This window comes from Phalacrocorax aristotelis, chromosome W, assembly GCF_949628215.1.
Source record: "Phalacrocorax aristotelis chromosome W, bGulAri2.1, whole genome shotgun sequence".
Classification (NCBI taxonomy): Eukaryota; Metazoa; Chordata; class Aves; order Suliformes; family Phalacrocoracidae; genus Phalacrocorax; species Phalacrocorax aristotelis.
In genome coordinates, this window is record NC_134310.1 from 15,174,099 (window position 1) to 15,291,334 (window position 117,236).

General features: G+C 43.3%; 1 long non-coding RNA gene across 1 annotated transcript; it reads right to left on the reverse strand.

Annotated features, from left to right (window-relative positions):
* Positions 1-23,094: 23,094 nt before the first annotated feature.
* LOC142049441 (uncharacterized) lies at positions 23,095-95,074 on the reverse strand. Its single transcript, XR_012657719.1, has 3 exons — positions 94,857-95,074; positions 92,478-92,612; positions 23,095-23,175 (listed from the first exon to the last, which is right to left on the reverse strand). It is a non-coding gene; the product is annotated as an uncharacterized LOC142049441 (long non-coding RNA).
* Positions 95,075-117,236: the final 22,162 nt, after the last annotated feature.

A 117,236-nucleotide genomic window follows, 5' to 3' on the forward strand; every position in this document is an offset into this window, starting at 1 on the left:
GGGAAGAGCAGAGTCTAAACAAGATGGCCCAGCATCCTGTCCAGACGACTCTTAAAGGTGTCCAACATGGCCGAGTCAACTACTTCCCTGGGGAGATTATTCCAATGGTTGATTGTCCTCACTGTGAAAAATTTCCTTCTGGTGTCCAATTGGAATCTCCCCAAGAGCAATTTGTGTCCATTCCCCCTTGTCCTCTCCAGGTGATTCCTTGTAAAAAGGAGCCTCCGTCTTCTTTGTAGCTACCCCTTAAGTACTGGTACATGGTGATGAGATCCCCTCTGAGCCTCCTTTTCTCAAGGCTGAACAAACCCAGTTCTCCCAGCCTATCCTCATATGGCAGGCTCCCCAGTCCTTTGATCATTTTGGTGGCCCTTCTCTGGACCCCTTCCAGCCTGGCCACATCCTTTTTGTATAGCAGGGACCAGAACTGTACACAGTACTCCAGGTGTGGCCTGACAAGTGCTGAGTAGAGTGGGATGATGACGACTTTCTCTCTGCTGGCGATGCCCTTGTTGATGCAACCCAGCACCCTGTTGGCCTTCTTGTCTGCAGCAGCACACTGTTCGCTCATGTTGAGCTTTCTGTCCACCAGGACCCCCAGGTCCCTTTCCACAGAGCTGCTCTCCAGCCAGGTGGATCCCAGTCTGTGCTGCACTCCCGGATGATGTTTTCCCAGGTGCAAGACCTTACACTTGTCCTTGTTGAACTTCATAAGGTTCTTGCTGGCCCACTCCTCCAGCCTATCCAGATCTCCCTGCAGAGCAGCTCTCCCTTCTGGAGTGTCTACTTCCCCACTCCATTTGGTGTCATCTGCAAACTTCATCAGGCTACACTTGATCCTGTTATCCAGATCACTTATGAAGATATTGAACAACATTGGGCCCAATATCGATCCCTGGGGGACTCCACTTGTGACAGGTTGCCAGTTTGAGAAAGAGCTATTTACCACCACACTTTGGGTGCGGCCTGTCAGCCAATTCCCTACCTACTGCACAGACCACTTATCTAGGCCATAACACATCAATTTCTCCAGGAGGAGACTGTGGGGGACCGTATCAAAGGCCTTGGAGAAGTCCAGGTAGACAATGTCCACCGCCCGCCCCATGTCAACCAGGCAAGTCACTTTGTCATAGAAGGCCACCAGGTTTGTCAAGCACGATCTGCCTTTAGTGAAGCCATGTTGGCTTTTCCCAATCACGTGCTTCATTTGACCTGTGATGGCCCCCAGGAGGATTCGTTCCATAACTTTCCCAGGGATTGAAGTAAGGCTGATGGGCCTATAGTTACCTGGATCCTCCCTCGAGCCCTTCTTGTGGATAGGGGTAACATTCCTTCCTCCAGTCCTCTGGGACATCCCCTGTTCTCCATGACTTCTCAAAGATTATGGAGAGTGGCCTTGCGATGATGTCAGCAAGCTCTCTCAACACCCTCGGGTGGATGGCGTCAGGGCCCATTGATTTGTGGGGGTCAAGCTCCTGTAGTAATTCATATACTAACTCTTCCTTCACCGATGGTGGGTTGGTGTTTGGTCCAATTGGCAATTTTGTTCCCAAAGCCTGGGACCCAACAGTGCTGGTAAAGACAGAGGTGAAGAAGGTGTTGAGGACCTCTGCCTTTTCTGCATCATTGGTGATTGATTCTCCTTTTCTGTTTAACAGTGGGCCTATGTTTTCCTTCTTTTTCTCCTTATGGTTGACATGTCTGAAGAACCCTTTCTTGTTATTTTTTTATGTCTACAGCCAGTTTCAATTCAAACTGGGCTTTTGCTTTTCTGACTGCGTCTCTGCACTCTCTGGCAATGCCCTTGTAGTTCTCGGCGGATAATCCTCTGCTTCTCCATTTCTGGTGTGCTTCCCTTTTGGATTTGGGTAGACCCAGGAGGTCATGGTTGAGCCATGGGGGCCTCTTGCTCCGCTTACTTCCCTTTCCTTTGTAGGGGATAAATTGGCTTTGTGCTTCCAACAGAGAGTTCTTGAAGAATTCCCAGCTCTCACTAGCTCCTTTGTCTTCCATGGAAGCTTCCCATCGAATCCCTCCCAATTGAGCCCTGAGTGCACTGAATTTTGCTCTTCTAAAATCCAGGATCCTTGTCTTAGAGGTGACCTTCAGCACACTCAGCAGGATCCCGAACTCCACAATATTGTGGTCACTGCAGCCAAGGCTATCACTAACCGAGATATTATAAAGCAGGCTTTCTCGGTTTGTGAATAGCAAGTCCAGCAGTGCCTCCTTCCTGGTTGGCACATCTAACATTTGTATCAGGAAACAGTCCTCTATACATTCCAGGAACTTGGTGGATGACATGCAAGCTGCCGTATTGTTCTTCCAGCAGATGTCTGGGTAGTTGAAGTCACCCATCAGGACCAGGTTCTGTTGGCCAGAAGCTTGCTTTAGTGCCCCAAATATTGCTTTGTCGGCTTTGTCACCATGGTTAGGAGGTCGATAGCAGATGCCCACTGTGAGGTCCTGCTTGGAGATGACCCCTTTGACTTTAACCCAGAGGCATTCGATAGAGCAGTCGCAGTCACCATAGTTGACTTAGATACATTCAAGGTGTTCCTTGACGTAGAGTGCAACTCCTCCACCTCTTCTACCCTGCTTGTCTTTACGAAAGAGCTTGTAACCGTCCATTGCAATCCCCCAGTCGTTTGAGTTGTCCCACCATGTTTCAGTTACTCCTATGATGTCGTACCCTTCTGAGTGGGCACGGAGCTCCAGTTCTTCCTGTTTGTTACCTAGACTGCGTGCATTCGTGTACATACACTTGAGGTGTTTACTCTTGTTTCACCTCTTGGGAGACAGCTAAGGAACCTTTATCACCACACTGCTTGGCCTGACTTACTCCACCATTGGATGTGCTGGTGTGAGCGTTTTCTCCACGGATCCCACCCCCCAAGTCCTTTAGTTTAAAGCCCGCCTCACCAAATTAGCCAGCCTACTGCTGAAGATTCCCTTACCCCTTTTAGACAGATGGGTTCCATCCCTCCCTAGCATGTTGTCATCATTGAAGAACACCCCATTGTCACAAAAGCCAAACCTGTCACGGTGGCACCAACCACATAGCCAGGAGTTGATATACATTATGTGCCTGTTTCTGGCTGCTCCCTTCCCTCAAACTGGCAAAATGGAAAAGATCACTTGGGCACCAATGTTTTTCACTTGCTCCCCCAGGGCTCGAAAGCCTTCCTTGATTTTACCCAGGTTATGGCTCTCAGTGTCATTCATGCCTACATGAAATAGTAATAGTGGATAGTAGTCTGTTTTCCTGATGAGTTGTGGCACCCTCTCAGCAACGTCTCGGACCTTGGCTCCTGGGAGGCAGCATGCCTCTTGTGACTCCCTGTCAGGTCGGCAGATGGGTGCCTCAGTACCCTTCAACTGAGAGTCACCCACCACGAGCACTCGTCGTTTCTTTTTACAATGTCCACTGTGTGTTGCTGGTACAGTTTCCCCTTGTGGGGGACTTTGCAGACTTTGCTCATGGGTATCCTCAGTTATTAAGGCTTCATATCTGTTTCTAATTGTGATGGTGGAGGGTGCAGGCTGACGTGGAATCCTGTTCCTGTGAGTCACCAGGGTCCATGGTGCCTCATTCTCGGCAGTGTCTGCCACAGGAACATGATTCTGAAGCCACCTGTCTATCTCTGCCTCAGCTCCTCTAATACTACGCAGCCTCTTAACCATTTCCTGCAGTTCAGCCACCTGATGTAACAGGTCATCGACCTGTGCACACCTCGTGCAGGTACTTACCTTTTCATCAGGAGGGGTGTTTGGGCATTTGCCACAACTCACTGCCTGTACTGATGTGGCCTTTCTTACCAGATCCATCTGGGTGGATGAGTCTGACATCTCGGGGGCTTTCACTGAACGAACAGTGGTTTTAGCTCTGAGGCGAGTGCTCACCATTTTGCTCAAGGCCGAAGCACTTGCCTGAGCTGTAGACTTACAAGTGGGCTGCGGCGTCCTTCCTGCTCAAACTGCCGCGCAAACTGTCGCGCCACGCCCTGTTTGCCCGTCCTGTTCACCGCGCTCCCTAGGGGTCGTTTAAATCTCCCGCCGTTGCTTCTGGCAACGCTCCACGCCGCGTCAGCTGCACGTCAGCCTCGCTGGCGAGAGCTGCCGGCTCCTGACGGGTCTCTCTGCTCACCCTCGGGCTTATCGGGTTCGAGGAACCGCTTTGCCTGCCCCGATCTAGCACTGAGCCACGGGACTCTCCCTTGCCGCCGCTGAGCTCCTCGCAGACTGATACTAGTCCAGGACTTATCTAGCTTCCCATGCTCTGCCAGGTGCACAAGAAGCCGGGAGGGGAGGGGGCACAGCTAAGAGAGCGGATTCAAACTGACCAAAAGGATATTCCATATCATGTGACGTCATGCCCAGTATGTTACCTGGGAGGGGCCGGCCGGGGGAGGGAGGGAGCAATCGCGGCTCGGGGACCGGCAGCGTCGGTCGGCGGTTGTACTGTTTGTGGCTTTGGTTTTTTCTCCTTTTTCCCTTTTCCTTTTTATTATATTTTCATTATTATTATCATAATCATTATTATATCATTATTGTTTTAGTTTAATTATTAAACTGTTCTTATCTCAACCCCCAAGTTGTTTTTTTTTTTTTTTTCTTTTGCTCTTCCGATTCTCTCCCCCATCCCAGAGTAGTGGGGGGAGTGAGCGAGCGGCTGCGTGGTGTTTAGTTGCCAACCTGGGCTGAACCACGACAGTCCTAAATCCAAAATCTATTTAAAAAACCCGCCATGGGCTACCATACATCACATGAGTCTTCAAGCAGCATTGTCCTTCGAAGTTCTGGGACCGCAGAAAAATCCCTTCCATCCTTTCTTCCTCTCTCATTCTCACAAACACTATTGTATATCCTTTTCTGTTGCATTTTGCAGAGGTCTTTTTTCTAGTTAGAGCTACATATTGCCTTTATGCTATGGAGAGGAAATTTCTTGCAACTACAAAAATGCTATCCTGTTATATAGTGACAGGTCTCCATTCAGTGTTCCTGCAACACATTATCATAGTGACAGGAGGTGTTGCTAGAAATTTTTTCCAGTGGTTCCTAAGATGCTGGCCTGAATGTTTAAACCTTAAGGGGGCCACTATAGTGTGCATTTTCATTAAGTAAAATAAATTAAATATTTCATTGATACTAACAGATTGTTCTATAATGCTCAGCAGTGAAAGCAGTCCTGTAGCAAGACCCCAGCAGTTCTTCAAGGTGATGGTCTGATTTTCTGCTCTGGCAGCCTAGAAGTTCATAGAGCTCAGGGACAGAATTCAGATGTCAAATCATAAATCTTTGCTATAGCACCAAAGAAGATTTTCTGTTACCTGTCCATGGAGACCCTTGTTCTCCATGCTGGAGAAGCCTTGTTCCCCCTGTAGAGAGGTTAACCAAAAAGCTCATTACTGTTTATGTCTGTATCACAGCCTGAGGCCCATATTTGAGATGAGTTTGTCTAAGGACTAATTAAGGGATAAGCTGAGAAAACACTAAGATAACAGAAGGAGAACGAAACAAGAATGCTAAATAGGAGCCCCATGTTTCTCATCCACTGCCCAGCAAAAGGATCTGTTCTGTTGGTCACATCTACTCTCCTAGTTTTCAACTTTATTGTGACTAATTGACTCTTTAGAGTTATTTTAAGCACAGATGAAATTTTAAAACCAGGAGGTATAAAATATTCCTTTATCTATGTTACTTAGAAAACCAAAACTGAAAGAAATTTTTATATCTTGGTTGCTTTGTTTTGGAAAATTAAAATAGCTTAACTCCTCAAAAACTATGTACTTAAAAAAAAAATCCAGTGCATGGGTTGCAAACCCTGCAGGGATTGTTTGAATTCCTTAACACACTTCTTCCATTTGGAATAAAAAAAAATCACTGAAACATCCTATTAGATTTTGTGATACTAAGTTTTACAAAACCCATAATCCCATAATGTTTGTACTTTATTGCAGCAACGTCCTCAGACATATGGTGTGAATTTTGGGGTTGTCCTGTGCAGGGACAGGAGTTGGACTCAATGATCCTTGTGGGTCCCTTCCAACTCAGGACATTCTATCATTCTATGATTCTATGAATGTAAATGTGCTGGAAACATTTATAAGAAGCTTCTGAGCTTGCAGGCATGTGGAGAGTAATGCTACCTTGTTGCTGTACGCTTCTATGGGAGAACTTATCTTGGGCCGCATATCTCCGGGGCACAGGGCTCAACCCACCCTGGGGACAGTGATGCACAGACATCAATATGATGGATACAAAATGTCCGTTTATTTTGCTGCGTCACACGCTTATATAGCTCTTGCGCTTCCTGTTCCTGCCACTCCTATGGGGAGGAGTCTATCTTTCCGTCACATCCCGTGATCTTCCAGTCGCCGATCCCTGTCTATTCCCCTACACTACCTGAAATAGCAAGTGCCAAGGCTTGCTGCTGTTGTATGCTAATGAAAAGTAACAAAAAGATACGCTATTACATTGCAGAGCTCAAAGCTATTATAACAGACAGGTCCTGCTAGAAAATGTGTAGTTTTGGAAGGAACAGTGAGCTGGATCATTTTTCCATTCCTCTAATGTTTTCTTTACGTAAAGTTCTAAACAGAGATGTCGATGGAGAAGACCTATGTGAGATTCTACAGAACAATGTTTTTGCCTAGAGGTCCTTGAGTATCATCTCTTTCCAGGTCCCTTTTCAGTCATATCATTCACGATTACAACAACACAACTCTGCATCATGAAGTTCTAAGGCTAGGACTGGGAGAGAGATTTGGGAAGAAGGAATAGGTACAGTCAGGTTGTCCAAGTTTAATCAAGCTAAATTGACAGCACAGGAAAGCCTTAAAAGTGCAGTTCTTCAAACTCTTACTCAAATAGCCTTTAGGATCAGTTCCCTGAGAGATGTGGCTACTCTGCCAGGATTATAAGAAGAGACTGGGGGAAGTAAGCAATACTAAGGGACTTAAACACCAACTGGTACTTCAAGCAAAGGACTTTAAATCTGAGTTAACTCATCCTTAGGGCTACAGGTAAAGTATTTTTGTAGATTTAAAATACTAGTTTTGAAGAGAAGAAGATGGGAACGGCTCCTAGTTTAGGATTTATTTATTATAGAAAACAGAATTTCAAAATTAGGTAGCCTTGGGGGAAGAAACATAATTTTTTTTTAAGAATTTGATTCCTAAATGAAAAAGCAGCTGAGATAGAATCATAGAACGGTTTAGGTTGGAAGGGACCTTTAGAGGTCATCTAGTCCAACCCCCCCTGCAGTGAGCAGGGACATCTTCAACTAGATCAGGTTGCTCAGAGCCCCATCCAACCTGACCTTGAATGTTTCTGGAGATGGGGCACCTACCACCTCTCTGGGCAACCCGTTCCAGTGTTTCACTACCCTCATTGTAAAAATGTTTTTCCTTATATCCAGTCTAAATCTACCCTCCTTTAGTTTAAAACCATTACCCCTTGTCCTGTCACAACAGGCCTTGCTAAAGAGATCACCCCCATCTTTCCTATAGTCCCCCTTTAAGTACTGACAGGCCACTATAAGGTCTCCCTGCAGCCTTCTCTTCTCCAGGCTGAACAACCCCCAACTCTCTCAGCCTGTCCTCATAGGAGAGGTGCTCCAGCCCTCGGATCATTTTTGTGGCCCTCCTCTGGACCTGCTCCAACAGTTCCATGTCCTTCTTGTGCTGAGGGCTCCAGAGCTGGATGCAGTACTCCAGGTGGGGTCTCACCAGAGCGGAGTAGAAGGGCAGAATCACCTCCCTTGACCTGCTGGCCATGCTTCTTTGGATGCAGCCCAGGATATGGTTGGCTTTCTGGGCTGCAAGTGCTCATTGCTGGCTCGTGTGCAGCTTTTCATCCACCAGTACCCCGAAGTCCTTCTCCGGCAGGGCTGCTCTCAATCCCTTCATCCCCCAGCCTGTATTGATATTGGGGATTGCCCCGACCCAGGTGCAGGACCTTGCACTTGGCCTTGTTGAACCTCATGAGGTACTCCTGGTCCATTTATTGTCATGTTTCTGAATTGTTCTCTGACTTGAAGTGTAGTCCAGAGAGGTACATAAACTCAAGCTTGAGCTGTCTGTATAGTCATACTGACTGCTGTGGGACATGCATCGCTCATCTCATATCAGCGCTGTTTAGATGACAGTTGATTCAGTGCCTGGAAAATTTCTAAACTTGGAGCCATATATATACAGTGATTGTATATCACTCCAGCTGTTGGCTAATTTTCCTTTCCTGCTGTCCCCACAATATTTTTGTTACTAACAAGTAATCTGTCTTGGTGGTGCTCGCCTCTGTTCAGATTGGTAATGTGACTCAAGCTCTTAACTACTGTAAGTCTGACTTTTGGGAAGAACTGTTCTTAAGTGTGACAGAATCACATCCATATTTATATCTAGTAAATCCTGTACCTTTCTGATTAAGTTTTCCATTCAGCTGAGGGGCCGTTTATATGGGAAAGAACAGACAGTAATGTAAGGTCTAGACCCCTTTTATGAATTAATTGTTTACCATGTGTATCTTTACTTAGCCCTAGGTGTCCAGGCTATAGGAAACCTAACACACTTCAGGACAATTGAGTGCTTCAGGTTTAGAAACTGTAAATATATTACAGTTTTCTCCTCCAAATAGATTTACGAAATAATAAAAAGCAGCTCCTGTCAAACTTGATTAATGCAAAATCAACAATAGTTGGAAGGAGCATCTATTCTGCTCTAGTGTGTTATAAGGGGTTTCAATCTACTTTAACTGTCCAATACTGCACCCCAGAGGTAAGAAAGCATTGCCAGCTTTCTAACATGAAAAAAACCAAAGCATAATGCTTTGGTGCCCTTTTGGCCTTCGGTGATCATTTTAAGCACCATCTAGGACAATCCTGACCTTTCATTACCACTCTGTATTGCCAGTGTCTTGGTTTTGCATTTGAGAATTACTCTAAGTAGCGTGCTTTGGCCAGGACAAAGGAATTAGTTGCTGTAAGCGCCACTGCACTGCTAGTGAAACCATCACAGGCTGGTGCCTGATGATTAAAAGTGAGAAAGTAGTTGGATGTATTAGCAGTTTCTCATTGCACTATGCCCCGAAGATGCATCTTGGCTCTGTTTTGACCCTGGACTCAAACAACAAATGGTGGTGGATTTCCAGCTACACCACATGTTTCTAAATCACTTTCCTCCTTTCTCCCCTCCTCATCACATACTCTTTCATGGCTATCAAATTCTGCTGAACTGAACTGAAATCCGAAAGAAGCCTGGAGCCCAGATTATAGGTCAGATTCAGCTTTGAGTTGCAGCAAGTTTTGCTTGTCGTGCTGGGCTCAGCCTTTCAGTGACAGATGCATTCTCCAGACATGGCACTGCAGACTACTTGCTAGCCTTGCTTGAACATGAGATTAGTGTGTGCAAGGTTTGTGCAAATCTGCTGAAGCCTAGGTAGAGTCTGAGTGTCAGGTGTCCCCTCTAGAAGCTGAATGCGCCTGTGCTGCCCCCACAAATGACTGGAATATATGGTGTGCACATATTACAACTAATGGATAAGCAGACCTTCCTGACGGATGTGAATTCAGCTTGTGCAAAAGACAGTTTCAGATCACAGAGTGCAACACACTAAACATAACACAGCAACATGCAAAACACCCACCTCTCAGTGTAACTGAGAGCCCAGTAGGCTCTGGTTTGAGTAGAATTAATTTCTTTCAGTGACAGGAAAATAAGCGTCGTATGAAAACAGTGCTTTTAACACGATAAATAGTAAAGCAAACAATTGGGGAGCAGATCAAGTGGCTGCAGGTGTGGATTTCTGATCCTAAATCTTTGAATCATGGTGTGACCTTGGCTAAATCAGATCCTACACCTTCATTTTCTCAGATGTTTTCCCACCTTTTGGAAAATGCTTTCCTTAAATGGAAGATAGCATCTAAAAGCAAAGCATCATCACTGCTGCAATTCTTTTGCCTTCTGAGCGATTTCTCTTCTGATTCTCTCTGGTGAGCATACTGCTACTGCAGAAAGCTTGCAGTAATTTTGATTATGTCTGTCTTTTGATTGACAAGCCATTTTCTAGAAACTCCTGTCTGTCTGTACAAAATAAGCACTTACTATATCTGATGTTTATAAAATGTAGCTGATTTTACCAGGCTTTGGGAACCCTGCAAACCTGTGAATGGAATGTGCCTTCCATCCTTGTTGATAACAAACTATTCCCGTATATTATATTGTTCATTTTGTGCTGCATCCCCACAAGTTACAGTTTCTTAACTTTCAGAGAGGGATCACAGCTGGGTCTTTGGGCTGTCTTAACTATATTAGTATAAATCTTGCCATACTGAAACCAGGGAGAGTTTAATTTCTGTAATAGTTTTCATACGTGGGAAAGTAGTCAGTTCCTTTTGGATCTAAACATTCTCAAACTTTGAAGAACTCTAAGTGGAGCTTTTGGTCATAAGCTGGCACCCCTGTGGTTTCAATGTAAGAATCCTAGAACTTCCTACTGTCATGGGTCTTGAGGTAAAAGTCTTCCCTTCCTCATTTGACCTGGATGATCTTAAATAGACGTCAAGACTGTCTAGATACTGGTTCTGCATAAAATCCTATTTTCTTGATTATGGTAATTCTGTCTTTCTTACAAACATCCTCCTACAAGCATGCCTCCAAATGGCATTTCTTTGTAACTCAAGTCTGGGTTTTATTTAAAACTTAAAGTGGAAAGTCAATTACTCTGCAAGTAAGTGACATGAAATGAAGAGTCCAGTCTCAATTTTGTAAAAATAAACAACATCCCCCAAATTTTCTACTCTTTTTTTTTAACTATCAGTTTCCCTGTAGTTCGCTCCCCCCCCTTTTTGATCAGTAATTTGATCAGTTGCACATCATCTTCCTTAGGTTTAACTGAATAGTCAGCTCTATAATAAACAGTTTCAGGTTTGTTCTGCAAGGCAGTTTTTGGATATACACAATTTGAAGAGATTCTATATTTAAGTTTCTTGCCAGTGGTAGTAAAAGCATCACACGCTTTTATACCTGATTGTTGCAGATCAACAGATGTTCAAAATTAACTGAGGTTTTCCCTTAGTTACAGTTAAACACCTTTCTCTGCCTGAAAATGTATTGAAAAAAATCATAGTTCTTTCTCCTTCTAGACCCCCAGCATCCCACACCACCTCAGAGCACAAATTCAGTGAGTTGGAACAACAGGAATTGTTACTGATGCTCTGTCTTTTTTTGTCATATTTCCAGAATGCCTTCTTTCATGTATTCTGGTCGCTCCTCGGTATTTTTTCTTTTGTATATTGACATGTAATCTAGTTTCTTGTTTTATATGAAAATTAGAATGATCAAAATGTTGAATAAATGAGATAATAGATGTTGAGTTTTGTAAAAGGGTTTTTAATATGCAAGAAAGTTTAAGTTAGATCCCACTTTCTTCATAATGTACATTGTAAAAAAAACTTATTACATTGCCCTCTGGTGGTATGAATTGGTAGTTTAAAATACTTTTTATATCGTGAGGAAAACTGCCTTGAGGAATTAAATAGAGAAAATTCAGTTAATGCAGCGATGATATTACAGTTCAAATCAATGTGAAATTAAACAGCAGTTGCTGCTGTGGTTGAATACACTATCATTCAACTGATAGAAATTAGTTTGGTTGGAACAATTGCAAAAATAAATTTGAAATAAGCTGTAGTCAGTTTCCTATCCTAGAAACTTCCAATACAATCCTTTGTCCAAAAAGTCTTCCAATGTGATGCTTTACAAGAGATAATTTCATTTTAAATACTAAGATAATAAGAACAGTCAACCTTTCTGATGAGCACAAATAACATGCTTGCAATAAAACATGAATAGGTATGAGGTTTGTGCTATTTGTATAAAGGGCTTGAAGCTGCAGTAATCTCTCTCTTGCAGCTAGATTTCCATTCTCATGAAGAATTCACTATAGATTATGACTACAAGATCAGATTGGGAGGATGGAGAAGAGTGGATTTAAGTGATATTTTTGGTGTTTATCCTCCTCTTGGGTCACTTTAGCCACCAGTTCAGTCACCAAAAATCTTTGCAGTGGGGTTGGTGTCAGGAGAGTCTGGTGGTGGGTGGAGGAACCAAACATTTCCAAGCACTGGCAGAGGACATGAGCACCAGTGCAGGGCTTCTGGCTGGCTCACAGCTCCCTTTTGCAGTGAGCAGCCTTAGGGACTGTTACATGCAAAGTCAGTAGAGGTCATTGTGCTTTCTAGAGTACTTCCAGTGATGTCTTTAAAGGTCAAAACTCTGAACATAATGGAAATAGCCATAAAGTTGCCATATGCTGAGGACCCCAACCTCAGTGGACCATCTCCTACATAGTGCAAGACATACTGGGAAAAGGATCAGCAAAAAACAGCCTTTATTCTGTGGGGCTAAAGTTCCTGGAGTTGAACTAGAACAAAATGATACAACAGCAGAAGAAATGAGACATGACATGTATGAATCCTTTTTTTCTGATCTAAAGCACACATGTAGGCTCTGACTGAGTAGTACAAATGGTTATAGCCGAGAACTTGGCTTTTTGATTGTACTGTAACTTGTACACAAATCTTTTTTTCTGGGTATTTTGCAAGGCCATTATTTATCCCTAGTGGAGAAGCTAAAACTCCCAGTTACGAATCTGGAACATATTGTGTTAGACAACATTGTGCTCAAACATTTCACAGGTCTCTGTCCCTGCCCATTGGGAACCAGCCTCTCTGTAGCATTCCTCCTACTTCCACAGATTTGTCTTTGGTGTATTTTTCCTGGGAAGGATATGGGGAGTTGGAAAGAAATCTGGAGAAAGAGAACATGGTACATCTAAGGGGTTTTACATGCTTTTTTTAGACTGCCGAGCAAAAGTGCTTTTTGTAGCGTCTATTGTTGTGAAATAAATAATGCAGTTCTTGATCCCCTAAAATGGCTTTGTTTTGGAAGAAACAGTGTACAGTGACCCATACAGAGAAGCTGGAGTAAATGCTGGAGTTTGCCAATTTCTGCAAAATAAGTATCAACTTTGCCATTCCTGACTGCTGCCAAACACCTCAGTCTCTGCTGTATTGAATCAGGATTGCAAGAGGCAGCAATTTCTGGCTCAGGCATGTAGAGGAAAAGAAGGTTATCAGTAGTCAACATGGATTCACCAAGGGGAGATCATACTTGACCAACCTGATGGCCTTCTACGATGGTGTGACTGGCTGGGTAGATGAAGGGAGAGCAGCGGATGTTGTCTATCTTGAATTCAGCAAGGCGTTCGACACTGTCTCCCATAGACTCCTCACAGGCAAGCTAAGGAAGTGTGGGTTGGATGAGTGGCCAGTGAGGTGGATAGAGAACTGGCTCAACAACAGAACTCAGAGGGTCATGATCAATGGAGCAGAGTCTGGATGGAGGCCTGTCACTAGTGGTTTTCCCCAGGGGTCTGTACTGGGTCCAGCCCTGTTCAATATATTCATCAATGACCTGGACAAAGGGACAGAGTGTAAACTCAGCAAGTTTGCTGATGATACCAAGCTGGGAGGAGTGGCTGATACACCGGAAGGCTGCACTGCCATCCAGCAAGACCTGGACAGGCTGGAGAGCTGGGCCGAGGGGAACCCGATGAAATTCAACAAGAGCAAGTGCAAGGTCCTGCACCTGGGGAGGAACAACCCCATGCACCGGTACAGGCTGGGGGCTGAACTACTGGAAAGCGGCTCTGTTGAGAAGGACCTGGGAGTGCTGGTGGACAAGAAGTTGACTATGAGCCAACAATGTGCCCTTGTGGCCAAGAAGCCCAACAGCATCCTGGGCTGCATTAAAAGGAGTGTGTCCAGCAGGTCGAGAGAGGTTATCCTCCCCCTCTACTCTGCCCTGGTGAGACCGCATTTGGTGTACCGTGTCCAGTTTTGGGTCCCCCAGTTTAAGAAGGACAGGGAACTGCTCGAGCAAGTCCAGCAGAGAGCTACGAAGATGATCAGGCAACTGGAGCATCTCCCTTATGAAGAAAGGCTGAGAGACCTGGGTTTGTTCAGCCTGGACAAGAGAAGACTGAGGTGGGATCTCATCATACCTATAAATATCTAAAGGGTGGGTGTCAGGACAATGGGACTGGACTCTTTTCAGTAGTGCCCAATGACAGGACAAGGGGCAATGGGCACAAGTTGGAACATAGGACGTTCCAGCTAAACATGAGAAAAAACTTCTTTCCTGTGAGGGTGACAGAGCAGTGGAACAGGCTGCCCGGAGAGGTTGTGGAGTCTCCTTCCCTGGTGGAGACATTCAAAACCCACTTGGACGGGGTCTTGTGCCCCCTGCTCAAGTAGGGGGATTGGACAAGATGATCTCCAAAGGTCCCTTCCAACCCCTACCATTCAGTGATTCTGCGATCAGATAAATTAATATATGAACTTTTAAAAGGGACAGAAATTCTCATGCCTCAGGGCACCCATCAGTATTTGTGTGATGAGTAGGAGGAAAATCCACCTGGGGCGTGCTATATCACACACCTTTTTTAGCAGTTTTGCACTTTCCCTAAAGCTTTGGCTTGCTGTTGTTGCCAAAAATCAAATTATCAAATGAAATTACCTGGAGGTCTGATCCAGGATGGCAGTTCTCATGTCCCCAATTACCACAGCAGCATGTGAAAGTAAAAGACATGTATGTTTATTACTGCAAGAAGGCAAGAGCCTGTGTCATGGTTTAGCCGGCAGCTCAGCCCCGCACAGTCACTCACTCACTCCCCCACCGGTAGATGGGGGAGGGAATCAGAAGGGTAACGCTCGTGGGTTGAGATAAGAACAGTTTAATAATTAAAATGAAAAGAAACAACAAAAATGCAACGGAAAGGAGAACAACGAGAGGCGCAAAACCTGGGGGGTGTGGGTAAGGAGGGGGGAGGGGAACGAACCGCCGAAACAAACCGCACGCAACACAGCCGCCCACCAACCCGACACCGCGTCGCTCCCGAGGCGCCAAATGCCCCCCCCCCCTTAATATACTGGTCATGGTGTCACATGGTATGGAATGAACATGCCATTGGCCGGTCGGGATCAGCTGCCCCCGCCGTGGCCCTGCCCCTCCCAGCCTCCCACCAACGCGGCAAAGAGCGGGAAGCTGAATAGGTAGCCGACCCCCCCCACACACAGGGAGGAGAATTAACCCCTTCTCAGCCAAAACCAGCACAGCCTGTGAGGCAGATGCCCTGTTATCATCGGTACTACATCGTACATCTCCTGTGATGAATTTACCAAGCTCCATTTTAAACGCAACTAGGATTTTGCTTTTTACCTCCATCACTATAATTGGGAAGCTGTTTATTAACCTATCCTTAGGAATTTCCTTTTAATTTCCTACTTTTATAAAGCTATTTTGTATACATTTGTCCTTATTCCAGATACTTTCTAGCACGTAAGTAGCTCTTGGGTTTCGCGTTCAGTTATAGTATTCCCTCTCAGCCTTCTTTCTGATGGACTAAAAGTAAATCTTTTGCAGTCCTCTTCTGCACTTGAGCCCTTACTCTTCTTGCATATAAGTGACCAGAATTGCTAATGGTATTTCAGATGAAGTTAAGGATGCACAAAATCATTAATTCTTCCCAATAGTTACCAAATACCTCACTGACACATCCCAAAATCTCATTTACTGCTTTACTACCATCTCATTCTCTATATATGCAGTCATCCTTTAAACATTTTCAAATAATTATCTCCCAGTTTATAGCAAAAATTCTTGTTATTAGTCCTTAAGTGCAATGACTTTGCACTTTGCACAAATGAATGTCATTGCATTTAAGCAGTACCTGACTTATTTTTATATCAGTCATTAATAGAATTATTAAGACTTGTCTCAAGTGAAGAACTTTACTAGTAACCCTCTCTTCAATGTTACTCTTCTCTTTCTTTTAACCAGTTCCTCAAAGTCCTGAGCAGTTCTGTACAAACCCATCTTTTTCAGTTCAGTTAATAATTTTTTTCAAAACATCATACCAAACACTAGACTGAATAACAAATAAATGAGACCTAGTAAATTGTTTTTGTCAAGAAAATTAGTTATATTTAGAAAGAAAATGATACAGCAGGTTTGGCTTGATCTACATCTAGTGAATCCACGCTGCATTTTATCCCATTTCATTTACTCCCCACATCTCACTCCCTTCTGATTTTTGCCATGTCCTTACATTCTACTAAGCTCAGGCTAGACTTGTATCACAGCAATGGGGGCTTCAGAGAGATCTGTACAGCCTAAGTGCCTGTGCAGAGGCAAGATCAGGTAGAACCAACATTATCTTTGACAGATGTTTGTCCAACCTGCTCTCGAAAACTGACATGGCTGTGAAAATCTGCAGTTGACCACATCCAGTGTTTTCACTCCAGTTAGAGGTACCTCCTACTATTTGATTCAAGCCTTCTCTGCAACAAAAGATGATTTTTTTTTCTTGCTCCTTTCCCATACAGAACAGAAAACTATTGATCACCTTCCTTTTTTATAATTGCCTTGCTATATGGATAGACTGTGGCTGTTTTGCAGTCGTCTTTCTTGCACCTTAAACAAACCCAATTCCCTCAGCCTCTCTTAATAGCATTTTTTACAAACCTTTTAAATGTCTTCTCGTTCTCTCTGGGACTTTATTCAGTTTATTTAATAATATTTAAAGTATTATATTTACTAACCTATTCATTATAATTTACAGTATAATTTCCCTGCAAACCTGTTTTATGCATGAATGAAACTTGACAACCAGTACAGTGTTTGTTGTGCCGCATGCACATGGCATGCATGTGCCTGTACAAATGTACACAAGATCTGCCTGAGCCTGGTAACCAGTGTAGCCATTGTTTCAGTGTGTATCAGTCACATAGATGCACCTGCTGCCCATTCAGACTATTTTTTTCCTCTCCTCTACATATCTGAAGCCCTGATCCTACAGACTTAGAAACTTAAGTCACTTTAACCTCCCTACAGAGTTCATGTCTACTGTTTTTGATGACTACTTCAAAAGAATTATTATTAATACATACAAATCTACATTTTGTAACGAGTACCTAAGACAGCTGAATACATTCATTATATCTATGAACAGCACAAAATTTCTACCAGTTTCTACAGTATTCAAAACTATTCAAATAATATTCAAATGAAATTTCAGTCAATGTGTAACTTTCCACTCCCAGGCTTCCTGCAAGAACTCATCACAGGGTAATCCAGCGGTGACTGCCTGTCTGGTCACAAAGTACCCTGCTCTCTCTGGAAGAGACAGATATTTGTAAATGGCTGCTGTTCTGCCACATTCATTTTGCCAGCAAAAGGGTGCTGCTCGCCCTTTGACTGATTCTTGGATAAAGCAGAAGGAAAGTACCTTACATTACACAGTTGCACAGGATGCACCTGCCCTGGAGGAGAAAGTTGGCCCTGTAAAAAGCTCTCAGGATGGGGCCATATGGAGACACTATGGTCTTTTCCTTTGCTTAAAATTGTATTGCTAAGTGGAAAACAATTTAAGATTCTGAGATAAAAATAGCATTCTGTTGTTTTGTGATTTAGATACACAGCTGTGTTTTGGCCTCTACTCCAATGTACACTTACATATTTATATCAGTCAATTAATGCAAACACACAAACATAGCTTGAAGCAGGAACTGAAATCTAGAGATTTTATCTCTGAAGTGGATGAACAGCCATGTAACATTGCCTGCCCACAAATTCATCAAAATTCAATTTAAAACAAGGTAGATATTTTGATCCCATGATTCCATATGTGATAATCAAGAGAGATGTTCAGGAGATGGAATGTATAAACGCAGACATACTGTGACCAAAAAGCAATAAAATGTAACCAAATCAGCTAGAAATGTTGTTATATGAGAACATGGAGTGTACAAATCAGTGTATCCGTTGATCTGCGTTGTGACCAAAACGACTTGTGTTTTAGTATCTAGGTGATCATTTATATAGACAATGTGTTTTGTCAGTAGAGGAATGCATTTCTGTCAAAGAGAATGATAAAGTGTGGTTTCATGTAGTGGACTGAGAAAACTGGCCAGGATTGCCAAGACTGAGAGCCCAGTAGGTAAAAGGTAATTCCGGCAGGGGAGATCGCGACCACCGACTCACGGGCCACCGACCCAAGTAATACCACCTACTCAAAAGAGAACAATGGAGGAGGACAACTGAGTCTGCGCAGTAATTTACATATGGAGTGAGCAAGTTTGTACCAATCAGCAAAAAGACAATAATGAATATGTAAATTTTTGATCTATAAATTGTGTGAGAAGAGTGATGTAAGGTATGCACGTTAGGAGGAGCGAACCCCCGTGCATCCGGCGCCGTGAATAAAGAATGCCTGCTCTTTAATACTAAATTGGTGTTAAAGAGTTGTTTTACTGCATTTTTCGGTAACAGTTTTGGCGACCCAGATGGGACCCTGCTTTTGAATCTCAACGGATCCGTGGGATCGTGGGACCTCCAGCCGGCACCGAGGTATTCTCGGGGAGAGCTTCCGATCCCCGGACCGGAGAATTCTGAGCAAGATCCCCTGGATTGAGGTAAATAAGTCATTCTTTTTAAGGAATTTAAGTATAGTGGGTTGGAGACCCACAAGCCTGCCCATAAGGCGCAGCGAAAGCTACGCAGGGTTGGGGCTAAGAGGTACCTCGTTTGGTAAGTCTCTGCTAGGTGAAAGCCTGTGGAGCGGGGCCCAAGGGTAAGGGATATCTAGCAGGGGGCTAGAATCCCAGAGGGGGATTTCCAAGGAAAGGGAAATCCCGGAGGGAGCTCTAACGAGAACTGGAGTTCCTTTGACTGGAGTTCCTTTGTGCACAATCACAACTACTAGTCAATTGAGAGATGGGAACATATTCGAGTAAGATTAAAGTCCCACAAAAAACACCTTTGGGATGTATTTTGAAACATTGAAAAGACATAGGACCTCCCATCTAGAGATCTGTGGGATGCAAAACAGTTGAGTGCTTGGGGTAAGGCTGATTCTCATGGATGTATCGTTTATGTTTTTTTAGCATTTAATTCTGAAACCAGGTTTCCTGTCCCCCTAGGGTGAGAGGATGTGCTGCCGGAACCATAGACCTCCCCAGGAAGTACACCAGAGTTATGTATGTGGCTGCTCCCTTTGCTCAGAAGACCTCCATATATCCTGCTAGCCCTGAATGTGTCAAGGTAACCCCAGAGGCACTTTCTGTGGTGATGATGAGGGTTACACTGCAGTAACTCCCTGTCTCTGCCTCATGCTTTGGTTTTGTTGCCCTATTTGCATTTTGCTTTGCCCATTTTCAGAGGTCACAGAGGAAGGGATCAGAAAGGCCTGAATTAATCCTTAATGTTCAGAAAGCATTTCAAAGACACCAATGCATGACTGCTATTGCTACTGTAAAAATGCATCTTCCACCTCTGTCATGCATGCCATAATCAGCACCTGCCTGTTTTGAGGGTGCTCCCACCAGCATTCAGGTAGCAGTGCAGAGTGCTGCTGCCCTGCTGAGCCTGCTTACCGAGCCATCCCTTTTTACATTTGGCTTTTATGCTGGCTGAATAATTACTCTCTGAAATGAAAATTGTTCCAGCCTATGTATGGCAGAGATTTCTTACTTCAAATTAACATTAAATGTTGCATGCGTGAATCCTGTATAGACTAGAAAGGGAGGGATGGGGTTACTTTGTGGCATCCAGTTCCCACATCAGATGATATGAAACTAATAAACAGCTTGGTGACAGGAACTGGATTTTCACAGACTGGCTAGAGATGCAGTGGAAGATCTTCACTGTGGGGGAACTGTGGCTGCAAACATGACTTGGGCACAATAACCTATGAAGACAGTGAGATATTTACTTGAGTGAGCTCGAAAGGCTCAGACTAAGGCAGATTTGTTGTTTCTGGCAAAAATAGATCCCCCACGAGAATCTAGTAATTTCAAGAAATCTGCTTGCAGATTCAGACAGGGGATATTCTTAGCCTAGAGAACTTTTAGCCACCTGATCTCTCCTGTTATAAATGCCACTTACTTCAAGCAGGAAAACAAGAGAGCTTTGAAATGAGCAAACAACCTGTTCAAATAGCTAGTTACTTACAGCTCGAGGATAATAAACACTTCATTGAAATCCTAGGATCCATTAAGAAAACTGAGCACGCTGTGCTAACTTAAAAAAGGATGCTGGTTCTTACCTCTGGCACAGGGGCTGTGTCTGGCCACATTCCTTCCCAGTTTGCTAATGTGCTTAGGTAAATGCCTGAGGTGAGCAGTTGACTAGTTCCTATGGCTTTTGGAGACTTACAGGTAGATCCTGCAGGAACACCTCTAATCCCATGTAGGTTGGAGCACAATATCATATTGTCCACTCAGCACTTTGCAGGAGTTACTCTGTTGCTGAATTAAGATGATTTATTTCCCTTATAGTTACTTAACTGTGAACTGAGAAGGTCCTTGATCATGTGAGGGGAATTCAACATAGTCCACTGCTGGCACTGGCTCTCTGACAGAATATAAACAAACATATTTTCGTACCTTGTTCTTTCCCATGCTGGAAAATGTCCTGCAAAATATTACTGCATTCCCTTTCTCACTTTCCCAGCCTCCCTCCCTTTTCTTCCTCTCCCTCTGCCTGATACTCAACCTGGTTTTAATGAAGCTGCTGCTGCAAATAAAATGGTGGCTATATTTGTTTAATGAGCCTGTTCCAATGTGTTGTTTAACTGCTCCATTATTTCCTTTTTCAGCACTCTGGATGACAAAGTTATTGGTATTTACTAATTTTTCATGCTTGAATTAAAATATATTAGTAAATACAATGTCAGCTGCAAAGAGGAACTATCAGCAAACTATGGGGATTTAGGGACTTTTTTTTTCTCTTTCCCTGAGCAGCAATTACTGAAGTAAATGAAACTTCTGGGAACTGTTATTTCAAATTGAATTTTATCTGCTTGCTTCCTGGAAGGGAAGACATCAAGCTTACTGTCTGAGTGAAGCATAAACAAGAATAAATATGGAGATACTTAGCAAAGGGTTCACAGGGAAAGCAGATAGTGTGATGTTTATGCTAAATGTTATGCCCCTCAGATTTAGGTAACGAAAAGTTAAGTAACTCAAGTGAACACTACCAATGTAATGTTTTTATCTGGGACAGGGTCATCTCCTTCCCTAAGGAGACATGCTTGCAGGGCATTTCAGGAACATTTTCTTGTTCTCCTTTCCAAAGAGGGAGGGGTTTATAGCATGATCACTGGGAAATCAGAGCACAAGGCTTCAAGCAGAAAACATGCTGCAGTCCCAATGATCCATGCTGTAAGGGAAAGACTAGACCTGGCTCCTATAGTATGACTTCTTCCCCCACAGGGCACCTTTCTGACCTGCAGTTCCTCCTGGGAAGGGAAAGGGAGAGAGGGGAGGGGAAAAAGAAAGTCTGATTAAATTCCACACTGAGCTTTTCATTAAACCTGAAATGAGTGGTTGTGTAAGTAGGTAAGGGCAGAATGTGACCCATAGTGATATCAAACCCAGCAATACTGCTTAGAAAATGAGCAGCTGAATGCTCTGTTGTCTTTTTGCAATAAGATACTTTCAAGTAGGACTGATTCTGAAATAATCTTAAGTAACAAAGACAGAGTTTCCATAGCCTTTTATGCTGCACAAGACAGACGTTTTCCTTCTGTGTTGCTGTGCAAGCCCAGGCTTCTATAACCCCTTGAGACATCCTGTCACTGATTAGCATAGAGCATCAGAAAGCTGGAAACTTGGAAAGCAACCTGGGACTGGAACACACCCTCATTATAAAACCTGTGATTGCTGCAGTACAACATAATTTCCGGCTCATTTTGTTTAAGCACAGGGCAGCAGAAGGTGAGATGAGAGCAAGTCATTGAGAGTCCTACTGACAAAACCAGCATAGTGATCAGAAGTCCTGGACTAGGAATTGTAGATTTTTCACAACTTACTGTTGTTCCTTTCTTAGGTTCATATATGTCAGTTAGATTTAAATGGTTTTTCAACCCTCTACACAAGCAGCCATATTTTAATGCTGCTGCCAAAGGTGGAATATCTTGAACTGTCCTATCAACTGTACTACAATTGTGTATCTTCTCACAACTCCACCAGGGTACCGTGATTTCTTTTTCTTGAGATGTAGTCTCTTTGTCTTTTACTGCTAGAGAATTTTTGAGGGTCACCCCATCCCAAGCAAAACACCAAGAGGCATTTGCCATATATTGGAATCAGGATAGAATGGCCACTGACCAAATTGATTCCCATGTTTCTTCTTTCTGTTTGGTCCGATTATCTTTCCTACACTTCCATTCCATTATTGTCTGGCTAACATTTGTTTTAATTGGCTCAAGACAGAGACAGACTCCACCTGGTCTGGGTCTCCAAGGGTTATAATAACCATTTGGCTTATACTGAGGGTGAATGTTGGATTTTATTCGTAACTTATCACACTCTTCTTTATTCCTTACAGATTTTTGCTTTGGTGTGGGTGTTATTTTATCTACCCATTCAATTTTGGGAACTTGTTCGCAGTACATACTGTCATTATCAGACTTTGTCTTATTCAAATTTGTTGTCAAAATTCCCCATGGAATTGATTCACCTACAGCTCTTGGAATTGGAAGACATGCAGTAATTTGGGTTACATTTTGCAAATTAGCAAACTCTTTTATCAATCCAATCATCAAATTTTCTTCTGGGATTTTCTGTGGGACCTTGACCATTTGTTCTGCAGTTGGGATTGTGGAATCCTTTGTATCTACAGTTTTGACCATCATCATGATCAGAATCCATCTCCCTGTTATCCGATAACAGTAATTTCCTTCTCTATCAATTCTACATCTGCTTCCTCTCTTTCTGTACCAAAACCTCCACACCAAGATAAACATCCATGCATAATAGAGCTTATACATATTTTAAAGTCAATTTAGCAGTCTCAGGGTCCCTATTTACAACTTTCCATGATGGTGCTCCCTTTACTCGCGTATAGTGTATCCAAGGTTCAATTCCTTCTACCTTGATTGCAGTGTAAGTTGTTAATAACACTTGAAAAGGTCCTTTCCACTTCTCTTGTAAAGGCTCAGAGTTCCAAGTTTTTATGTATACAAGGTCACCCAGTTGATATTGGTGAACTGGTATGTCCAAGGCAAGTGACCTGGTCAGCACAATATATTTTCGGAGAGCATCAAGAGTCTTTCCTAGAGAAATCAAATACAATTTTAAATCTGTTTCCCCTGCAACTTTTATTTCACCCGGAATTTTGGAAGTTTGATATGGTTTCCCATACAAAATTTCATATGGACTTATACCACTTTTAGATTTTGGTTGGAGTCTAATTCTCAGAAGTGCTAATGGCAAAGCTTGTGGCCATTTCATGGACACTTCTTGACATATTTTACTAATTTGTCTCTTCAGGGTCTGATTCATTCTTTCAATCTTTCCACTTGACTGTGGTCTCCAGGGAGTATGTAAGTCCCATTTTATTCCTAAAATTCTACTTACTTGTTGAACTACTTCTGCTATAAAATGTGGTCCTCTATCTGAGGACATACCCAATGGTACCCCAAATCTCAGTATTATTTCTTTTAACAATAGTTTCACCACTTCCCTTGCTTTGTTGGTGTGACATGGAAAGGCTTCAGGCCATCCGGAAAAGGTATCAACTAATACCAATAAATATCTGTATCCATTTTGTCTAGGTAACTCAGAAAAATCAATTTGCCAGTAGTCTCCTGGAGAATTGCCTTGCTTAGTTACCCCTAAAGGTGCTTTTTTCTGATGCAAAGGGTTATTTTTAAGACAAATCGGACATTTTGCTATTACAGATTTGATTATCCCTATCATTCCTATACATAATACAGAGGATTTTAGACTAGATACCATAGCATCAATTCCCCAATGTGTTTGATCGTGTTTTTCTTTTGCTAGCTCTACCATGACTTGAGGGGTTACAATTACCTGCTTTTCTGGTGTTATCCACCATCCTTCTTTATTCTGTGAAGCTTTTAATTGCTCTGCTAATTGGTCATCCAATTTATTATACTTAGGTTTTAAATTTGGAATTTCCAGTTGTTTTACCGGTACCAATGCAAGAATACCTTTTTCTGCCGCCTCCTTTGCAGCTTTATCTGCCAACCGGTTACCTATATTCACAGCCGTTTGTCCAAACTGATGAGCTTTGCAATGCATTACCGCCACTTCTTTTGGTTTCTGCACCGCTTCCAGAAGCTGGAGTATTTCTTCTTTATATTTTATCAGTGATCCTTGAGCAGACAACAATCCTCTTTCTTTCCATATGGCACCATGGGCATGGATTATACCAAACGCATATTTAGAATCGGTCCATATGTTTGGTCTTTTTCCTTCTGCCTTTTTCAGGGCTTGTGTTAATGCCACTAGCTCCACTTTTTGTGCTGAAGTATTTGTCGGGAGTGTTCCGGATTCCAGTACCTCAGTGGTAGTAACAACAGCATATCCAGCCATCCGTCTCCCCTCTTGCATAAAACCGCTTCCATCCGTAAACAACTCCAGGTCAGGATTGGACAAAGGTTCATCTTTTAAATCAGGCCTGCTGGAATAAACTTGTTCAACAGTTAGCAAGCAATCATGTTCTAAAGTGTCCATAAGATTTTCTGTTGTTAAAAACATAGCAGGATTCACCATAGCAGTGGTCTTTAATTCCACATCATCTTGTTCCAACAAGACAATTTGATATTTCAGCATTCTGCTAGGAGATAGCAAATGACCCCCCTTTTGTTCTAAAACAGCCACCACCATATGCGGGACATATACTGTAATCTTTTGTCCCATTGTTAACTTTCGGGCTTCCTGGATCAGCAATACTGTTGCCGCCACAGCCCGTAAACATCCAGGCCATCCTCTACTCACATTATCAAGTTGTTTGGAGAAGTAGCCCACAGGTCTCTTCCAGGTTCCCAGTCGTTGTGTCAGCACTCCAAGTGCTAAACCTTGTCTCTCATGGACAAACAACTCAAAAGGTTTAGTTAAATCAGGTAGGCCTAGTGCAGGGGCCATCATCAAAGCTCTTTAAAGTTCTTTAAATGCTGTTTGGCATTCAAGTGTCCAGATTAAATATTTATCCTTTGATTCTTTCAATGCTTCATATAATGGTTTTACATACAGTCCATAATTCAAAATCCAAAGTCGGCACCATCCAATCATTCCTAAAAAGGTTCTCAATTCCTTTGGGCTGCTGGGCTCAGGGATTTGGCAAATAGCTTCTTTTCTTTCATTATCCAATTGTCTTTGCCCTTGGGATATCTGAAATCCTAAATAATTCACTGCTTCCTTTCCAATTTGAGCCTTGCCTTTAGAAACTCTGTATCCTCCTTGGCCCCAAAAGTTCAATAGGCTAATAGTAATTTCAAAACATTTTTCCTTACTTTCTGCCGCTAGTAAGATATCAACATACTGTAACAGCACTCCTTGATTCTGTCTCTTCCAGAGTTCTAATTCTTTCACCAACTGATTCCCAAATATTGTAGGACTATTTTTAAATCCTTGAGGTAATACAGTCCATGTTAATTGAACTTTTCGTCCTGTCGTAGGACTTTCCCATTCAAAAGCAAATTTATTCTGGCTGTCTTTATCTAGAGGTATGCAGAAAAAGGCATCTTTCGAGTCTAGTACGGTAAACCATTTATGTTCCTCCTTTAAGGCTGTTAGCAACGTGTATGGATTTGCTACTACTGGATATATGTCCTGTACAATTTGATTTATAGCTCTTAAATCCTGGACTATTCAGTATTCTCTACTTCCAGATTTCTTTACTGGCAATATGGGGGTATTATATTCTGATTCACATTCCACCAATAATCCATACTCTAAAAATCTTGTAATCACCCTTCTAATCCTTTTTGGGTTTCCCATTTAATTGGGTATTGTTTTTGTCTTACCGGCCTTGCTCCTGGCTTCAAACTCACTCTTACTGGTTCTGCTAATTTAGATCATCCAGGCACTCCATCTGCCCATACTAAGGGGGTCACAGCATTTTCTACTTCTTCCGGAATCTGGAACTCTTCAAACGTATCCTGTAAAATAAAGGTTCTTGCCTCCACAACTTTTGATTCTGGTACTAATAATTTAATTTCCCCATCTTTAAAAATTATTTCAGCTTCTAATTTACTCAGTAGATCCTGTCCCAGCAGAGGCAATGGACATTCTGGCATATACAAAAATTGGTGAGTTACCCACTGTTTTCACAGTTTGAATTTTAAAGGCTTTAGAAATGGCCGATTTTCTTTTTGCCCTGTTGCACCAACAACATTTACAGATTCATGACTCAATTTTCCTTTACACATGTTTAACACCGAATACGTAGCTCTTGTATCTACTAAAAATTCTATTTCTTCATCCCCTAGCTTCAATGTAACCAGGGGTTCAGCTAGGGTTGATTCCCCCGGTCCCCTTCACACCTCTTCATCCAAGGTCATCAATTTTACTGCCTGCAGTGAAGGATCTAATTTGGGACAATCTTTCTTCCAGTGCCCTCGTCCTCTGCATACTGCACATTGATCATCTGCTAATTTAAACACTCTTCTCCTATCATCCGAATTTATTCCTCGGCCTCTTCCTCTGCCCCTTGAGTTATTTCCAGCCAAAACTGCTAATAATTTTCCATCCCTTTGAGCTTGTCTCATTTCCTTGTCTTTTTCCCTATTTTTTTACACTGTCCAGGCTATTTCAAGCATTTTTCCCAGATCTCTGGACTCAGCTCCTTCCAGTTTCTGTAATTTCTTCCTAATATCTGGGGCCGATTGGCCCATAAATATAGAGGCCAATTGCACAGCTTCTTCTGGCTTTTCTGGATCCAAATTAGTATATTTTCTGGCAGTCACCTTCAGTCTTTCCGTAAAGGCTGAAGGAGACTAATTTAATTCTTGCCTTACCTCATAAAGTTTTGACCAGTTTATAGCTTTTGGCATAGCATGCCTTACTCCAAATAGAATCCACTTTTGATACCGAGTTAACATTGCCCTTCCTCCTGGTTGGTTCGGATCCCACCTAGGATTGGTGGATGGAAAATTTTGATCAATCGTTCCTTGCAAATCTCCGCTTGCATGTGCTCCCTCCACTTGTTTCCTAGCAGTATGTATTACCATCTTTTTCTCAGTATCATCCAATAGAGTGTCCAATATTACTTGTAGATCATTCCAATCAGGATCTTGTGTTCTAACTATTGTTTCAACTACTTTTTCTACCCTTTCAGGGCCCTCCCGATAGATACCTGCAGTTTCTTTCCATGACCTTAAATCAGTAATTGAGAAAGGGACCCTTACCACTACTGGGCCATCATTTCCTACAGCCTCTCGAAGATGGGCTTGTAGAAATGCGGGCCCAGCTCCTCCTGTTCTCCCTCGAGTTCGTCCGAAATTGGACTAAACCCCCTTGCTCCCTCCTCCAAGGGAGGAGCAGAAGCACTCTCTTCCAGATCTCCCCATTTTCACCAGGGTGCAACTAATAAGTCTATATCTTCTTCTTCTGCTTTTTCCTTCAAAGACTTTTTCTCCAAATCACTATTGGAACTTCCCCTATTCTCATCTCTTTTTAAAGCCAACATTGTTATACTTTTTGAACTTTCATGTGGATATATTCCACACTGTTCATGTCATTCTGGATGGTTTCGCAGTGTAAAGAATAAATCCACATAAGCCATTTGATCCCATTTTCCTTTCCGTTTGCAAAACAGCATGTCGTGGTTTAGCCAGCAACCAAGCACCACGCAGCCGCTTGCTCACTCCCCCCTGGTGGGACAGGGGAGAGAATCGGAAGAGTAGAAGTGAGGTGACTCATGGTTTGAGATAAAGACAGTTTAATAGGTAAAGCAAAAGCTGCGCACAGAAGCAAAGAAAAACAAGGAATTCATTCACTACTTCCCATGGGCAGGCAGGTGTTCTGCCGTCTCTGGAAGCGGTGTAGAAACCAAAAGAAGTGGCGGTAATGCATTGCAAAGCTCATCAGTTTTAGGTTATTGTGCCCAAGTCATGTTTGCAGCCACAGTTCCCCCACAGTGAAGATCTTCCACTGCATCTCTAGCCAGTCTGTGAAAATCCAGTTCCTGTCACCAAGCTGTTTATTAGTTTCATATCATCTGATGTGGGAACTGGATGCCACAAAGTAACCCCATCCCTCCCTTTCTAGTCTATACAGGATTCACGCATGCAACATTTAATGTTAATTTGAAGTAAGAAATCTCTGCCATACATAGGCTGGAACAATTTTCATTTCAGAGAGTAATTATTCAGCCAGCATAAAAGCCAAATGTAAAAAGGGATGGCTCGGTAAGCAGGCTCAGCAGGGCAGCAGCACTCTGCACTGCTACCTGAATGCTGGTGGGAGCACCCTCAAAACAGGCAGGTGCTGATTATGGCATGCATGACAGAGGTGGAAGATGCATTTTTACAGTAGAAATAGCAGTCATGCATTGGTGTCTTTGAAATGCTTTCTGAACATTAAGGATTAATTCAGGCCTTTCTGATCCCTTCCTCTGTGACCTCTGAAAATGGGCAAAGCAAAATGCAAATAGGGCAACAAAACCAAAGCATGAGGCAGAGACAGGGAGTTACTGCAGTGTAACCCTCATCATCACCACAGAAAGTGCCTCTGGGGTTACCTTGACACATTCAGGGCTAGCAGGATATATGGAGGTCTTCTGAGCAAAGGGAGCAGCCACATACATAACTCTGGTGTACTTCCTGGGGAGGTCTATGGTTCCGGCAGCACATCCTCTCACCCTAGGGGGACAGGAAACCTGGTTTCAGAATTAAATGCTAAAAAAACATAAACGATACATCCATGAGAATCAGCCTTACCCCAAGCACTCAACTGTTTTGCATCCCACAGATCTCTAGATGGGAGGTCCTATGTCTTTTCAATGTTTCAAAATACATCCCAAAGGTGTTTTTTGTGGGACTTTAATCTTACTCGAATATGTTCCCATCTCTCAATTGACTAGTAGTTGTGATTGTGCACAAAGGAACTCCAGTCAAAGGAACTCCAGTTCTCGTTAGAGCTCCCTCCGGGATTTCCCTTTCCTTGGAAATCCCCCTCTGGGATTCTAGCCCCCTGCTAGATATCCCTTACCCTTGGGCCCCGCTCCACAGGCTTTCACCTAGCAGAGACTTACCAAACGAGGTACCTCTTAGCCCCAACCCTGCGTAGCTTTCGCTGCGCCTTATGGGCAGGCTTGTGGGTCTCCAACCCACTATACTTAAATTCCTTAAAAAGAATGACTTATTTACCTCAATCCAGGGGATCTTGCTCAGAATTCTCCGGTCCGGGGATCGGAAGCTCTCCCCGAGAATACCTCGGTGCCGGCTGGAGGTCCCACGATCCCACGGATCCGTTGAGATTCAAAAGCAGGGTCCCATCTGGGTCGCCAAAACTGTTACCGAAAAATGCAGTAAAACAACTCTTTAACACCAATTTAGTATTAAAGAGCAGGCATTCTTTATTCACGGCGCCGGATGCACGGGGGTTCGCTCCTCCTAACGTGCATACCTTACATCACTCTTCTCACACAATTTATAGATCAAAAATTTACATATTCATTATTGTCTTTTTGCTGATTGGTACAAACTTGCTCACTCCATATGTAAATTACTGCGCAGACTCAGTTGTCCTCCTCCATTGTTCTCTTTTGAGTAGGTGGTATTACTTGGGTCGGTGGCCCGTGAGTCGGTGGTCGCGATCTCCCCTGCCGGAATTACCTTTTACCTACTGGGCTCTCAGTCTTGGCAATCCTGGCCAGTTTTCTCAGTCCACTACATGAAACCACACTTTATCATTCTCTTTGACAGAAATGCATTCCTCTACTGACAAAACACATTGTCTATATAAATGATCACCTAGATACTAAAACACAAGTCGTTTTGGTCACAACGCAGATCAACGGATACACTGATTTGTACACTCCATGTTCTCATATAACAACATTTCTAGCTGATTTGGTTACATTTTATTGCTTTTTGGTCACAGTATGTCTGCGTTTATACATTCCATCTCCTGAACATCTCTCTTGATTATCACATATGGAATCATGGGATCAAAATATCTACCTTGTTTTAAATTGAATTTTGATGAATTTGTGGGCAGGCAATGTTACATGGCTGTTCATCCACTTCAGAGATAAAATCTCTAGATTTCAGTTCCTGCTTCAAGCTATGTTTGTGTGTTTGCATTAATTGACTGATATAAATATGTAAGTGTACATTGGAGTAGAGGCCAAAACACAGCTGTGTATCTAAATCACAAAACAACAGAATGCTATTTTTATCTCAGAATCTTAAATTGTTTTCCACTTAGCAATACAATTTTAAGCAAAGGAAAAGACCATAGTGTCTCCATATGGCCCCATCCTGAGAGCTTTTTACAGGGCCAACTTTCTCCTCCAGGGCAGGTGCATCCTGTGCAACTGTGTAATGTAAGGTACTTTCCTTCTGCTTTATCCAAGAATCAGTCAAAGGGCGAGCAGCACCCTTTTGCTGGCAAAATGAATGTGGCAGAACAGCAGCCATTTACAAATATCTGTCTCTTCCAGAGAGAGCAGGGTACTTTGTGACCAGACAGGCAGTCACCGCTGGATTACCCTGTGATGAGTTCTTGCAGGAAGCCTGGGAGTGGAAAGTTACACATTGACTGAAATTTCATTTGAATATTATTTGAATAGTTTTGAATACTGTAGAAACTGGTAGAAATTTTGTGCTGTTCATAGATATAATGAATGTATTCAGCTGTCTTAGGTACTCGTTACAAAATGTAGATTTGTATGTATTAATAATAATTCTTTTGAAGTAGTCATCAAAAACAGTAGACATGAACTCTGTAGGGAGGTTAAAGTGACTTAAGTTTCTAAGTCTGTAGGATCAGGGCTTCAGATATGTAGAGGAGAGGAAAAAAATAGTCTGAATGGGCAGCAGGTGCATCTATGTGACTGATACACACTGAAACAATGGCTACACTGGTTACCAGGCTCAGGCAGATCTTGTGTACATTTGTACAGGCACATGCATGCCATGTGCATGCGGCACAACAAACACTGTACTGGTTGTCAAGTTTCATTCATGCATAAAACAGGTTTGCAGGGAAATTATACTGTAAATTATAATGAATAGGTTAGTAAATATAATACTTTAAATATTATTAAATAAACTGAATAAAGTCCCAGAGAGAACGAGAAGACATTTAAAAGGTTTGTAAAAAATGCTATTAAGAGAGGCTGAGGGAATTGGGTTTGTTTAAGGTGCAAGAAAGACGACTGCAAAACAGCCACAGTCTATCCATATAGCAAGGCAATTATAAAAAAGGAAGGTGATCAATAGTTTTCTGTTCTGTATGGGAAAGGAGCAAGAAAAAAAAATCATCTTTTGTTGCAGAGAAGGCTTGAATCAAATAGTAGGAGGTACCTCTAACTGGAGTGAAAACACTGGATGTGGTCAACTGCAGATTTTCACAGCCATGTCAGTTTTCGAGAGCAGGTTGGACAAACATCTGTCAAAGATAATGTTGGTTCTACCTGATCTTGCCTCTGCACAGGCACTTAGGCTGTACAGATCTCTCTGAAGCCCCCATTGCTGTGATACAAGTCTAGCCTGAGCTTAGTAGAATGTAAGGACATGGCAAAAATCAGAAGGGAGTGAGATGTGGGGAGTAAATGAAATGGGATAAAATGCAGCGTGGATTCACTAGATGTAGATCAAGCCAAACCTGCTGTATCATTTTCTTTCTAAATATAACTAATTTTCTTGACAAAAACAATTTACTAGGTCTCATTTATTTGTTATTCAGTCTAGTGTTTGGTATGATGTTTTGAAAAAAATTATTAACTGAACTGAAAAAGATGGGTTTGTACAGAACTGCTCAGGACTTTGAGGAACTGGTTAAAAGAAAGAGAAGAGTAACATTGAAGAGAGGGTTACTAGTAAAGTTCTTCACTTGAGACAAGTCTTAATAATTCTATTAATGACTGATATAAAAATAAGTCAGGTACTGCTTAAATGCAATGACATTCATTTGTGCAAAGTGCAAAGTCATTGCACTTAAGGACTAATAACAAGAATTTTTGCTATAAACTGGGAGATAATTATTTGAAAATGTTTAAAGGATGACTGCATATATAGAGAATGAGATGGTAGTAAAGCAGTAAATGAGATTTTGGGATGTGTCAGTGAGGTATTTGGTAACTATTGGGAAGAATTAATGATTTTGTGCATCCTTAACTTCATCTGAAATACCATTAGCAATTCTGGTCACTTATATGCAAGAAGAGTAAGGGCTCAAGTGCAGAAGAGGACTGCAAAAGATTTACTTTTAGTCCATCAGAAAGAAGGCTGAGAGGGAATACTATAACTGAACGCGAAACCCAAGAGCTACTTACGTGCTAGAAAGTATCTGGAATAAGGACAAATGTATACAAAATAGCTTTATAAAAGTAGGAAATTAAAAGGAAATTCCTAAGGATAGGTTAATAAACAGCTTCCCAATTATAGTGATGGAGGTAAAAAGCAAAATCCTAGTTGCGTTTAAAATGGAGCTTGGTAAATTCATCACAGGAGATGTACGATGTAGTACCGATGATAACAGGGCATCTGCCTCACAGGCTGTGCTGGTTTTGGCTGAGAAGGGGTTAATTCTCCTCCCTGTGTGTGGGGGGGGTCGGCTACCTATTCAGCTTCCCGCTCTTTGCCGCGTTGGTGGGAGGCTGGGAGGGGCAGGGCCACGGCGGGGGCAGCTGATCCCGACCGGCCAATGGCATGTTCATTCCATACCATGTGACACCATGACCAGTATATTAAGGGGGGGGGGGCATTTGGCGCCTCGGGAGCGACGCGGTGTCGGGTTGGTGGGCGGCTGTGTTGCGTGCGGTTTGTTTCGGCGGTTCGTTCCCCTCCCCCCTCCTTACCCACACCCCCCAGGTTTTGCGCCTCTCGTTGTTCTCCTTTCCGTTGCATTTTTGTTGTTTCTTTTCATTTTAATTATTAAACTGTTCTTATCTCAACCCACGAGCGTTACCCTTCTGATTCCCTCCCCCATCTACCGGTGGGGGAGTGAGTGAGTGACTGTGCGGGGCTGAGCTGCCGGCTAAACCATGACACAGGCTCTTGCCTTCTTGCAGTAATAAACATACATGTCTTTTACTTTCACATGCTGCTGTGGTAATTGGGGACATGAGAACTGCCATCCTGGATCAGACCTCCAGGTAATTTCATTTGATAATTTGATTTTTGGCAACAACAGCAAGCCAAAGCTTTAGGGAAAGTGCAAAACTGCTAAAAAAGGTGTGTGATATAGCACGCCCCAGGTGGATTTTCCTCCTACTCATCACACAAATACTGATGGGTGCCCTGAGGCATGAGAATTTCTGTCCCTTTTAAAAGTTCATATATTAATTTATCTGATCGCAGAATCACTGAATGGTAGGGGTTGGAAGGGACCTTTGGAGATCATCTTGTCCAATCCCCCTACTTGAGCAGGGGGCACAAGACCCCGTCCAAGTGGGTTTTGAATGTCTCCACCAGGGAAGGAGACTCCACAACCTCTCCGGGCAGCCTGTTCCACTGCTCTGTCACCCTCACAGGAAAGAAGTTTTTTCTCATGTTTAGCTGGAACGTCCTATGTTCCAACTTGTGCCCATTGCCCCTTGTCCTGTCATTGGGCACTACTGAAAAGAGTCCAGTCCCATTGTCCTGACACCCACCCTTTAGATATTTATAGGTATGATGAGATCCCACCTCAGTCTTCTCTTGTCCAGGCTGAACAAACCCAGGTCTCTCAGCCTTTCTTCATAAGGGAGATGCTCCAGTTGCCTGATCATCTTCGTAGCTCTCTGCTGGACTTGCTCGAGCAGTTCCCTGTCCTTCTTAAACTGGGGGACCCAAAACTGGACACGGTACACCAAATGCGGTCTCACCAGGGCAGAGTAGAGGGGGAGGATAACCTCTCTCGACCTGCTGGACACACTCCTTTTAATGCAGCCCAGGATGCTGTTGGGCTTCTTGGCCACAAGGGCACATTGTTGGCTCATAGTCAACTTCTTGTCCACCAGCACTCCCAGGTCCTTCTCAACAGAGCCGCTTTCCAGTAGTTCAGCCCCCAGCCTGTACCGGTGCATGGGGTTGTTCCTCCCCAGGTGCAGGACCTTGCACTTGCTCTTGTTGAATTTCATCGGGTTCCCCTCGGCCCAGCTCTCCCGCCTGTCCAGGTCTTGCTGGATGGCAGTGCAGCCTTCTGGTGTATCAGCCACTCCTCCCAGCTTGGTATCATCAGCAAACTTGCTGAGTTTACACTCTGTCCCTTTGTCCAGGTCATTGATGAATATATTGAACAGGGCTGGACCCAGTACAGACCCCTGGGGAACACCACTAGTGACAGGCCTCCATCCAGACTCTGCTCCATTGATCATGACCCTCTGAGTTCTGTTGTTGAGCCAGTTCTCTATCCACCTCACTGGCCACTCATCCAACCCACACTTCCTTAGGTATGGATGTTCTCATTCTGTTTATAAACATGGAAACTCTTCTGGATTCTGCTGAAAGCTTTGCTTCAATGTAATCTGAAGCAACTAACTGTAATGTGTGAATTTTCAGCTGCTCATTTCATGGACTGCCACTTTCCGCCTTCATTTGAAGGGAACATAAATGGCACATCTTCTTTCCGCTTAATGGAGATCTTGGCCACTTAATGTCTTCTTTAATATCATTCCAACTAATCCTAATCCTTCTATGCTCCTTTCATCTGGAAAGTTTTCCATGCCTCTCATGTAATTCCTCTTGCCTTTCTTGGAATACCCTTTTGCTGTTGCATAATTTTTTAAATGATGTGGCCAAATATGAACAGCAAGCAGTTGCCATTTACTCCATTGGAAAAAATGTTGAAAGAGATATTAAATCCTGAAATCGGAATAATAAAAAGTGAAGAGCAAGGCACATAAAATCCTAGATGAATTTCCACATATCACTTTTACTGAGTGCCATGTCTAAAGGTAACTGTTACTCCAGAAAATCTGTAATTTGATTAGTTTTTAAAAATAGGGCGATTATGTAGCATAGTAGTTATTTCACTTGTCATCTATCAGAGCTGTTCTTCTTTCACAATGTGTGTACACATGGGGAAGACCCATGGCAAGGCGATTCTTTTGAGTATTCATTGACAACCCTATACTTTTCAGTTTTTTTGTTACACTTGAAAGGTAAGCAGAATTCAGATCAAAATGCTGATTTAAATAATTTTCAGGGAAAAATACTAGAGAAGACCACATGCTCTCAATCTGAAACAGTGAAGTTTCACATGGTGTTCAGGCTTCGTGTGTACCATCCAAACGGGAAGCTTGAAGAAAAACTCATGTTGCTGAAAATGTTTCTATTTAGGACCACTAGATGTCAGACTGAATGAAGAATTCTCACTGCCTGATTTGGGGTGAATTTCATCCTCAAATAGGGATTACCGCAAAGCCTGTGAATCCACTTGAGGAAAGGAGAAGGAAACAAGGTCACAGTCCTTGGACTGACTTTCTCTGCAGTACTGTATGCCACATCTATCGCTCATTCTTTCTCTGCTTTTTCTCTGTATGGTGAGCTCTGCCCTTACGAAGGTTGAAATTAGATATTGTAGGGACAGTGCATCTTCTGGACAAAAGCACTCTGCTTGAAAGGTCTTTAAATATCATCAATTCAGTGCAGCTTTTAGATGTAAAATGTCTACTGCACATGAGCTAACAAATTCTGTGTTGCTTCTTGTCTCAACCAGTTTCATGACATGAGGAGAGATGGCCACTGCCCAGTCTATGAGAGGCACTTCAAGGAGCCCCCTTGCTTAACAGGAAATGTACATCAGTGTACAAAAAAATGCCAACCCTAGCTCCAGAGAGCAATAGGCAGGAGGGAAAACTGAGTAAAGAAGGAGAGAGATGAAAATGAACAGAGCTGCTATCCTTTACAATTTGCTATATGTATGTAATTTATTCTGTGATGTCAGCTGAAGGAATGTTTAATGTTGGCAGAAGTAGCTAATTGGACCAATGAATGATGACCCCATGATTGGGTTATAACTATTTACAACCCTGACCTGTTAAGGGAAGGAGATAATGAGTCTTGTATTGCTTCATGCTTGGCACACTGGCTAGAATAGAGACATCATATTATATCTGAAGCCCCCAGGATTTTATTACTAATGATATTTGTGGCTGTCATGAATTTTCCCAAATATATACATTAGAGAGGTTCAGAATCCACTCATAAGTCTGATTTGACATATGGTACAAAACTTTTGAATATTTTTTTTAGAACTGCTTTTCAACAGAATAAAAACTTATAATTCTCAGTGCCTCACAGAAGAAAGGAAAAACTTAGCAACTTCATAGCATGCCATTTCTAAATGCCTGTCATGGTTCAGCCCCAGTCGGCAACTAAACACCGCGCAGCTGCTTGCTCGCTCCCACCACCACTGTGGGACAGGGGAGAGAATCGGAAGAGCAAAGGCACAAAAAACAACTTGTGGGTTGAGATAAGAACAGTTAAATAATTACAATAAAATAATAATTATAATAATGATCATGATAATAACAATAATGATAATATAATAAAAAGGAAAAGGGAAAAAAACAGAAACACAAATGATACAAATGCTCACCACCCGCTGACCGATGCTGCCCATCCCTGAACCACGATTGCCGCTTCCCTCCCCTGGCCAGCTCCTCCCAGTTAACATACTGGGCATGACGTTACATGATAATGAATATCGCTTTGGCCAGTTTGAATCAGCTCTCTTAGCTGTGCCCCCTCCCCTCCCGGCTTCCTGTGCACCCAGCAGAGCATGGGAAGCTAGAAAAGGCCTTGACTAGTACAAGCACTACCCAGCAACAACTAAAACGTTGGTGTGTTATCAACATTGTTTTCATACTAAGTCCAAAGCACAGCACTATGCCAGCTGCAGTGAAGAAAATGAACTCTATCCCAGCTAAAACCATGACATCCAGGCACCAGAGCAGAGATTCCCCTGCAGCCTGTGGTAAAGATCATGGTGAGGCAGGTTGTCCACCCTGCAGCCCATGGAGGACCCCACACTAGAGCAGGTGGATGCGCCCGAAGGAGGCTGTGACCCCATGGAGAAAGGAGCCCATGCTGGACCAGGTTTGCTGGCAGGACTTGTGACCCCGTAGGGAAACCGTGCTGGAGCAGTCTGTTCCTGAAGGACTGCAACCCATGGAAAGGACCCATGCTGGAGCAGTATGTGAAGAACTGCAGCCCATGGGAAGGGCCTACGTTGGAGAAGTTCATGTCTCCCGGGGGAGGGACCCTGCATTGGAGCAGGGGAGGAGTGTGAGGAGGAAGGAGCAGCAGAGACAAGGTGTGATGAACTCATCACAACCCACATTCCCTGTCCCCCTGTCCCGCTCAGGAGGGGAGGAGGTAGAGAAATCAGGAGTGAATTTTGAGCCCAGGTAGAAGGGAGGGGTGGGGGAAGGTGTTTTAAGAATTTGGTTTTATTTCTCATTATCCTACTCTGATTTGATTGGCAATAAATTAATTTCCTCGAGTTGAGTCTGTTTTGCCCATGATGGTAAATGGTGAGTGATCTCTCCCTGTTCTTATCTCAACCCACGAGTCTTTCATTATATTTTCTCTTCTCTGTCCAGCTGAGGAGGGGGAGTGATAGAGTGGCTTAGTGGGCACCTGGCATCTAGCCAAGGTCAGCCCACCACACTAACCAAAGATTAAAAAAACATAAAACATTTGCACAAGAACATTTTAAATGATAATTTGTTAATTGACTAATTAGCTTTGTCTTAAAAATTTTTAAACTGAGCTCTTCAGTGATTGATACTGACAGCAGTTTCATGAACAGATGATGAATTACTTTACCAAGTTGCTGTCTGTCTTTATCTATTGTTGCTCTCTCCAGTCAGAGGAGTCAGATGAATCTGGGAAGAAATCTATTTTCTGGAGTTTTTGTTTTCACATTCCTAATAATTCCCCAAGTTCTTTAAGAGACTATTACATAAAGTGGCAGAAACATCACAATGACAAAAGCAGTATTTGAAGAAAGTACTTGTACATGAACTGAAGTCGCTGTGCTTCAAACTTTGAGCTTTCTGTGCATGAGTGGACTGGCTGGAAAACAGCAGTGTGCAGCTGTACAGATTTGTATTGGTACTTACCAGACTGCTCTGAAAGGAAGTTGGATTTGCTGAAATTAATTAAGGAATAGAAAAACAGGAGATGAGATGATGTGACATTTTGTTCACTATTTCACCTGGCCTTTCTTGCATTGCCTGAACTGCAAAATGGTACTTACTGGGAGATCTAGGAAGCAGGTCTTGCTGGTCCAGGTCCAGAAGAGAGGTCTGTGTCTAGGGGAGCCATGTCAGTTTTGTAAAAGCTTACCTGGCAGCCTTTCACCCATTCAGTCTTGTGAGTTCCTTCTGGAATTTGGTGCCATTGGCAAAGAATTTAACTACCTGAAAGAGCATAATGTTATCTGCACACTTTAGCGATTTCACTGTGAACTCCCTTCTCCAGGTGATTGACAAAGGTGTTGAATAAAACTGGTCCCAGCACCAGTTTCTAGGGGGACTCACTGTGGACACTTCTTCATCCTGAAAAATGCCAGTTAAGTCCTACCATTTGTTTCTTATCTTTTAACAAGCTTAAAATCCATAAAAGGACCTATCCTGCAGTCCATGTTTATTTTCTGCATTAACCTTTGGTGCAAGACATTGTCAATGGCTTTTTGAAAATCCAAATATATTGCATCCACTGGTTTCCTTACTAGTGCACTTATACAAGTCCAGCAGGACCATGAGGCAGGATTTCCCTTTGCAGAAACCATGTCAGCTCCTTTGCAACACACTGTGTTTAGCCATGTGGTGAGTGGGTTTATGCTATTATCTTACCATGGCAGGAAGTCAGAATTGCTGCTCTGTAGTTTCCAGTATCCCCCCTAGCACCCTTTTACTCTTCCAATACTGTCTCCCTTGTGTCCAGAGCCGAGCATATTTCTGGAGCATGCTTTACCCACCAGACTAAAGTATACTCTGAAAAGTCATGAATCAAAGGGAAAGAAGGAACAAGCAAATCTTGACTCTGCAGTTTATTGATTAGTGCTCTGAAATAGAAGAGTTGCTTTGGGTTGGCAGTAAACAAAGTCCTACCCATGTTGCTGGAATTATTTTCACAATTTTATAACTCTACATATTTTTAGCAGATGATGCACTTTTTGACAGTGGTGGAGTTTCATGATGGTTCAGTAGTTGCCAAACTGTGAAAACCTTAATGCAGTTTGATGAGGACATTCATAGAATCATAGAATGTCATGAGTTGGAAGGGAACCACAAGGATCATCAAGTCCAACTCCTGTCCCTGCACAGGACAACCCCAGATGCACACCATGTCTCTGAGGGCGTTATCCAAGTGTTTCTTGAATATCATCAGGCTTGGTGCCATGACTGCCTCCCTGGGGAGCCTGTTCCAGTGCTCCACCACCCTCTGGGTGAAGAACCTTATCCTAATATTCAACCTAAACCTCCCCTGGCACATCTTCCTGCCATTTCTCGGGTCCTGTCATTGGTCACCAGAGAGAAGAGATCAGCACCTGCCCCTACTCCTCCCCCACTTGTGAGGAAGCTGTAGACTGCAATGAGGCCTCCCTCAATCTCCTCTTCTCCGGACTGAACAAACCAAGTGACTTTAGCCGCTCCTCATACGGCTTCCCCTCTAAACCCTTCACCAACTTTGTGGCCCTTCTCTGGACACTCTCTAGTAGCTTTATATTCTTAATATACTGTGGTGCCCAAAACTGCACACAGTACTCAAGGTGAGGCTGCACCAGCACCAAGTAGAGCGGGACAATCACCTCCCTCGACTGGCTAGCAATACAGTGCTCAATGCACCCCAGGACATGGTTGGCCCTCTTGGCTGCCAGGGCACACTGTTGGCTCATGCTCAACTTGCCAGTGACCAGAACCCCCAGGTCCCTCTCTGCAGAGCTGCTCTCCAGCCTCTTGTTCCCCAGCCTGTATGTACAGCCAGGGTTGCCGTGCCCCAGGTGTAAAATCCGGCACTTGCCCTTCTTAAACTTCATACAGTTGGTGATTGCCCAGCTCTTCAGTCTGTCCAGATCCCTCTGCGGGGCCTCTCTGCTCTCAAGAGTGTCAACAGGTACTCCCAATTTTGTGTCATCAGCAAACTTAATTAGCATTCTTTCCAGTTCTGCATCCAAATCATCCAAGTCCTGTTAGGCAGGACTTTCCCCTTGTGAACCCATGCTGGCTAGGACCAATGACTGCGTTGTCTTTCAGATGTTTTTCAATAACTCCCAGAATAATCTTCTCCATAATTTTGCCAGGCACAGAAGTGAGACTGACAGGCCTACAGTTCCCAGGGTCATCCCTGTTGCCCTTCTTGAAGATTGGGACAACGTTTGCCAGCTTCCAGTCATCTGGGACCTCTCCAGATTCCCAAGAGCATTGAAAAATCATTGAGAGAGGACTCGCTATGACATCAGCCAACACTTGAAGTACCCTCAGATCAATCCCATCAGGCTCCATCAACTTATAGGGCTCTAGCTCGAGCAGCAAGTCCTGCACAAGTTCAGGGTTGATTGGGAGTTTATCATTCCCACAGTCATGGTTCTCTAGGCCAGGGCTCTGGGGGTCCCAGAGCCCACCATCGGTGTCGAAGACCGAGGCAAAGAAAGCATGAAATGTCTCTGCCTTGTCTATGTCCCTGTTTGTGAGGTGACCATTCTCATCAAGCAACAGGCCAATGTTATTTCTGGCTTCCCTTTTGCCATTAATGTATTTTAAAAAGCCCTTCTTAGTGTCCCTCACTGCACTGGCCAGCTTCAACTCTAATTGAGCTTTGGCTGCATGGATTTCCTCCCTGCAGTGGCAAGCAGCATCCCTGTAATCCTCCCATGTTGCCTGACCTTGCTTCCACTGGCCATATACTTTCTTTTATCTCTCCTTATTACTAGAAGAATATCCTTGGCCAGCCAAGCCAGCCTTATGCCTCACCTGCTTAACTTCCTACACTTTGGAATTGCCTGCTCCTGTGCTTTTAGGAGGTGGTACTTAAAAAGTGACCAGCACTGATGGACCCCAGCACCTTCAAAAGCTTTTTCCCAGGGGACCTTACTAAGCAGTTCCCTGATCAACCAATACAACCTCACCAACCACACCCCCCCCCCCCATCCCATCCTTTGACATAATACACAGATATCATACCCTTAGTCTATGGACCTTCACTGTAAAATGTCCATAAAAATATCCACTGAGTTCACCCAGTCCATGACTCCAGGCTCCATCTGTTATAACAGTCTTTCAGGGCAGGAGAGATGGTGTGTGTGGTGTTAGATTGTTGCATACCAAAGTCAGTCTTCGTTCCATCACTGCTGCACTTCTATTTCATCAAAGTTCATCTTCCATGAACTGGGAGATTTGTACTGTGATATCATTGACACGGCATATAGCAACCACAGAAGAGATGACATACAATATTATATAGCAGTTTGCATTATGTCATTCTGTTCACTGGCTGTTTTCACACAAAATCAAATCCCCTTGAGGCACACACCGGACTTCTCCATCCTCCCGCATCACCCACCAAGTGCACTCAGGTCCTTGAGCAAAAGCAATCTCACAAATGGGTTTGCCTTTGCCCAAGGCAGGAATAACCCACACTGTTTTGCCCAGCATATTTTTAACGTGCACTACAGGGACTCTATCCCCTTCCACAGTATGTAAGGGTTCTGATTGGCCAGGGCCAGCTTGATTGGCAAATCCCCTAGTGCTGACTAACCAGGTGGCTTTTGCTAAATGTGTATCCCAGTGTTTAAATGTCCCACCCACCCCATTGCTCTCAGTGTAATCTTTAATAGTCCACTGTATCTTTTGATTTTCCCAGAAACTGGTGTGTGACAGGGGATGTGATACACCCACTCAATACCGTGCTCTTTGGCCCAGGTGTCTATGAGGTTGTTTAGAAAATGAGTCCCGTTGTCTGACTCAGTTCTCTCTGAAGTGCCGTGTTGCCATAAGACTTGATTTTCCATGCCCAGGAGAGTGTTCTGGGTGGTAGCATGGGGCATGGGATATGTTTCCAGCCAGCCAGTGGTTGTTTCCACCATTGTAAGCACATGGTGTTTGCCCTGGCAGGTCTGTGGGAGTGTGATATAATCAGTTTGCCAGGCCTCCCCATATTTATATTTCAGCCATCGTCCCCCATACCACAGAGGCTTTACCTGCTTGACTGCAGCACATATTTCACATTTGTGGATAACCTGTGCAATAGCATCCATGGTTAAGTCTACCCCTCGATCACGAGCCCACCTGCATGTTGCATCTCTCCCTTGATGGCCTGAGGTGTCATGGGCCCACCGATCTAGAAATTATTCACCGTTATGTTGCCAGTCCAGATCCACCTCAGCCACTTCAGTCTTGGCAGCCTGATCTACCTGCTGGTTGTTCCGATGTTCTTCAGTGGCCCGACTCTTGGGGACGTGAGCATCCACATGACATACCTTTACAATCAGGTTCTCTACCCAGGCAGCAATATCTTGCCACAATGCAGCAGCCCAGACGGGTTTGCTTCTGCGCTGACAGTTGTTCAGCTTCCACTGCTGTAACCAGCCCCACAGGGCATTTGCCACCATCCAGGAGTCAGTACAGAGATAGAGCACTGGCCAATTTTCTCATTCAGCAATGTCTAAGGCCAGCTGGATGGCCTTTACCTCTGCAAACTGGCTCGATTCAACTTCTCCTCCAGCAGTTTCTGCTACTTGTCGTGTAGGACTCCATACAGCAGCCTTCCATCTCCGATGCTTTCCCAGCAGACGACAGGACCTGTCAGTGAACAAGGCATATTACAGAATCACAGAATCACAGGTTGGAAGGGACCTCAGGGATCATCTAGCCCAACCTTTCTAGGAAGAGCACAGTCTAAACAAGATGGCCCAGCACCCTGTCCAGCTGACTCTTGAAGGTGTCCAACGTGGCCGAGTCAACTACTTCCCTGGGGAGATTATTCCAATGGTTGATTGTCCTCACTGTGAAAAACTTTCCTCTCATGTCCAATCGGAATCTTCCCAAGAGCAACTTGTGTCCATTCCCCCTTGTCCTCTCCAGGTGACTCCTTGTAAAAAGGGAACCTCCATCTTCTTTGTAGCTACCCCTTAAGTACTGGTACATGGTGATGAGATCCCCTCTGAGCCTCCTTTTCTCAAGGCTGAACAAACCCAGTTCTCCCAGCCTATCCTCATATGGCAGGCTTCCCAGTCCTTTGATCATCCTGGTGGCCCTTCTCTGGACCCCTTCCAGCCTGTCCACATCCTTTTTGTATAGAGGGGACCAGAACTGTATATAGAGGTCATTGTTCAATGGTTTGTTGGTGTATGTTCAGGAAGGCAGGACTTCTCCCTGCTGCCTCCATCTGCTACAACCAACACAGCTTTCCAGATGCAAGTGATTCAGCTTGTGTCTTTTACACCTTCCCATTCCTTCTGACAAGACATTCACTTCCACTAGATGATAATTCTGCCAAATGAACCCTTATACCATCACAAACTACTTCTGTGAGAAAAACAGTGGATTTTCTAGGATGACTGTAATGTTACAACACTGCAATACCCCAGTCAATGGATGTATTTTGCTTCCCACGGCACAGTGACCTTTCTGAGTTTTGGACCATCTAATTACACATCCCTAATGAACTGGGAGCTTTGCAGAAACTGAATCAATGAAAAGATAAATGCTTAATTTTTTACTATTTTGCTGACATCAATATGAATTTATATACTTGAATTTGAATGAGCTTAAGTTGGAATAATGTTGGTTCTTTTAATTTTTACTGGTCCTCCCCCCCCTTCCTTGCCTTCTTTTGTCTGTGCAGTTTCACTTTTTTTTTTTTTTTTTTGATTATGAAACTGTAAGCAGGTATTTGAAGTGAGGAAGCCCTGCTATATCAAAGCCCTGCTGTATAAAATGGCCTGGAATTCCTGAAATCCCATATTATGATTTTGTTTGCTCTGAGTTTCTGTGAAGCTTCTGTTACAGAAACTTTGAAAGAAATCCTAAATGACATAAAAGCAGTAATGTAAAACTATTTTTATTGAAAATACATCTACAAAGTAATGTTTCTCAATCCACTCTGGGTGCGTACCAATGCAAAACCAATGAGGGATGGGTAAGGGAATCTTTCTATAATACCTGATTTCCATAAGAAACAAAGTTAGTATAAAAAAAATCACATTCCTTGTGACACATTTCATTTTTCTCAGCTGATGTTATAGAAAGTCAGCCATTTACATTGTCTTTGCAATGTATTTAACAAAAAGTAAATTGTTATGCCATAAATTCTACAGTTAACATTTATACACACATTCTGACTACAGTATCTATATAAAAATATCTCTAATTACATATCAGAAAATATCTGTCTGTGTCCTAGATTTGCATTCTGTTAGCAAAAAAAAACCCACCCCATACTTGTTTTCTTTTAGTCAGTCATTTAGAGCTTTGTAGGTTTGACTTCTCAATACTCTGTATTAAATCCTGCTCACAATTCACTGGAGAGTTCCTGCTCGTATTGTCTAGGTTACTCAATTGGAGAAGATGGGCAGGAGTTTTCAGTCCTAAATAAAACAGTCTTGTTTCATCGCTCTAAACATGGGAAAAGGTTTGCCTCCAACCAGCATGCTGACTTTTTCACTACAGTTACTTGTACACCATATTTATGTTCTTTTAGTGAAAAAAACAACATATTGAATATTTTTTTGAGTGGCAACTGGGACATTGCAAGGGAATCCTTCATTTTTATCAGAATTCTTTGGTGGAGGGAGGGAGAAAGAAAAGAACTGAACATTTAAATTAAAAAGATCACTCAACACTATTGTGCCTTTTGATTAATATTTCTTCATTCACCCAACTGTAACTGCATTATAAATCTTTCCAGTTTAACCTCTATAATAACACAAGGCAAAAAAGAAAAAAAGCATAATTTATATTTCTAAAAAAGGGCTTCACCAGGGAATAACGTTGAAATGAACAAAAAAGCTACAGGATTACAAGTGCATTATCTCCCTTTTTTCATTCTTTCCTTATCTATTCCCTGAAAGAAGCCTACAATATTGCACTTTAAAAGCCTTTTTAATTAAAGTTTCAACATTTATTACAGTATTTACTATTTTGCAATTTTTATATTTTTCCTAGTAAAAAGTAAAAAAGCACCCATTAGTTTTACTTTCTAAGGGGCTATTTTTTCTTTTTGAGATGCTGCTGATAAACACACAAGTATTTTGAAATTTCACATTGAGATAGGGAACCTTCTTCTCCAGATGGAAAAATGAAATCCAGCTAATAGCTTTATAATTTATCAGTGGAATGACCAAGCGTTTGGGAGGTTTCCAATCAGAAAATCTCCTGTTGGTCTCAGCGATTCAGATTTAGAATCCAGTCCACTTAGGATCTGAGCATCTCACTCTTCTGCACTTTCTGCAGAGGGCTGGCACTGCCTTCTATTCTTATTATTGCTTATTAAGTAGATAATTGGCATACCCAGAACATGCTGTCTTTTTTTTCAAAGAGACATGAAGACACATTTTCTGTCCCAGCCTAGGGCCTTGCTCCTACAAAAACACACATAGATTGTTCAACTAGGTTGTGATGTTGAAATTAAAAGGGGCAAATACAGAGTGGAGGTACATATATACATACATAAATGTTTGCAAGTCAGTGGGAGCTGACTAGGCTAAGTTTTTGTCACAATCAGCTGATGCAAAAAACTGTGTCCAGATAAAATCACTTTCTCAGAAATATTTCAACTCAGCTGATAAAAGTGCTCATTGTGGCTATTTTTTTCTTTATTTATACATCTTCTCCTCTTTTATCCTTTCAGTTAATGACCTCCTTTTTATTGTCCTGCTAGTATTTGAATAAGGATATAACACTAGAGAAAAAAAATCAGATAAAAAGCAAAACCACAGTTAATTTACTTAGCTGGATGCAGTTATCAAGTTAGAAGTATTGATCGTGTGTTTATAAATGTTAGGAATTTTGCAACAGGTATTTAAAAAAACCCTGTTATTTAAAAAAAGCCTGGTATTTAAAAAACTACCAGTGCTAACATAAAGGAAGAAAACAAGGAATAAGTGAACTTGGTGAGTTCAAGATATAAAGTGTGTTTTCCACACTTGTAGTGTTGGACTCATGCCTTCTTTACCCTACATCTTGGTTTCACTATCTAATGGTTTCTCACTCTCATTTTCTTGAGATCAGTTGGTATGGTTTCTTCATTTCATTCTCCTCTATCACAGAATTGCCCAGCTCAGCATCCCTGTTCTTCAGCTCATGCCATGATAAATGTTCAACAATTCCTGCTCCGATAGAGTCTCCCAAGACATTGGTAGTGGTATGGAGACGATCCCTAAGGAGAAATAGTAACTTAACCTTGACTTGATCACTTGTTCAGGGAAGCATGCGGACTAGCTGTTAAAATGGCCTTTAAATAGCTACTGGATGATTCAACAATTTTATGTATATTCATTTATCTGAACTGTTAATGCCATGATTCCTTCTGCAGAAATTAACAAATATACTAGGATTTGGAGCCACAAAATGTGTTAATATTCTTGGCAGCTTCACAGCAAGAAACAGCTGTGTGATGAGGATTACAAAGGGAGCATATGGCAGATGCTTCTTGGAGGCATTTCTATACTCTGGTGGTTTGGATCTATATTCTCTGAACATGTAAGCCAATGAGACTCTGACTTGTTAGGGTCATTCCTCTCCTGACCCTAAACTACAGTCAGTAATTTAGGGTGGAATTCTGCTAAAATGATTCAAAGTAAACTACAACAATTCAGCCATCTTAGAGGGCTCTGCCCAGAAGATGTAGGAGGCAGCTTGATGAGGAGTAGTGACTGGCACTGTTATTTGATAAGTGTCCACCTACATAAGGTTGTGGGCATGTGGTTAGATAATCATAGAATCATATAATGTTTTGGGTTGGAAGGGACCTTTAAAGGTCATCTAGTCCAACCCTCCTGCAATGAGCAGGGACATCTTCAACAAGATTGGGTTGTTCAGAGCCCTGTCCAACCTGACCTTGAACGTTTCCAGGGATGGGGTATCTACAACCTCTCTGGGCAACCAGTTCCAATAATCATTTGAAGACATTACATTCTGATAATGACACGGGCAACTTCTTGCAGGGATCACTTGAGAAGACTGAAGGAAAGCCTCTGGAAACTATAACTAATAGGGATTAGATGAAATAGAGGTGGGAGGAAAACTTCTGCCTTTGATTTAGTTCATGGACCTAAGGGTCCATATACTTACAGGTGTCAGTTAGTCTTTTACAGACAGAGGAATGGAAAAACTGAAGGGCAATACGTTGTGGTGGCTGGATAAGAGAGTTACGCAACTGTTTTTCAATTATGTGTCCATGGGGTAGACATATGAACCTTTCCTGAATTAGATAGTCATCAGGGTTGCAATGAACTGGGTTGGATCTCAACCAGCTGGACAAAATGTCCAGCATACAGCTGGATAAACACATAATGCAATGGGTGAACAACTGGCTGATGGGTCAGGCTCAAAGTGTCATAGTAAATGGGGTTACATCGGGCTGGTGGCCAGTCACTAGTGGGGTTCCACAGGGATCCATCTTGGGGCCGGTACTCTTTAATGTCTTCATATATGACTTGGATGCAGGACTGGAAGGAATGCTAATTAAGTTTGCCGATGACACAAAATTGGGAGGAGCTGTTGACACTCGCGAGAGCAGAGAGGCCCTGCAGAGGGATCTGGATATGGTTTAGTGGTGGACTTGGCAGTGATAGGTTAACAGTTGGACTCGATGATCTTAAGCGTCTTTTCCAACCTTAATGATTCTATGATTCTATGATTCCATACAGTGCTTTTGCTAAACGCTCTTGTGGAGTTAAGGTCCCAGCTCCCCCTCTTTGTTGTAACAACATGCGTTTTAAGGTGTTATGTGCTCATTCAATGATGGCTTGCCCTGTGGGGGAGTGAGGAATAGCTGTCATGTGTTTCACCCCCAATCTTGAAAAAAAGTTAGTAGACGATGTGAGATATAGGCTGCGCCATTATCAGTCTTAATTATACGCGGGATACCTAAGGATGCAAAGGCACAGGTAAAGTGTTTGATTACGTCTCGGGCTCTTTCTCCGGCATGACAAGAAGCGAAAATTTTTCCCGAGAAGGTATCAACAGAAACGTGAATATATTTCAGGCGACCAAATGTTGGAAAATGGGTAACACCTGTTTGCCATAATTCTAAGGCAGTCAGTCCCCTAGGGTTAACACCTGCACATGATGTTGTGCTAAAGAAGCGTTGGCAGTCTGGACAAGCACTAATAATGTCATGGGCTTGTACAGATGTCAAAGAAAACATTTTTTTGTAATGCTTTCACATTTTGGTGAAAAAACACATGGGAAATCCGGGCTTGTTCCATCATATTGGGAAGTACTTGAACAGGCATGGTCAGAGCATCTGCTCGCCGGTTGCCTTCAACCAAAGGGCCAGGGAGAGTTGTATGCGCTCTAATATGCATAATAAAATAAGGTTCTTTTCTGTAATTCAAAAGACGGGACAGCTGGAATAGATAGTGGAATAATAGCGGATGAGAAGCGTCCCACAAACGTGCATTTTCTAAACGAGATACTAGCCCGGCTACATAAGCTGAGTCTGTTACAATATTGAGGGGTTCTTGCCAAAGTTGAAAAGCTCAGACTACTGCAGCGAGTTCCACAATTTGTGGAGAACCATCAGCATGGCTGATATCTGACAACCAAGTTTGAGTACATGGATCTTTCCACACAATAACTGCCCGGCCGGTTCGACCTGATCCATCAGTAAATACGGTGAGGGCTGATAGAGGTATATGGCTTCTGTTTGGGGTTTCATATAATATAAAGTCATGTTGGATCAACTTGTGGCTCGGGTTATAATTATCTAGCTGACCAGGAAAGTCTACTAAAGCTGTTTGAAAGACTAGAGAAGTTTGCATCAAATACTGTAACATATGTGATGACACTGGTACAATGATTCTGGCAATATCTTGTCCTGCTAATACTCTGAGTCGTTGTCGTCCTTTCATAATTAGCAGGGAAAAGCTTTCAGGACGCGTCACGATGGTCTTATGTAACTGATTAGCAAGAAATATCCATTCGATTATCACTAAGGGGTCATTGCGTGTTACATCCCACTGATAAAGCAGCGCATATGGCTGGGTAGATGGATTCAAGATGACTAGTTGAAAGGGTAGTTCAGGACAGACACGATCTGCTTGACGCGAAGCAATAGCGTCAGAAACTTTTGTAAGTGCCACCGTCGCTTCAGGGGTCAAAACGCAAGGTGATAAAAGCTCAGGGTTGCCTTTCATTAGAGAAAATAAGGGCTTAATTAATGATTCGTAATACCTAACAGAGGTTGAACCCAATTAATAGTACCTAAGAGTTTTTGTAAATCATGAAGTGTCTTGACATTAGTTTGGATTTTTACATGTTGTGGCCTGACTTTTTGTTCTGTTATTCTCCACCCTAAATACTGCCATGGGCTCACCTGTTGAATCTTCTCTGGTGCAATTTGCAGGCAGTCCTGCTTTATTTGATGGGATGCAAACGCTAAGGTCATTTGCATATATTAATCAGATTCTGCAGCTATAAGGATATCATCCATATAGTGATAGATAAGTGCTTCAGCAAATTGTTCACGTACTGGGGATAGGGCTTTCGCTACAAACCATTGACATATCGTAGGGCTATTTTTCATGCCTTGTGGCAACACTACCCAATGATAGCGTTTGTGGGGCTCATTAATATTAATGGCAGAGACTGAAAAATGCAAATTTAGGGGCATCAATAGGATGCAAAGGAATTGTAAAGAAACAGTCTTTTAAATCAATAATAGTAAGATGCCAATTGCAGGGGATCATGGCAGGTGACAGCATGCCTGGTTGTAGCACACCCATATCCTCCATTACAGCATTAATTTTCCTTAGGTCATGTAAAAGACGCCATTTACCACTTTTCTTTTGAATTACAAACACAGGTGAATTCCATGGACTAGTGGTAGGTACTATATGTCCTTGTCATGGTTTTAGCTGGGATAGAGTTAATTTTCTTCACTGTAGCTGGCATAGTGCTGTGCTTTGGACTTAGCATGAAAACCCTGTTGAGATAACACACAGATGTTTTGGCTGTTGCTGGGTAGTGCTTGTACTAGTCAAGGACTTTTCTAGCTTCCCATGCTCTGCCGGGTGCACAAGAAGCCGGGAGGGGAGGGGGCACAGCTAAGAGAGCTGATTCAAACTGACCAAAGGGATATTCCATATCATGTAACGTCATGCCCAGTATGTTACCTGGGAGGGGCTGGCTGGGGGAGGGAGGCAGCAATCGCGGCTTGGGGATGGGCAGCATCGGTCGGCAGGTGGTGAGCATTTGTATTGTTTGTGTTTCTGGGTTTTTTAACCTTTTTATTATATTATCATTATTGTTATTATTATCATAATCATCATTATTATAATAATTATTTTATTTTAATTATTAAAATGTTCTTATCTCAACCCACAAGTTTTTTTTTTTTGTTTTGCTCTTCTGATTCTCTCCTCCATCCCACAGGGGTGTTTAGTTGCCAACCAAGGCTGAACCACGACATTCCATTTTGGCACCCAACATGGGGTATGAAGGGTTGAGGTAATAACAGTTGCTGGTCACAGCATTGGTTCATTTGTTCTTCATATTAGTTTGTCCAGTCTATAACATGCTGATTGTAAAGTACATGTTAAAAATTGCTGTTGGTTTTTGTCGTTTGCTGTGCTCTGCAGTGATTCGAGATGATTTGCCTTGGAGATTTGTTATTAAAACACTGGCCTTGATTGTTATCGGTTATTTAGGTCTTGCATGGAAGCCGTTACTGTACTACAGCTACCACCTCATGGAGGCAATTAGCAATTATACCTCCTCCTCTGAGAGGTTTTTTATGGAGGAAATACAGAATGGCACTGTAGCTTTTGCTTTACCTATTAAACTGTCTTTATCGCAAACCATGAGTTACCTCACTTTTACTTTTCCGATTCTCTCCCCCGTCCCACTGCAGGGGGAGTGAGCAAGCGTCTGCGTGGTGCTTGGTTGCTGACTGGGGATAAACCACGACAGTCGTGATCAATGGGGCAGAGTCTGGTTGGAGGCCTGTCACTAGTGGTGTTCCCCAGGGGTCTGTGCTGGGTCCAGTCCTGTTCAATATATTCATCATTGACATCGATGATGGGATAGAGTGTAACCTCAGCAAGTTTGCTGATGATACCAAGCTGGGAGGAGTGGCTGATACACCAGAAGGCTGTGCTGCCATCCAATGAGACCTGGACAGGCTGGAGAACTGGGCTAAGTGGAATCTAATGAAATTCAGCAAGAGCATGTGTAGGGTCCTGCACCTGGGGAAGAACAACCCCATGCACCAGTGTAACCAGGGTGATGAAGTTAACCAAACATGGATACTGCTATACCATCCAACTGAACATTAAGTCTGGGGACAATCAATCTATTAGTTAATCTGTATTTTAGTCATTAGTTAATCCTCAAAGCCTAATTTTTAGATCCCCAAACCCTCACTCCTAGTGCTTAGGGTCCAAACCTCTGTTTTAAGGATTAAATTGAAGTCTCCCTTTTAGGTAGTAATGGTTCAGGGTATAAATGGTTGGGAGTTACTAATACAATCTAGTGTAGCTCAACTAAGGCTGGGACCTGGAGCCAAAACTTAGGCAAGATAAGGAGATAGCCGAAACAAGAACAGCCTGCACGATAGAATAAGGAGATAGCCAAAACAACAATAGCCTACATGATGACTAAACCTTGTTGCTTTAGGGGAGTCAGAGAGGCCTCAAGATTCGAGGTACCTAAACAAAGTCACGATGACATTTGGCCTTAAGAAAAGCAGATGTACAGAGCCATAAAGATAAGGAACTGCAGAGCAAACACTAAACCAAGGACAGTACATACGTCATTTCAGAACTGAGTTTGCGTGAACACAAGAGTTAACTAGCGGACACAGGGAGGAAGAGAATGTCCTTCATCCAGAGACACCCCCCCCCGACAACCACCTGGAGACACCAATAGGCATGTGCAAATGACATCTGCATATATTTAATATGTATATCTTTAATCAGAAAGATAATTAATATGTATATGAAGCATGTACTTAACTGGAACAATGAGATCTGACAGTATGCACGTTAGGAGGAGCGATCCCCCATGCATCCGGTGCCGCAAATAAAAAATGCCTGCCTTTTAACACTACATTGGTGTTACGAGGGTCATTCCTGATTTTGGTGACAGTTTTTGGTGACCCAGATGGGACTCCGCTTGTGAATCTCAACAGATCCGTGGGATCACGAGACCTCCAGCCAGCACCGAGGGATTCTTGGAGATAACCTCTGATCCCTGGACTGAAGAATTCCAAGCAAGTTCCCTGGAAAGGTAACAAGGCATTTTTTTAAGGAGGTAACATAACGTGGGTTTGAGTCCCACCAGCCTGCTCATAAGATGCGGCGAAAGCTACGCCGAGTTGGGCTGAGCGGTACCTCAACGGGGTTTGAGTCCCCAAGGTAACACCTGCCTATAAGATGCAGCAAAAGCCTTGCAGGGTTGGGCTAGGGTCCTGGGCAAGGTTTAGGGGTTTGAGTCCCTGTGGTTGCAACAAGGTTGGGATTTCTGGCAGGGGGCTGGAATCCCAGAGGGAGCTTCAACAGGGGTTGGGGTCCCTCTGATTAGTGCCTGTGATAGTGCACAGTCACACCCACTAGTCTCTTGGGAAGATGGGAACTTTTCCAAGCAAGAAACCCATCCCACAAAAGACACCATTGGGATGTATTCTAAGACACTGGAAAGATCTGGGGGGTGATCCTTTAACTCAGAAACAATTAATTGAATATTGTAATCACTGGTGGCCAACATATCAGTTGGAAGGTGGGGACAAATGGCCAGAAAATGGGACATTGCAATATAACACCATTTTGCAATTAATGTTATTTTGCAAAAGGGAAGGAAAATTGAATTAAATGGCTTATGTTGATTTGTTTTTTACCTTGCGAGACCATCCAGAGTGGCAAGGGCAATGCGGAATCCATTTATCGGGATCCGGGGTTATGATTGTAACAGGAGGAAGATGTAGTGAAAATGCAAGAAAGTGCTGCTCTTCTTGCAGTTCTGGTGGGGGGTGTTTGAAGAATGAAGTTGAATAAGATGATGTTGAATTAATGGTGGCACCCCATAGGAGATGGGGAAGGGGCCAGGAAGACCTAGAGCAGGACATCAGAATCCCTTCTGCTCCCCCGGCAAGAGAAGGAGCCGAAGGATTTAGCCCTATCTCAGGGAGAACAAGGGGAAAGGAAGGGAAGGGATCAATCTCCCTCCAAGCTCCCCTCAGGGAAGCTGTTGGGAATGATGGTCCAGTGATAGTGAAAGTTCCCTTTTCCATAACTGATTTGAGATCATGGAAAGAGACTGCAGGGATTTATCGGGAAGATCCTGAGAGAGTGGCAAACGTAACTGAAACTATAATCAGGGCACAGGATCCTGATTGGAATGATTTACAGGTAATAGATACTTTGTTGGATGAAACTGAGAAAAAGATGGTACTAAATACTGCTAGGAAACAAGTAGAAGGGGCAAATGCAAATGGGGACTTACGAGGAACAGTAGACCAGAACTTCCCACCCATGAACCCTGAATGGGGCCCCAATCAACCAGGATCAAGGGCGAATGCTAACTAGATATCAAAGATGGATTTTATTTGGTGTAAGGCATGAGATGCCAAAAGCAATAAATTGGTCAAAAATTTATGAAGTGAGACAAGAATTAAATGAGTCCCCTTCAGCCTTTATGGAAAGACTGAAGGTGACTTCCAGAAAATATACTAATTTCGACCCAGAAAAACCAGAAGAGGAAGTACAATTGGCCTCTATATTCATGGGTCAATCGTCCCCAAATATTCTTCAGAATATTTCTTCAGAAATTGGAAGGACCTGAATCTAGGGATCTGGGTAAAATGCTTGAAGTAGCTTGGACTGTATATAACAATAGAGAAAAGGAAAAAGAAGTGAGGCAAGCATGGAGAGATGGAAAACTACTGGCAGTTTTAGCTGGGAATAATAGAAGAGATAGAGGAAGAGGACAGGGAATGAATATTGGGGAAAGGAGAGGCATAAATCTCCAGTTGGCAGAAGATCAATGTGCGATTTGTAAGGAACATGGGCACTGGAAAAGAAACTGCCCCAAAAAGGTAAAATTAGCTCCAACTCTCCGGGCAGTCAAATTAATGACCCTGGATGAGGAATGAAGGGGACCAGGGGAATCAACCCTAGCTGAACCCCTGGTTACCTTGAAGCTAGGGAATGAAGAAATAGAATTTTTAGTAGATACGGGGGGCCACTTATTCAGTATTGAATACATGTAAAGGGAATTTTAGTCGTAAATCAGCAGATGTTGCTGCGACAGGGCAAAAAGAAAATTGGCCTTTCTTAGAGCCATTAAAGTTCAAATTGGGGAAACAATGGGTAACTCACCAGTTTCTGTATATACCTGAATGCCCACTACCTCTGGTAGGACGAGATCTATTAAGTAAATTAGATGCACAAATAACTTTTAAAGATAAAAAGATTAAATTACTAATACCAGAATCAAAAGCCATAGAGGCGAGAGTGTTTATGTTACAGGATTCTTCCAGGGAGGAACAGATTCCCGAAGAAGTGGAAAATGCAGTAATTCCTTTGGTTTGGGTGAGCGAAATCCCAGGACAATCTAAATTGGCAGAGCTGGTAAAAGTAACTAAAACCTAGAGCCAAGCCGGTAAGACAAAAACAATATCCTATTAAGTGGGAGGTTCAAAAAGGCTAGAGGGAATAATTAGAAAATTTTTAGAATATGGGCTTTTGGTAGAATGTGAATCAGAATATAATACTCCTATATTGCCAGTAAGGAAATCTGGAGGCAAGGAATACAGATTAGTTCAGGATTTAAGGGCCATAAATCAGATAGTCCAAGATATTGTCATGGTTTTAGCTGGGATAGAGTTAATTTTCTTCACTGCAGCTGGTATAGTGCTGTGCTTTGAAATTAGCATGGAAAAAAAAAAAACCTGTTGAGATAACACACAGATGTTTAGGCTGTTGCTGGGTAGCGCTTATACTAGTCAAGGACATGTCTAGCTTCCCATGCTCTGCTGGGTGCACAAGAAGCCGGGAGGGGAGGGGGCACAGCTAAGAGAGCGGATTCAAACTGACCAAAGGGATATTCCATATCATGTAATGTCATGCCCAGTATGCTACCTGGGAGGGGCTGGCCAGGGGAGGAGGGAGCAATCGCGGCTCGGGGACGGGCAGCGTCGGTCGGCGGGTGGTGAGCGGTTGTATTGTTTGTGTTTCCATGTTTTTTTACCTGTTTTCCCTTTCCCTTCCTTTTCCCTTTTATTATATTAACATTATTGTCATTATTATAATAATCATTTATCATTATCATTTTATTGTAATCATTAAACTGTGCTTATCTCAACCCACAAGTTCTTTTGCTCGTCCGATTCTCTTCCCCATCCCACAGGGGTGGGGGGGGTGAGCGAGCGGCTGCGTGGTGCTCAGCTGCCAGCTGAGGCTGAACCACGACAGTCTATTTTTGGTGCCCAACGTGGGGCACGAAGGGTTTGAGATAATAACAGTTGCTGGTCACAGCATTGATTCATCTGCTCTCAGTATTAGTTTGTCCAGCCTTTACCATGCTGATTGTAAAGTACATGTTAAAACTTGCTGTTGGTTTTGTCAGTTTGCTGTGCTCTGCAGTGATTAGAGATGTTTTGCCTAGGAGACTTGTTATTGAAACACTGGCCTTGACTGTTATCGGTTATTTAGGTCTTGCATGGAAGCCATTACTGTACTTTGGGTACCATCTCATGGAGGCAATTAGCAATTATACCTCCTCCTCTGAGAAGTTTTTTATGGAGGAAATACAGAATGGCACCGTAGCTACCATCTTATGTAATGTCTCCTCCTTCATTACAACAACTTTTCAGTATCTTGAACATCCTTGTGTAGTTAAGATACATCTGTTGATATTGCTTTGGCAGGTGGTATCAGATCTGTCTAAAGTTAGTAAGCAAGTTAAGAATATAATCCAGAGATTTGTCCCAAGGCTCGATAGCTATGCGTGGCAGGGTATGTGGGAAAGTATGGGCAAATGCCTAAGATGGTGGGCACCCCCCGTGGTATGGGACTTCACCCCTGAACAAGTGCAGAATCCTGAAAAATTAGTAGAACATTTGGAGGAAGTATGTTGTCACCCTGGCAATTCCAGAGAGATACAAATCACTGCAATGTGCTGGGGCCTGGCCCACGCCTAATCAGCCCTATTTAACACTATTCAGTACCCCCAAGGGAAAGAGAAGGGAGCTACTCCAACCCCCGTGACAAGCACTGCGGCCACTCAAACCCCCTACGACAGGCACTGCAGCTACTCAAACCCCAGTGCCAAGCATTGCAGCTAAACCAGAGGACCAACCTGTGCCAGTATCAGTCGCCCCTATACGCAAGAAGAAATCATGGAAGAGAAGGTCAACTGGTTTAGAAAGAGATTACGAGGAACCAGGGACATCACGAGAAGAGGAGGAGGAAGAGGAAGAATGTGTACAAGAAACGGAAACTACCCGATCTCTATCCTTGAGTGAGTTGTGGGATATACAGAAAGATTTCAGGCATCATTCAGGTGAGCACGTTATCACCTGGCTGCTCCAATGCTAGGATAATGGGGCCAGTAGTTTGGAATTAGAGGGGAAGGAAGCCAAACAACTGGGATCCCTCTCTAGGGAAGGGGGCATTGATAAAGCAATTGGAAAAGGAACACAAGCCCTCAGCCTCTGGAGGCGACTCCTGTCCGCGGTGAGAGAGAGGTATCCCTTCAAAGAAGATATTGTATTTCGCCTGGGAAAATGGATGACCATGGAGAAAGGCATTCAGCATCTAAGGGAATTAGCCATGCTTGAGGTGGTTTATGGTGACCTGGACGATCAACGGTCCTCCAAAGATCCAGATGAAGCCGAGTGCACACGACCCATGTGGCGGAAGTTTGTACGGAGTGCACCATCCTCGTATGCAAACTCATTGGCAGTGATGTCCTGGAAAGATGACGAGACACCAACAGTGGCTGAGTTGATTGATAGACTCCAGGAATATGAAGCGAATCTCTCTTCCTCGCTTGTCTCTGCTGTTGAGAAACTGTCCCGAGAGGTCCAGCAACTCAAAGAAGATAGGTCCTACTCCCCACCAGTACGGACCAGTATCTCAGCCATTAGGAGTAATTGTCCCTTGGCTCAAGAGAAGGGATACACACGACGGGGCACCCTATGGTTTTACCTGCGTGATCACGGAGAGGACATGAAGAAGTGGGATGGAAAACCTACCTCAGCCTTAGAGGCACGGGTACGTGAGCTGCAAGGGAGAACAATTACTCAGGGGAGTTTCTCCAGGAGAGCTGCTGCTCCAGTTTCCCGTAAGCAATTCTCCAGACAGAGGAGCAGAAGTGCTGATGGCCTGACTGATCTTAACAGAGACACCCGTGATTCATATTTACCGGAAGTGAGTGATGAAAACTATGATCAGGACTAGGGGGGCCCTGCCTCCAGCCAGGTGGAGGAAAGGGATAACCGAGTTTACTGGACTGTGTGGATCCGATGGCCTGGCACATCTGACCCACAGGAGTATAAAGCTTTAGTGGACACCGGCGCACAGCGTACCTTAATGCGATCAAACTATATAGGGGCAGAACCCATCAGCATTGCTGGAGTGACAGGGGGATCCCAAGAGCTGACTGTATTGGAGGCTGAAGTGAGCCTCACCGGGAATGAGTGGCAAAAGCACCCCATTGTGACTGGCCCAGAGGCTCCGTGCATCCTTGGCATAGACTATCTCAGGAGAGGGTATTTCAAGGACCCAAAAGGTTACAAGTGGGCTTTTGGTGTAGCCGCCTTGGAGACGGCGGAAATTAAACATCTGTCTGCCTTGCCCAGTCTCTCGAAGGACCCTTCTGTTGTGGGGTTGCTGAAGGTCAAAGAACAACAGGTGCCAATCGCCACCACAACAGTGCACCGGCGGCAATATCGCACCAACCGAGACTCTCTGATCCCCATCCATGGACTCATTTGTCGACTGGAGAGCCAAGGAGTCATCAGTAAGACCCACTAACCCTTTAACAGTCCCATATGGCCAGTGTGGAAGTCTAATAGAGAGTGGAGACTAACAGTAGACTACCGTGGCCTGAACGAAGTCACTCCACTGTTGAGTGCTGCTGTGCCAGACATGCTAGAACTTCAATATGAACTGGAGTCCAAGGCAGCCAAGTGGTATGCCACAATTGATATCGCTCATACATTCTTCTCAATCCCTCTGGCAGCAGAGTGCAGGCCACAGTTTGCTTTTACTTGGAGGGGCATCCAGTACACCTGGAATCGACTGCCCCAGGGGTGGAAACACAGCCCTACCATTTGCCATGGACTGATCCATAATGCTTTGGAACAAGGTGGAGCTCCCGAACACCTACAATACATTGATGACATCATTGTGTGGGGCAATACAGCAGAAGAAGTTTTTGAGAAAGGAAAGGAAATAGTTCAAATCCTCCTGAAAGCTGGTTTCGCCATAAAACAAAGTAAAGTTAAGGGACCCGCACAAGAAATCCAGTTCTTGGGAATCAAATGGCAAGATGGTCGTCGTCAGATCCCCATGGATGTGATCAACAAAATAGCAGCCATGTCTCCACCAACCAGCAAAAAGGAAACACAAGCTTTCTTGGGCGTTGTGGGTTTTTGGAGGATGCATATTCCACACTACAGTCTGATCGTAAGCCCTCTCTATCAAGTGACCCAGAAAAAGAATGATTTCAAATGGGGCCCTGAGCAACAACAAGCCTTTGAACAGATTAAATGAGAAATAGTTCATGCAGTAGCTCTTGGGCCAGTCTGGGCAGGACAAGATATAAAAAATGTGCTCTACACTGCAGCCAGGGAGAATGTTCCTACCTGGAGCCTCTGGCAGAAGGCACCAGGGGAGACCCGAGGTCGACCCCTAGGGTTTTGGAGTCAGGGATACAGAGGGTCCGAAGCCCGCTATACTCCAACTGAAAAAGAGATATTGGCAGCATATGAAGGGGTCCGAGCTGCTTCAGAAGTGGTTGGTACTGAGGCACAGCTGCTCCTGGCACCCCGACTGCCAGTGCTAGGCTGGATGTTCAGAGGGAACGTCCCCTCTACACACCATGCAACTGATGCTACGTGGAGTAAATGGGTTGCACTGATCACCCAGCGGGCTCGAGTAGGAAACCCCAGTCGCCCAGGAATCTTGGAAGTGATTATGGACTGGCCAGAAGGCAAAGACTTTGGAATATCACCAGAGGAGGAGGTGACACGTGCTGAAGAAACCCCACTGTATAACACACTGCCAGAAAAGGAGAAGCAGTATGCCCTGTTCACTGATGGGTCCTGTCGCCTTGTGGGAAAGCACCGGAGATGGAAGGCTGCTGTATGGAGTCCTACATGACAAGTCGCAGAAACTGCTGAAGGAGAAGGAGAATCAAGCCAGTTTGCAGAGGTAAAGGCCATCCAGCTGGCCTTAGACATTGCTGAACGGGAAAAGTGGCCAGTGCTCTATCTCTATACTGACTCCTGGATGGTGACGAATGCCCTGTGGGGCTGGCTGCAGCAATGGAAGCAGAGCAACTGGCAGCGCAGAGGCAAACCCATCTGGGCTGCCACATTGTGGCAAGATATTGCTGCCTGGGTAGAGAGCCTGGTTGTAAAGGTACGTCATGTGGATGCTCACATCCCCAAGAGTCGGGCCACTGAAGAACATCGGAACAACCAGCAGGTGGATCAGGCTGCCAAGATTGAAGTGGCTGAGGTGGATCTGGACTGGCAACATAACGGTGAACTATTTCTAGCTCGATGGGCCCATGACACCTCAGGCCATCAAGGGAGAGATGCAACATACAGGTGGGCTCATGATCGAGGGGTGGACTTGACCATGGACGTTATTGCGCAGGTTATCCATGAATGTGACACATGCGCTGCAATCAAGCAAGCGAAGCGGTTAAAGCCTCTGTGGTATGGGGGACGATGGCTGAAATATAAATATGGGGAGGCCTGGCATATTGACTATATCACACTCCCACAGACTCGCCAAGGCAAGCGCCATGTTCTCACCATGGTAGAAGCAACCACTGGCTGGCTGGAAACATATCCTGTCCCCGATGCCACTGCCCAGAACACTATCCTGGGTCTCGAAAAACAAGTCCTGTGGCGACATGGCACCCCAGAGAGAATTGAGTCAGACAATGGGACTCATTTCCGAAATAACCTCATAGACACCTGGGCCAAAGAGCACGGCATTGAGTGGGTGTATCACATCCCCTATCACGCACCAGCCTCTGGGAAAATCAAAAGATACAATGGACTATTAAAGATGACACTGAGAGCAATGGGGGGTGGAACATTTAAACACTGGGATACACATTTAGCAAAAGCCACCTGGTTAATCAACGCTAGGGGAACTGCCAATCAAGCTGGCCCTTCCCTAATCAGAATCCTTACGTACTGTGGAAGGGGATAGAGTCCCTGTAGTGCACATAAAAAATATGTTGGGCAAGACAGTCTGGGTTATTCCTGCCTCAGGCAAAGGCAAACCCATTTGTGGGATTGGTTTTGCTCGAGGACCTGGGTGCACTTGGTGGGTGATGCGGGAGGATGGAGGAGTCCGGTGTGTACCTCAGGGGGATTTAATTTTGGGTGAAAACAGCCAATGAACTGAATAATATGCTGTTAATTGCTATATGATGTTGTATGTCATCACTACTATGGTTGCTATATGCCATATCAGTGGAATATTATCATGGTGAGAATCTCCCAATTTAATAATAATTGCAAATGAACTTTCAATGGAACCGAGCAAAGTGCAGCAGTGAGAGAACAAGAACTACCAGTGCAGCGGTGATGGAACAAGTACTGACATGCAACAATATGACCCCCACACACACCGCCTCTCTGAAGGACTCTTACAAGAGATGAAACCCGAAGTCGTGGACTAAATGAACTCAATGGACATTTCACAGGCATTTTACAGGGGTGTTCCATAGACTAGTGGAATGATAAATGAAAAATCTGTATATATATACACTGTTAAAGGATGAGAAGATGGATAGGGATTATTGAATTTGTACTGAATAGTATGGGACCTGAGCATGATGTAAATGATATGGAATAAGGGGTGGATACTGTCATGGTTTTAGCTGGGATAGAGTTAATTTTCTTCACTCTAGCTGGTATAGTGCTGTGCTTTGAACTTAGCATGGAAAAAAAAAAACCTGTTAAGATAACACACAGATGTTTAGGCTGTTGCTGGGTAGCGCTTATACTAGTCAAGGACATGTCCAGCCTCCCATGCTCTGCTGGGTGCACAAGAAGCCGGGAGGGGAGGTGGCACAGCTAAGAGAGCGGATTCAAACTGACCAAAGGGATATTCCATATCATGTAACGTCATGCCCAGTATGCTACCTGGGAGGGGCTGGCCGGGGGAGGGAGGGAGCAATCGCGGCTCGAGGACGGGCAGCGTCGGTCGGCGGGTGGTGAGCGGTTGTATTGTTTGTGTTTCCATGTTTTTCTTCCTTTTTTTCCCTTTCCCTTCCTTTTCCCTTTCATTATATTAACATTATTGTCATTATTATCATAATCATTTATCATTATCATTTCATTGTAATCATTAAACTGTGCTTATCTCAACCCACAAGTTCTTTTGCTCATCCAATTCTCTTCCCCATCCCACAGGGGTGCGGGGGGAGTGAGCGAGCGGCTGTGTGGTGTTCAGTTGCCAGCTGAGGCTGAACCACGACAGATATACACCCAGTAGTGGCTAATCCATACACTTTACTGACCTCTTTAAAAGAGGAACATAAATGGTTTACTGTACTAGATTTGAAGGATGCCTTCTTTTGCATACCTCTGGACATAAAAAGTCAAAGCATATTTGCTTTTGAATGAGAAAGCCCCACCACAGGACGAAAGACGCAGCTAACATGGACTGTACTTCCACAAGGATTCAAAAATAGTCCTACGATATTTGGGACGCAGCTGGCAAAAGAATTAGAGATATGGAAAAAGCAGAACCAAGGGAGAGGCATATTGTTACAGTATGTGGATGACATTCTGATAGCAGCAGATAGTAAAGAAAAATGTTTTGAAATGGCTATCAGCTTATTGAACTTTTTGGGCCAAAAAGGATACAGAATTTCCAGAAACAAAGCCCAAATAGGAAAAAGCAGCAGTGATTTATTTGGGATTTGAAATATCTCAAGGACAAAGACAATTAGGAAATTAAAGGAAAGAAGCTATTTGTCAGATTCCCGAGCCTTGCAACCCAAAGGGACTGAGAGCTTTTCTGGGGATGATTGGATGGTGTCGGTTCTGGATTCTGAACTATGGACTGTATGTGAAGCCACTACATGAAGCTTTAAGAGAAGCTAAAGACTGGTATCTGACTTGGACACCTAAGTGTCAGAAATCATTCAAAGAACTTAAAAAGGCACTAATGAGGGCCCCTGCATTGGGTTTACCTGAGCTGACCAAACCTTTTGAGTTGTTTGTACATGAAAGGCAACATCTGGCCCTTGGGGTGCTGGCACAACAGTTGGGATCCTGGAGGCGGCCGGTGGGATACTTTTCCAAACAACTTGATAATGTGAGTAAAGGTTGGCCGGGATGTTTGCGTGCTGTGGCAGCAACAGTATTGCTGATCGAAGAAGCTCGAAAACTGACCATGGGTCAGAAAATGGTGGTATATGTACCACACATGGTAATAACTGTCTTAGAGCAAAAGGAGGGTAATTGGTTATCCCCTAGCAGAATGCTGAAATATCAGGTTGTCCTATTGGAGCAAGATGATGTAGAATTAAAAACCACAGCAATTGTTAATCCAGCAATGTTCTTGTCAGCAGAAAATCCGTCAGGAAATTTAGAACATGATTGCCTGCTAACTATTGAACAAGTCTATTCCAGCAGACCGGACCTGAGAGATGAACCTCTGGAAAATCCTGATCTGAGATTGTTTACAGATGGAAGCAGCTTTGTGCAAGAAAGTAAGCAAATGGCTGGATATGCTGTCGTTACCCCCACAAAGGTAATGGAGTCAGGGACACTGCATGCAAACACCTCAGCACAAAAAGCAGAATTGGTGGCATTAAAGCAGGCTCTGCGAATGGCAGAAGGACAAAGGGTAAATATTTGCACTGATTCCAAATATGCATTTGGTGTGATCCATGCTCATGGAGCTATTTGGAAGGAAAAAGGACTGCTATCAGCCCAAGGATCATCAATAAAGCATAAAGAAGAAATTCTCCAACTTCTGGAAGATGTGCAGAAACCAAAAGAAGTGGCGGTAATACATTGCAAAGCTCATCAATTTGGTCAGACGGCTGTAAACACAGGCAATCTATTGGCAGATAAAGCTGCAAAGGAGGCTGCAGAACAAGGTATCCTTGCACTAGTACCAGTAAAACATAAAAATTCCAAACTTAAAACTGAGGTACAATAAATTGGATGAGCAATTAGCAGAACAATTAGAATCATCACAAAATGCAGAAGGATGGTGGTTAACACCAGAAAAACAGGTAATAACAACCCCACAAATTATGACAGAACTTGCAAAAGAAAAACATGAACAAACACATTGGGGTGTAGATGCTATGGTTTCGAGTTTAAAAACCTCAGTAGTGTGTGTAGGGATGACAGGAATATTTAAATCCATAGTAGCTAAGTGTCCAGTCTGTCTTAAAAATAACCCCTTAAACCAAAATAAACCACCTTTAGGAATAACAAAACAAGGAAACTCTCCTGGAGATTACTGGCAAATTGATTTTTCTGAGTTACCCGGACAAAATGGATATAGGTATTTGTTAGTGATGACTGATACATTTTCTGGATGGCCAAAAGCTTTCCCTTGCTGCACCAACAAAGCTAGAGAAGTAGTTAAAATATTGCTGAAGGAAATAATACCAAGATTTGGAGTGCCAATGGGAATGTCCTCTGATAGAGGACCACATTTTGTGGCACATGTAGTCCAACAGATTAGTAGAATTTTAGGTATAAAATGGAACCTGCATGCACCCTGGAGACCACAATCAAGTGGGAAAATTGAGAGGATGGACCAAACACTAAAGAGGCAAATAAGTTAGATCTGTCAAGAAGTGTCTTTAAAATGGCCACATGCCTTACCATTGGCTCTCCTGAGAATTAGAATTCAACCAAGATCTAAAGATGGTGTACGCCCATATGAGATTTTGTATGGCAAACCTTATCAAATTCCTCTCATCCCAGGGGATATGAAGGTAGGAGGGGAAACAGATTTAAAAGTGTATTTGTCTTCTTTAGGAAAAACTCTTGGAGATCTCTGGCGATATATTGTGTTGACTAGATCGCTTGCCTTGGATATGCCTATACATCAGTATCAGCCGGGTGATCTCATGTACATAAAGACCTGGAACTCTGAACCACTGCAGGAGAAGTGGAAAGGACCTTTACAGGTACTGTTAACCTACACTGCAATCAAAGTAGAAGGAGTGGAACCATGGATACACTACACTCGAGTGAAGAAAGCACCATCATGGAAAATCATCAATAGAGACTCTGAGACTGCTAAATTGACTTTAAAATATGTATAAGTCTTTCTGTAAATGGGTGTTTGTCTTGGGGTGGAAACTTTTCTCTAGGAGAGGAGGTGATCATTTTTATAAAATGACAGGGAGAGGGGTATGGATAATGTTAATGATTGGGATTGTGGAAACTTCAACAGCAGAGCAAAGGGTTGAGATTCTGCAAAAGATGGCAGAAGATAATTTGATGATAGGACTGATAAAAGAGTTTTCTAACCTGCAGAATGTAACTCAAATTACTGCATTTCTCCCAATTCCAAGAGCTGTAGGTGAAGCAATTCCATGGGGAATCCTGACAACAAAGTTAAGTAGTGTGACTGATAATAGTCATTGTGAACAAACCCCTGCTGTTGGATGGACAGGTGGTCCGGAAACAATGATCCAGATGATCATCAACAAAACTAAGGGATGTGAAAATCAAACTAAGCAAGAGGGGGCAGTTGCGTGGGATTCAATATGGTCTATGGCAATTTTATCCCAATTTCAGTACATGGCCAATACCTCTTGGTGTTTTACTTGGAATGGAATAATTCTTTTGGCTCCCCCAGATACGGAAGGAGGAAGCACTTCTCGCGGAAAATAAGTTATCGTACCCTGGTGGAATTGTGAAAAGGTATATAATTGTAGCACAGTCAGTAAAGCAATACAAGATGTTCCAACTCTGGCAGCTGCCCTGAAATATGGATGTTGGTGTAGGGGACTTAAAAATTATTTACAACTGACCAGTACATATAAGGCCAAGAGAGGGACAATATTTGATTGCAGAAAATCTACAATTCAGAGTCCAGGACACTTAGTTTGGGCAATGAGTGATGGGACCTGGTCCACCCACTTAACGGTGGATGGGAAAGTGAAACAAATTACCCTAGGGATGCCTACATTATGCCCAATTTGGAAAAAGGCTCCCTTTAGAGGAAGTGCTGAATATCTAAAATTAGTACAGACAAAAAGATCACAAGATGATGATGCTGAATGGAATGAACCCTTCACAGGAGTAAAAGTTAGATGGACTTTGGAATCTCTACTAGCCCCCTTAACAACCTACAGGAATAGGGCTTGGTTATATAAGCTAACTGGACAAGTAGAAAGGTTGGCTAGTGTAACTAGGAAAGGGTTCAAACAATTAAATTTGCAATTGCAGGCCACTTCAAGAATGACACTGCAGAATAGGATGGCCCTGGATATGCTCTTGCTAAAGGAACATGGAGTCTGTGGATACCTGAAGAATAAAATAGATCATTGCTACATACACATCCCAAATGTAACTCAGGATGTTAAACATGATTTAAGTCTGTTAGGACAGGTAGAGAAAGATGCTCACGACGTTCAACTAGATATGCAGGAAGATTGGATTAGTAAGATATTTAATGATCTGGGATGGAATCTCAGCTCGTGGGTAAGATCTATCATAAGCACGGTGTTGCTTTTGCTGACTGTAGTTTTGATAATCCTCCTTGTTTATTCTTGCTTAAAGAGGGTTCTGACAAAGGAGAGGGCAATAGATAGAAAGGTCACTCTTGCACTGGCAAATGGAAAATATGGTCCAGAGAATTCTGATAGGTTCATTCCTGATTTCGGTGACACCAGTACAGGCTGGGGGCTGAACTACTGGAAAGTCGCTCTGTTGAGAAGGACCTGGGAGTGCTGGTGGACAGCAAGCTGACCATGAGCCAGCACTGTGCCCTTGTGGCCAAGAAGGCCAACAGTATCCTGGGATGCATTAAAATGAATGTGGCCAGCAGATCGAGAGAGGTTATCTTCCCCCTATACTCAGCCCTAGTGAGACCACATTTGGAGTACTGTGTCCAGTTTTGGGCCCCCCAGTTTAAGAAGGACAGGGAACTCCTTGAGCAAGTCCAGCTGAGAGCTACCAAGATGATCAGGGGACTGGAGCATCTCCCTTATGAGGAAAGGCAGAGAGACTTGGGTTTGTTTAGCCTGGAGGCGAGGAGACTGAGGTGGGATTTCATCAATACCTATAAATATCTAAAGGGTGGGTGTCAGGACGATGGGACTGGACTCTTTTCAGTAGTGCCCAATGACAGGACAAGGGGCAATGGGCACAAGTTGGAACACAGGAAGTTCCAGTGAAACATGAGAAAAGACATCTCTACTGTGAGGGTGACAGAGCAGTGGAACAGGCTGCCCAGGGAGGCTGTGGAGTCTCCTTCCCTGGAGGCATTCAAAACCCATCTGGATGCATTCCTGTGCCCCTTGCTCTAGGTGTCCCTGCTCGAGCAAGGGGGTTGGACAAGATGATCTCCAGAGGACCCTTCCAAGCCCTGCCATTCTGTGATTCTGTGAGCCTTTGGCAGAAAGTGCCAGGGGAGACCCGATATCGACCCCTAGGGTTTTGGAGTCGGGGACACAGGGTCCAAAGCCCACTATACTCCAACTGAAAAAGAGATATTGGCAGCATATGAAGGGGTTCAAGCTGCTGCTTCAGAAGTGGTTGGTACTGAAGCACAGCTGCTCCTGGCACCCCAACTGCCAGTGCTGGTCTGGATGTTCAAAGGAAATGTCCCCTCTACACACCATGCAACTGATGCTACATGGAGTAAATGGGTTGCACTGATCACCCAGCAGGCTCGAGTAGGAAACCCCAGTCGCCCAGGAATCTTGGAAGTGATTATGGACTGGCCAGAAGGCAAAGACTTAGGATTGTCACCAGAGGAGGAGGTGACACATGCTGAAGAAGCCCCACTGTATAACACAATGCCAGCAGATGAGAAGCAATATGCCCTGTTCAGTTGGAACAGTTGGAAAAACTGTTTTCTACACTGAACAATACCTCATTTAGCACACAAATGGTTTTATATAAAAAAAAGGATGCTCTTATGTATTTGCTATAAACCTCATACTCAAGAAAATATACAGGTATTATTCAATATCTAAATAACAAGCTATAACCTTTACAGGTATACTACTGTGCAATTTTATAGACACTACTGTTTTGGTTTGGGTTTTTTTTTACATATTATAGGATAATTCATTGGATAAAAGTCTTAGGCTGCTCAAGACAGTCTTAAGAATACTCTTGCAATCCATGACCCAAATCTCTTATTTCCTGTATTTTGTTTGGCAAAGCTGTAACCATAAGATTCCTCCAGGGTCTTGCATACTAATAATATTGCTGCTTCTGATTGTAGTGCATGTGAAAAATATGCTGGGGAAAACAGTCTGGGTTCTTCCTGCCTCAGGCAAAGGCAAACCCATTTGTGGGATTGCGTTTGCTCGAGGACCTGGGTGTACTTGGTGGGTGATGCAGGAGGATGGAGGAGTCCGATGTGTGCCTCAAGGGGATTTGATTTTGGATGAAAACAGTCATTGAACTGAATGGTATGCTGTTAATTGCTATACAGTGTTGTACGTCATCACTGCTATGTTTGCTATATGCCGTATCAATGCTATCATGGTGGGAATCTCCCAAAATAATATTAATTTAAGAAATGAACTTTCAATTGAATCAAGCAAAGCGCAGCAGTGATAGAACAAGGACTAATAGTGCAGCGGTGATGTAACGAGGACTGACTTCGGCATGTAACAATCCAACACCACACACAGCACCTCTCTGAAAGACTCTTACAATAGATGGAACTCGAAGTCATGGACTAAATGAACTCAATGGACATTTCACAGTCATTTTACAGGGGTGGTCCATAGACTAGGGGTATGATAAATGAGATCTCTATACTCTGTTAAAGGATGAGAAGGCAGGTAGGAATTATTGAAATTGTATTGGATAGTATGGGACCTGAGCATGATGTAAATGATATGGAATTGGGGTGGATACTGTCATGATTTTAGCTGGGATAGATTCGATTTTCTTCACTGTAGCTGGCATAGTGCTGTGCTTTGAACTTAGCATGAAAACAATGTTGAGAAAACACACAGATGTTTTGGCTATTGCTGGGTAGTGCTTGTACCAGTCAAGGACTTTTCTAGCTTCCCATGCTGTGCTGGGTGCACAAGAAGCCGGGAGGGGAGGGGGCACAGCTAAGAGAGCGGATTCAAACTGACCAAAGGGATATTCCATATCATGTGACGTTATGCCCAGTATGTTAACTGGGAGGAGCTGGCCAGCGGGGAGCAATTGTGGCTCGGGGACGGGCAGCGTTGGTCGGTGGGTGGTGAGCAGCTGTATCATTTGTGTTTCTGGTTTTTTTTCCTTTTCCATTTCATTATATTACCATTATTGTCATTATTATAATCATTATTTCGATAATTATTTTATTGTAATTATTAAACTGTGTTTATCTCAACCCACAAGTTCTTTTGCTCTTCCGATTCTCTTCCCCATCCCACAGGGGTGGGGGGAGTGAGCGAGCGACTGCATAGTGTTTAGTTGCCAACTGAGGCTGAACCACGCCAGATGGGGGAGAGAATCAGAAGGGCCTAAGTAAGAAAACTCACGGGTTGATATAAGAACAGTTTAATAATTAAAATAAAACAGTAATAACAATAACAATAATAGTAATATAATGAAAAAGAAAATAATGAGAGAGAGAGAGAGAGAAAGAGAGATATGAACCCTTTGGAGGAGGAAAAAACAAAAATCCAAACAACGTGATACAACTGCTCACCACCTGCTGACTGATGCAGCCGGTCCCCGAGCCACGATTGGCCAGCTCCCCCCAGTTAATATACTGGGCATAACGTCACATGATATGGAATATCCCTTTGGTCAGTTTGAATCCGCTCTCTTAGCTGTGCCCCCTCCCCTCCCGGCTTCTTGTGCACCTGGCAGAGCATGGGAAGCTAGAAAAGTCCTTGACTGGTACAAGCACTACCCAGCAACAGCCAAAACATCTGTGTGTTGTCTTCCTGGGGTAAATGTTAAGTATTACCTTACAACATGTTCTTTTATTTTATGAGAGCTTCTGAAAGGCAGAAAGTACCTGGCATTATGCTGGAAAGACACAAGCTTTTCTTCAAGAATGTTGGAGTGTGTCTATGTTTAGTGGTGGTGGTTATCCTACTAATGCCGCTAGGATATATGCAAGTAGTATGTTTTTGTTTAAGAAAGTGATGAACATAAAGCATTTAAAGAGTTTGATAGGAGCCAGCTATGAATGAGGCACAGTGAGCTGGAGAGAACAACTAGAAATGACTCTAAAATATAAGACTGCATGAGAGAGACTTTTTGTCTAAATGAACCCTTTACAAAAGAATGTGACACAAGGAGTCTGTGCAAGGATACACACAGGTGAACCATCCTTCTTTTGGGACTGCAAGGGAGGGATACTCCCTAGTAGAAAAAACTGGGAACGGTGTCTGTTCCCCAAACATGGCAGATATCCAAGGACAGACAGAAGTCTCAGTGGAAACTGCATGGCTCTGTGCCCCCCCCACCTCCGGTTGAGTTCAAGAGAGCACAACAGGCACAGGAGTCGTTCTGGCTAATAGGTCTGCATCACAATGGACCCCCGTTTTTACAGCTTTAGAAATTCTCTACAAGATTGAAAGAGATGGTGTGGAGTTCATTTATTGCTCTTTCTTTATTCTGCCCTTTTACTGCTTTCTCATACTGAAAGAGCTTCAAACTAGATTTGAAGGGGGAAAGGGATAAAACCAGGCTCGCTAGAGATAAGCCTGGGGGCGGCATGCCACTGTTTGAGGGACAGTGTGCTAGTGAGGTCCTTCAGTCTGCTCCACGAAGTGCTGAGTACACTGGAGCACATCTGAAATGTCTTTATGCTAATGCGCGCGGCTTGAGGAACAAACAAGATGAGCTAGAAGCTTTGGCCCTTTCCCAGAGCTACGACATCATTGGCATAAGCAAAACCTGGTGGGATGAGTCCTGTGATTGGGGTGCCATGATGGAGTTATAGGCTCTTCAGGAGGGATAGGCAGGGCAGGCGAGGTGGGGGGGGTGGGGTGGCACTGTATGTAAGGGAGGGGTTGGATTGTATGACACTTACAGTTGGTGACGACATGGTTGAGAGCCTCTGGGTAAGGATGAAGGGGAAAGCAAATAAAGTGGATGCTGTTGTGGGAGTCTACTATCGACCACCCAGCCAGGACGACGACACCGATGAATTATTCTACAAGGAATTAAGGGATATCTCTAGATCAACTGCCCTTGTCCTTATAGGTGATTTTAACTTCCCAGACATCAACTGGGAATATCATACAGCAGACACAGGTCCAGGAAATTTCTGAAGCATGTTGAAGATAACTTCTTGGTGCAGGTACTAAGGGAGCTGACTAGGAAAGGTGCCCTCCTAGATTTCTTGTTTGTAAACAGAGAGGGACTTGTGGGCGATGTGGTGATTGGTGGCTGTCTTGGTCACAGTGATCACGAAGTAGTTGAGTTTCAAATCATTGGTGATAAGAGAAAAACTGCCAGCAAGACTTCGACCCTGGATGTGGGGAGAGCAGAATTCGGGCTGCTGAAGGAGCTAGTTAGGAAGCTGCTTTTGAAGGTATTGGGGTCCAGGAATGCTGATCACTTTTCAAGAGTCATCTTTTCAGAGCACAGGACCAGGCTTTTTAAAAATATGTTAATAACAAAAGGAGAATCAGAGAGAACATTGGGCCGTTACTTGACAAGGTCGGTCACCTCATAAATAAGGACGTAGACAAAGCAGAGACATTTAGTGCCTTCTTCGTCTCTGTCTTCAACACAGATGATGGGCCCTGGGACCCCCAGAGCCCTGTGTTGGAAGACTTCTGACTGGGGGGATGATAAACTCCCAGCCAACACTGAACATGTTCAAGACTTGCTGCTGCAGCTGGATGTGCATAAATCTATGGGGCTGTCATGGTTTAGCCCCAGTCAGCAACCGAGCACCACGCAGCTGCTTGCTCACTCCCCCTGCAGTGGGACGGGGGAAAGAATCGGAAGAGTAAAAGTGAGGAAACTCATGGTTTGAGATAAAGACAGTTTAATAGGTAAAGCAAAAGCCGCATGCGCAAGCAAAGCAAAACAAGGAATTCATTCACTACTTCCCACCGGCAGGCAGGTGTTCAGCCGTCTCCAGGAAAGCAGGGCTCCATCACGCGTAATGGTTACTTGGGAAGACAAACGCCATCACTCCAAATGTCCCCCCCTTCCTTCTTCTTCCCCAGCTTTATATACTGAGCATGACGTCATATGGTATGGAATATCCCTTTGGTCAGTTGGGGTCAGCTGTCCTGGCTGTGTCCCCTCCCAGTTTCTTGTGCACCCATCAGAGCAGGGGGAGCTGAAAAAGTCCTTGACCAGTGTAAGTGCTACTTAGCAACAACTAAAACATCTGCACATTATCACCACTGTTTCCAGCACAAATCCAAAACATAGTCACATACTAGCTACTATGAAGAAATTTAACTCTATCCCAGCTGAAACCAGGACAGGGGCCCAATGGGATTCATCCCAGGGTACTGAAAGAGTTGGCCAATGCCATCGCAGGACCTCTCTCCATTATTTTTCAATGCTCTTGGGGGTTTGGGGAGGTCCCAGTTGACTGGAAGTTGGCAAATGTTGTCCCAGTTTTCAAGAAGGGTAAGAAGGAAGCACCTGGTAATTACAAGCCTATTAGTGTCACTTCTGTGCCTGGTAAAATTATGGATAAGGTGATTCTGGGTGCTACTGAAAAACACTTGAGAGACAATGCAGTCATTAGTCATAGCCAGCATGGGTTCACAAGGGGAAAGTCCTGCTTAACTAAATTTCCTTTTATGGCAAGGTTACCCATCTAGTTGACCAAGGGAAGCCAGTACATGTGGGGGTTTTGGATTTTAGCAAAGCTTTTGATACTGTCTCTCACAGTATTCTTCTGGATAAACTGTCCAGCATGCAGCTAGACAAGTCCATAATATGTTGGGTGAGCAATTGGCTGATGTGTTGGGCTCAAAGGCTTATAATAAATGGGGTTACACCAGGCTGACGGCCAGTCACCAGTGGGGTTCCCCAGGGCTCAATTTTAGGGCCAGTGCTCTTTAATGTTTTTATAAATGATCTGGACGCAGGAGTAGAATGTACATTAAGTACATTTGCCGATGATACTAAACTAGGAGGAGCTGTGGACTCCCTCGAGGGTAGAGAGGCCTTACAGAGAGATCCGGATAGACTAGAGAGCTGGGCAATCACCATCCATGTGATATTTTACAAGAGCAAGTGCCGGATTCTGCACCTGGGATGGGGTAACCATGGTTATACATACAAATTGGGGGATGAGAGGCTGGAGAGAAGCTCTGCAGAAAGAGATCTGGGGGTGAAGGAGCTGGCAGATGTTCTTGCCAAGCCACTCTCCATCATCTTTGAAAGGTCATGGAGGGCAGGAGAGGTGCCCGAGGACTGGAGGAAAGCAAATGTCACTCCAATCGTCAAAAAGGGCAAGAAGGAGCACCCGGGAAACTATAGGCCAGTCAGCCTCACCTCCATCCCCGGAAAGGTGATGGAGCAGTTCATCCTGGAGGTCATCTCCAGGCACATAGAGGACAAGAAGGTTATCAGAAGTAGTCAACATGGATTCACCAAGGGAAGATCATGCTTGACGAACCCGATAGCCTTCTATGATGGCATGACTGGCTGGGTCAATGAAGGGAGAGCAGTGGATGTTCTCTATCTCGACTTCAGCAAGGCGTTTGACACTGTCTCCCATAACATCCTCATAGGTAAGCTAAGGAAGTGTGGGTTAGATGAGTGGACAGTGAGGTGGATTGAGAACTGGCTCAACAACAGAACTCAGAGGGTCATGATGAACGGGGCAGAGTCTGGTTGGAGGCCCATAATTAGTGGTGTTCCCCAGGGGTCTGTGCTGGGTCCAGTCCTGTGCAATGTATTCATCAATGACCTGGACAAAGGGACAGAGTGTAACCTCAGCAAGTTTGCTGATGATACCAGGCTGGGAGGAGCGGCTGATATGCCGGAAGGCTGTGCTGCCATCCAACGAGACCTGGACAGGCTGGAGAGCTGGGCCAAGGGTAACCTCATGAAATTCAACAAGAGCATGTGTAGGGACCTGCATGTGTGGAGGAACAACCCCATGCACCAGTACAGGCTGGGGGCTGAACTACTGGAAAGCGGCTCTGTTGAGAAGGACCTGGGAGTGCTGGTGGACAGCAAGCTGACCATGAGCCAGCAATGTGCCCTTGGGGCCAAGAAGGCCAACGGTAGGTATTCTGGGCTGCATTAAAAGAAGTGTGTCCAGCAGGTTGAGGGAGGTTATCCTCCCCATCTATTCTGCCCTAGTGAGACCACATCTGGAGTACTGTGTTCAGTTCTGGGCCCCCCAGTTTAAGGACAGGGAACTGCTCGAGCAAGTCCAGCAGAGAGCTACGAAGATGATCAGGAGACTGTAGCATCTCCCTTATGAAGAAAGACTGAGAGACCTGGGTTTGTTCAGCCTGGAGAAGAGAAGGCTGAGGGGTGACCTCATTGCAGTCTACAACTTCCTCAAGGGGGGCAGCGGAGGTGAAGGTGCTGATCTCCTCTCTCTGGTGACCAGCGAGAGTACACGAGGAAATGGAATGAAGCTGCATCAGGGGAAGTTCAGATTGGACATTAAGAAAAGGTTCTTCACTGAGAGGGTGGTCAGCCACTGGAACAGGCTCCCCAGGGAAGTGGTCAAAGCACCAAGCCTGTCAGAGTTCAAGAAGCATCTGGATGACACTCTTAGTCATATGCTTGAGTTTTAGGTAGTCCTGCAAGGAGCAGGGCGTTGGACTTGATGATCCTTATGGGTCCCTTCCAACTTGAGATATTCTATGATTCTGTGTTTCTAGAGTTTTGTATGGAATCTTCTTCTTCCAACAGTAGCGCCTCTACATGAAATAAATCATGATGAAAACATCTGTTTGGGCACTGCTTTTTGGCATCCTGGAGTAATACTGGGGAAATCAAAGAGGGCTCGAACTGTATTCACAAGCAGTTCTGTGACTTCTTATTTTATAACTCCATTGCTAACTAATGTTCATGGTGGTAGTGAGTAGTAAAATTGCATTCTGTCTTTATTTTATGATTGTATCTTCTTTCCAAGACTGATGACTGAGGCCTTCTAAATAATATACTAACAAAACAGATGTTCTTGGTAGTTGGAAATGATACTTCTAGAAATAGCTTTGTGTGATACTCCTGTGCTGCTTATTCTGCAAGCCAGATAAAGATTTCTTCAGGATGGTTATGACAAGAAAAAAGTTAACATTTCTTGCTTTTCTGTTTAGAAATATTAGAAGCATGTGGAAAATTAGTTTGAAATATGTAATTTTATCAGTAACTGAGCAGTTAATATCAGAAATGACAAAGATGTTGGTATCTAATAATTCACAGATAATTCTTAGTAGAAAATGTTCAAATTGCATTTACTGTGTTTTCTGCTGTAGGTTCTTCAGCTACCTAGTTAGAAATACTGCCTTCTCAGATTGAAAAAAATCTTACTGAGCTTTAGAAAGGACCAAGCATGAACTGTTATGTTAATCAAAAGCATTTGATGAATTAAATCTAAATTTAATTGCAATCTGAATCTGCAATTAAATCTGAATCTAGCTTGAGGTGTATATTATTTATAGTTCCCCACATAATTTAGGAAGAACAGTTTACACGCATTCAGACAAAAATATGCTAATGAAATTTATAGAATGGTACAAAAAATGCTTGAGGCAAGGGTAGTGATTTTGATATCTTTAAAGAGATGTAATGGAGGAAACCTAGTGATTGAATTACAATATTTTTATTTATATTTTGGTTTCAGGTGTGATCCTGAGGCAGCATACCTGCACAGTAGCCAACTACTTGAAACTTGTGACAAAGTCACAGTTGAGTCTTCACAGATTTTATAGCTTCCAGTTCCAGTAAAGGGTATGGATTGGTTTCTGTTTTATTCACTAACTTGATAGGCTACATTTTCATGTGCACTGTCTATGGCTTAGTGTCATCCTGGTGGAGAAAATTAGCTATTCTCCAAAAATATAGATTTTGCTCAATATTACTAAAATTAATACTAATAAAAAATAATACCTAGTTCTCATGTAGTGCTTCCCATCTGCAGATCTGAAAGTATTTCATGGAGTAACTCAGTATCTTTTACTCATTTTACAGATGGGGAAAATATAGTGAAAGGAGAAAGGACGTGGGGTTGATTATTTCTTAGCATTTCTTTATGTTCTCTAGCATAGGTGGCGTCATTTATTTTATTTCACAAAGACTGTTTTTGCTGTGTAAATGGAAGAACAAATTTAAGCTTGGGAAATAACTTATAACAAATAGTATTTACACTGAGGGAAGAATTATACAAATGAGGCATTCCCCTTTTAAAATGATGACTTTAATAAATAGAGTAACGGGGTATGGACACTTACAATGCTGTTAAGCTAACATTGGTGCTAAATTGAGTAAGAAGTTACATGTATAGATAGGGTCATGAATGGGCAGGACTGAAATAGATATCCAGAAAGATTAGATCCCTTCTTGTTTCCTTGTAAACTGTATTTATCTGAGTTACACTGCAAACATTTTGGGGATCTCTGGACTGATAATGAACAGAAGATAAATCACACGACAGCAAAAATTTTGAATATGTGGCCTAACTAAAATTAAAAAACTAAAATTTTCGTTAAATAAAGATGATTTGCTTGAATTTCAGCCATCTAAATGGAATAATCAAAGAACTACCCAGATACAGAAGGGACTAGATATGTGGCATATTTAGCACCTACAGCTATTGTAATCCAGAACTTAATGGATGTTTTCTGAATGAATCTTCTTGATTTGTTCCCCCTGAGTAAAGACACCCCTACAGAATTTCAGAGTTCTAGTACTGAGGTACAGGCTTTTAAATAGGAGAAACTGAGTGTTTTAATAGCTTTTAAACTATAGCATTCTTGCATGTTGTCACGGTTTTAGCTGGGATAGAGTTCATTTTCTTCACTGCAGCTGGCATAGTGCTGTGCTTTGGACTTAGTATGAAAATAATGTTGATAACACACCAATGTTTTGGTTGTTGCTGGGTAGTGCTTTTACTACTCAAGGACTTTTCTAGCTTCCCATGCTCTGCCAGGTGCACAAGAAGCCGGGAGGGGAGGGGGCACAGCTAAAAGAGCAGATTCAAACTCGAGATATGCTATGATTCTATGGTTCCCTTTTGTATCTCTGCTTGCTTTCTTTTTTCAGATGTAGTGCTGGCAAAGTTTTTTCATAGCTAGTAGGCAGAAAAGATGACGACTATATCTGATGGAAATTTTAATAGAGACATGTAGATTAGTTTGTCACAGCTCAGCAGACAGAGTACGTAGCTGTCTTAGTTATACTGCTGTAGAGATGGAAATAAACTTAAGCAAATAATTGCAGCAAGAATGGTATGGGGCCATCACTGAATTACTGTAGAAATACTATACCCAAAGTTACCTAGTGACTGCTTGCAGCTAGCTATGATGATATCAGCAATAATCAGCTATGCATAAATGGACCTTTTTTTTTTTTTTTTAACTGGGTACAGCTGTTTTACAGGAATGTGTTAACCATGAAGGTAAAAAAAAATTCTGCTGAAGTTAGCACTTGGTGTGATGGTCCTAAACATATTAAATTAATAGCAGTAAACATAAAGGACCAGAATTTTGAATTTGCTCTTCCTAACTGCTCACATCGGAGCACACAAAACAATAGGTAGGGCTTGTAAAGAGAACTGTGCATCACCTCTTCAGAAAAAGAGGCTGGGAACCCATCCTGTGTCTAGCTTTGTGGAAGCAGGAGTCATACTGCATTAAGTCTCTATGTATTTCCAGTGTTCTCCTGTCTACTTGCTGACAAGTCTATGGTGGAAAAAATGCTATCACTTACTACAAGGTCCCAGGTGCTGTCTCATATCAGCCACAAATGTTTATAATTTCAACAGATGGAAAAACTCTCATTCAACAGTATTCCAGAGAGGGGAACAAATGCTGTGGAGCCAGCATTATCCATCTCTCATGAAGAAAAAGAAGGGGCCTAGCAGTAATTCCCTTTAATTCATTCTGGCAGAACAGATCTATAACCATCTATCGTGCCTGTGCAACAACTTGGGTACTCACAGTAAAGCTGGAAGCCAAAAATATTAACAGAAGTCAGTCTTACTCTTTTGTGTTTCAGTTTAAGAAATATGGTGATCCTGATTCAGTTCATATAGTTCACACCTGAAAAGTGAGAAAAAATTAGGCAGTGTTTGCTCAATTTAGCTGGTCACCAGAACAATGAATCTATTTTCCAAATTCTAAATATTGGAAAATTTCCAACTTTCCCCAAATTCTCTGATCTTTGCATGTCCTAAAGAAATTATTTTAGAAGTCAAAGCAATCAAAACTCATCAAATCAATGAGAAGTTTTATACTGATCTCAGTTGACTCTAGTTAGGGGCAAAAGAACAGAACTGACAGATCGTCTATGAGTAAAGCACCTTTTGGATTGCCAGTGTATTTGAGCTGCCTGTATATTTGTATTGGAAGCATTCTACAGAGGAACCCCGTAGATATCTCCTACAGTACAGGAGGCTTACACCTGCTATGACTAACCAATCCACGACCATCTTAGGAGTGTGTTATTTTTTTTCTTATACCTTTCTTTTAATATACAAAATGTTATTAAAAAAAACCCCTTACCTTCTTTTTCAGACAACTCTTCCCTTTCCCCCCCCATCCAATACTGTATAAGCATGTCAACAGTGTAAAAGCTGAACTGCATAGCAGCTTTAATTTTATGCACTTGTACATTTCATGGGCACATCAGTTTATGCATTCATATAGGTATTTACATATGCAGTTTGCATAACTGGACAACAGTGCTATTTAATTTGAACATCCAAATACTTTTTTCCACAAATAAGGGAAAACTCATGCTTTGATTTGTGTGTCTCCAAAGCCAAGACTGGCTAAAAATGTGGCCATGCAAATTACTAAGTGTGTAAAGATCCAGTCATCTTGTAAATTGGATTTCCTGAAGGAATAAAGAAATAATTGAAGAAATATTGCTAGTGTTGATCCATGTTCTGTAACAATTTCATTTCAAGCTAGCATCTGTATGGTAGATTAGGGCCAACAGCAGCTAAAAATATACAAACAGGAAACTTCATACACATCATTACTTTAAACACTGTCTCTTCAGTACCTGTATTACTGTTTAATGCAAGTCTGGCATATAGCCTCTAATAATCATTGTTTAGATAGGCACTCAAAGATGAAAAAATTGGAACCTTCTTATACTGCTCCACTCCACAGTCTTTAAGGGAACGTGGGCAGGATAAGTTTAATAATCATGTCATGTAATTCTAAAATAGTTTGGACAAAAGCATTTAAAAGTTAAAAAATGAATTTAAGTAGCAGGCAGCTACATTTTGGAAAATCAATAAGAAAAAAAGGTAGGTTGGAAACTACTCAGCACCTAGAAGCATCAATTTTCAAGTCAAAACACAAAAAGAACTATGTGCAGGTTCAGTGTGTAGCGGCAATCAATTTGACTATAATCTCCAGAATATGTTTCCTGAACAAGTTTTTGCACAGAAAGTGCTCCAGGAAAAAAACAAACTATACACAGTTGGAAGTCAGAAAGCATTACGCAAGGCATGGATGTTAGAAAATCATAATGAAATGTCATACATATTCGTGCAATAAATTCAGCTTTGGGTGGAGCCTCTTAGTGCTATATATCTTAATCTATGCAAACACTAAAAGCAAGGATCTACAGAAAGGATCATAAAATGAAAATATAAATCACTTCTGAACCATTTCTGAAACAATTTTGCAATAGGAAATACACAGCAATCTATCTTCACAAGAGTCTGAGAGAACAGTTCTAAGTGAACACAGATCTCAATAAAAATTAAAACGCTGTGAGAGAAGAGATGAAATTCCTGCATATAATGACACCCTGTATAAAATAAAGTTTTATTATACCTTAAAAAAGAAAAACTAAGCATGATAGTTGTTACACACTGTTATTTAGTTTGCATTCTCCATGGGATTCCAGCTGAGTTGATAATATGTAACAACCTCCCATCCACAAAGGCTTAGTTTTGATTTTTTTTTTTTAATCTTAGTTCAAATGCACAACATAAAGATTTTGCTTGCTGACAGGCAAGATACTGGCAAAACAAAAAGCAAAAACTATTTGGAAAAACATGAAAGACTTAAAGCATCTTGTATGAGCACTGATAGGCCATTGCAAATCCACAGTCTCTTTATGAACATTTCTATTTCAATCAAAGGCAGAAGGACTAAAAATGTCTTAGGGACAAATCATAACAATTTTTTTTCAGTTTAATACAAAGAAATATGAACTGGTTACAGGAAAACAACATACCTGAAAATTAAAAACCACAAAAATATTATGAAATGCAAAATTAGCTACATTAGACTGTAAATCATAAAATCATAGAATCTTAGAATGTCATGAGTTGGAAGGGAACCACAAGGATCATCAAGTCTAACTCCTGTCCCTGCACAGGACAAACCCAAAACTCACACGCTGTGCCTCTGAGGGTATTGTCCAAGTGCTTCTTGAATATCATCAGGCTTGGCACTGTGACTACCTCCCTGGGGAGCCTGTTCCAGTGCTCCACTACCCTCTGGGTGAAGAACCTTTTCCTAATAGCCAACCTAAACCTCCCCTGGCACATCTTCCTGCCAATTCATCTGGACAGGGTGCTGGGCCATCTTGTTTAGACTCTGCTCTTCCTAGAAAGGTTGGACTAGATCATCCCTGAGGTGCCTTCCAACCTGTGATTCTGTGATTCTGTGATTTCTTGGGTCCTATCATTGGTCACCAGAGAGAAGAGATCAGCGCCTGCCCCTCCTCTTCCCCTTGTGAGGAAGCTGTAGACCACGATGAGGTATCCCCTCAGTCTCCTCCAGGCTGAACAAACCAAGTGACTTTAGCCACTCCTCATACGGCTATCCCCTCTAAACCCTTTACCAACTTCGTGGCCCTCCTCTGGACGCTCTCTAGTAGCTTTATATCCTTAATATACTGTGGCGCCCAAAACTGCACACAGTACTCAAGGCGAGGCTGCCTGCTCCTGCAAGTTACTTAGAAACCCCAGCAGAAGGGTATTATCATGGTTTTAGCTGGGATAGAGTTAATTTTCTTCACTGCAGCTGGCATAGCGCTGTGCTTTGGACTTAGTATGAAAATAATGTTGATAACACACCGATTTTTTAGTTGTTGCTAGGTAGTACTTATACTAGTCAAGGACCTTTCTAGCTTCCCATGCTCTGCCAGGTGCACAAGAAGCCGGGAGGGGAGGGGGCACAGCTGAGAGATCATAATCATTATCATCCCACAGGAGCAGGGGGAGTGAGCGAGTGGCTGCGTGATGTTTAGTTGCCAACTGGGGCTGAACTACGACAGTCCTTTTTGACACCCAACATGGGGCTCAAACACAAGACCCTGGGATTAAGAGTGCTATGCTCTTGTATTTGCCTGTAAAAGATAGTCAAAGACTGTGTCTGTTAAAGACTGGTGTTGGTTTTTGTGGTCTGCTGCGCCCTGCAGGGATTAGTGTTTTTTGCCTGGGAGAGTTGTTTTTAAAAGATTGGCCTTGAGGTTTATTTGGTATTTGAAGTTTATATTGAAGCTGTTACTGTACATTGGGTACCACCTCATGGATACAATTAGCAATTTTACCTCCTCAGAGAGGTTTTTTATGGAGGAAATACAGAATGGCACCTTAGCTACCATCTTATATAATGCTTCCTATTCCATTACAACAACTTTTCAGTATCTTGAACATCCTTGGGTAGTTAAGATACATCTGTTGGTATTGCTTTGGCAGACTGTTTGGGCTCTGCCTAAGGTTAATAAACAATTTAAGAATATCATCCAGAGCTCTGACCAAAGGCTCAATAGCTACGTATGGCAGGGTATGTGAGATAGCATGGGCAAATGCCTAAGATGGTAGGCACCCCCAGTGTTGTGGGATTTTACCCCTGAACAAGTGCAGAATCCTGAAAAATGAGTAGAATATTGGGAGGAAGGATGTTGTCACCCTGGAAATTCCAGAGAGATACAAATCACTGCAATGTGCTGGGGCCTGGCCCATGCCTATTGAGCCCTGTTTAACACTATTCAGTACCCCCAAGGGGAAGAGAAGGCCTCTGGACCAAAAAAGACAAAGATGAGGAAAGCGACAAGCACAGCAGCCACTCAAACCCCCATGACAATTGTTGCAGCTGAATCAGAGGATCAACCTGTGCCAGTATCAGTTGCCCCTATACACAAGAAGAAATCATGGAAGAGAAAGTCAACTCGTTTAGAAAGAGATGATGAAAAAGCAGGGCCATCACGAGGAGAGGAGGAGGAAGATGAAGGACTCATACAAGAAATGGAAACTACCCAATCCCTGTCCTTGAGTGAGTTGCGGGATATGCGAAAAGATTTCGGCCGTCATTCAGGTGAGCACATTGTCACCTGGTTGCTCCAATGCTGGGATAATGGGGCCAGTAGTCTGGAATTAGAGGGGAAGGAAGCCAAACAACTGGGGTCCCTTTCTGGGGAAGGGGGCATTGACAAAGCAGTTGGAAAAGGGATACGAGCCGTCAGCCTCTGGAGGCGACTCCTGTCCAGTGTGAGAGAAAGGTACCCCTTCAAGGAAGATATTGTATTTCACCTAAAAAAATGGACAGCCATGGAGAAAGGTATCCAGTACCTGAGGGAACTAGCCGTGCCTGAGGTGATTTATGGTGACCTGGATGATCAACGGTCATCCAAAGATCCAGATGAAGCCGAGTGCACACGACCCATGTGGTAGAAGTTTGTATGGAGCGCACCATTCTTTAATAAATACTCGTTTGCAGTAATGTCCTGGAATGATGACAAGGCACCAACAGTGGCGGATCTAACTGATAAAATTGGGGATTATGAAGCAAATTGATCTTCCTCCCTTGTCGCAGCTGTGGAGAAACTGTCCCGGGAGGTCCAGGAACTCAAAGAAGATATGTCATACTCCGTACAAGTGCGGATCAGTTTCTCAGCTATTAGGAGTAAGTGTCCCTTTGCTCAAGAGAGACGATACACGACAGGGCACCCTACGGTTTTACCTGCGTGACCATGGAGAGGACATGAAGAAGTGGGATGGAAAACCTACCTCAACCCTAGAGGCATGGGTACGTGAACTGCAAGGAAGAAAAAGAGCTCAGAGGGGTTTCTCCAGGAGAGCTGCTGCTCCAGTTTCCAGTAAGCAATTCCCCAGACAGAGAAGTAGAAGTGCTGATTTTATTACTGATCCTAATAGAGGCACTCCTGATTCAGCACTCAGTTCTTGTAAGTACGAATACCATGATCAGGACTAGAGGGCCCTGCCTCCAGCCAGGTGGAGGAAAGGGATAACTGGGTTTACTGGACTGTGTGGATCCGATGGCCTGGCACATCTGACCCACAGGACTACAAATCTTTAGTGGACACCGGTGCACAGTGCACCCTCATATCATCAAACTATATAGGGGCAGAACCCATAAGTATTGCTGGAGTGACAGGGTGATCCCAAGAGCTAACTGTATTGGAGGCCGAAGTGAGCCGAACTGGGAATGAGCGGCAGAAGCACCCTATTGTGACTGGCCCAGAGGCTCTGTGCATCCTTGGCATAGACTACCTCAGGAGAGGGTATTTCAAGGACCCAAAAGGGTACAAGTGGGCTTTTGGTATAGCTGCCTTGGAGATGGAGGAAATTAAACAGCTGTCTACCTTGCTCGGTCTCTCGAAGGACCCTTCTGCTGTGGGGTTGCTGAAGGTCAAAGACCAACAGGTGCCGACTGCTACCACAACAGTGCACTGGCGGCAATATCGCACCAACTGAGACTCCCTGATTCCCATCCATGAGCTCATTCGTGGACTGGAGAGCCAAGGAGTCATCAGTAAGACCCACTCACCCTTTAACAGTCCCATATGTCCAGTGCGGAAGTCTAATGGAGAGTGGAGGCTAACAGTAGACTGTCATGGCCTGAATGACATCACACTGCCACTGAGTGCTGCCGTGCCGGACATGGTGGAACTTCAGTACGAACTGGAGTCAAAGGCAGCCAAGTGGTATGCCACAACTGATATTGCTAATGCATTCTTCTCAATCCCTCTGGCAGCAGAGTGCAGGTCACAGTTTGCTTCTTTCACTTGGAGGGGCGTCCAGTACACCTGGAATCGACTGCCCCAGGGGTGGAAACACAGTCCTACCATTTGTTATGGACTGATCCATAATGCACTGGAACAAGGCGGAGCTCCCGAACACCTACAGTACATTGATGACATCATTGTGTGGGGCAACACAGCAGAAGAAGTTTTTGAGAAAGGGAAGAAAATAGTCCAAATCCTTCTGAAAGCTGGTTTTGCCATAAAACAAAGTAAGGTGAAGGGACCTGCACAAGAGATCCAGTTCTTAGGAATCAAATGGCAAGATGGACGTCGTCAGATTCCAATGGATGTGATCAACAAAATAGCAGCCATGTCTCCACCGACTAGCAAAAAGGAAACACAAGCGTGTTTCAGACATTGCTGAATGGTACAAGTGGCCAGTGCTCTATATCTATACTGACTCCTGGATGGTGGCAAATGCCCTGTGGGGCTGGCTACAGCAGTGGAAGCTGAACAACTGTCAGCACAGAGGCAAACCCATCTAGACTGCCACATTGTGGCAAGATATTGCTGCCCGGGTAGAGAACCTGGTTTAAAAGGTATGTCATGAGGATGCTCACGTCCCCAAGAGTCGGGCCACTGAAGAACATTGAAACAACCAGCAGGTGGATCAGGCTGCCAAGATTGAAGTGGCTGAGGTGGATCTGGACTGGCAACATAACGGTGAACTATTTCTAGCTCGGTGGGCCCATGACACCTTAGGCCATCAAGGGAGAGATGCAACATACAGGTGGGCTTGTGATCGAGGGGTGGACTTGACCATGGACGCTACTGCGCAGGTTATCCATGAATGTGAAACGTGCGCTGCAATCAAGCAAGCGAGGCTGGTAAAGCCTCTGTGGTATGGGGGATGATGGCTGAAGTATAAATATGGGGAGGCCTGGCAAATTGACTCTATCACACTCCCACAAACCCGCCAAGGCAAGCGCCATGTGCTTACAATGTTGGAAGCAACCACCGGCTGGCTGGAAACATATCCTGTGCCTCATGCCACCGCTCAGAACACTATGCTGGATGTGGGAAAAACAAGTCCTGTGGTGACATGGCACCCCAGAGAGAATTGAGTCAGACAATGGGACTCATTTCTGCAACAGCCTCATAGACACCTGGGCCAAAGAGCACGGCATTGAGTGGGTGTATCACATCCCCTATCACGCACCAGCCTCTGGGAAAATCGAAAGATACAATGGACTATTAAAAACTGCACTGAGAGCAATGTGGGTGGTGGGTGGTGGGATATTTAAACACTGGGATACACATTTGGCCAAAGCCACCTGGTTAGTCAACATCAGGGGATCTGCCAATCGAGCTGGCCCTGCCCAGTCAGAAATCTTATGTACTGTGGAAGGGGATAGAGTCCCTGTAGTGCACATTAAAAATATGCTGGGCGGGCAAAACAGTCTGGGTTCTTCCTGCCTCATGCAAAGTCAAACCCATTCATGGGATTGCTTTTGCTCGAGGCTGTGGGTGCACTTGGTGGGTGATGTGGGAGGATGGAGAAATCCGATGTGTGCCTCAAGGGGATTTGATTTTGGGCGAAAACAGCCAATGAACTGAATGGTATGCTGTTAATTGCTATATAATATTGTATGTCATTACTATTATGGTTGCTATATGCCATATCAATGCTATCATGATGGGAATCTCCCAAAATTAATAAAAAAAAAAAGAACTTTAATTGAACCAAGTGAAGTGCAGCGGTGATGGAACAAGGACTGACTTCTGTATGCAACATTCCACACCACCTCTCTGGCCCTGTAAGACTTGTACAATAGATGGAAACCCAAGTTATGGACTAGATGAACTCAGTGGATATTTCACAGACATTTTGCAGGGGTGGCCCATAGACTAGGGGAATGATAAATGGAATCTGTATATTCTGTTAAAGGATGAGAAGGTGAGTAGGGGTTATTGAAGTTGTTTTGGATAGTATGGGATTTGAGCATGACATAAATGGTATGGAATAAGAGGTGAGTATGTCACCAAAATCGGGAATAAACCTTGTAACACCAATGAAGTGTTACAAGGCAGGTGTTTATTTTTGGCGCCGGATGCATTGGGATCACTCCACCTAATGTGCACGCCATCATGTCTAATTGTGCAGGTTAAGGACATGTTCTATATACATTAGTTTTGTGATAGAAGATATACGTAGTCATCATATGCAGATGTCATTTGTGCATGCCTGTTGGTGTCTCTGGGTGGTCATCAGGGGTCTCTGGATGAAGGATATACTCTTCCTCACTGTGTCTGCTAGTTAACCCTTGCTTTTGTGCAAACTCAGTTCTGAGATTACGTATATACTGTCCTTGAGGGATGGTCTTTTCTGGTTTAGTGGTTGCTCTGCAGTTCCTTATCTTTATGGTTCTGTACATCTGCTTTTCTTAAGGCCAAATGTCATCGTAACTTTGTTTAGGCGCTTCTTATCTTGAAGCCTTTCTGACTCCCCCAAAGCAACAAGTTTTAGTCATTGTGCAGGCTGTTCCTGTTAAGGCTACCTCATTATCCTGGCTAAGTTTTGGCTCCAGGCCCCAACATTTGGTCAGCTACACTAGATTGCATTAGTAACATTTAACTATTTATTCCCTGAATCATTGCTACCTAAAAATGAGGCTTTAATCCTTAAAACAGAGGTTTGGACCCAAAAAGTGAGGGTTTGGGACCTAAAAATTAGGCTTTGAGCCTTAAAAGAGGGGTTCTGACAGAAACACATTGTCTATCGTTTCATTCACGTTAATGATTACCCAGAGACTAAAATACAGATCAAAGAATACACTGGTTGTCCCCAGACTTAATGTCTAGTTGGATAGGGCTCTACAAGGAGTATAGCAACATCCATGGTTGGTTAATTCCACCTCTCTGGTTACAAATATCCTCATTATAATTCTAAAAATCAGGCCCATAGGCCAGGAACCGCCCCCCCTCTAGAAAGTCTCTTAATCTTTGAGCAGGCATCGTAAATTAAAGTGAGATGTGCTGCTACATCCAAGCGAGAAAGAAATTAAGCAATTATAAGATGAGGGGTGTGATTATTAGCTGTGACTGACACATTTAACTGTATCAATGCCTTGTAGTTTCTCGGTGCAGTGTGCTAGCCTTGTCGGTTACCACCTAGCACCAATCTTTGCATAAAAATGACTTGAATAAAATACTTCTGCTCTGTGTGTAGTTTGGCATTTTGCACATGGGGTGAATGAACCCACTTTTTGGGATAACAGCTGGAACAAGAAGCTATCCTTTCTGCTTTTATTCATATGTGAATGCCTTGAGCAAATTCAAATTACCTATTTATCAATTTCTGTTAACTGGTTGTGAGAAGATGCCTTATTGGTCTTTATTTTTCCCTCAGACACCTTCTAATGATAATTAGACATGCTGCTGATACAAAAATTCACGGATACTATCCTTCAAAGTCCGAACCTCCCCGTAAGAGGAAGCGGAGTATCCAGAAAGTTCCCGAAATAAAACTCAATAGCAACAAAGTCACTATTAAGCAGGCATCCTTTATTACAGCACTGGGCAGCACTGGGGATTGCTCCACCATGAGTGCTCCAGTGATTTGGTAAACTTCCAAAGATTATATGCTATAAAGTCATACATAGTCATAAGGTTCCCGAGGATTCATTAACATATGTAAAAGTTCAATCTGCATGCATAGTTGTCTTTTTAGTGGTCTTCGGGGGTCCTCCAGTGGTCTCCAATGGTCTTCCTCACCTGTCCGATGGTTGAACTTTGGGTTTCCTTTGCCTATATATAGTCATTGAATTAGCTCATCAGTCCTTTGGCCTTGGACTATCACAAGAGGCTGATGCTTATCTCGGCACTGATGTCCCGAGTCTATGTTATCAATGAATTTACAAGCTTATTCAAGGTCTTTTTAATCCTATCAGGCACCAGGTGGCATTCTTCAAATACCTAAAACTATCTTTGCAAGGGAGGAAACCACAAGAGAATAAGGATGCTTACAATTAGGTCTGAGTCAGGGACTGTCAGGGGTTTAGTCCTTTCACTGCTGTATGGATTAACAGTACCATAGTCCAATGATGTATACAGACCAGTTAATTCATCTGTGTTTAAGACTATTGAGGCATTCTTTATTGCAGCACTGGACGCACAGGGGATCACTCCTCCTAATGCACGTGTCCGCACGGGGTTAGTTGCATAACTTATATACAAGTTTTACATACATATTCATGTTTTCCGAGAAAAGATATACATATTCATTAATTTTCCGAGAACTTCTTATCATAGATTATCACCCACCCCACATGCACACTATAGTCCCTTGGTGGTCTTCAGACGCAGCTGGTGGTCGTTTATCCACTCCTCTGCATCACCCTGTCCTTTTAGCTTTTACTTCATTTTCTTGCTTTGTAAAAGCTGCAAAACTGGTTCTGCAGCCTTGAGGTATTCAGACAGTCTCTTTTTATCTCATGACACCTTTACATTCTGTTCTCAAAGATAAATTCCGGTTAAAGAGTTATGCAGTTTATATATAGGTTTCACAATACAGCTGTTACATAGCCCATTGTTGCTGCTCGTTTAAAGGATTTAGCTAGTAAATTTCTACTAGGCCCTTGATTCACCTTCGTATTAAAATTTGACTGTTACTCAGTTGATTTGCTAATCACATTTTAAAACCCCACACAATTAATCTGTATTTTCACAATCTCCTCCATGCTTTCCTTGCATAATGAGTTACTTTATGTCACAGATCAAAACAGGTATTCATATAGCACACGTACATTTGTGATATTTGATCAAAGATTACCAAACTGTACATTCTTGCATTTTAAAAAAATGAGTTATTACTTTAGAATAAACTCGGAATGTGTCAGAAAATATTGGGACTTCAAGTCCATAATAACACAAGTAGAATTTAAGACAGGACAGACAGAAGCTTTATGATCATAGTGAGAACATTTGGGCATCAGCTCCCCTGTTCTCTGCCAAGTGGTTGCAGAGACCCTACTTATATACTGTTTCAAAGAAAGGAAAGAGGTGGGGAAAATAGTTCTAATGTTAACAAAGCCAGGTGCACACTCCAGGGAAGAATGGACTCCAGACAGTCAATTATATATTAATGAGGCTAAGTACCCATGCTTGGTAGGGATGGACACCTTAAGTAGCTTGTTAACTGCCACAGTTGACACTATGGAGACATGGCTCTTGGTGGAGCTTGTAGGAGTGGCACATCCAGTATTATCTTAGCTCAGAAGTGGGGGTTGGAAACAATCACAGGTTCCTAGCTTTTACAAGAAAGGATAAACTTCTTAGCCAGACCTCTCAAATATTAAATATTAATAATGTTCTACCACAAATAGAAAGACCCTTTTTAATGAACTAGTCTCAGAGAATATTTTATGCAGTAAAAGGAAGTATATAATAAAATATATTTGAAAACATTCTTGCTAGACTTAACATAGCAAAAATTGCTTTGCCAAAGTAGCACTGTTTCTAATGTTACCGAAAAACGCGGTAAGATCAGAAACAACTCTTTAACACCAATTTAGTATTAAAGAGCAGGCATTCTTTATTCACAGCACCGGATGCACGGGGGATCGTTCCTCCTAATGTGCATGCCTTACACACCTTTCCCATACGATTTATAGATCAAAAATTTACCTATTCATACATATTCATTATCATCCATTCTACTGATTGGTACAAATTTGCTCGTTCCCTATGTAAATTACCACATAGGCTCAGTTGTCCTCTTCCATTGTTCTCTTTTGAGGAGGTGGTATTACTTGGGTCGGTGGTCCGTGAGTCGGTGGCCGCGATCTCCCCCTGTCGGAATTACCTTTTACCTACTTGGCTCTTAATCTTGGCAGTCCTGGCCAGTTTTCTCAGTCCACTACATAAAACCACATTTTGTCATCCTTTTCTGACAGAAGCACATTGTCTATTGTTTCGTTCACATTAATGATTACCTAGGGACTAAAATACAGATCAAAGAATATACTGATTGGTATACTCCATGTCCCCAGACTTAATGTCCAGTTGGATAGGGCTGTACCAAGGAGTATAGCAACATCCATGCTTGGTTAATTCTATCGCTCTGGTTACATTTCCCCCCTTTGGAAGTTTTGAAATAATCATCTTTTCAATACTTCCATCTTAGATCTACAATATTCCACTATATCAGTTTAGTGTTTGGTTCATCTTACATTTTTCACTTGATTGTGGTCTCCAGGGCGTATGCAGGTCTCATTTTATACCTAAAATTCTACCAATCTGTTGGACTACATGTGCCACAAAATGTGGTCCTCTATCAGAGGACATTCCCATTGGCACTCTAAATCTTGGTATTATTACTTTCAGCAATATTTTAACTATTTCTCTAGCTTTGTTGGTGCAGCAAGAGAAAGATTCTGGCCATCTAGAAAATTTGTCAATCAGCACTAACAAATATTTATATCTATTTTGTCTGGGTAACTCAGAAAACTTAATTTGTTAATAAACTTTGAGATAATTTTTTTTGTTTTGCTATTCTTAAAGGTGGTTTCTTTTGGTTCAGGGGATTATTTCTAGGACAGATTAGATAGCTATTATGGATTTAAATATTCTTGTCATGCCTACATACACTATAGATGTTTTTAAACTCAAAACTATAGTATCTACATCCCAGTGTGTTTGCTCATGCTTTTCTTTTGCAAGTTTTGTCATAACTTTTGGGGTTATTATTATCTGGGTTGTGGTTTTTTTGGTGTTATTCACTATCCTTCTGTATTTTGTGAGGCTTCCAATTCTTCTGCTAATTGCTCATCCAGTTTATTATGTCTCGGTTTTAAATCTGGAATTTTTATCTGTTTTACTGGTACTAGTGCAAGGATACCTTGTTCTGCAGTCATCTTTGCAGCTTTATCTGCCAATCGATTACCTGTGTTTACAGCCATCTGACCAAATTGATGAGCTTTGCAATGTATTACCGCCACTTCTTTTGGTTTCTGCACATCTTCCAGAAGTTGGAGAATTTCTTCTTTATGCTTTATTGATGATTCTTGGGCTGATAGCAGTCCTTTTTTCTTGCAAATAGCTCCATGATCATGGATTACACCAAATGCATATTTGGAATCAGTCTAAATATTTACCCTTTGTCCTTCTGCCATTCGCAGAGCTTGCTTCAATGCCACCAATACTGCTTTCTGTGCTGAGGTGTTTGCAGGCAGCATCTCTGACTCCATTCCCTAGGCGGTGATAACGACAGCATTTCCAGCCATTTGCTTCTCTTCTTGCACAAAGCTTCTTCCATCTGTAAACAATCACAGATCAGGATTTTCCAGAGGTTTTATCTCTCAGGTCCAGTCTGCTGGAATAGACTTGTTCAATAGTTAGCAAGCAATCATATTCTAAATAGTCCATAAGGTTTTCTGTTGTTAAAAACATAGCAGGATTCACTATAGCAGTAGTCTTCAATTCCACATCATCTTGTTTTAACAATTTGATATTTCAACATTCTGCTAAGGGATAGCCAATGACCCCCCTTTTGTTCTAAAACAGTCAATGTCATGTGCAGGACATATACTGTAATCTTTTGTCCCATTGTTAACTTTCAGGCTTCCTGGATCAGTAATACTGTTGCTGCCACTGCCCATAAACATCCAGGCCATCCTTTATTCACATTATCAAGTTGTTTGGAGAAGTAGCCCACAGGTCTCTTCTAGGTTCCCAGTCACTGTGTCAGCACTCCAAGGGCTAAATGTTGTCTTTCATGGACAAACAACTCAAAAGGTTTAGTTAAATCAGGTAGGCCTAATGCAGGGGCCATCATTAAGGCTCTTTTAAGTTCTTTGAATGTTGTTTGGCATTCGGGCATCCAGGTTAAATATTTATCTTTTGATTCTTTTAATGCCTCTTATAGTGGTTTTACATACAGTCTATGGTTCAGAATCCAGAGCTGACACCATTTAATTATTTTCAGAAGAGCTCTCAGTTCCTTCGGGCTGCTAGGTTCGGGAATTTGACAAATAGTTCCTTTCTTTTCATTTTTTTAATTGTCTTTGTCCTTGAGATATTTCAAATCCTAAATAAATGTCTGTTTCTTTTCTTATTTGGGTTTTGTTTCTGGAAACTCTGTATCTTCCTTGGTCCAGAAAATTTAAAAATTTCAAAACATTTTTCTTTACTTTCTGCTGCTATCAGAATGTCATCCACATACTGTAACAATATGCCTCTCTCTTGGTTCTGTTTTTTTCTATATCTCTAATTTTTTTACATTTTTTTTTATTGCCAGCTGAGTCTCGGATATCATAGGACTATTTTTAAATCTTTGTGGAAGTACAGTCCATGTTAGCTGCATCTTTCGTCCTGTGGTGGGGCTTTCCCATTCAAAAGCAAATATGCTTTGACTTTTTATGTCCAGAGGTATGCAAAAGAAGGCATCCTTCAAATCTAGTACAGTAAACCATTTATGTTCCTCTTTTAAACAGGTCAGTAAAGTGTATGGATTAGCTACTACTGGATGTATATCTTGGACTATCTGATTTATAGCCCTTAAATCTTGAACTAGTTAATATTCTTTGCCTCTAGATTACTTTACTGGCGATATAGGAGTACTATATTCTGATTCACATTCTACTAAAAGCTTATATTCTAAAAAAATTTATAATTAACTTCTCTAATTCTTTTCGAGCCTCTCACTTAATAGGGTATTGCTTTTGCCTTACTGGCTTGGCTCCAGGTTTTAATGTTACTTTTACCGGCTCTGCCAATTTAGATCGCTCCGGAACTCCGCTCGCTCAAACCAAAGGAATTATTGCATTTTCCACTTCTTTGGGAATCTGTTCCTCCCTGGAGGAATCCTGTAACAGAAACACTCTCGCCTCTATGGCTTTTGATTCTGGTATTAGTAATTTAATCTTTTTATCTTTAAAAGTTTTGTGCATCTAATTTACTTAATAGATCTCATCATAACAGAGGTAGTGGGCATTCAGGCTGTCATGGTTTTAGCTGGGATAGAGTTAATTTTCTTCACTGCAGCTGGTATAGTGCTGTGCTTTGAAATTAGCATGGAAAAAAAACCTGTTGAGATAACACACAGATGTTTTGGCTGTTGCTGGGTAGTGCTTATACTAGTCAAGGACATGTCTAGCTTCCCATGCCCTGCTGGGTGCACAAGAAGCCGGGAGGGGAGGGGGCACAGCTAAGAGAGTGGATTCAAACTGACCAAAGGGATATTCCATATCATGTAACGTCATGCCCAGTATGTGACCTGGGAGGGGCTGGCCGGGGGAGGAGGAAGCAATCGCGGCTCGGGGACGGGCAGCATCGGTCAGCAGGTGGTGAGCGGTTGTATCGTTTGTGTTTCCGTGTTTTTTTTCCTGTTTTCCCTTTCCCTTCCTTTTCCCTTTTATTATATTAACATTATTGTCATTATTATCATAATCATTTATCATTATCATTTTATTGTAATCATTAAACTGTGCTTATCTCAACCCACAAGGTCTTTTGCTCATCCGATTCTCTTCCCCATCCCACAGGGGTGGAGGGGGAGTGAGCGAGCGGCTGCGTGGTGTTCAGTTGCCAGCTGAGGCTGAACCACGATATATATATATATATATACAGAAACTGGTGAGTTACCCATTGTTTTCTCAATTTAAACTTTAATGGCTTTAAGAAAGGCTATTTTTTCTTTGCTCTGCTGTACTAACAATATCTACTGATTTATGATTAAATTTCTCTTTACATGTATTCAATACCAAATAAGTGGTTCCTGTATGTACTAAAAATTCTATTTCTTCATTCCCTAGCTTCAGTGTAACCAGGTGTTCAGCTAGGGTTAATTCCCCTGGTGTCCTTCATGTCAAGTTACTTAAGCATTTTACTCAAATTTCTAGATTCAGGTTCTTCTAGTTTCTGAAGTTTTTGGGTTTTTTTACAATATCTGGGGCTGATTGTCCCATGAATACAGAGGCCAATTGAATTGCTTTTTCTGGTTTTCCTGGGTCCAAATTAGTATATTTTCTGGCAGTCACCTTCAGTCTTTCCATAAAGGCTGAAGGGGACTAATTTAATTCTTGTCTTACTTCATAAATTTTGACCAATTTATTGCTTTTGGCATTGCATGTCTTACTCCAAATAAAATCTATCTCTGATATCTAGTCAACATTCCCCTGGGTCCTGGTTGATTAGGGTCCCACTCGGGATTTGTAGATGGAAAATTCTTATTCATTTTTCTCTGTAAATTCCCATTAGCATGTGCTCCCTGCACCTGCCTTCTGGCTGTATTCAATACCATTTTCCTGTCAGTTTCATCAAGCAAAGTATCCAGTATCACAAGTAGAACAACACTTTTTCAAGTTCTCACCACATTTTCCTCTTTTCAAAATCATTGCCATAGGATCTTGTGGACATATCTCACACTGTTTCTGCCACTCTGGATGATTCCGCAGCGTAAAGAACAAATCAACATATGCCACTTCTCCCCTTTGCCTTCCCTTTTTACAAAACAACAATAATTGCAAGATGGTATTATATTGCAATGTCTCATTTTCTGGCCATTTCTCTTCATCCTCCAATTTATACATTGGCCACCAATGATTGCAATATTCAATTAATTGTTTTCAAGTCAATGGATCACCACCCTCAATATCTTTCCAATGCTTCAAAATACATCCCAAAGGTGTTCTTTTGTGGGATAGGTATCTTACTCGAAAATGCTCCCATTTCTCAATGGACTAGTAGTTGTGATTGTGCACTATCACAAGTTCTAGTCAGAAGGACTCCAACCCCTGTTAGAGCTCCCTCCAGAATTTCCCTTTCCCTGGAAATCCCCCACAGGGATTTCTAGCCCCCTGCTAGATATCCCTGGAGACTTCAACCCCCTGTTGAAGACTCCCCTACCCTTGGGCCCCGCTCCACAGGCTTTCGCCTAGCAGAGACTTACCAACCGAGGTACCTCTTGGCCCCAACCCTGCATAGCTTTCGCCACGCCTTACGGGCAGGCCTGTGGGACTCTAACCCACTATCCTATCCTATCCTATGTGGGAAGCTAACCCCACGTATTATTCTACTTAAGTTTCTTCTTAAAAGAATGCCTTGTTTACCTCAGTCCAGGGGATCTTGCTCAGAATTCTCCGGTCCGGGGATTGGAAGCTCTCCCCGAGAATCCCTCAGTGCCGGCTGGAGGTCTCACGATCCCACGGATCCGTCGAGATTCAAAAGCAGGGTCCCATCTGGGTCACCAAAACTGTTACCGAAAAACACGGTAAAATCAGAAACAACTCTTTAACACCAATTTAGTATTAAAGAGCAGGCATTCTTTATTCACAGCACCGGATGCACGGGGGATCGTTCCTCCTAATGTGCATGCCTTACACACCTTTCCCATACGATTTATAGATCAAAAATTTACCTATTCATACATATTCATTATCATCCATTCTACTGATTGGTACAAACTTGTTCGTTTCCTATGTAAATTACCACATAGGCTCAGTTGTCCTCTTCCATTGTTCTCTTTTGAGGAGGTGGTATTACTTGGGTCGGTGGTCCGTGAGTCGGTGGCCGCGATCTCCCCCTGTCGGAATTACCTTTTACCTACTTGGCTCTTAATCTTGGCAGTCCTGGCCAGTTTTCTCAGTCCACTACACGAAACCACATTTTGTCATCCTTTTCTGACAGAAGCACATTGTCTATTGTTTCGTTCACATTAATGATTACCTAGGGACTAAAATACAGATCAAAGAATACACTGATTGGTATACTCCATGTCCCCAGACTTAATGTCCAGTTGGATAGGGCTGTACAAGGAGTATAGCAACATCCATGCTTGGTTAATTCCATCGCTCTGGTTACACTAACATAATTAATTTACCTCTTTTTAAGCCTGCAGAATATAGTCTTAAAAGCAATGGGATCTACAGGTACTGCTGTGGTGGGCTGACCCTGGCTGGATGCCAGGTGCCCACCAAAGCTGATCTATCACTCCCCTCCTCAGGTGGACAGGGGAGAGAAAATATAATGAAAGGCTCTTGGGTTGAGATAAGGACAGGGAGATCACTCACCAAGTACTGTTATGGCAAACCAGACTCAACTCTGGAAAATTAATTCAATTTATTACCAATTGATGTCGTGAAAAGCCAAAATCAGGATTCAATAGTCTGAATTAAGCAGGTGTTCTTTATTGCAGTGCCAAATGCACAGGGGATCACTCCTCTAATGTGCGTGCCAGCACAGGGTTAGTTGCATAACTTATACAAGCTTTACATACATATTCATTATTTTCCAAGAGCTCATTATCATATGCAAATGTACTTTGCATATGCCTGTTGGTGTCTCCGGGTGGTCATCGGGGGCTCTGGATGAAGGACATACTCTTCCTCACTGTGTCCCCTAGTTAACCCTTGCTTTTGTGCAAACTCAGTTCTGAGATCATGTATATACTGTCCTTGAGGGATGGTCTGTTCTGGTTTAGTGTTTTGCTCTGTAGTTCCTTATCTTTATGGTTCTGTATATCTGCTTTTCTACGGTCAAATGTTATCACTGTAAATTTTTGTTTAGGCGCTTCTTGCCTTTCTGACTCCCCCAAAGCAACAAGTTTTAGTCATAACAGTTCTAACTCTATCACAATAAAAATCAGAGCATGGTAATGAGAAATAAAATCCAAATCTTAAAACACCTTCCACCCACCCCTCCCTTCTTCCTGGGCTCAAATTTACTCCAGAGCAGCACAGAGGGATGAGAATGGGGATTGCAATCAGTTTATCACACATTCTTGCTGCTGCTCCTTCCTCCTCAGGGGGAAGGACTCCTTGCACTCTTCCTCTGCTCCAGTGTGGGGTCTGCCTCTGTGATAACATATTTAAGAAAGGGGGGAAAAAAACCCTGCTGTGCAACAGTGTAACCAGAGTGATGGAATTAACCAACCAGGGATGTTGCTATACTCCTTGTACAGCCCTATCCAACTGGACGTTAAGTCTGGGGACATGGAGTATGCCAATCAGTGTATTCTTTAATCTGTATTTTAGCCATTAGTTAATCATTAATGTGAATGAAACAACAGACAATGTGCTTCTGTCAGAAAAGGATGACAAAATGTGGTTTTATGTAGTGGACTGAGAAAACTGGCCAGGACTGCCAAGATTAAGAGCCAAGTAGGTAAAAGGTAATTCCGGTAGGGGGAGATCGCGACCACTGACTCATGGACCACCGACCCAAGTAATACCACCTACTTAAAAGAGAACAATGGGAAAGGACAACTGAGTCTGTGCAATAATTTACATGTGAAGCAAGCAAGTTTGTACCAATCACCAAAGAGAATAATATTGAATATGTATATTTTTGGTCTATATAAATCACATGGGAAAGGTGTGTAAGGTATGCACTTTAGGAGGAGCGGTCCCCTGTGAATCCAGCGCCGTGAATAAAGAATGCCTGCCTTTTAACACTACATTGGTGTTATGAGGTTTATTCCCAATTTCGGTGACAACAACAGCTGGAAGTGTGAGAATATGTGAGAGAAACAACCCTGCGGACACCAAGGTCAGTGAAGAAGGAGAGGGAGGAGGTGCTCCAGGCACTGGAGCAGAGATTCCCCTGCAGCCTGTGGCAAAGACCATGGTGAGGCAAGTAGTCCCACTGCAGCCCATGGAGGTTAATGGTGGAGCAGATATCCACCTGCAGCCTGTGAAGGACCCCACACTAGAGCAGGTGGATGTGCCCCAAAGGAGGCTGTGACTCTGTGGGAGCAGGCTCCTGGCAAGACCTGTGCCCCTGTGGAGAGAGGAGCCCACACTGGAGCATGTTTGCTGGCAGGACTTGTAACCCCATGGGGGACCCATGCTGGAGTAGTCTGTTCCTGAAGGACTGCACCCTGTGGAAGGAACCCACGCTGGAGCAGGGGAAGAGCATGAGGAGTGTCATTCCCCTCCCCTGAGGAGGAAGGAGCAGCAGAGACCACCTGTGATGAGTTTTTATTTCTAATTATCCTACTCTGAATTGATTGGTAATAATAATGAAGCTAATTTCCCCCAGTTGAGTCTGTTTTGCCTGTGTCAGTAACTGGTGAGTGATCTTTTCCTATCCCTTATCTCAACCCTTGAGCTTTCTGTTATATTTTCTCTCCCCTGTCCAGCTGAGGAGGGAGAGTGATAGAGCAGCTTTGGTGGGCATCTGGTGTCCAGCCAGGGTCAACCCACCACACATGTCTTCCAAGATAAGAAAAGAAATTGTAATTTAATGCCTCAGACATCTATTATTAGTATGAAAGATCATGAAACTTCTTTTCAGAATGCAAATACACTGGAGCAATCTGTAACAGTAGGAGGTACAGTCATGTAGCCCCTGGTGTCATAGTACAAAGATAGTAATAGAGTTAGAACTGTTGTGACTGTAATAAAGAATACCTGTTTAATAGTCGTTCAGACTATTGAGTCCTTATTTCAGCTTTTCACAGCATCACTAGTTGAAAAAGTGAAAGTCTATTAGATTTACAACTGTGAGGATAGGGACTTGTAGTATATGGGTCTTGTGGGACTGTGAGGTATTTAGAGATTTTCATCTACCAATTCAAAGGCCAATTTTTTGGAGTCAGTGTATACTAAACATGTACAGAAGAGAACGAGTGTACTGACACATTTAAAAAAAACGGTAGTAATATAGTTGGACTCAGTGACTGTAAGCAGTGCTAATCCTTTGTGTTAATGAAAATTTCTCTTACTGCAGGAAAGGACCATGGGTGATATTTAGCTATTGACAGTCATATCTGTGGCCTTATGCTATTCCTGCATGTTTTTGAAGGCTTTACCTTTCAGACATTGAGTAGCAGTATGACTAACCAAACTCCAGGCCACTTTTTTAATGACACTATTCAATATTTGTTGTATTAGAGTTGAATGAAGTAGCAGATTTACTAGATAATTAGACAAAAACATTTGGCTGTAAAAGATACGGGCACCTGTTAATGCTTTGGTACTGCTCAGTTTTGCAGCTGCAGACAGTGCCCATATTTCTGGTTAAGGGAGAATCCAGATCATGGTATGAAAGGATTAAGTAGGATATCATATTCTAACTTGAAGAGTGGGGGGTTTTTTGTTTTGTTTTGGTGGTTTTTTTTTAATTATATGATTAAACAGCAGGCTGGAAAAATCAAAGGTACTCAAAGTTCATGCTAGGAAGCCTACAGAACTGTTGGAATTGGTCTATCTAAATGCCAGCAATGCAATTTTGTAAGATTTATTTACTTTGAAAATAACAAACTAGGTAGGTTCATAAGTAGAACACATACATGTCTGAAACAAGAAGTGTGAGCAGCAAGCTGGATTTTTTTTTCCTTTTTCATCATGTGTAATGGTTACTTGAGAAGACAAATGCCATAATCCCCAGTGTTCCCCCTTCCTCCTCCTTTCCCTGAGCTTTTATTGCTGAGCACAGCATCATATGGTATGAAATATTCCTTTGGTCAGTTGAGGTCAGCTGTCCCAACTGTGTCCTCTCCCAGCCTCTTGCCCACCACCAGCCTACTCGCTTGGGGATGGGGCAGGGTGAGAAACAGAAGGCTGTGCAAGCACTATTCAGCAATAGCTAAACCATTGTTGTGTTATCAATACTCTTTTGGTCACAAATCCAAAACACAGCACCATATGGGCTTCTATGAAGAAAAATAGCTCCATCCCAGACAGACCCAGTACAGGGGGAATCAGTAATGCAGCCTGACTAGCCAAATGTTGCCTTCTGCTCTGAGCTGTGTGAATGGTCCTTGCCCCTCCCCCATTCTCATGTGGCCAGTGGCATGCCCAGTGCTGCCTGCTGGAGCTATGACTGAGGAAAATCTGACTCTTTCCTGGCAGTCAGTGGGAGGTGAATGGGTCCCAAATCCCTTGTGTATCAGAAGCCTGCTCCAGTTTTCAGCTGCTTTTACCAATCCTGTACCTTTTGGTGGGAATTAAAGAAGACCTCAAAGGTGGAATCTGACCTCTATGTTCAAATTCTTACTTTAAGTGCATCAGATGGACCCATGAGAGAATATAAGAAAAAATAATTTACACTTGAAGGTGTTCTTTTTCAGTGGTGCTTCTTTTCCCGTGATGCTGATTTGACTCCTTTAATGAAGGCCAAGATGATAGATCTGTTCAGAAAGTCAGAAGTTCTGACTTTCTGGAACTAGTAGAAATATCAAAATTTTTCACAGAAGAGAAAAATAAAGAACTTAGAAAATAACTGAAGGCTTTACTTTGAAATTTTCAGAATGAAACTGAGTGGGAGAACTCAACCTCTAAGTTATCCTCTCAGCCACAATAGTTATGAGCCTTCAGTCCTTCCAGAGTCACAGTGTTTGGGGTCCTTACTAAATGATTTATATAGTCCTCTTGTTCTGTGAAGAACTGTAAAGGATGCCCTTGGCCACTGCAGGCCGTGCAGACCCACCATGTAATCTGCATAATAGTCTGAAGAATTCAGTCTGCTGAATAATCTGAAGTATCAAGAACCAATTATACAATTAAAATTATATTTACAGGCTACTGAGGACATTTTGAGAAAATAAAATATCTGCAAATAGTTGGTCATCCGACCATGAAAATTAGACATCAAAAAGATACTAAGAATATACATAGTCCACATTCCTATTGCTTCAAAATTGTTTTCTTTCTCTGGCAGATGTGGCAGACCGGCCCCTCTATTTTCCCCAAATCCACTGAGGTGTTATGTTCGGCCAGCATGCAGGGACTAAACCAAGCAATAAAAAGATATTGGCTGTATTTGCCCACATAATTTTACTATAATATTGTATGTTTCTAGAAGGGTATGTTTACATGTTGATGTATAGGTTATGGCTGTGCTCAGAGAGGACAGTGAAATGAAACCCGCTCTTTTACTTGCAGACCACACGGTGGCTTCCATGGTACATGTTAGGCAGTGGGAATGCCCAATCCAGAGGCTGGGAGCTAGATGGTATGTAGAAGAATACAGATTTGTTAATTTAGGTCAGCTATCGCTACATGAAGCTTATGAAACTTGTGTTCAGGGTGTTGTACTGGTCATGGTCACACCTATGAGGGTTACCCAACCTGCAGGTGTGTAAAGTTCATGACTGTGGGGTTCTCAGGATTCTGCAATACACAAGGACATGGAGGTCTGGGTTTCAGAGAATTTCTTTGTTACAAATTACTACAAAACTACTATTGGTGAAAAAAAATACACACACACAGACACACTACAAGTCACTACAAAATTACCACTAGGAAAGCAAGTGTATATATGTTACAAAAGTAAAACAAATATATGTATATTACAAGATATTACAGAATTCCAACTAGTGAAGCAAGTATATACTTATGAATCTTTACCTCTGTGTGTGCCTATAAATATATTATGTAGGTGTTACTGGTACAACATTCACCAAACCACTCCCAGGAGTGGGGCTAATCGACAACAGAAAAAGTCTCACTTCAAAAATGATCTGCGTCACAGAGTCTGGAGTCAGCCAGGCACCCCCGACAAGGGTCCAGTCTGTCCAGAAGATCTTGTGCAGAGAAGCTCATTTTTTGTAGGTAGCGAGTTACTTTTTATACCTTTGTGGTGGGTTAACCTTGGCTAGCTGTCAGATCCCCACTGAGCTGCTCTATCACACCCCCTCCTCAGCAAGATGGGGGGAGAAAATACGATGAAAAGTTTTCGGGTAAAGATAAGGACAGGGAGATCACTTGGCAGTTACCATCACGGGCAAAACAGACTCGACATAGGGAAATTAATTTAATTTATTACAAATCAAATCAGAGTAGGATTACCAACTGCAGATCCTTGGTAAGTGACCACTATCATGCATAACCTTGTATTATAGTGCACTAACATTCTGTATTGGTAACTTAGATTCTGCATTAGTAGCTTTAAATCACTGTTATATCCTTTCTGCAGTAAGAGTGAACCTTGCCATCAAACTTTGTTAAGAAGTCACACTTTTACATCATATTTCAATAAAACTGCTTTTGCTGATACCTTTGGCTGTGGTTCTTTAAGCAGTCTAAATCGCCCGTTTATGACAAATAGGCATAGTCAGCAGGATCCTAAATCAGGATCCATGACACCTCCTCATCAAGATGGGGAGAAAATAAGATGAAAAGTTCATGAGTTGATATAAGGACAGGGAGATCACTTAACAATTACCATCATGGACAAACCAGACTCTACTTGAGGATGATTAATTTATTTGATTGCTAATGAAATACAGAGTAGGATAGTGAGAAATAAAAACAAAACTAAAACCACCTTCCCCCTATCCCCCACTCCTTCCCAGGATCAACTTCACTCCTTCATTCCTGACTATTCTACCTCCAGCCCCACCGAGGGATGCCGGGGGGGATAGGAAATCAGGGATTTTGGTCAGTTCGTAGCACTTTGTCTCTGCCGACCCTTCCTTCTCACACTTTTACCCCACTCCAGAGTGGGGTCTCTCTCCATGGAGTACAATCCTTCAGGAAAAGACTGCTCCAGCATGGGTCCCCCATGGGCCACAGTTCCTGCCAGGAGCCTGTTCCAGCATGGGCTCACTACGGGCTGCAGCTTCCTTCAGGGCTCATCCATCTGCTGAGGCATGAGGTCCTCCATGGGCTGCAGGGTGGATATCTGCTCCAGCACCTGGAGCACCTCCTCCCCCTCCTTCTTCTCTGACCTTGATGTCTGCATAGTTTGTTTCTCTCCCGTTTCTCCTTTCTCTTACTGTGCATGCTGTGCATCATTTTTTTACCCTTTTAAAATTATGTTATGACAGAGGCACCACCAGCTTCACTGACTGGCTCAGCTTTGGACAGTGGAGAGTCCTTCTTGGAGCCAACTGGATCTGGCTCTGTCTGATATGGGGGAAGCTTCTAGTGTCTCCTCACAGAAACCATCCCTGCACCCCTCACCACTACTAAAACCTTGTCACATAAACCCAATAGATATTGTTATAGAGTACCAAAAGTTCTAGACAGGAAATGAACAATACTTAGAAGATATTATTAGGAAAATCAGAATTAAAAGAATCTAGGGGGCTTCTCTATACCTGAGAGTCATATTGTCTTTTTCTCAATTGCTTTGGAATAACTGCCTCAAAGATAGTGCACTGTCAGGTGGATGAAATATAACTGAACATTGTGATTTTGGTGATCTCTATAAAGACAGAAAGGCTGAAGTACACAGACTGGCAGTTGTGCATCAGCACAGCTTTGAGATGACTCGAGGCACATCTACAAAGATGGTGCATCATGTGTGGAAAAATAAATAAAGCAATTACTTCTATATCACCTTTGATTGTGAAGCTTCAAATGGTAAGGTGACAGTTATGGCTCTCATTATTTATTACTGAAAAAGACTGGTGGAACAAGCTGATGCCAAAGCAGACAAATGTGTTTGGTCCTGTATTGGCTGTGCATGGCAAGGTTTTGATAGTGGGAGGCTGCAGGAGTGGCCTCTGTGAGAAGAGGTCAGGGGCTGCCCTGTGCTGGACACAGCCGGTTCCATCTGGCTCCAAAACATCCCTACTGCTGGCCAAAGCTGAGCCAATCAGCAAAGTTGGTGGCACCTCTGTGAAAACATTTAAGACAGGGCAGAAAATGCTGAGGGAACAATGGAACAACAAAATCAGAAGAGTAAGAGGTGCTCCATGTTGGAGCAGGCACTCCCTCAAAGGGACTGTAGCCCATGGAGGACCCATGGTGGAGCCTAGGAAAAGAGTGAGAAACAAGGAGTGGCAGTGAGAAGCTGCTATGCACTGACCCTGATTTCCTGTAGCACTTGTTGCCTCACTGAAGGGAGTGTAACTTGTGGAGATAACAAGATGGGAGGTGTTTTCCCTAAGTGTGTAAGTTTTTTTTTAATTTCCCAATACCTGAATCAATAATTAAATATTTACGCAAATTGGCAATAAATTGAGTTAAATTCCCCAAGTTGAGTCTGTTTTGTCCATGACAGTATTTGGTAAGTGATTTCCTTGTCTTTATTTTGACTCATGAATTTTCTCACTCTCCCCTATGGCAGAAGCCAGGGGAAAGGGAGTGGCTGTGTGGGAGTTTGTCTGCTAGCCAGGGCCAACCCACCACAACACTGACAGCTATCTTCAAGAAGAAAATATCACTGTCTTCAGAACTATTATGAGAATTTATCCTGGTGCTGGAATCATGTTGATATGCCTATCTCAGTATAGAAGTATGCTCCCCTCAGTATAGAAAAGTGTTTAGCCGTTACCATCTGAAAGCCTTAAAATCCCTGATTGCTGCTGATCAACATTTTGGAGCAGACAGACCATCTGTCAGGGCTGTGGTCCTATAAACCAGAACTTTGTTACTATACTGCTGGGCTAGGCCCTAAAAATAGCACTATGATCTTATCAAAAACTGTTTTGGAGCATTCTTTACTGTGATCTCAGAATACCTCAAAAGAAAGACATATTTCCCTGCAGCACTGAAGGCCCAGCTGATTAATGGGGAAAGTTTACCAATATTAATGTGAGCTGGCTTAGAAGGATTTAAGATATCAGGAATTAGAATTGCTGATGTTTTTGTTGCAGTGGAAAGTACAAATTTTCTCTGGGCATGAAACAAGAGAGACAAAGGGATAACTTCTTTTGCCACTGACAGACACTCAGATTATCTTTTGCCGCCTGGCTTTTCCTTTTTTTCTTTGACGAGTCACTTGGGTAAAAATACAGATTTGTTAAACTACCCCTCATATAGGCTGAAGAGTAAAGGCAGTTCATCAGGCATAGGTAATGGTTAAGTGGAAGAATTTCATGACATGGCTGGAAGATACTGATGAGCACCTGCTCAAAATGTTCTGACAGTTCAGGGAGAAGAGCTCAGACAGGAAGAAAAAAGACAAGAGATTTCCTAGGGAACAGAACAGCTAAAACACCGACCTCCACTGTCAGAACTGATCAGGGACATATTCTATCCTCTCACTTTGAAACTAATCACAGACTCATAGAATGGACCTTTAAAGGTCATCTAGTTCCACCCCACCCCCACCTCCCCCCCGCCACAGGCAGGGACATCTTCAACTAGATCAGGCTGCTCAAAGCCGCATCCAACCTGACCTTGAACACTGCCAGGGAGGGGGCATCCACAACTTCTCTGGGAACTCTGTTCCAGTGCCTCACCACCCTCATCATAAAAAAATTTCTTCTTTATATCTAATCTAAATCTACCCTCTTTCAGTTTAAAACTGTTGCCCCTTGTCCTATCGCTACAGGCCCTGGTAAAAAGCCTCTCTCCATCTTTCACATAAGCCCCCTTTAAGTACTGGAAGGCTGCAGTAAGGTCTATCCTTCTCTCCTCCAGGCTGAACAACCCCAACTCTCTCAGCCTGTCCTCATAGGAGAGGTTCCATCCCTCTGATCATTTTCATGGCCCTCTTCTGGACCCACTTGATCAGGTCCATGTCTTTCTTGTGCCAGGGACCACAGAGCTGGATGCAGTACTCCAGGTGGGGACTCACCGGAGTGGAGCAGAGGGGCAGAATCACCCCCTTTGACCCGCTGTCCATGCTTCTTTTGATGCAGCACAGGATACTATTGGCTTTCTGGGCTGCAAGTGCACGTTGCCGGCTCATGTCCAGCTTTTCATCCACCAATATCCCCAAGTCCTTCTCCGGCAGGGCCGCTCTCAATCTCTTCATCCCCCAGCCTGTACTGATTCTGGGGAATGCCCCGACCCAGGTGCAAGACCTCGCATTTGGCCTTGTTGAACTTCATGAGGTTAACATTGCCCACCTTCCCAAACCTGTCAAGGTCCCGCTGGGTGGCATCCCTTCCTATTAGTGTATCAACTACACCACTCAGCTTGGTGTCATCTGCAAACTTGCTGAGGATGCACTCAATTCCACTGTCATTAATAAAGATATTAAATACTACTGGTCCCAATATGGACCCCTGAGGGACACCACTTGTAACTGATTGCCATTTGGACATAAAGCCATTGACTGCAATTCTTTAGATGTGGCCAGCCAGCCAATTCCTTATCCATTGAATAGTCCATCCACCAAATCCATATCTCTCCAATTTAGCAGCAAGAATGTCATGTGGGTCCATGTCAAAGGCCTTGCAGAAGTCAAGGTAGATGACAGCAGTTGCTCTTCCCTTATCCATCAATGCAGTTACTCCATCATAGAAGGCCACCAGATTAGTCATGTATGATTTGTCCTTTGTGAAGCCATGTTGGCTGTCTCTAATCACCTTCTTGTCATTCATATGCCTTGACATGTCTTCCAGGAGGATCTGTTCCACGATCTCACTGGAGATGGAGCTGAGGCTGACTGGTTTGTAGTTCCCAGGGTCCTCCTTTTTAAAAATGGGCATGATGATTCCCTTTTCTCCAGTCACTGGGGACTTTGCCTGACTGCCATGACTTTTGAAATATGATGGAAAGTGGCTTGGAAATTACATCTGCTGGTTCACTCAGGATCCTGGGATGCATCTTGTAGAGTTCCTCAGATGATCTTGAACCTGATCTTCACTTATGATGGGAGGGACTGTATTCTCCCAGTCCCTGCCTTGAGATGGTTATAGATGTCCTTCTGTCAGAGCTGAGAGTCATGTGAATCTGCCCATAATAGCTGTGAATTATGGTTGGTTTTATCAAATTTCTGTGTCATTAAATGCCTCAGAGTCTATGGAATCAAAAGCTCACTAAGGAGGCTGGTCTTCCCTCTCCCAAACTAAGGACAATGGAAAATCATTAAACCAAATCATACCCATTCAAGCAGAAATATTTTAGAATAATAGGACAAATAAAGCCTAGGAAAATCAGCCTAACCCAGCTCGTATGCAGAGAATAGGTTTGAAAAACTGAAATTTACCCAGAGGAAAAGCAAAAGAGAAACCTCCCCCCCACCTCCAAATTTTAAGGCCCATAATTCAAAGCCTGAGAGGCTCAATATAGCCACTTTCCCAGGTTAAAAAATGGACATTCGTGGGTGAAGCTGAAAGTGTTGTTAAGAAATGTATGTTTCTAAAGAAAAATGTTATCCCAAAGGAAGTAACAGGATTAAAAGTGTCCAAAAGACACTGTCTCAAATATGTTCAGATAGTTCAGAGAGCAATAAATGCCCTAGAAATGCAGCAGACCTTACATGCCCAAAAGCGCACCTTTTTTCCCCCAAATCTCATCAGTTGTCTAATAAAATATTATCATTTTCTACTGATCTTGATTCTCCGAATTACTAGGTCATCAGAGCAATACTGTTCTTTCACATTTTTAGGCCATCAGAGCAACCAACCCTGTTCTTTAACATTTCTTAGCATTTCAAATATTTTCTTGTTCTGATATAGGCAATTTATCCCATAAAGTACCAATGAAGGAAAAAGCACATTGTGGCATGAAAATGGCAAGACGAAACATCCTATTTGCTCAAATTCAAGATAAACCTTTCTCTAGCTTTTCATGAATCTGATCCACCTTTTAGGTATTGTACATTAAATTGCCTTGTGTTCCCTCTTGGGAAAGTACTTGCAGAGAGACAGCATGGCTGCTGAGCTGTCAGATGAGTGGCAGCTGCTCATGTTAGCTGCCAGTATATATACTTTCACTGCATATTAAACATCAGCTTTTACTGAACTGAATAAAATACCAAAAATGGAAACAAAGGCTATTTCTTAAGTCAGGTGCAAGAACACTCTGACAATTACAAAGCACCTTTCATCCTTTTTTCTCATCTTTTCTTGGTCATGTAACATAATTGATATTTTGAGTGTGGTTTTATCTATATGGTCTGACCGAAGGAGCAGGAAGGAAGGCATAGTCGGATAGGGAAGAGATACAGAACATATACAGCCCAGGAGGGAATCTAGGGGATGAGGTTTTTTATTTCAAAGAAACAATTGACACCAAGGGTTCATATTCTGGTGGAGCCCTTTTTTGATTAAAATGAGAAGGGGGTAGCCAAATCGTGAAGAGGTGGGAAAAGTCTATTCCAATACACAATTCTGGTGTCTGGAAAAAACCTGTACATTGGTAATGTAATATAGCAGACAGCCTTCAGGAAGATGTTCCTTCTGAGTACTGACATTTTCTACCTGAGATGCCTAACTAAATCCTCTCTATTTTATGTTGTGGACATCCACCACGAGACTATCACTGTCAGAGTGTAATGGTGACATCCTTCAAAAAGATACTCTGCTATCTTATAACAGGTGCAAAATATGCAAGCTCTTTCCCTGACTTCCTGTGATTACCTGAGATTATTGTATCTCTGCCAGAGCTCCTTTCCTGTGCTGCAGCAGTGAATCAGATCCTGAGAGTACTTCCTCTCCTTCACAAGCTTCAATAGACTGATATTGAAATGGACTGCACTGTCTCTTTTTTCCAGTGGCCAGGAGAGGAGCAAGAAGCACAGCACAGAGTCACAAGTCAGATGCAGTACTACAGAACTCTAGATATAAGAATCTGACAAAAGGTAAAGTTGTGGAAGGGCACACCTAAATTCATACCAGCATTTTATTTGGAAGTGTGACATCCAGTCAAGATTGCACAGGAAAAAAAAACAAGTTTAACAAAATGCAAAAAATTGTGTAATACAGAAGACACTAAGAAGTTGAATCTGAATAGATATGCATCTACACCTACCTTTTGTGGGACAATTAATCTCAAATGTCAGTACACTAATTTTCAAAAAAGGCTAATTAAAGTGGACTGGGAGACTAGAGAACTAAAACCAAAATCTTCTGTATGCAGATACAAAGTCCAAAGCTCAAACCTCAGGAAATGACTTTCAAGTTGCAGACAAGCCTTTAGTAAACTTCCACAAACTACTACTAGCATGATATAACAGTGTGTAAGGCAGCCTTCAGGAAGCTGTGCTATGATGAGGCTACTACAGTGCATTTTACCATAATAACACAGAAAAGAACAACTTACATGGGTGGAACACAATAAGTCTTTTAAACATTCAAGAGGATGAGGAGGAAGGAAGGAAGGGAGAGGAACTAAAATACACGTCCTGCCAGAAAACTTGCTCCTGTGTGGGCTCCTCTCCATGGGCCGCAGTTCTTCCTGAAGCCTGCTCCATCATGGGCTCTCCACAGGCTGAGGCTTCCTTCAGGGCAACCTGCTGTAGCATGGGGTCCTCCACAGGCCTGTAGTGTGGTTATCTGCTCCTCTGTAGTCCTCTATGGACTCCAGGGGGACAATCTGCATCACCATGGTCTTTGCAGGCTGTAGAGGAATCTCTGCTCAGGAGCCTTAAGCACCTCCTTCCCTGCCTTCTTCATTGACCTTGGTGTCTGCAGGGCTGTTTCACTCACATTTTTCCACTCCTCTTTCTCCCAGCTGCTGTGCAGCATTTTTTGCCCTTTCCTAAATATGTTATCACAGAGGCACTACCAAAGTTTGCTGATTGGCTCAGCTTTGGGCAGCAGTGGGTCCATCTTGGAGCCTGCTGGAACTGGCTCTGTCTGAAATGGTGGCAGCCCCTGGTGTCTTCCCACAGAAGCCACCCCAGTAGCCCCCTTTGCTACCAAAACCTTGTCACATAAACCCAATACAGTTTGTTTAAGTATGTTTTAAGGTAGAAAAAAAAGGGCATGTGCTTGTTTTAATCTTTGTAGGTCATGTTTACAATAAGCTGCAAAAGCACGATCCCATTTAAGCTCTTATTGCGAACCCCTAACCTGTAAGGCTGAACATGGTAAGATGGCCTTTAGAGTTTACTACTTGTGGTGGGTTGACCCCTGACAGCAGCTAAGCACCCACACAGCTGCTCGTTCACTCTCCCCCTGACAGTGGGACAGGGGTACAGAATAGGAGGAGCACAAGTGAGAAAAACTCATGGGTCGAGATAAAGACAGTTTAATAAATGAAGGAAAGAAAAAGAAAAATAAACAAATGATGCAAAAGCAATCACTCATCTCCTACCAGCAGACTGATTCCCAGCCAGTCTCCAAGCAACAGCTACCTTGGAAGACAACACCCCCCCACCCCACCCCTCTTCTATCCCAGATTTATTGCTGAGCATTCCATCATATTGTATGGAATATCCCTTTGGTCAATTTGAGTGAGCTGTCTCAGCCATGTCCCCTCACAGCCTCTTGCCCACCTCTGGCCTACTCTCTGTGGGGGCAGAGTGAGAAACAGAAAAAGCCTTGGCACTGTGCAAGCATTGTTCAGCAGTAGCCAAAACACCAATGTGTTATCAACACTGTTTTAGTCACAAATTCAAAACACAGGCCCATACAGGCTGCTATGAAGAAAGTTAACGCCATCCCAGCCAGACCCAGTACACTACTGTTTCCAGCATAGAAAAGCCTGATGTTTTCCTTTCAGTTCCAGTAAGAAGTGCATAAACAACACTGCTCTTGTTATTAAAAATATGAAAAAGTGTATTAATAAACCTGAAGATTCAGGAAGACATAACTAGGTTGGTATCTACACACTATTTTAGTCTTCACAGTCTCACATACAAGAATAGACTTTTAAAAACATTTTGGTAGTGTGGTGGCCGAAGAGAAAATTTGTTATTGGCATGACCATCTGGCTACCTAATAGATGAGACATGCAAATCTCAGATGATAAACACTTTGTATCACACCAAAAAAAAAGTCTCCTAATGTATGGTGCACAAACAATTATTTTCATGGTACAAGATGAGTTTTGCACTGCACACCTATATTCCTTTGTTTTTACAGAGCCCAACAAGTCCTTCTGACAATTAAGCTAGAAATTAATTGGAAAATCCACCTCAGGAAACACATTGTTATTTGCACTTACAAGGGTTATATCCAACAAAGTAAATTGACATATTGACTTACAGAGGGCTCCACTGATTTACCTTAACTCACACATGAGATCACTAAGTAGACTACATGGGGGAATTTCTTCATTCCTGTTCTAGACAGTTAATGTCAGATAAAAGATCTGGAGCAAATAAAAAAACCCAATGAATATAAAAGCTCCATATCTATCTAAAAGTTTTCCTCATCAATATAGCTGTCTCTTCAAAGATCCTTTTGCAAACCCTGGCTTTGAAGGCCAAACAGGGAACAGTATCAGAGATGTCAGAAGAAAATGTAACTCCAGGGTGCTGGCTTGTAAGGCAGCCCTGGAAGACTGCTATGAATATGGCACAGTGGCTATACTGGTCTATACTTCACAGCAGACCATAGCACTGGGGTAACTTAGCTAGCTCAGGTGATGACAACAACTTCTCACCAGGAGAAATCATCCTGTATGATGTAGCCCTGATGTAAGATGTAGTCTATAAAAACTATCACTTCAGCACCTGAGCTCAGTAATCTGCATTTTGGACATGCAAAATAGAATCTATATCCATTTCATTTTACTTCTCTAAGTCACACAATTCAGCACATAACCATCAAAAACACATTAAATAAATCACAGCTGTATTTTCACTGGTACCCACTCTAATGTAAAGTAATTCCTACATAGGACTGTTGAAGACAGCTTAATGGCTCACCCACTTATTTTTTTCCTACACTTAAAGCAAAGCAATGTACTTAAAATGCTGTTCTGTATCAGAAGCTCATTATCATGCAAGCAGCATTAATCCTATGCTTTAGAAGTGTGCTGGTTTTGGCTGAGAAAGAGTTAATTATCTTCACTGTAGTGCCTGTAGTAGTCAGGGACCTTTCCAGCTTCCCATGCTCTGCAATGTGGGCAAGAGGCAGGGAGGGGCGGGGCCAATGCCAAGACTGCTGACCTCGACTGGCCAATGGGATGTTCATTCCATATCATGTAACACCATGACCAATAATGGAGACAGTTGGCCTGCGGGGGTTGTGGCTCGGGGACTGGTGGCGTTCGGTCGGCAGGTGGTGAGTGGCTGTGTCACGTGCGGTTTGATTTGGTGGTTCATTCCCCCTTTCCCCACCCCCGCCCCGTGTTTCGTGCCTCTCACTATTTTCCTTTCCATTGCATTTTTGTTGTTGTTGTTTTATTTTAATTATTAAACTGTTCTTATCTCACCCCACAAGCGTTACCTTTCTGATTCTCTCCCCCATCCCACCAGATTGGGAGTGAGCGAGCGGCTGTGTGGGGCTGAGCTGCCGGCTAAACCACAACAGTCTTTTTGGCACCCAACGTGGGGCACAAGGGTTGGAGATAATAACAGCTGCTGGTCACAGCACCATGTTCTCGTTTTTGCAGTTGGTGTTAAAGACTGGTGTTGGTTTGTTTAGCCTGCTGTGTTCTGCTGTGATTAGTAATGTTTTGCCTACAAGATTTGTTATACAAACACTCGTTTTCAGCTTTATCTGGTATTTGGGGTTTTTGCTGAAACCGTTACTGTACTTTGGATACCAACTTGCTGAGGCAATTAGCAATTATACCTCCTCCTCTGAGAGATTTTATATGGAGGAAATACAGAATGGTATCTTTGCAACTTTCTTCTATGAGGTCTCCGCCTTCATTGCAACAACCTTTTTGTATCTTGAACATCCTTGGGTGGTTAAGGTGCACTTATTGTTAGTTTTTGGGCATGTTGTTTTGGTTTTGACTAAGCAACTTAAGAATATCACCCAGAAATCTGCACCGAGGCTTGATAGTTACGAGTGGCAGGGCACGTGGGATAGCATGGGCAAATACCTAGGGCAGTGGGCACCCTCAGTTTTTTGGAGTTTCACCCCTGAACAAGTGCAGAATCCTGAAAAACTAGTAGAATATTTGGTGAAAGTATGTTGTTGTGCTGGGAACTCCAGAGAGACACAGATAACTGCAATGTGCTGGGGCCTGGCCCATGCATACCGATCCCTGCTCAAGAGTATTCAGTGCTCCCAAGGGGAAGAGAATGTCTCTGGATTGAAAGGCAAAGTGGCAGGCACTGTGGTCACTCCAGCCCCGATGACAGGCACTGCAGCCACTCAAACCCCCACGACAAGCACTGTGGCTACTCAAACCCCCATGACAGGCACTGCAGCTGAATCAGAGAATCAACCCATGCTAGTATCAGTCGCCCCCATACACAAGAAGAAATATTGGAAGCGGAAGTCAGCTCATTTAGAATGGGATGATGAAGAAGCAGGGCCATCACGAGGCAAGGAGGAAGAAGTCATAAATGAAATGGAGACCACCAGATCCCCGTCCTTGAGTGAGTTGCGAGATATGCGAAAGTATTTCGGCCGTCGTCTAGGGGAGCAAATTGCCACCTGGCTGCTCCGATGCTGGGATAACGGGGCCAGTAACCTGGAATTAGAAGGAAAAGAAGTCAAACAACTGGGTTCCCTTTCTGGGGAAGGGGGTGTTGACAAAGCAATTGGAAAAGGGACACAAGCCCTCAGCCCCTGGAGGCGACTCCTGTCCAGAGTAAAGGAAAGGTTTCCCTTCAAAGATGTTACATATCGCCTAGGAAAATGGAGAACCATGGAGAAAGGTATCCAGTATCTAAGGGAATTACCTGTGCTTCAGGTGATTTATAGTGACCTTAACAATCAACAATCATCCAATCAACAATCCTGGAGAGAGGATGAGGTACCAACAGTGGCGGAGGTGACTGATAGACTCTGGGATTACAAAGCAAACCAGTCAGTACTTCTGGAGTGACAGGGGGATCCCAAGAGCTAACTGTATTGGAGGCCAAAGTGAGCCTAACCGGGAATGAGTGGCAGAAGCACCCCATTGTGACTGGCCCAGAGGCTCCGTGCATCCTTGGCATAGACTACCTCAGGAGAGGGTATTTCAAGGACCCAAAAGGGTACAAGTGGGCTTTTGGTGTAGCTGCCTTGGAGATGGAGGAATTTAAAAAGCTGTCTACCTTGCCCGGTCTCTCAAAGGACCCTTCTGTTGTGGGATTGCCAAAGGTCAAAGACCAACAAGTGCCAATCGCCACCACAACAGTGCACCGGTGGCAATATCACACCAACCGAGACTCCCTGATTCCCATCCATGAGCTCATTCGCCGACTAGAGAGCCAAGGAGTCATCAGAAAGACCCCCTCACCCTTTAACGTTCCCATATGGCCAGTGTGGAAGTCTAATGGAGAGTGGAGGCTAACAGTAGACTATCGTGGCCTGAACGAAGTCACTCCACTGTTGAGTGCTGCTGTGCCAGACATGCTAGAACTTCAGTATGAACTGGAGTCAAAGGCAGCCAAGTGGTATGCCACAATTGAAATCGCCAATGCATTCTTCTCAATCACTCTGGCAGCAGAGTGCAGGCCACAGTTTGCTTTCACTTGGAGTGGCATCCAGTACACCTGGAATGTGTTCCCCCAGGGGTGGACTCACAGTCCTACCATTTGTCATGGATAGATTCGGACTGCACTAGAGCAGGGACAAGGTCAAGAACACCTTCAGCATATGGACTGTTAAAGACTACGCTGAGAGCAATGGGGGGGTGTGGAACATTTAAACCACTGGGATATACATTTAGCAAAAGCCACATGGTTAGTCAACACGAGGGGATCTGCCAACCGAGCTGGCCTTGCCCAGTCAGGAATCTTACATACTGTGGAAGGGGATAGAGTCCCTGCAGTGCACGTAAAAAATATGCTGGGCAAAACAGTCTGGGTTCTTCCTGCCTCAGGCAAAGGCAAACCCATTCATGGGATTGCTTTTGCTCGAGGACCTGGGTGCACTTGGTGGATGATGCAGGAGGATGGAGGAGTCCGGTGTGTGTCTTAAGGGGATTTGATTTTGGGCGAAAACAGCCAAGGAACTGAATGGCATAATGCAAACTGCTCTATAATATTGTGTGTCATCTCTATGTTGTATCAATGATATCATAGTACAAACCTTCAAACCCATGGAAGATGAACTTTGATGAACGAAGCAAAGTGCAGCAGTGATGGAACGATGACTGACTTGGTATGCAGCAACTGAGCACTACACACACCATCTCTCCCACCCGGAAAGACTGATACGACAGATGGAGCCCAGAGTCATGGACTGGGTGAACTCAGTGGACACTTTTATGGACATTTTACAGGGAAGGTCCAGAAACTGAGGGAATTATGTCTGTGTATTATGTCAAAGGATGTGAAGGGCCTGAGTGGTGGTTGGTAAGGCTGTATTGGATGGTATGGGACCTGGGCATGGCATAAATGGTATAGAATACAACAGGTGGAGAATGTGCTGGGTTTGTCTGAAAAGGGTTAATTCTCTTCACTGTAGTGCCTGTAGTAGTCAGTGACCTTTCCAGCTTCCTGTGCTCTGCCATGTGGGCAAGAGGCCGGGAGGGGCGGGGCCACAGTCAAGACAGCAGGCTGCCCAGAGAGGTGGTGGAGTCACCATCCCTGGAGGTGTTCAAAAAATGTGTACATGGCACTTCAGGGAATGGTTTCGGAGGCATGGTAGTGTTGGGTTGACAGTTGGACGTGGTGATCTTTTCCAACCTTAATGATTCTATGAGTCCCTAATAGGAAGCTCTGTTTGCGTGGCTGCCTCCACTCATCACAGGCTAGCCTGGGTAGGCAGGTGATTCCTGTTTGCTGCAGAGCACAGCCCTTGCCTGGTCTCTACCACTATGCTTTCAATGATTTCAAAGCAATGCCTAATAAGCCACTCCAATTCCCTGGAGACCTCAAGCTGCTGGTTAGGCTTGCACAGCCACCAGCTAGTTAGGGTAACCATTGGGGTTGCAGCATAAGCCTGCCAGTGAGCAGAGCAGGCAGCAGCCTGACAAGTTCAAGGGAAGGGAGCAGCCAGAAACAGGCACATAATGTATATCAACTCCTGGCTATGTGGTTGGTGCCATCGTGAGGGGGTTTGGCTTTTACGACAATGGGGTGTCCTTCAATGATGACAACATGCTAGGGAGGGATGGAACCCATCTGTCTAAAAGGGGTAAGGGAATCTTCAGCAGCAGGCTGGCTAATTTGGTGAGGCGGGCTTTAAACTAAAGGACTTGGGGGGTGGGATCTGTAAAGATCTGTGCTGGTGGAGAAAACGCTCACACCAGCACATCCAATGGTGGAGTAAGTCAGGCCAAGCAGTGTGGTGATAAAGGTTCCTTAGCTGTCTCCCAAGAGGTGAAACAGAAGAGTAAACACCTCAAGTGTATGTACACGAATGCACGCAGTCTAGGTAACAAACAGGAAGAACTGGAGCTCCGTGCCCACTCAGAAGGGTACGACATCATAGGAGTAACTGAAACATGGTGGGACAACTCAACTGACTGGGGGATTGCAATGGACGGTTACAAGCTCTTTCGTAAAGACAAGCAGGGTAGAAGAGGTGGAGGAGTTGCACTCTACGTCAAGGAACACCTTGAATGTATCTAAGTCAACTATGGTGACTGCGACTGCTCTATCGAATGCCTCTGGGTTAAAGTCAAAGGGGTCATCTCCAAGCAGGACCTCACAGTGGGCATCTGCTATCGACCTCCTAACCATGGTGACAAAGCCGACAAAGCAATATTTGGGGCACTAAAGCAAGCTTCTGGCCAACAGAACCTGGTCCTGATGGGTGACTTCAACTACCCAGACATCTGCTGGAAGAACAATATGGCAGCTTGCATGTCATCCACCAAGTTCCTGGAATGTATAGAGGACTGTTTCCTGATACAAATGTTAGATGTGCCAACCAGGAATGAGGCACTGCTGGACTTGCTATTCACAAACCGAGAAAGCCTGCTTTGTAATATCTCGGTTAGTGATAGCCTTGGCTGCAGTGACCACAATATTGTGGAGTTCGGGATCCTGCTGAGCGTGCTGAAGGTCACCTCTAAGACAAGGATTCTGGATTTTAGAAGAGCAAACTTCAGTTCACTCAGGGCTCAATTGGGAGGGATTCGATGGGAAGCTTCCATGGAAGACAAAGGAGCTAGTGAGAGCTGGGAATTCTTCAAGAACTCTCTGTTGGAAGCACAAAGCCAATTTATCCCCTACAAAGGAAAGGGAAGTAAGCAGAGCAAGAGGCCCCCATGGCTCAACCATGACCTCCTGGGTCTACTCAAATCCAAAAGGGAAGCACACCAGAAATGGAGAAGTGGAGGATTATCCGCCGAGAACTACAAGGGCATTGCCAGAGAGTGCAGAGACGCAGTCAGAAAAGCAAAAGCCCAGTTTGAATTGAAACTGGCTATAGACATAAAAAATAACAAGAAAGGGTTCTTCAGACATGTCAACCATAAGCAGAAAAAGAAGGAAAACATAGGCCCACTGTTAAACAGAAAAGGAGAATCAATCATCAATGATGCAGAAAAGGCAGAGGTCCTCAACACCTTCTTCACCTCTGTCTTTACCAGCACTGTTGGGTCCCAGGCTTTGGGAATAAAATTGCCAATTGGACCAAACACCAACCCACCATCGGTGAAGGAAGAGTTAGTATACGAATTACTACAGGAGCTTGACCCCCACAAATCAATGGGCCCTGATGCCATCCACCCGAGGGTGTTGAGAGAGCTTGCTGACATCATCGCAAGGCCACTCTCCATAATCTTCGAGAAGTCATGGAGAACAGGGGATGTCCCAGAGGACTGGAGGAAGGCAAATGTTACCCCCATCTACAAGAAGGGCTCGAGGGAGGATCCGGGTAACTATAGGCCCATCAGCCTTACTTCAATCCCTGG